The 109053-nt window shown below is 39.5% G+C and overlaps 7 protein-coding genes and 1 long non-coding RNA gene across 20 annotated transcripts in view; 7 read left to right on the forward strand and 1 right to left on the reverse strand.

The window, feature by feature from the left end:
* The window catches only part of LOC308405662 (interleukin-21 receptor-like), an 11946-nt gene extending 9777 nt beyond the window's left edge, over nt 1–2169 (forward strand). The window contains 2 exon segments of the mRNA XM_080896362.1: nt 554–1255; nt 1257–2169. Coding sequence (XP_080752488.1) covers nt 554–1255; nt 1257–1316 — 762 coding nt within the window. The 3' untranslated portion in view covers nt 1317–2169.
* A 15558-nt stretch (nt 2170–17727) lies between these two features.
* Nucleotides 17728–29215, forward strand: LOC308406375 (uncharacterized protein). Of its 9 annotated transcripts, none has more exons than XR_013973529.1 (6): nt 17728–18214; nt 18296–22817; nt 25230–26427; nt 27151–27245; nt 28305–28464; nt 28571–29215. XR_013973529.1 is itself a non-coding variant. In XM_080897352.1 (6 exons), the coding sequence occupies exons 4-6, from the start codon at nt 27126–27128 to the stop codon at nt 28732–28734; spliced, it is 444 nt and encodes a 147-aa protein (XP_080753478.1). In that variant the 5' UTR covers nt 17728–18214; nt 18296–18458; nt 22752–22817; nt 26146–27125; the 3' UTR covers nt 28735–29215. The 9 variants fall into 9 exon arrangements, 5 of the variants coding, with proteins under 5 accessions (XP_080753478.1, XP_080753477.1, XP_080753479.1 ...); XR_013973530.1 differs by having other exon boundaries at nt 25230–26413; XR_013973531.1 differs by having other exon boundaries at nt 25230–25599; nt 26146–27245.
* Nucleotides 29216–31612: 2397 nt separating this feature from the next.
* rpz (rapunzel) lies at nt 31613–45901 on the forward strand. 4 transcript variants are annotated; one of them, XR_013973485.1, is made up of 6 exons: nt 31614–32278; nt 33499–33783; nt 34181–34271; nt 35295–37567; nt 38528–38606; nt 41711–41782. XR_013973485.1 is itself a non-coding variant. In XM_080897129.1 (4 exons), exons 1-3 carry the CDS (start codon nt 31891–31893, stop codon nt 34250–34252), a joined length of 744 nt encoding a protein of 247 aa, XP_080753255.1. In that variant the 5' UTR covers nt 31613–31890; the 3' UTR covers nt 34253–34271; nt 35295–35321. The 4 variants fall into 4 exon arrangements, 2 of the variants coding, with proteins under 2 accessions (XP_080753255.1, XP_080753256.1); XR_013973484.1 differs by having other exon boundaries at nt 35295–38606; XM_080897129.1 differs by lacking the exons at nt 38528–38606; nt 41711–41782 and having other exon boundaries at nt 31613–32278; nt 33499–33782; nt 35295–35321.
* Nucleotides 38613–48814, reverse strand: LOC308406240. Its single transcript, XR_013973486.1, has 4 exons — nt 48677–48814; nt 48049–48156; nt 40492–40559; nt 38613–39006 (listed from the first exon to the last, which is right to left on the reverse strand). It is a non-coding gene; the product is annotated as an uncharacterized lncRNA (long non-coding RNA).
* A 171-nt stretch (nt 48815–48985) lies between these two features.
* On the forward strand, nt 48986–54237 carry LOC308406239 (protein rapunzel-like). Its single transcript, XM_080897132.1, has 3 exons — nt 48986–49125; nt 51133–51629; nt 51740–54237. Exons 2-3 carry the CDS (start codon nt 51136–51138, stop codon nt 52428–52430), a joined length of 1185 nt encoding a protein of 394 aa, XP_080753258.1. The 5' UTR covers nt 48986–49125; nt 51133–51135; the 3' UTR covers nt 52431–54237.
* A 13471-nt stretch (nt 54238–67708) lies between these two features.
* On the forward strand, nt 67709–71665 carry rpz5 (rapunzel 5). The gene is made up of 2 exons (XM_080896472.1): nt 67709–67866; nt 69348–71665. The coding sequence occupies exon 2, from the start codon at nt 69409–69411 to the stop codon at nt 70588–70590; it is 1182 nt and encodes a 393-aa protein (XP_080752598.1). The 5' UTR covers nt 67709–67866; nt 69348–69408; the 3' UTR covers nt 70591–71665.
* Nucleotides 71666–71916: 251 nt separating this feature from the next.
* On the forward strand, nt 71917–79357 carry rpz4 (rapunzel 4). 2 transcript variants are annotated; one of them, XM_080896473.1, is made up of 3 exons: nt 71917–71996; nt 75874–75938; nt 76068–79357. In XM_080896473.1, exon 3 carries the CDS (start codon nt 76080–76082, stop codon nt 77253–77255), a length of 1176 nt encoding a protein of 391 aa, XP_080752599.1. In that variant the 5' UTR covers nt 71917–71996; nt 75874–75938; nt 76068–76079; the 3' UTR covers nt 77256–79357. The 2 variants fall into 2 exon arrangements, with proteins under 2 accessions (XP_080752599.1, XP_080752600.1); XM_080896474.1 differs by having other exon boundaries at nt 71933–71996; nt 76064–79357.
* A 16407-nt stretch (nt 79358–95764) lies between these two features.
* LOC308406146 (putative ferric-chelate reductase 1) overlaps nt 95765–109053 on the forward strand; it is a 13939-nt gene continuing 650 nt past the window's right edge. The window contains exons 1-13 of the mRNA XM_080897015.1: nt 95765–96133; nt 98536–98672; nt 101597–101694; nt 101965–102109; nt 102731–102934; nt 103223–103324; nt 103477–103621; nt 104351–104458; nt 105149–105264; nt 105541–105627; nt 107162–107253; nt 107858–107916; nt 108294–108431. Of these exons, the coding sequence (XP_080753141.1) occupies nt 95947–96133; nt 98536–98672; nt 101597–101694; nt 101965–102109; nt 102731–102934; nt 103223–103324; nt 103477–103621; nt 104351–104458; nt 105149–105264; nt 105541–105627; nt 107162–107253; nt 107858–107916; nt 108294–108431 (1618 nt within the window). The 5' untranslated portion in view covers nt 95765–95946. The remainder of the gene's footprint in view (nt 96134–98535; nt 98673–101596; nt 101695–101964; nt 102110–102730; nt 102935–103222; nt 103325–103476; nt 103622–104350; nt 104459–105148; nt 105265–105540; nt 105628–107161; nt 107254–107857; nt 107917–108293; nt 108432–109053) is intronic.

Below are 109053 nucleotides of genomic sequence, written 5' to 3' on the forward strand. Positions count from 1 at the left end.
CGAACTTGTTTTGCTTTTTTAAAAGGTGATTTTTAATTAAGTATTAGTTCTTTGGTAAAACATGGTAACAGTGAAAATACTGAAATCCATTATCTACCACAAAAGTCAAATGAACTGATATTTCCGCCAGCAGTCTGGCAGCTTTGCTCTCCTCTGGGACCTCCCCATCCTTCCACATACATACACTGAAAGCTGGAGGTGGGGAGAGAAACGGCAAGACCCCCACACATTAGAGCAATGATAATAGATATGATATTCAAATGCAAACACTTCCTGAGTGGAAAAGTGGATGTAGTGGGTTGTAAAGCAGCTTCTGCACGACCTTTTGGATGTGCAGAAGGGTAGCAGCATGCTTGGCAGGCACTCACACTGCAGCCAGTGAATGACACTGTTAGGAAAGAGAGAAAGACTTTTAATTCTCATGCAAATCATTTGGTGCACACTGTTTCCTTGAGAAGATGACAAAGCACACTCTTAAACATTCAGCTGACACTTTTTTAGCATTTCTTTAGTCCAGCATTTTGATGTTTTCCCCTTTTTTTTTCTCTTACAGGAATGGGTGAAGCCTGTATTCAGTGAATATGATTACCTGAGGATCAGTCCAAATGTTCAGATGATGAGTGAGAAGCAGCATGACATACTTCACTGGAGCGACGAGAAGCAGCGAGACAATGAGGACAACGAGACGAATCAAGGTGGCGACATCCACCACATGCTGCAGCCTCACAGCAACATGCTGCTGCACTTTCCAGACGGTGACAGTTCACAGGGCAACAGCCACTCCACTGGACACATCTCCATCCATACTGTAACCTTATCTGGAGAAGATTTTGATGAGGAAGTTACATCACAGAGCTCCCTCAGAAGTTACCAAGATGGAGCAAGCTTGGGTTCCTTTGAGGAAGACAACAGAGAGCATGCCAGCTATGCTTTAGAGGAGCCTCACATGTCCAGGATGAACAGACAAAGTGGAGTATTACCACAGCATGAAAACCGCATATCCAATGACCTACTAGTGGAAAACCTAAACTTCCAGCCTCATGATCAGTTTAATGAACCAGAGAGGGTATCCCTTGACTCGTTTGAGCAGTCAGAAGATGGCTACCCTCATGTGGACCTGGACACAATTGATAGTGGTTTTGGGGAGTGTGGCAGCCCCGGAGCATCAGACTCAAATACAGCAGATCAGATCAACTCTGATTTATTTCATCAGCACACGAACTCAAATTCAAATTATGTTAAGCAGTGGATGATAATGTAGCACTATTCAAGAAGACTCAAGCCACCTGGAGAATGAACTCCATGAATCACAATGATTCAAAGTCGACTGACTGCTACCGTTTCAGATTGTTGGGCTGTGGGGCACACGTTTATTTAAGACTTGGATTTGTTGATGATATTTGAATTAGAAAAAGAACCTAGTTGAGTGGTCATGCTGTAATGTTGTGTATTTTTTATAGTTGAATGTTTTTTTTTCTTGCACTATAGTCTTGTTCCGTTATTTTAAAAGAACAGCTCCAAGGGAGAGGAGAGAGAGAAAGAGACTCTATGCCTGAAAATATCAGTAGATAAAAATAAATGAAATAAATAATATTTAATAAAAATACAGTGATTCTGTGAAATGCAAATTCATTTACATACATACTTATAAGTGTTGATTTAATTTAATAATAAAATGCTGCAAAAGTCTGATTAGTTCCATGCTGACTCAACAGAATTTAACAAATCCTCAATCAAAATTCTGCTTTGATTTAGATTGCCTGAACATTTTTTGAAATCCAATTATTTTCTCATGGTCATGCATGCTTTGTTAGTTTGTTACTATCAAAGCATGGTTTGTTAGCATGCATGCTGCCTTATCAAGATATTGATAATGTCTGTTTTCCTTGCAAATGCATTTTGGCAGAAACCACTGAAAGTCCTGCTTTGTGCAATGTCAGACAAAAGTGCAAATTTGGAGCAAAATGTTATCTGAGGATGATTATTTCACTGGTCTTCATCTCATTCATCAGCAGGAAGGAGACAAATGCGTCAGAAAAACTTCATCTCCTGTTGTAAAGAGTCTGCTTGTGTGTCTTCTTTCTTCAGACATTGTGTTTCACTTGAAAGTGTTAAATGTAACTTCATCCATATTTAAAACAGTTTAAAACATTGATCAGTAAAATAAAAGTGTCAACACAATCAATGAATAATAGATGAGATGTTCTATGGTAAATGTTTTTGCATTGTTACGGAGATGTCATTGCACCTCAAAATTTAATATTGTGTCAATTTTGCATCATACAAAGTTTAAGCATGAAAGTGCAAATTTTCTCAGACATAAGTCTGAAAAAATTTGTAATACATGTTACTAAATTTTTTTAGTATCTTCTGCAAAAATGTATTGGGTTAAAGTAAATATCTAGATAAAGTTGATTAATAGTGCAAATTCATGGTTTGCAAATCACTGTGACATTGTGTAACTTTTAACTGATCAAGACGGAATCAAATAAGTTAGAAAGGATATTTAAAGATGAATTATGCTGCGATCACAATATTGCTTTAGCATGTCATCTTTTAGCATCCATATAATTTTCACATTCTATCAGTGATAGCCTTGAGGCGCTTTTTACTGTGACATAAAGACCCTGCAATATTAGAGAACAAGCCCCAACCATCAGAAGGTCCCCTATGAGCATCAATTAGAGACTTTGTGAAATAAGAACTCCTTTTTATTGACAGCATCTCCAGCAGCACCAGGCCAGAAAGGGCCAGCCAGAAAGAAAAACAACTTAAAACTAGAGAGTGAGATTATACAAATGCTACTGGCATGCAATAGTTGCATATAATGGGGCTACAGATGTAAGGTACTTGCAGTCATATAGCTCTTTTCTGTTCTTATTGACCACTCAATATTTGGAATGGTAAATGGACAGATTCTTATTTAGCTCTTTTCTACTCTCCCAGAGCACTCAAAGCACTTTATAACACATGCCACATTCACACGCATTCATCAGAGAGCAACTTAGGATTGCTTAGGTTAGTGACTTGCCCAAGGATATTTGGCATACAGACTTGGGGGAGCCAGGGGTTGAACCACCAGCCAAAGAGAGCTCCCGAGCTACAACCACCCCAGTGGACTGCAAGTCAAGGTGAGAAGGCTCCTGGTTTGACCCCGGCTGGGGTCTTTCTGTGTAGCAGTGGTACAACATTTTCTACCACCTTGCCACTCGAGAGGGAAGTAGGCATGAGTGGAGTAAGGCTTGGTGCATCATGGTCCCCAGTAACTGAGAAGCGTAACTTTGGGATGGTTCAGGGTCAGTTGATCCATTTACATATCTACTATTTGCTCGATGATATTCGAATGCAGTTAATAGGCTTGAAAACTAAAATAATACTTTATACACAGAGTTTTGTGTTGGTCATCCCATGAAAAACCTTTACAAGTCAGCTGATTTTTATTTAATGTTTTTGTACAATAGCTTTATTGAGTGTACCCATGTAAACATTTACCTCCACACTAAATATTTTGAGTTACAGGTTCTGAAAGTACATGTGAATGGGTCAAATTTTTAAAACAACTCTTGATAAGTACAGGAGACTTTTCAGGGCTGAGAAACACTCTGTTTAAAAGAAAAACAGTGCAACCAAATTTACACCCACTCCAAGTATCACAATCTGAAGCCAAAATCTTGTTTCTGTTCAGCACGATTATTTCTGTAACCGACACTGAGCATCAACATCATGTATATCATAATAGTTTCAGAATCAAAACATAACCAGTTTTTTAGATTTGTGAGGGGTGGACTAGCAAAGCAAGCACTGGTATTATAAGAGATAAGATAAGATAAGATAGAACTTTATTAATCCCTCGGGTGGGTTCCTCTGGGAAATTCGACTTCCAAAAAAGCACAGCAACGACCGAAGTTACAGTTACAGAATTGTTATATATATATATATATATATATATATATATATATATATATATATATACACACACACACACACACACACACACACACACACACACACACACACACATATATAAATACAGAGACAAATATAAATAAAATATACAAAGGGGATAAATAGAATAAATAGGAATAAAAAAAAAAATACAAGTGAATTGCACATTTCAAGTATTGAGTCTATTGCACTGTTGACTATTTACAAAAGTATTGCACAAAGGTATTGTACAGTGAGGTGAAGAGGCACTACAGCTTAGTTGTTCCCCCCTCCTTTGTCCTCCTGTTTCCTGTCTCCCCTCCCTCTCCCCTCCAGAGAGGAGTTAAACAGTCTGATGGCGTGTGGGACAAAGGAGTTTTTAAGTCTGTTAGTTCTTGTCTTGGGGAGAAGCAACCTGTCACTGAACAGACTCTTCTGATTGTTAATGGCCGTGTGCAGAGGATGCCTGGCATTGTTCATAATGTCCAGCAGCTTTTTTAGTGTCCTTTTCTCTGCCACTGTCACCAGAGTGTCCAGCTTCATGCCGACCACAGAGCTAGCCTTCCTGATCAGTTTCTCCAGCCTGCATGAGTCCCTCTTTGCTGTGCTGCTCCCCCAGCACACCACAGCATAGAAAAGTACTCCAGCAACCACCGACTGGTAAAACATCCTCAGGAGCTTCCTGCAGATGTTAAAAGACCTCAGCCTCCTGAGGAAGTACAGTCGGCTTTGGGCTTTTTTATACAGGTGCTCTGTGTTGCATGACCAGTCCAGTTTATTGTCCACCCACAGCCCGAGGTACTTGTACTTGTTGACCACCTCCACCTCCTCCCCCTCTATCTGAACCGGCAGTGGACCTTCTCTGGACCTCCCGAAGTCCACAACCAGTTCCTTAGTCTTTGAGGTGTTGAGTTGCAGGTGGTTTGTGTGACTTCATGCGACAAAGTTCCTCACCAGACTTCTGTACTCCTCTTCCTGATCATCCCAGATACATCCCATGATGGCCGTGTCATCTGCAAACTTCTGAATATGGCATAATTCAGAGTTGTAGCAGAAGTCAGAGGTGTACAGGGTGAAGAGAAGAGGGGACAGCACAGTTCCCTGTGGTGCTCCTGTGCTGCTGACCACAGTGTCAGACGTGATCATTTACTGGAGCCGACTTCAAAAAGTGTATTTCTGAGTATGAGCATGTCGTACTTATATGTTACAGCAATTATATATGAGAGTAATGTTTGGTAAAGTGAGTACAAGAGACACCACCTTTAGCAAAAGGTAAGCCGAGCAGGTAATGAAGCAACAATTGTGAATTCACCATCTAATGGTGCACACTCTTCTGTGTGTTCAAATTGCATTCAGGATTTTCTCTGTGCATTTATCAAATCAGAATGAGTGATGGACATTAAAAGTGAAGTAAGTGAGGGAAAGGAGAAAACATGTGTGACCATAGTCAGTCTAATAGTTGCTTCAACAGGACTTTTGGACCTGGAATCCACAAGTGGGGATAGGTTAACTGCATCAAAACATCTCAGTTTAGTCTTCATGATTAATTTGACACATTACATCCTTTAAACATAATCTCTGGCTCTCTTCCACAGCACGTCTTCCTTCTCTCACCCCAACCGGTCGCAGCATATGGCCCCTCCCTGAGCCTGGTTCTGCCTGATGTTTCTTCCTGTTTCAGTTTCCTTCCCACTGTCGCTAAAGTGCTTGCTCAGAGGTGGTCTCATGATTGTTGGGTTTTTCTCTGTATGTATTATTACAATACACAGCCCCTTGAGGTGACTGTTGTGAGTTGGTGCTGTATAAATAAAATTGAATTGAATTGAATTAAACTTTCACCTGAGGCCACAAGTGAGTGAAGGATAATAAAACCAATAAAGATTCTGAATTATCATTGCCGTAATTGCACGTGTTTTCTTTATCAAACACCTGGAAAAATATGTGAACTACTGATATTTTTAAAAATGCATTTAAAAGTTGTTCAAACTTTACCCTGGAGGTTTTCTTTTGTTTTTTTTAAAGAATGTGATCACAGTATCTTAATTTTTACATTTAGCTGCATTCACACTGTTACTTCTGTTTATTATGAACATTTCTGACTTTTCAATAAATATTATTTACCTTTTATAACATAATGAATTAACAGCAAGGCAAAGAAGGCAAGAAGAAATTGTTAACAACCATCAATAAACAGCTGCTATAAGAGAGCTGACTTCACATTCTGATTCATGAACCTTTTTCTGAAAGAAAATCAGGAAGGAAAAACTGGGAAAGTGTGACTAATTATTAGTGCCACATTAAGAAAAAAATGTTGTCCCTTTTGAAATTTTAAAGTTAAACATGAAATGGTGTTTTCAGAGAAAAGAGGGGAGGCTATTTTGAGGAAAGAAAGTAAAAATATGGAGATTACAGTTGTCCTTTCAACCTTAACAAATGCCACGGCTTGAATAACCTCTACAAAAAGACTTGTGTCCATCTTATTGTGTCTTGTGATACATACATCCCCTTTATTTGTTGTTGGCCAGAGGGGCCGATGGCGCGATATGGCAGCCTCGCTTCTGTCAGTCTGCCCCAGGGCAGCTGTGCCTACAACTGTAGCTGCCTCCACCAGTGTGTGAATGTGAGAGTGAATGAATAGTGGCATTGTAAAGCGCTTTGGGTGCCTTGAAAAGCGCTATATAAATCCAATCCATTATTATTATTATTATTATTTATTGCACTAGGGTGTAACCATCAATATTAATGCAACTGTCCATTGTCAGCGACATCAACGCTCTCGTTCAGAACTGAGGAGAAAAAGTCAAAAATATCCACTTTTTGTTTTCTTCCACTGTAGGTCCAGATTTTCTGTTCCAACACATTTACAATGAAGCTGAATTCACTTAACATTACAGGAAGTCTGGTTCAGCGCTCTAATTAAAAAGTCCTATTCTGATTCTATGAATATTATGGCAACACAGAGTTTAGATGGAGCCTAAGGATGGGTGAGGGGATTCACCCAGTACTAACTACCCTGTTACCTACCCTGCCCCTATGGTAAAAATGAGCAGAGAAAAAGTCAAAAATAATAAAACCAACTTGTAGGTCCACTATGGTTGGGTGGTGGTGGCTCCTCTGGCACTACCTGTTGGCACTACCATTTCTAACTACGGACCTCAGGGACTGAATCTTCAGATGATGTCTTCTGCTCATCGCAAGAACTAGATGAAAAAGCACAGCAAATGCCCATTTGCCTCCCCATCTCTCTTTCCTATCTTGACGGTCACCGATGTCACCTGATATCCAGCCACACTCTATCATCACCTCCATCTTCGACCTTTCACTTCTAACTAAGGCAAAGGTTGCTTCATTGATATTACGTCATTACGTTTTACTCTTTTCCATGTTATACTTAACATAATTCGTCAAGTCAGTAACTATCAGTCACATATGAATTAGGATTATGTATTATCATTACAACACTTAATACCATTTCTCTTATTCAAAATCATGTATAATGACAGTTTGGCGACAAAGTTCTTATATTTTCACATTCCTGCAGACACACACAAATCTACCAAGGTCACAGCTGGATCCTGTCCACACACAAGATTAAGACATTAGAACAGTGATTTTCGCATTTTACATATTGGCCAAACTTACATTTTGATTATATATTTGATTAAGAATAAAGATGATTTACTATTAACAAATATGGTCGAGGTTTAGCATCTGGTATCATTTCAAACATGAAAGTCTGGATGTTGTTTTAGACTCTTAGATGCAGGGAGAGGAAAGCTACAGGGCTTCAGCCACTCTCTGTCCCACCTCTCCCGATGACCTATCTGAAAGTGATACTTAGGTATTTCAGTGATGGAGTGCCTTCAAACAGTGATGTTGATAGCTTTGGTATGACGCTTGACCTTTGATTCTAGTCTAGTGTTTTGATTTTCTGTGGCTCATCTGCATGCATTTGCAAACATGCAAACAAAGCAAAGTTTTTTTTTACATGTACTGAGCGATGTCTGTTTACTGTGAATGTGTCTTTTCTCACAATCTGATGTCTATCAGTTTCCTCTCCATGTCTAGTTCTCATTCCTGGTTTGTGAATTGTTCAACAAATGAAAACCTGCTCTTTGTAAAGTGAACATCCAAGTCTAGAAATAATAAGAAATTAAAGGGAAACCAGTGGAGGATCTCAGTCATCTGTCAGGATTATATAATAAATAAAATAAAGTGTCTAATGTAGAGAGGAGCAAGTGTATTTAAACTTTATAGACAGTTAAAAGAGCTTTTGAATAATTTCCTACAGTTGCTTAGTGCAGCTTCTTTAGCTGTGGGGAAGTGTGATCCATTTTATGTGCTTGACAGCTAGAATCTAATTTTTGGAGAATGCAATTTTTGTTTTCTAACTTCTCCTCTCTACACCAGATAGTGCCAGATAAGTATTCCCAAGAAAACTTAACAAGAAATGCATCTTGGGACTTCCTGTTTACTTTTATTTGTGGTTGTGAAACGGGAATGTTGAGTTTAATTGTTGAATTGTTGTTAAATATGCACATAACTCATTGAAACATATTGGTATAATTGCAGTGCAGTAGTAAAACGTCAGTATTTTAACAAGATGATGTATTTCTGAAATGGATGATACAAAGGACCTGTATGTGCAGCGCAGAGCAGCCATTTTCTGGCGAGGTCATCTGTGTGTTCCGGTATTGCAAGTAAACTGAGATTGCTGTGGAATATAAGTGTTTATAGAAAATGTATGTAACACTTCCACATTTTTTAAAGGAGCCTTGTGTGATTTAGCTCTTTGTAATTTGTTCTGCACAGAGAGAGGCCACTGCCGTATTTTTGTGTTTGTATTTTATTTCATTTCCCTTATTCCTCGCACTGGCGCATCTTTTTATTTATCGTTTATCCTGTTACTTTGCCACGTTACCTCTCATACTGTTGATGTTCAGTACAAGTCCATATGGCTGCCGTTTCACAAAAGTGAAGGTCAAAGGACATTTTTGTTTATTCAGTTGCCATTGGCAATAAAAACTGCACATTAAGAACCCCAGTAATTGTGTCCTGTGTGGCTAAGCATTTCCCAGGCTACATTTAAAGGACCTTGTAATAAGAATAAAAAAGAATCTAAATCTAAAGTCCCCGCCAAGCTTGTTTTTACAGTTTTTGCAAACAGCTGTGTTGTTCAAAACTTTTTCCACACCAAATGAGATTTAAATCTTGATAAGGAAAAACGTTCAGAGACAGCCATCCTCTCGAGCCTATCTCTATCAACTTGTGGTTGGTAGCTTCACTGAAGTGTGAGAAACCCAGCAAAAGTCACAAGCAAACCAGTGCAGTAGTTCTCAGATTGGTATTTGTGTTCAGAGCTGTGTCCAGGATCTTCACTTGTTCTAGTGCTTAATTATCATTCTAACATGAAGCATTAATTCTTGTTGGGTTTTTTAGTTCCCATTTATGGGTTTGTAATTGTTGAGCTTTGGATGCCCATTACTTTACTGCACCAGCCCTATTTTGGAGTCTTTGAGTATGTTATAGCTCCCTCATGGTTTCCCTCAGTGTTCTCTCTGTCTCATCTTCCGGCTTCCCCTCTGATGTGGTTCATTCATGTTTCATTCCTTGTTTCATTTATCTAAGCTGTTATTTTCTTGTTTATTTTCTGATAACTACTTTCCTCTTGTGCTTTGTTCAGAGTTTTACTGGAGGTCTGTGCCCGTTCCTTAATCACCGTTTGTGTGTACACCGTCCATTGTTTTATCCTGTTGGTTCTGTGTATCTTTTCTGGTTTGCTCTCTATATTTTGCTGAAGTGTTTGACTTGTTTTATTTTGTTTTTGGACCTTGGACTCATCCTTCAGCTTAATAAAAAGCTTTTTTTTCCTGCATTGGAGTTCCTTATTCTGTAACCTACAGCACACAGAAATTACTTGTTTGGCTCAATATTTGAAACCTTAAACAAGCATAAATTGTAAACTTGTTGCACTACATTATGGAAGACCATCAAACCACCAAAAAGTAAATACATTTAGGAAGAATAATTATCTTTTTTTTCTTTTTTGACAAAGTTGATTTTTAAAAAAAGAAACTTGCACGTGCACTAAAGCGAATAAAAATGCAACCCTAAGTGACATAAAACAATGTCTCTTTAGGTTTTGTATCACGGAAAAAAAAACTTTTAAAGAACCGGATAATCTTCAGAGACTGAACAGTTTTATTAGTACAATGAAACTAAATCAAAAGCACGTGCCCAAACCAAGAAGGCAAGAGGGGGAAAAAAAACCAATGACGTAAAAAAAAGACTTCCTGTGATGTGATTGATAAGTTTAAACCTCAGCTCTATGTCTCATTCACCGTCTGAGACATCAGTGGCACCACAGAGCTGAGGTAATGGCACATTTACTAAAATATCACTGAACTCATGTCAGCTGGTGAATTTATTCATTATGAAAAGTTATAAACTTGATGCATTTTATTTGTTATTTTCCTATGACAAGTGTAGTTTACGAAAAGATAAATTCTAATCAATTGTAATATAGATGAAATGGTACAAATTTCATAATACTGAAGAAGTAGATACATTGTAATGCAAAATTCAAAGAGGCTTTAAACATATATGTTTTATTCATATCCACAGAACGATACCTGTGTTCAAAAAGACATGAAGTGCTGGCAGCTCCTGTTTGGGCTTTGGTGCTGCGGCATCCTTGCAGTGACCAGCGGGATCGAAGGTATTGCTCATTTGTATGGAGATGTTTTTCACTTAGCTATGGGAAGTCATTAGTAAGGCAGCTTATGGTTTATCTCATCTTGTGGCTGTATCATATCATCCTTTTCTTCCTACTATGATTAACTGCATAGCTTTTAATGTCATACATTCCAGTTGTCAGTAACAGTAGGAGGTTCAGAGGTTATGTTTAAATGTCAAATAGTCACACATGTTAGCTATCATCATATCACATGTTGTTGGTTTTGAGCTTTGATTAATATTTTGATTATTAAATATGGAAAGTAGCTTGATGTTTATCAAGTAAAATTGATTTTTATTTCTATTACTGTGGAGAAATGATGTACTTTTTTACTCTGCTACATATTTGACAGCTGGATATGCTGGTTATTTACCAATCAAGGTTTTAAATAAAAAAATAAATAGAGTGCCTTCTTAAGGATTGAACCTTTTAAGGGAGTGTGCACATGGGATGACTGAGCTGCTAGCAAGAGATTTACCCTCTAAACTGGTGATTATCAAAATTCAATCAATCAAAATTTATTTATATAGCACATTTTAAAGACCGAAGTACACCAAAGTGCTTTCCAGTAAAATCATGATACAGATAAAAAATCACAATATAAAATATAAATTACAGATATAAATAAAATAAATAAAATATAAAATAATTACATAATCTAAATGCAAAGCCAGATGTAAATTACCCTAATTAGCCCTGAATGCCAGGTTAAACAAATAAGTTTTTAGACGTGATTTAAAAGACTGAATGGAATCTGATGCGCGAATATGAAGAGGAAGAGTATTCCATAAGCTGGGTGCAGCAACGGCAAAGGCACGGTCTCCTCTGGTCTTCAGCCGAGACCTAGGTTGCACTAAGAGCAGTTGGCCCAATGATCTTAGTGCTCTCTGAGGGCTATACAGACAGAGGAGATCAGCTAGGTAGTCAGGTGCCATATTGTTTAGGATTTTATAAGTAAACAATAAAATTTTAAAATCAATTCGGTATTTAATAGGAAGCCAATGTAAGTTGGCCAGAACAGGGGTGATAGAATCATACTTTCTATTGCCGGTCAAGAGACGTGCTGCAGCATTTTGGACCAGATGCAATCGCTGAAGAAGAGAAGATTGGAGGCCCAAGTAGAGAGAATTACAATAATCCAGTCTTGAAGTGATGAAATCATGAATGAGTTTCTCCAGATCTTTGCGTGGTATATAAGGTTTAGCCTTAGAAATTAGGCGTAGTTGGTGAAAGCTGGTTTTTACCACAGTAGAAACCTGTTTATCTAGTTTGAAGGAACTATCCATGAAAACTCCAAGATTCCTAACAGCATCAGTGAGGTGGTTAGCAACAGGCCCGAGTGTGCCGGTCAGTTGTCCCAGAGGCATATTTCTATCAAAAACAATCATTTCTGTCTTCTTTTCATTTAAAGTAAGAAAGTTACGTGATAACCAGTCTTTGACATCCCTCAGACAATCAAACAGAGGATGTAGTGAAGATGAAACATCCCCAGTCAGGTGGAGGTAGATTTGAATATCATCAGCATAGCAGTGAAAAGAGACATTATGTTTTTCAAAAATGGAGCCCAAGGGCAGCATGTACAGAGAAAACAACACAGGACCCAATACCGAGCCCTGGGGCACACCACAGCGAAAAAGGGCAGAAGAAGAGGAATATTTTCCCATCATGACAGAGAACGACCTCTCAGAGAAATATGATTTAAACCATGATAGAACATTTCCAACCTTGCCAAAAGGATATCATGGTCAACCATGTCAAAGGCTGAAGTCAAATCCAATAGAATTAAGACCACAGAGTGCCCAGAGTCAGATGATTACAAGGTTAATTGTATAAGGCACAAAAACATAGGAGTATCCAGTGTGTGTTACCTTATCATACACAAGTATAGCATTGAAGTAATCAATACCAGAAACTGTGAAATAATAATTGAATATTTCTTTTCTTCTACTTTTTCTTTTTCTAGCTGATGTACCGTCATGGATGTGTGTGACTGACTATATACACAACATTACTTGTGTCTTCAACAACATCACTGCTATTCCATTGGGAAAGAACAAAACGAACTACAGCCTATATTTCAAGGAGAACTCCGAACACAAGTAAGTTTTTCTTAAATAAATACATAAAATACTTGATTCTTCTTACAGAATTGAAAGTGTGTGTTTCTGCTTCTAAATTCACAAACATGTCCATGTTCTGTTTTTGCTCCAAAAGCCCTTCTTGTCCACTTGTGGTGATGAATCACAGTTACTACTGTGAATGTCAACTCAACAATAAGCTTTGGGCGGATTATAATTCCTATGAAATTGACATTTGTGATGAATCTCAATGCATCAATTTAGAAAATGAATTTAATTTAGCAAATCACAGTAAGTATGAATTACATTTGTAGTTGTTGATTTTGTCTTAATATGTTAATGTGCTTCATTTTTAATGATAGTCTGAAAAAAATATTATGCACCCCCTTGATGCTTAGAGGAACATTTTGATATACCTAAATATGATTTGATTGATATTTCTAATCAGTTCAGCTGAAACCTCCGCCTGAGCTTGTGGTCCAAGAAACAACAGAGACTCTCAACATTACATTTAAAAGTCGATATGATAACCATTTATACCTTGGTGGTTACCTCATGTATGAAATATTACTTCAAACACCTGAAAGCAGTGAGAACAAAGTAAGATGAACTGTTATGTGCAGTATATTTACTAAGAATGTGTTTTATTCTAAAAGAATCAAACAATAATTGTTTCTTTAAACATTTCCACAGACTTTTACGGTTCCACCCCAAAAGAAGTTTGAATCTATTAATCGGAAATTGCACCTGAAAAATAGTGAATATTGCATTAAAGCAAGATATAGACCTCAAACATATAGTGAAACTTGGAGTGAATGGAGTCAACCAACATGCTGGGAAAACAAAGCAGAAGAAGGTAAAGGACACATTTTTCATAAGTAAAAAAAGGCCTCTGTTATCTGGAGCTTTCTAAAAATATGCTAACAGTAAAATTCAACTACATTTGCTTTAGCAATTTTATGACAATGATAAAGGAATGGATTTTTAGGTTTATTTAATGCTATTCATAATCACAAACATAGGTGGGACGCTGCTCGTGTGAAGCAGCCTTTTGTTGTCTTGTGAGGTGTTTTCTCTGAACAATGTTTATCAAAAACAAGTGCTGCTCTCTTCCCTTTCTCTCAGCGCTTTTGTAAAATAGCACAGATACTTGATAGATAATGGACTTGCTGCCATCTTTGTAGTGTGAGTCAATAATTCTGTGTAATTTCAGAACCAGAAACTTTATTATTATTATTGGCCAAATATCTGTTCCCACTGTGTCTGGTTTTGGGAGCTCTGCTGTTTGTATTCTACAGTCCAGCTGCAAGGTAATTCATCTAAGCTTTGGAATGATTGCATGTCTGATGAGGATAATGTGCCTCTTATTCATATTTTGTGTCTGTGTGGCAGGATGAAGATAAAAACTCTGTCCCACACGCCATCCCCGGCTCCTTTCTTTCAGCCTCTGTATCAGCAACATAAAGGTGATCTCCAGGTAAGGAGATAACATGAGTGATTTCTGAAGAAGCTTAATTTTAACTTCTGTTAAAATCAATTAAGTGCAGGAATCCTAACATAAGGGTCACAATGGAAGCACAGTGCAAAATGACACGTTAGAAATGAGATGTAAGAAGACCACATAATTAATGATAGATGTGTATAAGCTTTATACACATCTATCACATAGTAATGATAACTTCACAGTGAATTGGTCAAGGTCCATGGGTAGGCAGATAATCTGCTGTGGTTACCCCTAACAGGAACATCTCTGGCATCCTTATTTATTTGATGTGTCAGTCAAAGACAGCGTTCATAGTGTTTGTGACACTTTAGTAACATTCTGATGCTGCAAAAAATGTGAATACCAGCATATTGTCAAACTAGAAATGCAAACATGCTGAGTTTAGTGTAAGGATGTGTTCTGTCTATCATGTTGACCATCTGGTAACTGGTGATAAAAGAAAGCATTCAGCAAAATAGGATTTTGACAGTTCATCAGTCTTACTGAAATAAACCCAGTTGCTGGAAAGCAAACCCTCAATCGTGTGACGCAGAGCTCCAGATCTTTCAAAGGATAAATAAACTCTAACTACAAGTGACTTTAGATAAAAAGTCGGCGCATCATTAAAACATTCGTCCTGTGCTACCATATTCATACCAAGTTTTATGGCAAATCACACAATTTTTGCTAACACGATTCAGTTAAAAACAGTTCATGGAAGCACAATACTCAACTCTGCACTAGAAATATGAGTTGAAGAGTTCAAGGTAATCCCCTCAGAAGCAGAATGAGACCTTTCAGTCAGAGCAGGAGTGGATGGCCAAATGATAACAAACAGTGCTAAAGCCTCACAAACAAGCATGAGAAGTCTGTTTCTGTTCATGTAGCGGTTCTACAAATGTCCCTCCTTGAGTTAGTTGTTAGACTTTATGATACTGTGTATCTGGCTGCTGTGAGAAAAAGCTTTCCCCGGTCAATAGGACCAGAAATGAACCACTCAAATATGGTTGCAATGACAGATGGTAAAAACTGCAAGTAAAAAAATAAACACCCTAAGTCAAATTTGTAACGGCAGCATGTTACCATGACAAACCATTAAACATCTATACTGCATTGGTGCTTCATATTCTGAGAGTGCAGGTAGTACACAAGTGTGCTTTTTTCTACTGCGTCACACCTGATGCATCTTCATTTTGTTTAATTTGCAGGAATGGCTTTCTCCGAAAGGTAAAAATGTACTAATGCACAAAGCCGATGAGGGCATGATAAGTGATAGAGTGGCTGTTGTGCCAAAACCCAACACGAAGGACCCAGAAGAGACCCAGACCTTCCTAAACCCTCCAGTGATTCAGCTGGCATTCCCTCAGTGCCAGACCTCCTACGTTGGCCTGCCTGGGATGGATATGGCTCCTGCTCCTATAGCTATGGTCTGTCCAGCTAACACCTCTTATACTCAGCTCCCCTGCTCCGTCTGGGAGAGGGGCAGGGAGGCAGAGATTGCCTCCTCTCCACCTGAAGATGTCCTGGATATCAGCTGTGTTGACTCTGGCTGCAGCTTTGAGGATGTGACACAAAGCCCAGAGTGCAGTTTACCAAGCAGTCCTGTTGTTGAGACTCTAGCACCATGTTACTGTAGTGATTACTGCATTCTTAACAAAACAGCTGAAGGTGTTGTTCCTGTTTTACTGTCTAAAGAGAGCAATGTAAAAGTTTCATCTGATTCCCAGCATGAGCGCGAGAGTTAAAACAGGAAATGGTTCTGTCAGTTTGTTTGGAGCCAGAAAAATTCATAAGAGTGGTGGCACTGACAGCCACGGCTGTAGACCACATGGCAGGAGAGATTCCATGAAGTGGCTTGAAGCTGGCCAGTTCACTTGTTGCAAGTTGCTGTGTGTTCTTGATAGCAGCGGGTTTGTGCTTGAACTTCATACAACATTTACATCTGTTCAAATGTATGTGATTATCATTTTTTATGACAAAAACATAAAAAACACCATATAACACATAGAGTAGGCTTCTGCTTTGGCTGATTTGCATATGTTAACACTTGACGCATTCTGACTGCAGAATGTTAAGACGTGAATGTTTGTGAATTCCACTAGAGCTTTGGATGATATGATTTTCTGTAGCTGTATGGGGAAAGTGTTTTGTTCTGTTTTTTTTTTTTAATTTAATCTACCTTATTTGCAATATGTTTATACTTTGCATTTAGCTTTTACTAAGAAATCAACAATAAAAGAGATAAAGATCCATATCTATGCTTAAATCAGTAACTTTGTTCTTGTTTTACTGACTTATGAGAGATGTGTTTGGATCTTTCCTGGATCATTATCCATCTCCAAGTTGTTGTGCAGGTGATGCAAATATTCAGTGGAAACGATTGTTTTGAAATTTTCCTAAGGGAACAATAAAGTGTAACCTCAATACGAAAGTTTTACTATTTATTTCTCCAGTCAACATAACCAGTGCTGTTTTTGTGGGTCTTTTAGTCTAAAGCAGCTTTAATTTTTAGCCTGCAGATGACAGTCACCATGGTGGACTGGGATGCTTTGTAACAGCCATGGAAATTGCTTTTTCGTTTTATTCAGCACACATTGGTTTCTTTAACTGTCACTTCTAAGGTGAAGAATGATGTTAAATGTGACAGATTGAGAGGATACTCTTTTCATACACATGCGTACAGCACACGGTGACAGATTTCTCCAGTTTTTCACACCAAAATGAGATCATTCAGAACAACTTTCTATTGATTTTTCAGTTATTTCTACCATTTAATGGGATAAGTGGCCCCAAATAATGCCAGCAAAATTCCCACTCACAGCATAACAGAGCCTCCAGAGTCCCTCATAGTACTGATAGATTTCTCGTCTCTAATTAGTATGTAGCTTGGGCAGCAACACATATGTACCAAAAAAGTCCTTCTAGAAACAAATAATAATCGCACTTGCAGACCATCCAGGGGCAGAATTATTAGTTTTAGTGTATTTTATGTTTGTTTTAACTTTTGTTTTTAAATCACGTTTGTTTCAGTTAGTTTCCAGAGTGGATCTTCTTGTTTCAGTTAAGTTATTTATTTGAGAATATTTAGTTTTAGTTAGTTCAGTTTAGTCTTCTTAATCATTACTGTATGGAGAATATATGTCAGAGGTAAGATTTAGGAAAATCTGTAGCTATTACAATAAAGAAAAGTCTAACTTTTGAAATCAAGTGAAGGTAGTTTTAATGTTTTAGCTTTTTTAATTGTATTTTTTAATAAACTAAAATATCATTCACATCTAGTTTTAATTTTCACCTCGGCTTTAATTAACTATTACAACTTTGATGAGAGCATATACAATCCATTTGTAGAATCACCATCAAATTGACTTTAGTCACAAATAAGGTTTTGATTTTTTTCCATCCTGAAATTATATTTCTACCATCATTCACTGATGTTGTGCGAGTGTGTTAAAGATTTAAACTTAAAACTACAGTTCCCTGTGACTCCTTCGGCGGCTGCGGCCGAGCGGACGTTCAAACACCACCGAAGAAGAAGTCATTCGGCAGAATGGGGTGATTTAAATGTGGAGGTTTAACTGAGCTTTATATCGTATTTCTGGCCTCTCTAAGAATTTCAACACCAGACTGTGGCTGTAGATACTTTCCTTTCCCCCGGTGCTGTTGTCATCTGTTGGCGGCTCGTTGTGTGAGTAACTTTGGGTAATAACAAGCCCGACTTCTGCGGTTGTACACCATATTTGGCCGAAGAGGAAGCCGCGGCTGTAAACACTGACCCACGTTATCTGCGGCACCTGAAACGGAAGGGTGCAGGAGCACCAGAGGATGGTGGCCGAAAGGGACAAAGACATAAGAAAGCTGGGGTCCAAGTCAGACAAAAGTAAAAGTGAGCCGAAGGTGCTGCGGCTTTAGGTGGGCAGAGTGCGGCAGGATGAACTTTCCTGCTCTGTCAGCAGCGCTGAAAACAGCCGAACAACCACTGAGTCAAGTCTGGTGGTAAGTACAATGAGTCGATATTGAATTAGATGGAATCCACCCACTCATTTTTCTATTCATCTATCTGTTCATCACATGTAGGTGCAGCTGCTCCTGCACAAATTTCCCCCAAATGCCATGACACAGTGGCGGCTTTTCCCCGTCAACACGCCCACTCTGGTGAGCCCTCACCTGTTAAACAGGACCCCAGTGGCTATCATTGGTTGCAGGTGTGTGAGGCCAGTTTGCTGGACCAGCAGGGAGGGTAAGCATCAAGCCAAGTAACATTTGTCAAGAAAAACTATAAGAAAAAGATAAGCTGGGGCTGACTGAGTAATAACACTGACTAGGCAGAACGATGCTTCTCATGCGTGTTTGCAAAGTAAAACCCCCAGATAAGGCTGTTACAGTAGAAATACATTACGTGAGAAACGTGATTCGTGGACAGACGCCTGAAAAAACAGTCAGGTTTTAAAACGAACGAGGTAGTAACAGGTAATTTAGCTTCCCTCCTACACAACTACAGGTTTCAGTCATTTGTGGTTGGCAAAGTGTGCATAGATTTACCCATGAAGAACCTGGGGCAAAACAGTGAGCTGAGACTGATTTACTGATACTGCAGTTTTAATGCCAGTCTTTAATCAGTCCGAGGAAGGACCTCCAAACACACAAGAACTTATCACATGATTTTCACTACACAATACTGCCCAAAGAACCCTAGAGAAAATCTGCAAAAAAAATTTCTACTAGTCTAAATTATCCATTCATTTATTCTCTTCCACTCATCCTTGTCAGGGTTGCAGGAGCCTATACAAGCTGTCTTCAGTTTGTACAGGTTGCCAGTCAGCCATAGGCCTAACACTTAGAGACAGACAACCATTCGCACCTATGGGCAATTTAGAGTTACCAGTTAACCTAACCTCACTAACTGCATGTCTTTGGACTGTGGGAGGAAGCCAGAGTACCCAGAGAGAACCAACACAAGCACGTGGAGAACATGCAAACTCCACACAGGAGTTTGCATGATGGTGGAATTGAACTCAGGACCTTCTTGCTGTGAGGCAGTAGTTCTAACCACCATGCTGCCAGTCTAAATTATGCTTTTTAAAAAAAAAAAAAAAAAAAAATTTATATAGTAGTTTCATGCCGAGAGAGCATTTTGCCTTCGTTGATGGAGCAGTGTAGATGCACTGTGTCGTTGTGGATGTGGTGCAGGTTATGGATGAGGACGGTGAGAAGGACAGTTGTGCAGCAGAAGTGACAGATGGATTCAAGGTGAGGTGGGATTACATCAGGTTTTCAGGTCTGTAGTCAGATTAAAGAGGAGGTGGAGGTATGCACTGAGGAGAAGAGGAATGAAAGCCAGCAGAAGCATGACAGAATTCATGTGTGCGAATGAGACAGGGAGACAGATGTTAAGGTGAAGCAGCAATGAGAGGGAGTGTTCGCCCAGGGCGCCAAACAGGCTAGGTCCGCCACTGAGCGGGTTGGTGTGGCAGAAGAGGATGCTGAGGATTGAGTGAGGTGGAGGCTGAAGAATAAAAATGAGAACTTAATGTATGCAGTACTCATTTTATACAAAAATTATCATGAAGCTAAAAAAGAGCATCGTGACAGATATCTTGAATGCTAGGAAAACAGGGAAGTGGAAAGAAAGGGAAACGAAACATGACTTAAGTGAGCAGCAGTCTCCAGTGCTTCACCTAACGAAGCAACAGCTGAACTGTTTTTCTAGAATTGTCTTATCTCACGTGTAGCAGAAAGGAGGAAATAGTCTGCTCAGACAAACACTTTGCACTACTGGAATCACTGTGCATGGTTTAGGCCAGGGAGCGTTCCCAGTGTGCTGGGAGGGAGCTCAGCAGGGGTCTTGGAGGTTAAAATCGGCTAATATCCGATTCGACCGCACTGGGTATTCACAATCTCTCTTCAGGTAATGTTTAGAAGACTTTACGGCTGCAGTGAATGTGTGAAAACTGCTTTCGAGTAACATTATGAAACTTTTGAGGGAAGTACTGAAAGTGGCTTCTTCATTTTAATGATTCATCGCATCGATGCTGAAGCACAGACAGCGCTGTGTGTCTAGGTGGAGGCTTTTCACACCATCTTTGAGTGCGACCTGCCAAAAGAGGTTTTAGCACAAACGACAGCGCTGTTGAAAAAAGATTTTTTTTAATGTATTTAGATAAACATTTCATCCTCATAACTGTGCCCATTATTAACGGCATTTAATTTTACGACATTTTTTGATCACTTTAAATACATAAACAGCACATCAGTCAGAAGGAAAACATAAGTACACTTCTAGATTTAAATTGGAGTCATTAGTTCCAGATTAGGTGACACTGTCTAATTTAAATAATGTGCATCTAGGCTTTACTGCCACTTTAAGGTACTGGGGGTAAAAAAGTGTGGGGGCATTTCTTAGAATCTGGTCAAGAGCTAATAACATGTCTAAAATATATGAAACATATCATGACACTGTAAGAAACTCTTTCTTTTGGGCTGGCTTCGTTAACGATGTAAATTTCATTAAAATGTTGCAGGAGGATTTAAACAGCAGGAAGAAAATCCTCAAACATGTTGCAACAGAGACTGGTGCACATTTATGCAAAAAACTTCACGGAAATTAGGGCCGATTGCTTTCGTGGAAATAACCTCTGGTACCAAGAATATACTAAAATGAAAAATGTAACATGTGTTTGTGTTTTTGTTGAAAACAAATTTGAGAATATAAATTTCTCTTGCAGTGCCATTTAACGATCTATAGGCACTGTTTTAAACAGAATTATCAGTTTGCTTTTCTAGTTGTGGTAAAGAAGCCAAAATTAAAGCCGTAGGATTTATTTCTTTTTAACATAGCTGAGTTTCAAACAGCTCAGTTTGTTTAAAGCTTATACATCTGACACTGTTGATGGCTGTCACTGTAAAATCAGCCTGTGAAATACATCGTCTTTAAGTCCAAACCTCTAGAAATGTAGCTTGAGGAGTTAAGTCACCACATGATCGTAAAACAGTGGTAACAAAGACATTTAAATTATAAACATAATGCACAAAATATACATTTTTAATTCAGTTACTTGTATATTTTTTAACTATCAGCCAGAACTACAAGCACCACCGCAGAATGTGTAGTCTTTAAAGTAATCTTTGTGTGTTATTTTTGCATTTCAGGTATTAGATTGTCAATACAAGTATCTAAAAATTGTCTTTTTTCCTGCATTCCTTGAAGTCCTTCAAATCTTTCATTTCAGTGATGTGTTGTGTCATTAAAAACAGTGATCATGGAGAAGCCTGTCACTGAGAAATGCATCCTTTCTTTTCCCAGTGATGCTAATGACATATCTTTACAGCCTTCTTTCTACAGCCCGGTGCACAATCTTCATTTATTTGAGTTTTCGTCAGGATTTTCTCTTTATTGTCTCTGAATATTGAGTATTTTTCTTCATCACTTCGATGAATAAGTCACTGTTGCTAACAATCGGGCTATCCTGCCTACTGCCTTTCTAGCTTGAATACTTGGAAAAAGAACGATGGTGGGCCCGCTTACTTACCCAACAAAATTTATTCTACCCTTTTGACATTTGCTGAGTCAGAAAGATGTAGGTTGAAACCTCTTTATCAAGATGCCTTTTATTAATTATAAATATTTGATTCATAATTAGCTTTGAAACCAGCTAGTTCACAGAAGATGTTATCACAGTCACTACTTAGAAAACCACCAAGTTACTGTCCCTTAAGAAAGAATTCAGACCCCTGTACTTTAAAAAAAAAAAAAAAAAAAAAAAAAATCTGTTTTGGTTTTAGTGACAAAGTGAACTTGTGTTTTTAGAAATGTTTTGCAGGTGGCTTTAAAGGTCACAGGTCACGTTCTGGTTAAATTCTGGTTAAGTAAATTCAACCAAAAATTAAAAAGACATCATCAAAGCACAGATCTCTGGTGGTTACAACACCATCACAACCAGAGATCTGTGCTTACTGTTAAGAAATAAATCATGATACCACTACCATGCTTCAGTGTAGTGATGCAGGTTTTGGCACTACTGATGGGGAAAAATAAAGAATTTATATCCCTTTAAGAGATAAATGATAGATGGATCTGAATACTTTTGAAATGACTGTAACTTCAATTGAAAAACACAATTAAATATTGAAACTTTTAAACACTTGTGTTCAGACATAAAGATTTTTTTAGATTCTCATGAGCACTGATCAAGGCCCACTGATCAATGGCCATGACTACCATTCACAGATACTCTGAAGCTCCATTTCATAGATTTTTTTTTTTTTTTTACTTACAAAACTTTTTGTATGAGGTCACAGCAAATGAATCCCCCCAAAATGGGCATATATAGATGTGACTGTGAGCACAGCAGCTTGAGCCACGTGCTTTTCAAAGCTTCTGTCTGTCAAAATGCTTCAGAGAAGATAAACTGAGGGGCGTGCTAAGCCCAGTATAAAATAAATAAGGATTTTTTTTGAGCACTGAATAATCAAAAAATACTGCACTGTACAAAAGTCTTGAGTCACCCCTCATTTCTTTATCTTTTGTTTCCAGTAAGTCGGGCTTCCTTGTGATGGTCATAAAGTGGTCTCGAGTGATGGATCTCCAGGTGTTTTGAAGGTCTTTCCAAGTTTTTCCTTTTGACATTGGCTGTTTGTTTTTTTTGTTTTTTTTTTTTGGGGGGGGGGGGGGGTTGGCTCATTTTAAGCTCAGTTCCTATACCAATACATTTTCAAAGGAATGTTTGTCATCACGTAACAGACGGCTTAGCAGAGATCTATGAAAAATTCCAAAGATAATACAGTATAACAGGCATAAAATAATATTTTGGCATCAACAATGGATTTCAACAGAGCTGCTAATCTCAGCATTGTATCCGTCATATCCTTGGACAAGTGGAGAACAAAAGAAGAAGAGGGCTGGTCTAAAACGCTGTCTAGGAAACAATCCAGCAAATATCTGACACAGAACCTGAAAGATCCATCTGACCCTTCAGATCCGGGGTCCCCAATCCCAGTCCACGAGGGCCGGTGTCCCTGCAGGCTTTAGATGTGTCCTTGATCCAACACAGCTGATTTAAATGAATAGATTAACTTCTCAACATGTCTTGAAGTTCTTCAGAGGCCTGGTAATGAACTAATCATGTGATTCAGGTGTGTTGAGCCAGGGTGAGATCTAAAACCTGCAGGGACACCGGCCCTCGTGGACTGGGATTGGGGACCCCTGCTTTAGATGATCCATCTGCTGTTCACTAAAGCCTCATCAGTAGAATGATGGTAGTCAAGAAGTCATTTTTAAGAAAGTGGGTTACGTTCCACCCTTAAAGGACTGGGGATAAGGGAAAGTTACAAAAGGTTTCTGTGTTGAAAAAAAGGAGACAGGGAGCCAAAATGGTTCAATTAAAGGGTTTTAGTAATGTTTCTATTAGTAATTAACCTAAAAGAGATAGACAATCCACTATCACCTTTTAAAGAAGGAAAACAAAACCCAGGAGTTGGTCATTAAACTGAGAAGCTAAAAAGGGTTAGTAACCAAAACGGACTCCTCTCCACAGAGCAAACAGCCACCACGCACAGCTCACTAGCTCAAAAAACCAACAAGGCTCTCCAGTGCTAGAGCGCACCTTTTTCAATTAAATACTCTTAATTGCCGATTAGTCAGCTGTACAAAAAGGGCATCGCCTAAGGCAGGAGAGACGGCAGGACACGCCCACACGAGTTGTGTCATTTATAATCTTGGCTGTATTCTGTGTGCTGTTGTTATATTTTTAGTTCTAAAAATTTTTATTACCATGAGTTTTCTCAGTTAGTAAAAAAAAATGTTGGTCTTGTTGAGGGTGAAAGGTAAGTTTGTATTCACTGTGAAACCATGAAGACTCTTTGTGTTTCCCTTCTGTAAAACCCTTTGCTTGGCACTCAGACATGATTCTCACCTCCTCGGGAGAGTTTGGATAAGCCATTCTTTAAATAAAGCTGCATAATGTATATCGCTATTGTTGTTTTTTACATTTTCGATGATCAGGATTCAGTGCAGTAGCAAATTCTTTACTACTGTTTGTTTCAGTTTGATTTTTCTCACAGGGGTCTGAAAGACTGAAACTCCTGAACTTGGTTTAAAGTTTTTCTAAGAAGTGTGAGTAGGTTTGGTTTGCTTCCTCTTCCTCTTCTGAAAAGGTGGTTACTGTACTTCCTGCCTTTGCACTCAGAATACACCAAGCAAAAGTGACTCAAGGATGTGTACTAATTTCATTCAGAAGTAATAATAATAATAGTAATAAGATAAGATAAGATAAGATAACCTTTATTAGTCCCACACGTGGGAAATTTGTTTTGTTTTGTCACAGCAGGAAGTGGACAGTGCAAAAGTTATGACGCAAAAATTAGAATACAATAAGAATAAATACAGTACACAACTGTACAGAATAGAATAAAATACTATATACAGTAGAATAAAATAAAATAAATATACAATAAGATAAAAATAGAATACAAATACAAATACTATATACAACTGAGTAAAAATACAACGATGACAGAAAGGATTATTGCACTTAGTATTATGGTATGGTTACTGTGTTTAACCATGAGTTTGTCATGTCTTATGTTTTTAGGTTTTCTAGAACATGCATATATTCTGTGTTGTCCACAGTTTATTGTCTCTGTTTAATTTATTTGCTTTTAATTCCTCCTTTTTATAATTTTTTGGTAACTTTAAAAAAAAAATTTATGCTGTTTTAAAAAAAGTTGAATAAAAATGAAATGTAAAAAACAAAAACAAGCATATTTTGAATGTAAAGTGGTTATTTTTTTCTGAGTTTTCTTTATTGTTTTACTTATTTTACCTAGTGAATAACATTTATTACTAAAGATCACAACCTGTAGATCCTCTCTAGATATGACTAAATGTAACTGCTGGTTCAGATTACAGTCTGTATATCCTGTAGTTACGCTGTACTGATAGTTACATTAATTGTTAACCACATGTCCATCCATCCATTTTCTTCTGCTTATCTGGGGCCGGGTCGTGGGGCAGCCCAAGCAGAGAAGCCCAGACCTCCCTCTCCCCAGCCACGTCCTCCAACTTGTCCGTGGGAACACCGAGGCGTTCCCAGGCCAGCCGAGAGATATAATCTCGCCAGCATGTCCTGGGTCTGCCTCGGGCCTTCTCCCGGTGGGACATGCTGGAAAACCTCACCCAGGAGGCATCCTTGCCAGATGCCTGAACCACCTCAACTGGCTACTTTCGATGTGGAGGAGCATCTCCCGAATGGCCGAACTTCTTACCCCATCTCTAAGGGAGAGGCCAGCCACCGTTTGGAGGAAGCCCATTTCCACCGCTTGTATCTGCAATCTCGTTCTTTCGGTCACTACCCACAGCTCATTAACAGCACAGTTAACAAAATGTAACAAAATAATCCAGATTAATGTCCTATGGGGGGGGGGGATGAAATAAACTGCATAACCATGTGTTTGTGCTAGCAAAATGCTATCAAGTATCAAACCTGGTGATAAACGTCTGTTAAGTAACACTTCTAGCACGTTTTAAAATGTTGACTGCTTATTGGTTCTATATTCTAAATCTAAATAACTTTTTAGACTGACAGACTGAATGTGAAGCAAAAACTCCTCATTCTCAGACAAACAAGTTGATGTGTGAAGGTACTGCTACAAGAGTCCGTCTGAATTATACCGGATCACAACAGCTACGGAGCACAGCTCCAACCTCTCCGTATCATCAAACATTAATGCACAATAGACCTTATCATGTCAGTAGCAGACGTACATCCCTATGTCAGCTCCACAACCCATGTGTGACCATAACAGTTTATATTATATTTTTGCATCATTATTCCGTATTTTGAAATCCTAATGGATTAGAATTGTTGAGATAATCTGTGGTTCTGTTCTTACAGCGTTACTGTAACATCAGGTTTCATTTTAATTTTCAGGCATGCAGAAGTTGGACCCCAAAGGCCTTCTTCCTTTGACCACAAAGCAGTGGACCTCCACTGCTCACAACAGGGTGGACCCTTGGCTGCTGATTCTTACCTTCATGCAGTTGCTCTGACCCTTCAAACAGGACCAGTTTGCCTTGAGAGCCCCTGCCATCCTCAAACTCCCTCAGAGAGTGGAGCTCTTTGGCTCACCCTGACACTCAAACCCCTCTTAGAGTACAGCTGCTGCTCTGTTTGAGATGGTCTGGGCATCTGCTAAGGTGTAAGTTGTTTCAGGCAAGTCCTGCTGAAAGGAGACAGATCCAGGACAGACTGAATGCATTATGGGGCACATTTACAAACAGTCTGCACCAGAACAAAACCCTCTTTGGCTGTTGAAAATCTACTGTCAATATTTACTAAAGAGCTGCAATGTCACTTTTCCCACGGCAGGATGGTTCAAAGCTCTGAGTGCAGTGCCTTAGCTTTGGCTGTGCCCTGTAGCGCTTCACTAATTCCTCTTCCTGAGTCTTTAGTTTTGTTTCCTTTGCCCTATCAGTGTTGTGTGAATTTGCCCAGCTTAGTATATCAGGACGTGCATCTTTTGCCTGTGCATTCTGCTACAGGAGCTGAAGTGACAGATAGGCAGAAGGAGGTCAGACTGCTACCTCCATGACTGGACTATTGTTCCACATAATTCACACATAATTATCTACTTTCTCCATAACCAACCAACCAAATATAAGGCTGCTGCTACCTGTCAGTCACAGCTTAATGAAACTGCAGCCAAACAGGAAGGAACATTTACAAATACGTAGTACTTTGGTAGATGCAGCTCCAGTCAGTCTAAGAATAGCACATAAAAGGCTTTCTGGTATCTGACAACACAAGTGATTATGTATCTCTTTTTTAAGCAATACTTCTAGAGGTTCTCGTTTCACTGGAAACCATCAAAAAGCAAAACAGCACTGTTCTAAAAATACCGCGGTCACAAAATGCATCTGCTGTGTGAACCTCCAGATGCTGAGACGCTTCCTCTGCCGCTGCAGTCGGTACAGGATTTAAGAACGTTGGATCACAGACTCTGCACTGAGCCACAGCTGAAGAAGAAAATGGTAAGTATCACCAGATGTTGGAATTTTATCAGTTTTAACTTGTGTCAGTTTTCACTAACGTTTGCATGTGATGACTGGGAAATGTTTTCTCTTTATAAGGTTTATTGATAATTTTAGAAAACATAATTTGGGCCACCATATAATGCAAGTCTTAAATTATATTTACTCCTCAGTTGTTTTTGTAGTTGTCCTTTGCTCTTGTATGCCAGTGCTGTTTTTTGGTACTTTAGCATTTTGCTTGGTGAAGTCTGATGACTGGTTGATTCTCATCTTGACTTTCTGGGCTTGGCGGGTCAAACTGAAGATGATGTAACTTTAATACAAATAAGGTGGACTGTGCCACAAGGAGGGGAGGGAGTTGTAATTAGGGCGGCTGCTGTGTTCGCTTCGTATTACTCCTCACCCCCCACCCAATCCTGTGGCTTGTCATGTCTTTCACAAAGTTGTGCTGTGGACATATATGTGCTTTTTGTGCAGAGGAGTTTTTTTGTTTCCTGTTCTTATGCTGTCCTACCATGGAAGCACAGCATGAGTAGAGGTCTCTTTTTTTCCTCTTGTACTTTCCCATTGTTGTGTATATTTCAGTGTTTTTCTGTAACGCTGCCGATCTCCGACTTGTATCCCCATGTAATGTCTGTGTTGTGTCTATATAAGGTCGGGGGTCCCATTTCACTGCAGGGCAACCTGCATGTGGCGAATAAAGCTTTGATTGATTAATTACTGTGAGACTCTTTCTTCCTGTGGTTCTGCATTCTGGGTCTTTGTCAAAATAAACTGAATTTTTACCAATAAACATTTCTCTTTAATTGTAATAACAGTTTAGCGGTTTATGTACTTCTGCAAATGTAAGCAGCTGTTAGATGTATTTGTAATGGTGTGTTGATATGGAGTAGTATTAGTCTTGTCATTTTTTGTCGTATTCTTTCCTGGTTGATATGAACCATGTAGGACCAAAGTTTGTTATTTATAGCAATTATTATATATAGTTTTTTGGGGAGGGGGAATGCCACATGGCGTATATACTAATGAGTTAATGTGCACGTCATTCTTTCTGTGCAGATCTCTTACTTCGACCTGTCTGGAGGTTTGTCCAACAAACACAGTGTGTGGAGGACAATGACAAAGCTTTTTACTAACGCTTTGGCCAAAAACATCAACTGGAGGGGAAGAAATAACAAGCACAAAGTAGAGAACCTCACCATCAAGAGAGTTATCCTCAGTGAGTGTGCTTCTACAGGACACACAAGAAAATATGGTGTATTTTAAACAGTTAAAGCATTTACTTACTTTCATGTGTTCACTTTGCTCCCCTTTTACCCCTGCAGACGCAGTCAGGCAGAACTCGTTCTGTAAGGATGCCGTGGACGAGGAGATAGAGAGGTATATAAAGCGATGGCTGCAGCTGGCAGGAAACCGAGATGGAGGAAGAAAAAGAAGACAGGAAAAGGGAAAGGAAGCGACCAGCATGGGGAACTACTGTGTAGAGTAGCACAAAATGCATCTGCAGCACATGTTATTTTGACTCTTACATCTACAGCATGAGATGAAAAGAAAAATACTATCCCTCCAATGAATGCTCACAAGGCTGGATTCATCATGTCGTGTTTACCTGTCATGTGATGCTACATGTAAGTTAGGACCTGATGGACACAACCAGAAACACAAACACAGTTACTTTTTAAAATATTATTTAAAAAATGCTTGCACTTTTACTGTTATAGCCATTGTAGTTTGTTCGAGTTCATCATGCATTACACTACTATGCATTTTAATCATATCTCGGCATCAGTTTATAATGCCATTTCCTATAATCATAATCATATTTATTCATTTTACTCTAAAGATTATTAATTTCATGCAGGAAGATCTTGTAGTCATCACTATTAAAACATTTATTGTTTGGGACGTTTAAGGATGCTGTCTGTTTATGTCATGTGTGAGCATGTCAGTCCCAGCCACGAAACGCACTAAAGTGGTGATATCAATAAAATTACATCTTGTTGTTAATTTTTCTACATTATTTGCTAGTTGCTTATATTTTCTTCATAAAAACGACTTCTCCTTTTGCACTTGGTTTCAAATGTGCACTGTGTGGAAACTAGTGACATCTAGCAGTGGATTCGTGAATTACAACAACCCAAGCATGTGGTAAATCAAATTCAAATTCAAATTTTATTTGTCACGTACACAGTCATACACAGTACGATATGCAGTGAAATGCTTAGACAACTGCTCGTGACCTAAAGAAAAAAAGAAAAGGCTATGAATAAGAGGAAATAAATATGAACATTAAAAAGGGTAAATTTAACTAGGAAGGAATAAAATAAAATATAAAAATTAAAGTTAAAAATGAAATAACTGTACAACACAAATTAGAATGAAGGGTAAATTTAACTGGGAAAGAATAAGATAAAATATATAAATTAAAGTTAAAAAATAAAATAACTGTACAACAAAATACACAATACACAGTATAGAACTATATAAGAATGTATGAAGAAATATAAATATATATATACACAATAACAGCAGCAGTAGATTATCTGGTGACTGTTTATAAGTTTCCACTAGTGCCATCCTGGTGTTCTCGATGGGAGAGATTCTGCTCACTGTGCAGATATGAAAGGCTCATTATCAGCTTACAACAAAAAGAAGCTCACCAGTATTTTCAATTATGTTTAATGTGACAGCTGACATAATTGAAAATACTGCAGAATTATTATAACTATATTCCATTTCTGCTAATAGAATCCTAAATCTTACACACTGTCTTCTTTTAAAATGATCCAAGTGCCAGTCAGTCTACATCCATTAAGCCCATATTATCAAATTAAAAATGAAAATTAATTCACCCCACAATTGTAGAGTTTCCAGGTAGAAGCTTTGAAGCTCCCTCACATTGGACAGGAAGTTTCAGCTCTGAGGAGTCTGCTTGTCCCAGCCACTGAAAAGCATCAGTATAGCACGATGCTGGCTCACAGAGTTTTGCACGTTCGCTCATGCTTGTGCAGATTTTGTCTGGGAGATTTGGCTTCATCCATCATCGGAAAATGTCATAGATTGCTGCTACCCAGGACACTCAGAAGAGATCTCAAGAGTTTCACTTCATGGTAAAATGAATGAAGTTTTATTTTTTATTTTTTTATAAATTCACAAATGTGCCAGGAGGATTTCCAGGACTTATACATCGGGGAAACCAAACAACCTCTGGCGAAGCGGATGGCACAACACAGAAGAGCCACCTCGTCAGGCCAGGACTCTGCAGTCTATTTACGCCAGTGATGAGGATGTACACATCCTGGACAGGGAGGAACGCTGGTTTGAGCGTGGAGTCAAGGAGGCCATTTACGTGAAAAGGGAAAGACCATCTCTGAATCGAGGAGGGGCCTAAGGGTACATCTTTCGCCATCTTACAGTGCTGTGATTGCAGCCATTCCCCAACTCTCTGTGAATGATACTCATGGCCATTGATCAGTGGTCATTGATCAGTGGGTTTTGGTCAGTGGTTGTTGATCAATGGTCATGAGAATTTGCATAATTAAGATTAAGGAACTGACCTCCCAGCCCATTGTTCCTTCATTGGGCTGGTTTCAGTCATTATGCAAATGTACTGTTTATAAGATTGGGGACACCTGCAGTCAGCTGAGACTGAAGAAGTCACTTGGATGAGTGACGAAACGTTTCCCCCACAAAACGCTACGTCCAGATGAACAGAATCAACTTTTGGAGATTTACTTTCCTGGATGATTGAGAATGCATCAAGAAATTCACAAATACTTATGATTTCAGAGTGCATGGATCATTGCAGAATAGTTTGGCCAAATGAAACCAAAAACAAGCGAGGCCTCTGAAGCAATTATTGGCAAAGCAAGGTACATTAATTTATATAGCTCGATTCAAACACAACAATAATTTAAAGTGATTTACAAGAAGAATTAAAACAACTTATTTTCTTTTTAGAAAAGAAAATATATAGATTAAGAATAAGTAGAAAAAAAAGATCCATCCATTCTCTTTTGCTCCTTTGCAGTTAAACAACAAACAACAAACTGATCTGGATGATTTTACTTCAGAAATATTTTAAAGATTGCTAAAAGATTTAAAAAACTTGACTGTGGTATGGGTGATGAAATTATGCTAATTCAAAAGGATTAGGACATAGTTTTATCCCCAAAATAAACCAAATAGTGCTGAAAATGTTGATAACCTGTGAGTTTTGGATTGAGTTATTTCCTTAACTATGAATTTTTAAAAAAAAAACAGTCTGTCAGATAAATCTCTAGGTTAAAGAAAAACTGCTAATAGTAACTGTTAGTGTAGTTAGTCAAATGACCAGTAGTCGGTGCTATCACCGTCAAGTCAATATTTATTGACCGCCACTTGTAGGCGAAGAAGATAATGATGCCCCTGCTGCTTCTGTTGTTCAGCTAGCGGTAATAGACACGGCATCAGTGACATTAAGAATGTAACACTATCATTTTATATTTTTAATCACTAAAAAAAAGCTTTAATTGGTGTGTTAATTGTTGTTTTTTGGAGGGCGCATGCGCGCGGCTTATCGCTTCAGTGAGCCAGCGCATCCTCACATTTAACGCTAGCATCTCCCTCTAGCACAGCCTGTCAGTACAAGTCAGTTAAAGGAAACATGGATTTGGTCAAAAACAGAACTTTGCACCCACATCTCCGCGACGACGAGGCTCTGGTGGTGGAAAACGCCATCCGGCTGGCCATAGACTCTGTGATAAACGTTTTGTACGGCGTAAACAGCTCCAAGAATTACGAGTATGAGCGGATGGTGGCCGACAGGGACAAAGAGATCCAGCGCCTGGAGTGCAGACTGACAGAGATGGAGCACGAACTGCAGGTGCTGCGCCGGCAGGGATGCACTTGCGGGCTGTTCAAGAACGAGCACAGCCTCGGCAGGTCCCGGAGCTCCGGTGACCGGCAGAAGGGAGATCAGAGCGACTTTGATCCGGGATGCGTTGACACCGAGCTGACAGCGGAGCAGCAGGACTGTGAGACGAGTTTATCGTGTAAGTAAACACGAGCGTCACTTCTGGCTTTGCAGGTTTAGGCTGGTGACAAATTACAGCCTGTCAGCTGTTGCCTTGAGTCATCCCTTTGTTAGACCCACTACAGGCCACTAGTTCACAAGAAGATGAGAGTAATGTCTTTGACAATTCATAATTGCCTGTAAAGTCCTCGGGATCATTGACCCCGAAACGCTTCCAATCCCGACTGTCTGATTGGGATTTGAACCGAGAGAGGTTTTGTTGGAATTGCTCCATGAAGGAAAGTAGATGAGAATATTAAAATGAAGAAAAAGAAAACTGATCTTCCCAAAGGCCAATGGCCATGTCCTTTTACCCCTGCACTTCATTTGTCAGGGCAGGCTAGAAAAGAGCAGCTAGTGCATGCTGTGCAGATAAATCAATTAAAAAAATTAATCTACTCGACTCATTGCCACCCACCACCTTATTACAGAACATTTCTATAATTTCCTCTAAGATTTTGTCTGCTGTTGGGGACAGGAGTCTGTGACCTCTATGTCAAGCACCGGTTATGCAATCTATATGAGACTTGCTGTAATGTCAAGGGGCCATCCTGGGCTTTCTATTCATGCCATATTCATGGGGGTTAGATTTGCAGTCCATACTTGGGGTGGATGTAATTCTGGAGGTAGAGCAGGCAGTGTTATCGCTGTTAAGAGAGGGGGTGGAGGCTCCTCAAAGGCATGTCCTCCTCTCAGCTCTCATCTTCTCGCTCTCATGTCTGGTCCTCCTCCACCTCATCTCCTGAAGTATTATTCCACTTCACAGTTTTGAGTAAAACCATTTCTCACTGAGCCCTGAGATTTTTTTTAAATATATATAGAACATGAAAATCCATTGTAGTGAGTAATGATTTACGAATATCAGAAACTTGAGTGATTTTCTATAGAAGTCTTTTGGAGTATATCAGGGAAAAGGTGCCTGTTATTGTCATTTCAAGCTCTTGTTTTTAATGCTAAACTCTACTCACACTGAGTTGCATGTTTCATAATTTACATGAATCCATAGTTGTGTTATAAGCCCCCCAGTTCATCTTCTGTGTAAAAGAAGCTGTTGTAGCTCCTCCCTCTTTAAGGAGTACTGCCTTTTGATTGGTTGCATCTAGAAAACACAGTGTTTGAACGACTTGAGTACATGTGACTGTGGATATTATGGAAATATAACACACAAAATAAGCCTTTGTTTGTTTCCTTTCTTTACAGTGGGTTTTTTCACAAGACCCCCCTCACACGTTTCCTCCCACAGCCAGGAGTCAGCTCTTCCATCTTCCCCCAGCAGAATGGTCCTGGAGCACAGCTGCACCTCCCGCTCCTCCGAGGTTTCGGGTGTAACAGAGTCAGCCAGAAATATGCCGACATCTCCCAGCAGCCTCGTGGTCAAACAAGAGCCATGTGACGTCGACACGGTCTTAATCAAGTGGGAGATGAATGAACATCAGCAGAGCACGGGCAGTCCGTGTCAGGACAAAGAGAGTCTCAGTGTAAAAAGTAATGCACTCTGCATTTAATTTATTCACATTAATATTCTCAGCACTGGAAAAGCAAATCCTCTACTTCTCTTTGTTTTGCTGTTTGCACAAATGAGAAATATTATATAAATATAGGGCATTTTTTCCACCCGGTCCTGTCACATGGTGCCGTTGGGGGAAAATGACTCGTCTGTTTTAACAATGCTAAACTCGTCAGTATCACTGTCTTCTAACTGACCCATCAAACACTGAAGATCTAACATGGAAGTCTGGTTTTGGAATCTAGCAACAGAGAAGCTTGAAAATAAATACAGCCAAAGGAAAAAACACTGTAATTAAATACAGTCATAGTAAATATAATATCAACATTGGAGTGGTACGACTAAAAATATGTTCATCTCTAATGATCCATGTAGAAAAAATGGAGACCGGAGAAGGAAGGACGTTCAGGGAGAAACCACAGGCAGACCCGGGCGGAGCTGCAATGACTGAGGCAGAGCACATGAGGTGAGTTATATCAGAGAAACTAATGAGCTGATAATCCAGCGACGCCTCAGAGGGGATGCTAATACAGAAACATAATAATTATTTACTCGGGGACTTGATGATTTGTTGTATTTTTCTCTATAGTGTTGAAACCAAAGTGCTTGTTTTTGTCTAACTAGCAGTCAAAATGCAAAAGATTCAGTTGAATAAAAGAAAGAAAAGCAGCAGATTATTGATTCATCGTCACTGTGGGAGTGCAGACTGAAGTTCTCTACAACAGCAGCGTGCAGCCATCACCTTTAAACTCATCTGTTACTGAAAGTAACGCTGTCAAGGCTGTAAAGGTGGTTGTGAGAGTTGGGCACCTGTGATGCAATTGATTATAATTTAGTATCCTCTCATTTTGTTGAACTTATGAACTCATTATTATTATTATTATTATTCCACGTTTCTTATATCTGTTTCAAATGAACATCTCTGTAAGGATTTACTGGAGACAACCTTTTACTTCTTTATTAGGCTTTTATTGCGATACTTCCAGGAACGTGTTATGAAACCTCTGACTAACTTTATTTGAAGAGATATGGTGCATTAGATCATCTGTGGACCCTCTGACGACAACTTAAATGTTATTCTACCACAACAGAGAACAAATGAGTAAGAGAGCGAGAACTGGGGGAATATAGGGCAACCTCAGCAGTGCAGGAACTTAACACATACAGTGTGTTTCCTGTCTCAAAACGGGACTTAGTGGGATGATTACGCATGTAAGCACAGTTTCTCTGCGGGCTATGAGTCTGTGTTACCCTACTTAACCGAAGTCCGTGCCTCGTATCTTTTTTCTTTTTTTGGCTTTCAATTTTAAAAAATGTTTAAAGGTAATTCCTTGAGACACTGATACAGGACTACAGCTTGGAGGCTAACCAAGTAAACACAGAGCACAAGAATTCCCAGGGTGTTTTTCAGTTGATTAATTTATAATATCTATTAGTTTAGAAGAGTCTAACAGAAATAATTTTGGTGTAAAATCTTTTACCTCCTCAGGAACAAGAAGAAGAGCGTGCCAATGTCGGACCTGCCAGAGGAAGCTCAGAGACTGAAGAGGGCAGCCTGGAGAGCAGCTTCCAGACGATATTATGCTCGAAAGATAGCTCGCCAGCAGGCAAACCCATCACGATCCAGCCCCTTCCCCCACATCGCAAACTCTCAGTATTCACAGCCCAGCTCTTTTGTGGATAAGAGGAGGAGGACACTGATATCGGAGCTACCCGAAGAGTCTCAGACGCTGCAAAGGGAAGCTTGGAGAGCCGCATCCAGGAGGTACTACGCTAGAAAAATCGCTCGGCACCAGACGGAGACGACACAGTACAGAAACCTGCTGGAGAACATAAACCCATCTGGAGACACGCAGGGACCCAACAGGGAAGGACCTCACATGAACACTGGAGGAATAATGTGCAGCTGATAGACAGCAGTTTTACATTTTAGATGTTTCTGTTCAGCAGATTGGAGGGTCCCTTTTACCGCGGTGTGAAGAATAATGAAATCTGACTGTTTGTGTTTTGGTGGCTTTGAATTAATGATGGGAATTGTCTCAGGTCTGAATAACATGAACCTGGTGTTTCAAATGAGTCAGCTGTGCATTTCCTCAGTTCATGACCTCTTGATGATGTGTTAGGCAGCAGGATTCATCAGAATCCTAGTACTAGCAACATCGAACCTTCACATATCACACATTTCAAAAATATATCAAACAAAGAAATATTGGAAGAAATTGTCTTGATGTTCTTTAAAAATTATAAATTAATCCGGCTCCTGTCATCCTTCTGCATCCAGGAATTTTTGGTGGAGTCATGCAGTCTCAGACTGTTATTGAAGTTAACCTTCATGAGATCAACTCTACATTCTGATCTGTCTCCCTTCATGTCAGCAATATTTGCATGTACGAAACTCTTACTGGAAAAGAGCCTGAATAAATGTATCATGACTGAGGCAATATGCATAAATCCATGGCACTAACTAACATGGCAGAACAGCGCCCCTGGAGTGTAACATCTGTAACTACAGTGTGAGTGCATCAATTGTGGCTACAATTTTAGCTCAACATCTTTGATTTCAGTGTCGGGTAAAGAATTATTAGTTCAGACAATGCTGGTAAACTTTAAAGTGTATTTTTGGACATTGTCAAATATTAAAAACACGATTACAAAAACTGTCCCTTCCCTTTTCCCGTTGAAATGAACTCTCAGCAGTTTCTGGGTTACACTTTCAGTATTTGAAGCAGGCAAACAGGGTGAACACAGAAATGTTACATTTCTCATTTTGCAGTAAATGTGTACAATAAAACAAAGTGACAACGTTTCCATTTGTCTGTATTTATTTATTCTAGAATATTAAACACATCCGCAAACAATATCTGTCTGGAGTCCCAAAGTTTACAGCACACAGAGCTGCAGTAAAGCAGCTTGTTTAATCTAGAACATAAGAATGGTGACACTGTGCATGAATATATTTCGGTGTTCTGTAGTCGAGCCTCTGCCCCGGGGCTTCAATATTGTGGCTTTCAACGTGTCAACAAGGCGCTCCTCCTGCCCCCCAGCTAACAAAAACCAAAACAAGGTCTTGCAACAGAGGTTTGTCACCGCGGAGCGTAAATATTACGCACAGCTGATCTTGCACAAATGCGGTTACTAGAGTATAGTATATGGCTGCGTGTATTCATCACACAGTCTGAAATGTGAGCCGATTGACAGCTGCGGTGGCAACTGTTCACTGAGGACAGGCGTGCGTCCGGCTGCAGTTCCGCCTGCAGCTGCGGTGCTGAATAAAGGCTGTACTGGCTCACAGACGCGCTACTGTACGACCAGCACGCCCTGAGCGTCGATGCGGACCGTTTTCCCAGCAGATAACTGAAAGCTTTGTCGTTTCTAGTGAACAGTCGGCTTTTATCTCTATTTTTCCCACTTCACAGCGCGGGGAGGACAGGGATTCTCTTGTGTTGCTGCTGCCTGAGGCTGGATGTCTCAGTGAGGGGATGCGGGGTCTCTAACCCACTCGCGGCTTGCTCAGGTCTGGACATGCTGGGAGGCAAACGCCCATCATAACTGTGGCTGTGTGCTGCTCTAAAAAGCGACGCAAGGAACAGTCGGGTTAAATGAGGAACAAGTCTGTGCTTTAACGCTGTGTCGTGCTGGTCGCTGGCAGCAGGATTTGCATGAGGTTTATTTCGGGGGAAACAGCTTCAACCGTCGGCGCAGCAGGCTGATCCTCACACCAAAGAATTCACCGGATTTGGCTGCACGTTTTTTGTGCCTAAGGTTTCCATTTATTCTTATTTAAGGCCGCATGAAGGACCAAATCATAACTATACACGATTACTTTGGCGCACTGAATGGGAGCGCCTATAGCTCAGGCTTTTTGTCTGCTAGATAGCCCTTGTTGGTCAGACAGCTCATCTAAATTTAAAAACATGTTCTACGGTGCTGTTAGTAATAACAAATGTATTTTTCAATAAATTATGTATTTAAATAAGTTAGATTAAAAAAATATTGTCGACAGTGCCATTGCGCATTTTGGACCATCTTTCTGAATGCCCTTCACTTTTTTAGTAGACTTTAAATTGGACATTTTTAAAATGCAACTTTTAATTTGTATGTACATTTGGCAAATGTTGGTTATATTTAGGATTATATTTACCTTTTACGCTGGATACAATTTTCTTTTATACTCCTGTTGCCTCTTGAGAGCTCCCTGAGCATTTGGATACACCTGTGCACTTTTGGAGATGTCCATTTGGATTCGCGGCTCACTTTTGGTTTTGTTGGATTTTATTCACGTGAAAATAGTTTTCTTCGGATTCTTTTGATCTAGTCCATAAGAAAAGGGTCCGTTTTACCAATTAATCCCACCAATGGAGTCTGTGTAGCCTCTCAGAGATGCTCCATGACTTGGCAAACGCACGAAAAGCAGCAGCAAGTTCCTAAGAGTTCAGTTGCGCACTCACGGACAATCCCTCTTCAGTATTAACTGTATGACTACTGAATGGACCAAAATAAGTTGAAACCATAGGGGTAGAACAGTATATTTCTGAGGAGGGGGCTTTACCTTTTAATGCCATTTTTTAAATTATTTTTTAATGGGATATTGGAGGTCATGTTTATTTAGGGCCCAAATGGCCATTTTTAGATTTGGGGGACTTTCTGGGCTTTTTAGAAATGATTTTGTCAAATTTGTTCACCCCTACATGAGCTACAGACATGGAAGTGTCCTTTTTGCAGGGATTGCTGGGAAGAAGAAGGAGGCTGTCGAGGTTGGGACTTTGGAGAGGAAGGTATAGTTAGAGCCATTGTCTGAAAGGTAAGCAATCCTCTGTTCTGATGTGGCCAATGGTGCCTAATGTTGGCTGGAAGGCAAGTAGAGCCTCTATAGTTATTATTTAGACAGAGAAATTTAGGTTTTAAGATGTATTTTGGTGTTTTTACTGTATAATAGATCAGGGAGGGTCAGGGCATTATGGTGTGCAGTAACAAGGAAATATGGAGGGACTGCTAGGGGGAGCCAGAGCTGGGGCAAGAAGGCAGTGTGCCGGGCCTGTGCTGTTAGGAGAGGATGTTATTCTTGTAGAACTACTTACAAACACGGACGAGAACTCCGGATGGCCCTTCATTGTTGTATGTTTCTTATCAAAGTAGTTGTTTGGCTGTGTTGGCCATCAAGGGAGCACTTCCCCAGAGGAAAGCCCCACACAGGCTGAGCTCTGTGAAGGGAAAGTATCCTGTCATTTAACACGAATAAGTAGCACAAAAATAATCAGAATAAGCATTGAAAATGTAAGTGGCGTACATTAGGAATAATATTATTGGAGTTTATTGTGTAAATTTGTGCTAGCCTAGCATTGGTGACGTTATAGAAAACATTCAAGATGGCCTCTCCTCTGCTTGGAAACAGGTGAGAGCCGTTTGACATTTCCTGATTACGTCACAGAGCTGCTTTGGTTACAAGGTGTCGCCAAATGTTTCTTTAAAAGTAAAAATAAATAAATAAATACAATTATTATAATTGTTCCTTTGCTGGTTTCTGCTCAGACGCACATTAATGCAGAAGCTGAGTCACAACTACTGAATCACAGCTTTCTGTCAGCTCCTGAGAAGTGTGCAGCCTGCTGGCTGTAAGGGCCACGCTGCCACTCAGCACTGATTGGTTAACCCTTTCAGAAGGCTTTAACCTCAGGAGCTTTAGCTTCTCCACTTTGTTCACATTTAATTAGGAGTTTTATTAATTGTCCTAAACTTATATACTTAAATATGATTGAGTTTCTTCTTCAAATTACTACGAATATCTTAGAATGATGGAGACCACTTGCTAAGAAAAGGTCAAAGGTCAATATAAGATTAATTTCATTAACACAAAGGGTTAATTTAATGCCGCTAATAGAAGCACAGCAGTCGTGCTCTTTAATTGGTGCACAATTGACTGAGTTTGTTATTAATACAGCTCAGATTATACAAATGACTTCACATCAGAAACTGATCAGGAGGGCTAGCTCTGTGGTCGGCATGAAGCTGGACACTCTGGTGACAGTGGCAGAGAAAAGGACACTAAAAAAGCTGCTGGACATTATGAACAATGCTGGGCATCCTCTGCACACGGCCATAAACAACCAGAAGAGTCTGTTCAGTGACAGGTTGCTTCTCCCCAAGACAAGAACTAACAGACTTAAAAACTCCTTTGTCCCACACGCCATCAAACTGTTTAACTCCTCTCTGGAGGGGAGAGGGAGGGGAGACAGGAGGACAAAGGAGGGGGGAACAACTAAGCTGTAGTGCCTCTTCACCTCACTGTACAATACCTTTTGTGCAATACTTTTTGTAAATAGTCAACAGTGCAATAGACCTCAATACTTGAAATGTGCAATTCACTTGTATTTTTATTTTTTATTCCTATTTATTCTATTTATCCCCTTTGTATATTTTATTTATATTTGTTTCTGTATTTATATATGTGTGTGTGTGTGTGTGTGTGTGTATGTGTATATATATATATATATATATATATATATATATATATAAAAATAAATAACAATTCTGTAACTGTAACTTCGGTCGGTGCTGTGCTTTTTTTGGAAATCGAATTTCCCAGAGGAACCCACCCGAGGGATTAATAAAGTTCTATCTTATCTTATCTATTTTGCTGTAGTATTAAATAATCAAAGCTTTAAAACTGCAGTTAACCCTTTCATTACCTTCATTGCTTCGCGTAGCTTGTTGTATTATGTTGTGAAATGGGGCATCTTCTCCTCCAGATCACCTTCTGTGAAATTAAGGACACAGGTTGGAGACACAATACGACATCAGTGCAAATTTAGGAGGATTTAATTGCCATCAGATACCAAAAATGAAGCAGAATAGGCCTTTTATCAACGTCATGGTAGGAAAACAGAAAGTGGAGGGACATTTACTGACAGAAAAAATGTATTTCAGCCAAAAAATGAAAAAAACTAACCACTTAAAAATTGTAAATTCCTGAAAAAATGACATTTAAGAAAGTCTTATGAAGCTCTAAAATCATTCAACGTGATTTTCTAAGTGCAGGTTTCACAAGTACTTAGATTAATCAATCGTTTCCTGTTATTTTTGTTGATTACAAGCATTTAAACTGAACATTTAAAGTTATCCTAAAGCTAAAGGGTTAAAAGTGAGCGTCAGTGCTTTTAGTCCACAGTGGTGGTGCTGAAATCAGAAGGATGGTTGCTATGGGTGGTGTTTTTATTGTGGGCATATTACCGCCCCCCCCTGGTGGTCACGGGGATTTACAAAGACCGTGCAGTGAGTGTGGGGCCTGTTTCCACTCGCTCAGGCTTCTGGTCACCACAGCGCCGCTGATGTGATTAGCTATATTAGTTTGAGACGCCACGGCACCCAACAGGTCTTTTCTGACAATTGCAGGAAAATGAGAGGGCTGAGAGTGCAGTCTTTGTAGAAAACACCCACATATAGTTCTGTTAATAACAACTGGACGTCATCAGCTCTTCACAGCAGTCAGTTTAAACTTTAAACTTCCACAATCTTCCTCTGAACTGAAGACTGAAAGCACTTCCAGAGAAGCTGCTGTTACACAATGAACGGGTTTGTCAGCTCAGTCGGCCGTGCCATGTTTGTTTTTGTTCCTGTACTGTGGCTGAAGAGCGTCTCTGTCCCGCCCTGAAGCTACTCCGGCTGTCTCGGTGCGCGTCCTGTTTGCTTCTGAGGAGCTATCTGCTCGGGCCATAGAAACACAGAGAGAGCAGCCTGGTGCTGAATGCAGCTGAAAGAGAGAGAAGCTGTTAACTCCTTCACTGCTGAAAACTGTAGCCAGCGAGGGACAAAAATCTGTTTACTTCCTGGTTCAGAATCAGTGACATGAGACGTCTTTGTTGGATCCAAGCGTGCTGTCTGAATCTGTCTCTCTGTCTTTTGTTTCAGGAATCATCTTCATCAGGACCAGCATCCATATTTTCATTGTTCCAGTGTGAACTTGAAGAAAGGAAATTTGATGTAAGCTTCAGCAGCACCTTTGTGTCACTGTCGACACACAGCAGTCCTCTGTGACGTTGGAAACTCTGTGAAACTGCCATGAAATGCTTATTTTCTGTGGCTGTCACAGCACAGCGAGCGGCAGCTGTAAATAAATGCTGCTGTTACATCTGCTTTTCTATCAAACAGCTGAGACGTTAGACTTCTGCTACACCCAATTTGCCTGGTGAATCACAGCCAGGGGACATTTATTATTATTATTATTATTATTATTATTATTATTATTATTATTATTATTATGAATGAAGGATCCACACTAGGCTTCTATGACATAAATTATATTTCACTGCATTCTTTTGCACTTTAGCATCACTTAAATGTGTTTATACAGCATTATATTTAATTAGTGTACTACAAATTGTTGACGGGTCAACCAGCATAATATCACCAACCATGATCGGGACATTTGGTCTTTGCCTCACTGAAACAATAAGCTTTTTTCTTTATTAATATATTCATTAAATTTTACATGAATGCCATATATGGGAGCCTAAATATGTTTGTTTTATTAAAAGTAAAACTACTTAAAAAAATCCATCATAGTGGATATCAGTGAGAGCAGATATCCCTGCTCCACTCAGGTATGCAGCTTTGGTGATAATCACACAAGCACCACCCACTGGCTGTTGGTTTTGGTTGGGGACATAGCCGGTTAGACTGACTGTGAACTGAGGGAGCTACTCAAGATGAACACGAACCCTTTAGAACTGTGGATCATGCAAAGCTGCTCTGGTACAGGCTAAGGATAAGACTGAAGTTGGAAATGAGCAGAATAATGAAAACATAATTCCTTATGTTTGCCTTTTTTTGCATGTTCACCTTTTAGATCCATGGCTCTCTGACTCATAGCCAGAAACTTGTGCTAATAAAACAAGCACATTATGTCGATAACTTCCTCTCATGTCAGGCATATTGTAGTCAGTCTCATTATCAAGTGACACAAAGCCCACTGCAAACCAGGATCACTGGCCCTGAGAGGTTTGAAATCCTCTTCTTTAGCTAACTCAACAAAATAGATGGTGTTTTCTTATCTTTGTTTAAGAAAAATATTGAATGTACCAACTACAGATCAGGGAAATCTAAAGCACAAGAGTATATTTATGTCACAGTAAATTCAAAGACTGTAATAATCCAACTCTGAGGTCAAACATGTAATCTAATCTCTAACTGTCACAGATCACGTCCCACTTCTTGACTCTGACCTCAGCACCTGCACCTCAGCCATGATGGATGAGGAGATCATCGAGGAGAAGGCCAAGCTGAAGCAGGGTCTGGTCAAAGTGCTTCAGTGTGTGGCCACCATCTCTTCAGCTGCTGCTGTAGTTAACCCCATCTTTGGTGTTGCCGGTTCCCTGATCCGGGTGGTGCTGCACCACATCGATGATGAAGACATTCGTACTCTGAAGCGCGAGTTTGCGTCAGTCAACCGAGGGCTGGACCAGCTCTCCCAGCTGAACCGCAGCACGCTTGTGCAGATCAAGAAGGAAACGCTGGACGGCCAGTACAATCAGGTTGAAGAGAACCTGAAGCACCAGTTCAGAAAGTTCATGGAGATGGTGGAGGCGCGGCCGCAGCACCGCGAGCGCAAGAAAGACGACTTTGAGGAGAGTTACGCCAACGATCTGGGTGACCAGAACCTGCACACGCTGTACGACGGCGTGGTGGGGAAACGCAAGCTGTTCAGTAGACCCATCCTGGAGGTCTACTTGAAATACTCCCAAGGCGATCGCCAGACAATGGAGCGACTGTGCACGCGCCTCACCTACCTGTTCTGCATCGGGCTCATCGCCCTCATGGGGTACGCGGCCGTCATCGGAGACGACGAGGAGGGCCTGAGCGAGGAGTGGGCTGAGAAGATGGAGCACGTACAGGAGAAAATGCAGGAAGCTCTTAGCAGGTGCAAGTGAAGAACCGTGAAGAGTCGTCGTCTCTGCTTCATCAGTGCTTTTCTTCAGTTTTCGGACTCGCCGGTCCACATTCCTTCTTTCATTTTCTCTCCCAATGACAACGTCTCCCTTCACTGCTTTAAAAGCCTGGTGATTGCTGCACATGTGAGCTGTGTGTGAGACGTGAGCATGGCCCGTTTCCTGCTGCTTTGACATCGACTGGCTGATTCTTCAACTTAAAAAAAATGTTACTGCAGTGGTTTCAGCTCATGGCAAGAAAAGATATGTTAATCATCCATGGGTTCAGTATGCTGCGCTAAAGAAATTGCACACACATAATTATACAAAAAAACATTAAAAAGTACATTTTTTTTCGTTCCAGGGCATCAAATACTCCCGTTCTCAGTTGCTCACACAAGGTGTGCAGGACTTTGCCAGATAGAAGACTTTAGTTCATGTCCTTCATTGGACATTTTTGCTTGCTGATTAATTTGCACTTGGCTTAGTTTAAGCAGAGTCCCTGTGGTTATTTATCTGGGACCAGTCTAACCTGATTTTAAAAAAAAAAAAACACAAAACACTTTTAAAAAGTTTAACAACTTGACGCCAAAATAAGAAAAAGCTTTAAAAAGCTTTCCCTCCATTGAAGTTGCACATATGTCTCTGAAATTTCTGTTCAGGATTCTTTGAGCACCACAATCTTAGTTTGGTATCAAATACAGCCCCCTACCCAGTGTGTTTAAATGTGACACTAAAGTGTCCTTTACAAGTATCTGCATGTGACGTGTTGACAGTGAGTGCGCCGCCTTGTTATAGCTTTAACCAGTGCTCGTTCACATCTGCTCTGTCTCTGGGAGAGTCTGGTGGCTTTACGGGAAAATGAACAGAAGCATTTGAAACCTTTGGAATGAGAGCTGACTGTCAATGCATCAGCTCCATATTTAAACGTAATCTATTGCAGAGCTTCCCACAGCTTTACATGCAGTCTATTCCAGCCAAATGCAGTTTGTGAAAATATATTACACTACAAGAAAATCAGTGTGACGGCAGGAGAAACCAGCCTTCAGATGAAAGAGTTCAACTAGAACTAGAGACAAGCATCTCAAAGCCTCATATCTATGAATCTAATAACCGACTACTGTGATATAATCCTTTATTGAATATAATCAATCGTGTCATCTTAAGCAAATTATCAAAATCTGTGCCACAAATGTGTTTTACTTGTTCTTACGTTAAATTTATTTTACACTAAAGTGATGCTGCTGTGCTGAGTTCTTTATTTTCTTTCCTAAGTGCAGAAAATATTTGAAACATTAAGACACTACAGATTTTTCATGCAGCACTACAGCTGCCAATAACGAGCACTTCACTGGAGCAAGAAGCACTGAATATGTCATTATTTACCATTTATGAGGTCAAATTAAGCAATGGCTGCAGTTCAGTTTCCCCAACCTGTAATACACACCTGTGGTATTTGAGTTTCTAACAGAGCTCTCGTTCTGTGCAGCTGTGCCACTCTTTTCTATTTAATGTGCACTACAGCTTTTTAGCGATGCAGGAAATGCACCAAGTATGTAAGGAGATATCAGAGGGTTTCTTTGGTGGGAGGTTTTTAACATCTGTTGAGCCGTCATTTTCTTTAAGGCCATCCTGAGCAACTATGTATCATTTTTAGCGTTTTGTGTCCTTTCCTGTCTGAACAACAGTGCCTGAATGTCCCGTTTTTTTTGTATTTTTTATTAAGGGGTTTGTTTTAATGCAGTCTTCATGTTTTGAACAATTTCTCTTATTTTTCTAGAAAACTGGTGATGCCAAGAGTATCAGATGGTTGGTGGGTTTACTGCATTAGAACACAACGTCAGTTGTCACAGTGTTTGTTGGAAAAGTTATCCAGTAACACCTCAGTTAAAATTATTTTTTTAGTATATATATATATATATATATATAGCCATACTTTTCTCCTACTTTTTAAACACACAGACTCTGTTACAGACTGGTTTATGGTTCTGTTGCAGTGTGCCGCCATCTTGTTACAACACTATATGCTACGTAAATATAGTTAAAATTCTGTTGATATTTTGGGAGATCATATGGCCCTCTTTTTGGTATGCCCTGTATGTGAACATGTTGCCTTTTTAGTTCTGCAAATTTGATGCCTGATTGTATATGCACCATAAATAAACAATCAATAATACTGACTTGGCATATTGAATTATTTAACAGCATTAAGAATCGATCGGTGTGTTTGTGATTAAGAAAAAGTCTATTTTCTTATGTTAAAAAGCTCCTGCCACTATGAAAGTGTGCATGTATTCGCACATACAGGTGACCAGACTTCCCTTTATTTGTGGGACGCATCATGTTTTTGTTAATGCTCATCTGTTATCCTACATTTTGATTTGATCTAACAGTCTCTTTTCTGAGTTAACACTGCTGTGAAAAAAGCAGGTATGACTGACACGATCAGGTTAATCTGTCGCCCTCTACAGCCAAAGGGAGAAGATTACAGGTCACCGCAGTGTCACAGGTTTTGCAGTTTACAGCAGAACATGATGGAAACTGTCAGTGCGCCCCAGGGCGGCTGTGGCTACACTGTAGCTTGCCATCACCAGTGTGTGAATGTGTGTGTGAATGGGTGGATGATTGTGTATAGTGTAAAGCGCTTTGGGCTCCTTAGGACCAAGTAAAGCGCTATACAAATACAGACCATTTCTGGACTAGAAACCTACTTATAACTGAATTAACCTATTTTCTGATATTCGTGGATGGAACAGCAGATTTGCTGTATAAGATGCTCCTCTTTGTGCTGATTATATTTACTTGGAAGGTTGGCAAAGTTAGTCTTTTTGAGTCTCTGTTAGATGTAAATGGCCTGTATTTATATAGCGCTTTACTAGTCCCTAAGGACCCCAAAGCGCTTTACATATCCAGTCATCCACCCATTCACACACTGGTGATGGCAGCTACATTGTAGCCACAGCCACCCTGGGGCGCACTGACAGAGGTGAGGCTGCCGGACACTGGCGCCACCGGGCCCTCTGACCACCACCAGTAGGCAACGGGTGAAGTGTCTTGCCCAAGGACACAACGACCGAGACTGTCCAAGCCGGGGCTCGAACCGGCAACCTTCCGATTGCAAGGCAAACTCCCAACTCTTGAGCCACGATCGCCCACAAGATGTAGGAGGACTTAGCTGGCCTGCACAGAGCCCTGACCTTTTACCCAGTACTAGTCATCAGTACCAGATGTGATTTACTTTCTACAACAAGGTTCTGCAATCTGATGGAAAGCACTTCCAAAGTAGAAAAGGTTTGGAATTTATTTCAAGAATTTTTTTTCAGCAGATTTGGGACGATTTTAGTTATTTATTTATTTCTTTTACTTTTTTGTAGTCTAAAAATGCTGAACGAACCAAAGAACTGGTTTAGATGTGTAATAAATGTGGCATTTAAAATGTATAAACTAAGAAAATGTGTTGTGGGAACACAAATGTAATAAATTGAATGCCATAAAAAGAATGTTTTTGGTCCCAAAAATTAGATTTTAGATATATTGTTAAAGATATACAAAGATGTAACTCATTGCTCAGTTACATTAAGGTGTGTAGTGCACAAAACTAAATAAAAAAGATCAAAACTGAAAATAAAACGCTCTTTAGTAATGTATCTGTGACATGAATTATTGTTTTGTTCCAGTTTCTTTCTTTTTTTTCATTTTAGTGAATATTTTACTCTTTAATAATGCTGACATTTTTTTTAAATGTATTTAACATTTTTTGAGTTTTTGTTATTTTGTCCAAATACATAAAGTCAAAACCATCCATCAGTCATCATCATCTCCTTACACAACGTGTAAATTTCCCCGAAAACAAGTTATACCTCGTTTAATTTTAGCTATGAATAAGAACTTTGTTATTACGGTTCCTCTGTGCAGCAGGCGTAAGCTGAAGTGCAGTTTACTCATTTGTACGCAAGAGGGCGTTAGTACTTCACTTGTGTCATCATTACACCTGTTTTCTCGGCGCTCCTTCAGGGTCCACGGAGTCATATCTGTGTATCAAAGCTGTCAGCCTAATAAAAGCTGTTTCCATTTTTCGAGGCCAAATAACTCTGCTGGAAAACCTGAAATTAATTTACAAACTAGTGAAAAAAAAATCGCTTCAGGTGAGGTAAGCAGGGCGCATCGCCGAGCTTAAGTCCCTCTGGTATGGCCCTCATGCATTATTATCCAGATGAACAGGTTTGACTCACAGCTCAGTGTTGGGGGATCAAAACAGGAAAATGCGCATTACGGGCATTTGCAGTGCGGATTACTGAGACACAAAGATTTTGAGGCGCTTACCTGCGCTGCAGATTAATGAGTGCTTGTGAACCACCGACGCACATCCTCCGTCATGTGATGGAGCTTTTTCTTCTCCCCTCTTCGTGATACGAGGTCCTTTCGAAGAATCTAAAGAAAATTTGTATTATTTGAAAACTGTAAGAGCTCTCCGTCACATAGCGAGTATGAATCCGTACATATGATGTTTTAGCCTCGGCGCTCAGGGCGCGTCGTGTGCGCACTGAAAAGGCGGGGGTGTGAGGTTTAATTTAATCTCAGCCTCATGAGAATGATGAAAAATGACAACATATGGTCTTTAGTTTATAAGAGATGTTTCACGGATGTATATAAATTTATGGCAAATCTGAACAGAAAATGATGACATAGTGATGCGCAGTAGTTCTAAAAATATACAGTGGGTAGTTGTCAGATTCCCCTCCCTGATTATTTAAAATATCCTTTACCGTGATGACATTTTCACAGCAGTATCAAAGCTCTTAAAGGCTCTGAGCATTGGGGTTTCTAAACCTGCAGAAGGTCAAATAAATGCGTTAATGATCCGAAAACGCGGTTGAGGTGAAAAGGAAAATCAGTGCATCGTATTCAGACGCTAAAGAGACAAAAGACAACAGTTTTTCGATCGTCTTACCTCAACTTCTGGATCATTTTCACAGCGGCTGAGGCATAAAATGGTGAAATATCTGCGACAAGTGTGCACGAACGCTGCCCCAGAACAAGAAGAAGAAGAAACGCCCACTAGAAAAGCAGTTTGATTAATTTCCATTCTGTTGAAGAAGTTAAACCTTCCAGTCATTGTGACCTGACTGAAAAGAAAATGGACCCACCACACATTTCACCCTGCGCAGTTTTGCGCTTTCCTCCTCCTCCTCTCTCTCTTTCCATCTATCTCTCCTTCTCGCGCGCTCTCTCCCCCTTTGCAGGCATTCAATGCGCATCTCCGCTCTCAGTCCGGTTTTGGACCCTTCTCAGCAGTGCATGAGAGAACCGTGGGAATTTTCTCAAACTTGAAGGGGGAAACGTGTCTGCAGCTGTTGGAGCTTATCAGCCGCGAAGGAGCAGTAGAAGCATTTCATTCAGGTACAGAAAAAACACTGTTACTATAAGAATGTCATGAATGTTTATCTTCCTCCCTCATCAGAAGGGTTAACATGCTCCAAGGTGTGTCCGATCCTCTGAGGGGATTTGCGCGTAAAAAGATCCACGTTGCGCATTTCTTTTGAGCGCGCATGGCAGATAGAAATGGTTCAGTTCGGGCACATGGAATTCCCATCCTTAGAATATTTACTTAAACCTTGTTGTTCATAGTTGGTATCTTATTGCGCTCATGTTTGTCTTTATTAATACAACAAATTACGAGGCCTTTTAAAATGTAAACAAAATGAATGATGATTTGTTGCAGGTTGTCGGTGACGCAGATTCGAGTTCAGACACAAATATCGTCTGAACTGGGATTGCACAGTAATTTATACATGTCAGACTGAAAGATGAAAGCGGGTTTTTAAACATCTGCGAATCTAAAATGAGTCAGAGCCAAGGGCATCTTCTCATCCAGGCCCCCATTTTGTTCACATGACATCATCATCTACATCCTTTTGGATGCGTAAAATGAAATGTAATCCAAGGACATAATGGTGCCCATCAGAGCAGGATTAAGACGCAATGTGACCAAAAAACAAAAAAAAACAAACAAACACCAAATCATGCTCTAAAAATACTGAATTTCATCTTGAACTCAGATTTCTCTCCTCCACTTGTGAAAGAAAGAGTCTTTGACATAAGATTAAATAATAATAATAATTCAGTGACATATTGTTAAAATAACAAGCATTCAGCAATGTCATTTGACTTGTTTGTCAGAAAATGTGTATTTATAGCATATTTACAAAATAAATATAGAGAGTTGGCTTTAATATATTTAGAAAAAAGGTCCTTACCAGTATGAAGCAACGCAGTATTAAACTGTAGAGCATTACTGCTCTTAAATTCAGTGTACACACTACAATTACTAATCAGGTAAAGTTAAAGCTTTTATTTGAAAGCAACACCAGTGTCCTTCATTTTCACACACATGCAGTTCAGTTGAGCTTTGTTCCTTCAGCATCTGTTGTCTTAATATTATATGCAGATACAGAAGCGACTTTCAAAGTAAGGACCAGGGACCCCCAGGGGTCTGCAACAAATTGCTAACAAATCTGGAAATTGATTTTCTATAAATAATATGCCAACAAAACAAACTTAATGTGTCAAATAGTGTGTTCCGACCAACACAAAGCTTCACTTTGCATTGGACCATTTTGCACTCCATAATTATTCTCATCTAACAGCCAGTGGGGGAACCATCGCCTTTAAAAGTACAGCCAACAGCTGGAACAGTAACATTTCCAGAAGTTAGAAATGTTCTATACTCTTCTGTAAGCTACCTCACTTTTCTGCTCTCTTTATAAAAAGGGAAGTTGGATCATATTTCTATTTTTAATTCTTGGTAAATCCAGGTTATGAAAAAATTGCAGCTGACACGAGGTCAAAACAGTCTGAAGAGAATTATTTGCTGAAGCGGGATTTTTTTCATCTAAGCAAGCTGTTCAACAACTTTTGGTCTGAACAGTTACATTTATTTTTATTTATATAGTGCCATATCACAACATATGTAAACATGTGAGCAGAGTGCAAAATGTAGAATCCCACGCGTGCTTGGATTTTTCCATCCTTTCTCCCTTGGCCCTTTCTCTCTTCCAAAGGACTCATTGCACAACAAAAGGAACTTTTCATTCACAGTGTGGGAATTTTTCAGAAAACTAACAAAAAAACTGGAAAAGTATTTTCATGGTGCAGAGATTTATATTCAGACCATACTCCATCTAATCTTTGACTACTGCACTACCAGTTAAATAATCTGAGAGACACTTTACGGTTTCATGGTAAAGTCTGAGAAATGACCACTTTCTCCTCATCCTAATTAAGATCATAGATGGAAAGATATTATGAGATAATTTTTTGTATGATTATGATAACAGCATAAAGAATCACCGCTTAATTTCTAAGTTTCTATCTATGTTTGACATATTTTGCTTCTCTGTATCCCAGAACATGACTAATCCACTGGAGAAGGTTGTGGCCCAGAAGAAGGAGGCCATTGAGGCAGTGATGGATATGTTTCAGAGGGGGGCCGAGGTGCTGGCCAGTGCTGTGGGTGAGCTCTTTCCTCTTTGCGAGGCTGCTGCTCCTGTCCTGCGTCTGGCCTTAGATAATGTTCAGAGCAAAGAGGTCTTCTATGTCAAAGAACAGTTCCTGACAGTAAAGAACAAACTCGATGTGCTCTCGAGTCAGCTGGAAGACATAGACTGCGAGCTCAAGAAGGGAAGACTGGACTCCCAGTACTTCTCTGTTGAGGAGAACATTCGGAACCAGTTTAGGAAGTATATGGATATACTGGAAGCAAAAGAGCAGTTTAGGGAGGTGAAGAAGAGACTTTTTTTGGAGCACTTTGCCAAAACTAGAGGAGAGAAGAACCTGCTTGTGCTCTGTGATGCTCTCATGGGGACTAACTGCTTTGGAGAGCCCATTTTAGATGTGGTAGAAAGGTAAATTCTTCTATTTTGTCACATTTATGCTTCTGGATTTACAAATCCCCACTGCACATTTCTGTGGATGTCAGATGAAAGTATGATGAAACTGCTCTTCTGTGTTGTAGGTATGTGGCACGGAACCGCCGCCTTCTGGAAGATTTCTGTGTTCGGATGAAGGAGCTTCTCTGCTTGGGTCTGATTGCTCTTCTGGGTCACTGTGCCTTAACACAGGGCCAAGAAGAAGAGCAGGAAAAAATCCAAGAGTGGAGCAGCAAAATTGAAGAAGTTGAATCCAGGATGAAGTCAGCCATTGAGTCTTGCATTGCTGCTTTCCCAGAACAAGCAAAATTAGACACCGAACGCCTCCTGAAGGAAAACCACGAAGAGAATCTTCAGGATTCAACTCAGCAGCTTTTAGAGTTCTTGGTGAAAAAGTACGACTGGGTCAGCTGGTCAGTGCGGCTGATCAACCATTCAAGCAGCACCTATCGAAACTGGCGAGCAGGGGAGCATTTTCACCATGTGGCAGGGCAGAACTGGTTCGAAGTGCTCCAGGTGAACAACATCAACCTGGTGGTGTCCTACAGCACCAAACCGCAGCCTGTGCCCCACGACTGTATCAGGCAGGTGATGGAGGGTCAGGGGAAGAAGGGAAATGCCCCAGCTGTGGTGGAGGTGTTGGAGAAGCAGCTGTGCGGGTTTGTTGTTCATGCAGTCAGTCGTCACAAGGAGTCCGCGGCTGCGTGGAGCTTTCCGGAAGACTGTCATTACTGGGAGAGGCACAAGAATGTGGCTGTGTGTGTGCACTCAGAGTAAAGCTGCTAGATAATCCAGGTTTTAAGATTTTAAGGCAGAAAGGTTTATCCGAATGAAGACACTTAACATTTTTGTTGCTGAAGGAAAAATTGATGATACTCGGCATTGATCGTCAGATAATTTATATTAACACCAATCACACAAACGAAGCATTTTCAGGTATTAAGCCCAGACCTAATGCATTAGTCGTGTGGGGAGATTTACTCATATTCTTGCTGATTATTTCCAGTCGATCTACACATTAAAGAATACGTTTAAGGGGTGAATAGATAAAAAAATGAAGTTGAAAATATTACAAAGCACTTTTGTTGGCAAATAATTATGTTGCTTCTATGCAAACTGAAACGTGCCAGCGTCTCTGACTGAAACTACATTTAATACAACAATTCTTTTAGTTTCAGCTGTAGGGTTTGTTTGTAGTGACAGCGGACTGAATCAAACTGACACTGTTGCACTTATTTTTAACATTCATTTTGTGACTGGAAGGTTTAATAAATGTGAAAGATTTCAGAATGCAGCTTATGTTTTAAAATCTTCCTTTTTTAGTCTAGAGGTGTTTTTTTCTGAATGAGTTATGCCATAGTTTTACAGTAAAGCCCTTTTGAGAACAGAATTGATTTGACACTCCTACATTAGAGCTACACATGACTGGATCAGTGCTCTGCGTACGCCATCACCCAAACCGACACGTTAGAATCAATATTGGAAAACATCCGATCAATGCAGCTCGTTCAGAAAACTTGGTTTCACGTTTTAATGTTTTGTTAAAATAATATAACCACAAATGCACTTGCAGAGCTGCGCGAGCTCTTAGATACTCTCGGATATTTTCTACATAAACGTAGTTATAGCTCTTTAAAATCACTTGCATATTACAAACTGTATTGCTACATGTCTATCCATAATGCTAACAGTTTACTTCAAAAGCATTTTACCTCAGCTGCATGCAGTAATAACACCGTCTCCCTTGAGAAACGGCTTCTCTACCTACTTACAGCTTTCAGGAGATGGTTTTGCTGAGGCTGCATCTACAGCTCTCTGCTCCCTTTTTGTCCGTGCTCAGCAGGCTGGCCTACATAACCCTGACAGGGAGCGGGGAGGTTACTTTTTCAGGCGTGAAAAACAAGAGGCTCGGAGGTTGGAAACACGACAATGTGCCTTGTGTTCTAAACACAGTGAAAGCCCTCGATGTCGAACCAGACGCGCACTGCCGTCCAGTGCTCTGCCTAAAAATAATAACACGAGTTAACTGCTTCACATAGATCTTTATGTTTTATGCATCATTTCACCTATCTCAGTGCAATTTACTTCATCTGTTAGGTATTCTTCCTGACATTAAATATTCAGTTGTTTTGTCTGAAATTTAAAAATCAACCAAAGATTTTCCCAGGAAATTTTTATGAACTCAGTTTTTTTTTTTAATCCACAGCATTTAGATAAAAACTATTGCTTGCTTAAACCGCATCTGCTTTGTTACTCATACCAAAACATCTTAACCCTCTCAAGGCAGACGTTGCCGATTTGTAACAGTTAAAAACTAACAACCTGATTGCCCCACACACATATTTTATGAGTGTATTTTACTCAGAAGTACCACTGCAGGACTTGGTTGTGCATTAGCAACAAAAAGTTTAATTTGAGCCTGAGAGGGTTAACAAAATTAGTGGATAATGAATGGCTAGCATGTCTTTTTATGCTTTATGATAATTAATGAGTCAAAACAAAAAGCAAATGGATGTGTAAACACGTGTAATCTAATATCTGTCTCCTTTTTCTTGTATAAATGTGATTTATGTAGCACTGTTAGTGCCTGTGCCCATTAAACCAAATCAGTGCACCCTCAGCAACACTGACTCTGGCTAATTTAATTGATATTTACACATAAGTCAGCATTTCCTGACTGCAGCTCTGCTTTGATAGTCCATGAATAACCTTTGGCTGAGCTAATATCCTGCAGACGAGCAGCAAAGTGCTTGACTTAGCAGGATGGTATCAGTCATAATGCTCAGAGTAGGTGCAGCACGGGTGGAGATGCCCTTCATGTCATATCTCAGTGGATCTGCAGGGTCTTTAGCTGCTCGGCTTGTGTGTCGTAAATCAAGCCTGTCAGAATCCATCAAGCGCTGTTCCTAAGACCCAGTGCAGTGCAGCAGGAAGTAGACTGTGTTCAAAGGAAAACAATTGATAATTCAGCTGATCAAATTTATGTATATAAAAAAACCTAATTAAAAAATTACGCATAGAAAAGCCTAATTAAAACTATTTCAGAGACTGTTAGGGTGCAGACTGTGGGGGAGGAAACATCAGACAAAATCAGAACTAAAATCAAATCAAAAATAAGTCAAGTTTCTCCCCTCAACAAAAAAATAAAATTAAAATTAAAAAAAGTAAAAGTAGAGACAGACGAGGACTCCAATGAGACCTATGTAAGAGGATTCAATTCTGTGATGAGTGTTTTTCCCAACATCAGGGCTTCATGAAGTCAACATGAAGAAACTTATTCATTTATTAAGTTGAATTGTATAGAAATTGATAATTAATTGATCATAGTGTGCAATGTGTGTTGCACTTCAGATTTACTATTTTTTTGGTTATTCTAATAACAACAGCCACATTCCTTATTTTGTTCATATGTCTAAGACCGGTAGATGAGGTCTAGGCTGGATGCTGTGATCATATTCCACTGGTGGAAATCCTGATTGGATGCAAGAGTAAAAGAGCTTGACCAGTCTTCTCCAAAGCTTTGAACATTTCTCAAATTAATTAGTAAACCAGCACTTTATTTGTCCTAAAACAAAAAAGTAATCTGACACATAATCTATCATTACATTTCTAATTGGCATTTTAGGAAAGAAGATTAAGAGGTTTTAATAAGCAGTTTATTAAAGTTGAACAGTTTCCCTCAGTTTCCCCCTGTTTGAACCCTGGATGCTACCCTAAAGAAAACCGTCTCGAGACTGTAGCTTCATATTTACCCTGCAGCAGTGGTATGTGTATTTCTGAACACTGGAAAGTGTAGCACTAGCATTCAGTCTTTAACCTCGTAGAACCTGGCCTCCACATATGGGGACATCACATTTTGGATTGTCTCGACCATAATACCAAATTTTTCTCTTTCAAATGAGCCATATTGCTGAAAGGGGCACAATTGTTGTTTCTCATTAAAGAGTTTTGCACATCTTTACTCAGTTGTGCCAAATAACAAAGAGAAATTAAAAATGCATGCCATTAAAGAGTTCAGGTCTTAGGGGGTTAAGCTAAGATGTTAAGCTTGGCAGTGGAATCGACTTAATTTTTCAACTTTAAGTAAAACAAACAAACAGAAAAAACAGGTTTTAGATTGGGATTGTTTCTTGTTGGGCACATCTTGTACCTGTAACTGGTCTAAGATCTGCAGTCGTCATTTAATATGGATGAGAACTCAACTATAAATAGCCTTAAACCACAAACGTCTTCACTCTAAATCAAAATGCTGGAGAACAAAAACAAAACAAAGGAAAACATATCACAGACTTCCCCGTGATGCTAAACACTCCACCTGCTACCTCGCTGGCACAAAGCCTTTTTTGTCATTACAAATCCCAGACAGGTGACTAACTGTTTTACCACCTTTGATCTGGCGCTGAAAAAACAGAAAATGTGGAGCAGACGGGCGGATGGGTGTGCCAGACAACAGTGCAGCCCTCAAACACTCACAGACACAGAACCAGTCTCTGTGTGCAGACCACTGAAACGACAACACACAATAAAACAAACAACAAGCTTGCTAACGTTACACCTGTGTCTGCTGACGGTTAGGGGGTTAGGGTTAGACCGGTTTGTCTGTTGTTATTGTGCTCAATTTAAATTTAAAATAATCCAGTCATGTTATATTCCCTTTTTTGTTGTTTTCCTCTATGGTGGCTGGATTTGGATGTTAAAATTAACATGACCACCAGCAGTATTTAACATTTCCTTGGTTTTCTCCCCTGTGGAGAAATGGAAAGCAGATGCAGCCGGCACTGTAAGGCAGTGGATTCATTAGTGGTTGTGTGGGCTTTGCCTGGGTAACAACTATTGATCCAAGAGGCTCTTCTCCTGCATAAAAGGCTCTTGCTGTGGTAAACAGTCAATCCTGGCTGTCATTATGTGGAAGACGGAAAGCATCTGTTTACTGACCAGCTGGCATCTTGCAGCAGTCCGACTTGTAGTATTTTGTGGTTGAAAGGAGGTTAACGCAAGATTTTAAGAATGAAAGAGTGAAACATGGCGGGGAAATGGTGGTACTAGCGGTGGTTTGCAGACAGAGGGCGCTATCAACAAACAGATCTGAGGGTAACTCTGTTCCAAAAGCAGTCTGTTGCTGATTTCAAATAAATTGACCCATTTGTCGTTGTCCATTTACAGTTCAAAGCTTTTTCTGTTTCAGTATCTGGTGAACATTTCATTTCTCTCACCATTTTAAACTGACTTTTACAATTTGAGATTAAAGTCGTCATGGATGATGACCCAAAGCCCAGCCTTAACGCCATGCTTTGGAAGCATGTACTAAATTATGCAAGTCAGTTACAATGGTTGCCCAGACTTTAGACCCCCCCCCCCTTTTTTTTCTAAGAAAAACAACCAAACTGCATGTTCAGTTAGCATATCACAGATGATGACTTATAGCAGGGCTCACAGGGTTAAGAGGAAATATTTGCAGACATTTCCCTTTTCTCTGCTGCTCCTATAGGCTGTGACTCATAAAGGGACTTTTAACAGCGGAAAGATGACTTTATAAAACAAAAAACCTTCATGGCGAAATTCCGGAAATAATAATTCTAGAAACTTGAAAATAAGTTTACAAACCTCCCTAAACAAAAACTCTTCCCAGCATCCTCTAACACAGTCCTTTCCATCAGGCTGACTTTCCTCATCTCCAAGAGGAGATACCAGCCAATATCAATATTTCATAAACAAATGAAAGACTGGATGGAGGCTAACATCAGGCTGTCCCTGGAGGAGACAGTCAATCGATGGATGGTAGGATAGCGCTGTGAGGCGGTGTCTGCCAATCCTGTCCACGCAGGATAATGGTATTACCCATCAGTCCGAGTGGCCCATCGACCAGCCTGCTGCTCTCTGAGTGGACTAATTCAATAAAAAGCATTAAAACATTTGTTCAGTGGCACACCGACTGCAGGTCCGAACCCAGATCCAAGAACTGAGTTTTTTTTAATGGTGCTGCCAGGTTTGAGTTTCTGGCTATTAATGTTTTATCCATACTGACTGCAAAATGAAGGATCTGAATTCTGACCAGTAGGGGGCAGTGACTCTGGATGCAGTAAAAGTCTGGGTCTATAAAAGTCTGAGAAAACGATCCTACTTCTCTCTTCATTTTTGACTTCAGGACACATTTTTCTTATTTGTTTATGATCTCTGTGCTTTAGTTTAAAGTGTTCTTACTACCGTACGATATAACTTAGAAAATTATGGGCAGTGGTTGAGTGAAACTCATGAAAAAGCATGGGTACCTTCTGACTGTGACTAAGGTTGCATCGCTTGCTGTCTTCTGTCAGTTATCCAATTTGGCCATGGCAAAAAAAAAAAAAAAGCTGAAGTCTAGGCTTCCACAAACTATTAGGACTCAAAACACGGGAAGTTAAATGAACACAGCGTCTTTATTGCTGGAAAAACCTCCATAAAATAAACCCATAAAAAACAAACCAAAACCCTGAACATGAGAATTACGAACTGAAACAATGGGAAACTAGAACTTAAACTAGACCACAAGAAAACAAACCTAGAACTGAGAACTAGGCATTTAGACAGGAACACAAGACAAGGAACTTTCAAAATAAAACAGGATACCGGCATGGAGACACGGACTTGACAAGGAGCGACGACTGACCGGAGAGACACAGGAGATGAATGAACACAGAAACACGGGTGACTCAACAAGAAACGAGGAACGCAGGAAAGGCCCAGAGAGGGAGACAGAGACTAAACAGGCTGAGATAAACACTAAGAGAGGGAGAACGAAGATCACTGAGACTAAAGAAAACCAAACCATGAACAACAATAATCAAAGAATATAATTCCAAAGTCGGAAACAGAAATACTGGGTCGCAGGCCCAGTACCATGAAAGCTAGTCAGTTTTATATAAAGAGTAAAGAGGGTCTGTCAGAAAAAGGCGTTCCAACAGATGTGATGAGTCAGTCAATAAATGCATAACTCCTAATTTTTGTTCTATTAACCTCTGTGTAGTGATACCAAATATCACGAGCAACATGGGCTATTCTATGAGTCTCAGTGGATCTCAAGGTATAGGATTCAACATAGAGGCCACATAAAGGTGGCATTTGACACATGCACAAAGGTACATCTAACCATGTAGGAATGCCATCCCACTTCTGTTACTTCAGGTAATATGCAGCTGCTAGCCACAGTTAGCCACATATTAGAAATGAACAGTTGTGAAGCTAGGACTCAAATACAGAATGGGTCATTTAGCAAAAGTTTATTTTCTCTCAAGCAGGAGGTATCTATCTATCTATCTATCTATCTCTCTCTCTCTCTCTCTCTCTCTCTCTCTCTCCCTATCTCTCTCTCTCTCTCTCTCTCTCTCTCTATCTATCCCTTCTGCAGCAACGGCCTCTTTAAAGGGCTGCAAGATGGCTGACTGCCAATGACCCAATCACAGCCTGAGAAATAAACAGTCTATAAAGAATGCTGCAAACCCCAAACACAAACATTTCAAATTAAAAGTACATAAATTTAATATGATATGCAAACAAAAGCAAACAAACAAACAAACAAACAAAAACAACACAGTATGAAAGTTTTCAGAATTAAAAAAATATTCAGAAATTACCAAAATTACAAGCTTGTATTTTATTATTTACAATTAGATATTAAATAAGCTTCATCTGGAAAGAGGAATAAATAAGGTGCAACTTTCAAATATGTAAAGCTCATTAACAGAAGGCTTACACTTCTTGTATTCATAATATAGTTTATTTATAATATATCTTATCTTATATTACCTTTTTCGCTTGAATTATGTTTCTGTAACATGTTAGAAGATGTTTAGTATTTTAGTTGATGTTTGTTTGATAGTCGACACAGATTCACAAATTTTTCAGTTTATGAAAAAAATGTATGGGATGGTAACATCTCATGCCTGGAAAGTCTCATACCAACACTCATGCCAAGCAGGTTCAGTTTCAAAGTTTTCAGTTCAGTTTTATTTGTGTGCAAACTGTTGCCACAGCAACAGTCGCTCGCGCCACTCTGTAGATTAACCTAAAGACCCTGCAGTAATACAGCGAAAACCCCAACAATCAAACAATCCCCTTTGAGGAAGCAGGCGTTGGTATTACAATTATTTTTGTATGTTGTTTGTTACACAAGAATTCTTAGTGTTTTCCAACAATAAGTGTTTAAAAATCTCTGCATACAATTCCTGACTATACATTACTTCACTGTAGCGTTGTTGCAGCTTTTATGTGCATGTTTTAACATATTGTTGCAGCTTTGCAGCAATGTGTGATCAGTCACAGAGGTCTGACTTTTTTAGTGAAAGCTTGAGGACTGTGGAAATCTACTGAAAATCTAAAAGATTTCATCTTTACCGGTTTTATAGATCTGCAAAGGACTTTAAGAGTCTGAATGCATCTGGGGAATCCATCTGTCAGAAAACCTTTTAAATGGAAATCCACTGGGTGGTGAACACGTGTCTTGGCCATCTGCAATGCCTCAACATTTCCCTCCCGTCTTCCAACACTCTCTTTTCTCCTCTGATACCAGTCTCCCTCTGCAAGACCCCATGTTGTCTCACTCAAACCCCCAGCGTGTTGCAGTCTGAACTCCCCCCTTGTGCACTCATACAGAACCTCAGATTCCTTTCCTCCTCCTTTGCAGCAGGTCAGCGACCCTTTCAGTAATGAAGAATCTCAGAAAGTGAATCTGTTCTTTTGCTTTCACTCTGTGTTTCTGTTGCTGACTTACCTATGTTTGCTTAATTGTGATCTACAGCTCTTTAGCCATATGTCCCCTGATTGTTAAATACATAAGCTAACCCCCCAAAAGCTGGACAAGTTTTAAATCTTTTGAGAAACAAAGAAAAAAGGACACTTGTACAGAATGTACTTATCAGGAGGATACTGATAAGTACTGACTGTCAGTGTGGGGATTATATCATTTTATATAATTTTAATATCATGTTTATTCTCTTATATCCTTTTTTATTAAGCTTTGATTAGTGGCATTTGATTAAAACATTTATTCAATATATTACACATGTAGTTTCAATCATGTTATTACACATATTGCAAAAATGTGTTCATAAAAGAGTTGGCCTTCTGTCTGGTAAGAGGTTACAAGCTTTATCTGGTGAGGTGAGAGGTGAGACAGAGTGCAGTGAGGTCGAGACAGTTCGCCTGCATACACAGACAGTATATAGATTCATTTCTAGGGTAGAGTTAAGACATATTCTGCTTGTAACTACATTTTGTGCCTGCATAAGTAACAGTTTTTGTAGAATGTGTTTCTGATGTTCCAGAGATAAGCGAGAATAAGAAGATCAACAGGAAGCACCTGGGGTGGAGACGGAGAAAATGTCTCTTTGAGTGTGTGTGTCAAAGGTTGTCAGCAGAAGAGCTGTGGTTACTGTAACTTATGCATGTTGTGTATCTGCTTTGACACATGAGGGGGCATTATACCCTGACATATAAAAACATTTTAAGTATGCTTTTTTGGGGGATTTATGCTTAGGATTGTGATGGTGTATTTCCTCCACACATGTGTTTAATAAAATCATTGTTTTGACGCACTTGGACCAGCAGTCGTTTGTCTCACACCTCAATCATGAATCGGGACATCAGTAATTTGAAACATTTCTTGGATTAGTTGCTGGTTTTAATGTGCTGACAGAAAGCAGTAATGCTTTTATAGTTCTAAAGAAACTTTGATATTGACTAAAAAAAGCACATCCTCTTTCTTTTGCCAAATCTGTAACAGCAGTAGGTGAGTGTGGCTGTGCAGCATGATCATGAGAGAGGGGGGCGGTGAAGTTGTGTATCATGATCCCGAGGGAGTGGGAGGTAAATGAGTAAAAGCGTGAGAAAGGGGAAATGAAAAAGAGGAAAACCAGGAAATGCCACGTCACAGGGAGCTATTGCCTTCAGTGGGCTAATCCCTCACAAGCGAACTCAAATCCTCATGAGAAGACCAACAAATGCAGTGAATCAGATGCAGGAGCAGCCTTAATGGTTTAAGGGCCTCAGGGAAATACCAGCATGAAGACCTCCAGTTTTAGAATAACTGAAAAATCTGAATTCTTGATAACTGGTTCATGTGCCAGTTTACAACTCTACCCAAAAAAAAATCTGTTTAACTTTCATATGTATTTGTGTAACATTTAAGTTAATATAATGTTTGTCTCCTGAATTTTTTAGAACTGGTAAAAAAAAGAAATTTCTTCCCTCATAAATATATTAATTTGTTTTAATAAATCTGTAAGTTTTATTCTAATAAATCTTATTTTTGCCAGAATCATGCTAAAATATATTTTTAGGGCAGTGCAGTAGTTAGCATTGTTCTGTCACATGAAGATGGTCATGGGCTCAAATCCAATCTGGTGGGTCTTTCTGTGTTCTTGCTGCGTCGGAGTACTCTGGATTCCTGCCACAGTCCAAAGACTGCAGGCAGTAGGGTAAGGTTCATTAGTAATTTATTAGTGACTTGCTCATAGTTGCGTGTCATCGGCCGGTTGTGTGGCAAGCAGGAAGTGGACCTGAATGCTGGACTCTGCAAACAAACATGAACTGAAATCACAACTTTTCTGGCAGCTTTAACAAAACAGAAGGCAGAGCAGAGCTGCAGCACACTAACTGGAAAAACGAACATTGGCATGAGGAGAGATCACAACAAGGGACTGAAGTAAAACTAAGGCCTTAAATACACACGAGGTAACCAGCAAACTGGAACACACCTGGGAACACAGGTAAACTGAACCTGACTAACGAGACAGAAAAAACAAAACTGAATGCTCACGAGACGGGAACTAACAGAATAAAACAGGAAGTAACACACACACATACACGTTATTAAAATCAAACATTTCAAATTTAGGATATTTTCTCATACATTGTGTGTTATCTGATACTTTTTTCTGATAAAATGGAAAGTTTGTTTTCCTCTCAGAAATTTGATTTTCTTTCTGATATATTCATGAAAAAAACTGGAGAAGACTTAGCAGACGATTCTTTTGCAGCGATCGTCTTTCCACTTTGTTAAAGCAGATTTTGAAGGAACAGTTTATTTTAGTTAGTGTGGGAGGGGATTCTGTAGCAATCACACTGTGGTTTCTTTAAGCAACAGTATAATTTAGGAGCCAGGCAGAGCATGGTGATGTGTAACCTCAACATTCAGGGAGGGGCTGGAAGAGTATAAATTGTCCCCCAGGCTTATTTATGCATCTGCAGAGAGATTAGTGACTTACCGTGGTAATTCTGTATTGAATTTCCTATCCTGTATGTTAGTTTCATTTTTAAGACCTCGAAGCTTTGACATGGAAAAATAACATATGATGTCTAATTGTCGTTTCCTTTCACAGCTCCAAACTGCAATACCTTTCAGAAGTCAGTGGAACCCAACAGGAGGCTATAATGACCAAAGTAACTATAAACCAACTACAGAACAAGTTTTTTGAGGTTTTCAGAGAATTAGTAGTAAAACTAAACGATTGAGTGAAATGCCGCAAGAAGTAATTGGATTTCCAATTTACATGGAGCTTGAAGGTGGTTTGGCTCAATTTGTAGAAGGGCAATTATTGACTTGAGGTGAATTTTCTTGCAATCAATACGCTGCCTACTTTCAGCCTGTGATTCCCCATCTATTTCCTTAAATCCAACCCGAGTTTGTATCGATCTGCTTGAGCAACAGATGGATTTTTATCAAGGAGGACAGCCAGACAGCCACCAGAGTCCCTGTTGTGCATACAAATTGTTGGTACGTGACTCAGACTGGGCAAAGTTCACTTGTGTTATGTAGTGATCCTGTAAAAACTGTACACACCAACTCAATAAAAAGAAGGCTGGGAATAGATCAGGGTTTGATTCCAACGTTTTGGTCCACTGAATGTGGTTATTGTTAATTATTAAAACTCAGATTAATCTGAGACACTACTCTCAAAGTAACAACTAAGTCTTTGTCCACATGGTTCAAGTTAAGCATATTATTACTATTGAAAATGAGCAAAGGGGAACTGGTAGCAGCTGGGTCGCTTTCATTTTCCATGAACATGAAGTGAGGAAGTACTTGTTCCTCTGTCCTTGCTCTCTCTTGACTTATTTAGACCAAAGAGATGCTTCAGTCTGTCTCTTTATGCCCGCTTCTCTGTGACCTGGAAGCATCTGGACCAGGGAGGGAAAACCCAACATTACTCAGAATGCAGACGTGAGCTCCAAAACCCACACTGGACACATTCCTGTGCAAATACAGTGTATGCTGACATTCTGGGCTGACTTCATCACAAAACCTCCCTGAAGGACATTTAGATAGAGAAATTTCAGGCATCTCTGAAATTCCAGGCTCAAGATGGTGTTTATATGTAAGTGTGTTTTAACCCAAACAAGCTGCATGCAAGGCGCAGGGAGCTGGTTGGCTGCTCAGTGCACTGCTTTGGCGAGGGGTGAAATATTTTAACAAATTTGATCTCTCAGGCACCACCATCACGTGCCATTAAAGTGATGATCCCTTTGAATTGTTGAATTAAATTATGCAGATGTCTTTGTATCACGGGTCAAATTCTCTGTTCATAAAAAACCCCAAAATAACAAAAACTCTCATTTAATTCTCCAGAATATTCTTTTTGCAATGAAGTCTCCAATAGTCTTTTCATAGAAGAACTTACTCTCTCCATCTCCGCTCGTTTTCAATGATCCAACCGCATTAAAACCCCTGAAATGTAGACACCATGGCAGACATAGCATGTCCAACATATCCAACATACCTGCTGTGAAATATATTTATATTTTCCTTTTCTATCCTCAGCTTTTTGGTGTGCTGCTACTTGCTCTGATAAGTAAATGAAAAGATCATTTTTGCATTGGACAAACAAAAGAGTTCAAACTAAAAAGGGGCACACACACTTTTTTTTATTTCCTTCTGACTTCTGATTTTTATTGTCCTCCTCTGTTTATCTTTAGTTTTATAATCTCCTTCATCATTTACCAGCACTGTAATGAGCAGTGTAATGAGGTACCTAATTCATGTTATCTAACAGTTGTTCTAACAGAAGTTTTAAAAATTAGATTTTTTTCCTTTTTGTTTATCACCTTTAGTATAAATCACCTAAAACAAAACCTCCTGCTGGGCCGTAAATTGGCACCTGCCCATTCACCTTTTCCTCCAAACAGCTACCAATGACGGTTTCCACTATATATATTTTTTCTCCTTTAGTCAGTAACCACAAGACTTCGCAGACATCTCGGTGACTGAAAACCAGCTCGGCTGATCCTACTTTTCAGTGGCTTTGGAGGACTCAATAAAGACCAGTGTTACTAGGATTAGCTGATAAAGGAACAACCACTTAGTCTGAGATGTTTTAAGTATAGAGATGTTCAGTGTTAAAGGAAACAATGCCATCAGCTGTCCAAAGGATTAGGTGATTTTGAAATAGCTTTAGATATGAAAAACCTATTCTGCATGAGATTTTTCAAGAATTATTGCAGTGAGCCGATTGGGCAATCTGCTTACAGAGTTCATGCTGGTTTTTCAAACAGCATTTTAACTTGTTGGTTGTTGCTTTTCCTGATAAATCAATCATAATGAATCATTTGCAGTTACATCTGGCATTACGATCTCCAAATGAGTCTGGCTGGCTTTGACAGCAATAAGGTCATATTATGGTCTACGTGCATTTGTGGCATTGACTGTGTCTGTCTTTATTCACACATTACGTCACATAATGTGGGATGTAGCTCAACTATAACACAGTTCATTATGAGACATTATGGACAGTTTTAAATCGCTCATCTCTGTTTTTACTACACTGAGCTCTTCAAACAGCTAAACATATCCCTTCCTGTCATTCAAATACACACAGCGCAGAGAGAAAAGTTAAAAGGTGATAATCTGGACTCGAATCAACTTTCATTCTGCTGTTTCGTCCCTCTGGCAATATCTCACAATCAAACATCCATCTCACCAGGAAACACATTTCAAAGGACCTGTCTGCCCTGCCCACCTTTATTTTCCCACGGGAGTCAGCCAATGACGGTTACTAAATCCTGTCTTTCCCACTAAACAACTTTCTATTTATGAAGCAATCCTTCGACATACTGAGCTCATACTCTTGTGTGGATTTTCGGGACATGGTAGAAAATGGCCGTAAGCACCTTCTGTCTTTTTGATGTGAGTGAAGCACGTTTATCTTGAGGCATGTATTCAACATTTTCAGAGGTTTGCTTGTAGCTCTGCCAAAATGAAGTCTGAATTTCAAATTAAAAATCGTTGGCCATCTGTCTTGTTTGTATCGAGCCTGTGTCTGCACCTCTATCTATAGTTTAATATACATAATAGAAATCTTATCTTCTGAATAAGTGCTTTCTCTTGTCTCATAATTAGAGCTATTGATATTTTGAAACACTCAACCCTTCCCAGAAAATGCTGTGCATCTTCTGCCATGAGATGAACCAATGGGGGCTTTTCCTGTGAGCTGAAGAGACATCTTGTGGCGAGGAGAAAACACTTGTCATTGACCAAGGTCAAAATGATAAAACATGGCCATGCTTCCTTGAAAAAGACAGCCGTTTATCATTTTAGCTTCCAGACATAAACAAACTCTGTGATTGGATAAGTCAAGGTAAGACAAAATGGTCATGAGCTTTGTTTAACATGCCATTAATGCATAATATACAATCTACACAAGCTTTTTACTTGTGTTTTGCTGATTCAAATATTATTCAGCAGCAGGCAATGAAGCGCAATAAGCCCAAATTTGTACTTTCATTAAAAACAAAGGAAGGCACAACTTTCAAAGGACTTCTCATTACACAAAATCAGGAATGAGACTCCTAAGTCAGCTTTCCTAACATTCAGTGTAAAGAGATGAAACGGCCTCTTTCCCCTCAGCTGGCTGTCATTATCGCAAATATTTCAGCCATGTTTCCACCTGGCAAGCCTGAAACCACAAACAACAAAGGCCAAACTTTTCTACAAATTCAACACTTTCTATTGATGCTGGAGCCAGACTACCTTTAATAGGCCGTGTTGTTTGTTCACTTGAAAGTAAATGTCAGGACACAGTGCATGTGTGTGTGTGTTTGCTGATCATTTTCTTTGCCGGCTTAAAGAAAAGAAAAAGCAGCATCCGAGGTCTTCCAGCTGAGCGACGTCACGCTCAGGCATCTGCAGCGAATGTTTACCAGCATCAGTCTGTACCACCCATCACACCACATACTGTTGAGTCCCTGCGAAACCCACTCTCTGGTTTCCGATGGTCACAATTAGTTCAAGTGTGAGATGTGACAGAAGGACGACACAGGAACAAGGAAGCCCAGCTGACCAGCTTCAGTTTGTCACACATTGCAGTTTCTCCTCTTCCTCCTGCCTCTTTATCGTGCCTAAAGTGGCACAGATGACTGCTTTAGAAAGCACAAAGGCTCAGAGTGAACTCTGAATGTCAGAAACACAGACCGCCTGTCTGTAGTCTGTGCTGTGACGGACTGATTCTGAAAGTGCTGCCCCTGCAGGGCAAATGTCATCCCGATTTGTAAAGCTTGACTCCACAGAGCTGTAACTTTCTATTGCTAATAATCAGATTTAAAGTAAAGTAGGTCAACATTTATAAGATCACCTAGGAGTCTAGCTAACTTGCTCTGGATCCCAACTCGCTGGGAGAACAGAGAGCTCACTTTGGTTCTCAAGCATGCAGCGTCTCACACAAGTTGGGGGAGCCGGTGCAGTGGCCATGGCAACCTTGTTCGAGCCACAACAAGAGGGGTTTTGTGCTGGTGGGCCACGTAGTTGAGCCCTACTGTGACTGGCCTCCTTTTTAGTCTCTTTCACACTGCCTTTGTCTATCTTTGTCTCTCTTTCTCTTGCATTCATACTCACGCACACAAACCAGTATTTTTATTTTTTTATCTGTTCCCAGGGTGCTTGGTGTCCCTGCATAGGGGAGTGTTTACAGGATGTTATCTGTGTCAGCGCTGGTCTCTCATCCCTCTGAGTGGGTTATTTTATGGAATGCTGGAACAGGATAGAGGAGTTGCAAAGGGGGAGTGACAAGAGCCTAGACAGAGAGAGAGAGGAGAGAGAGAGAGAGAGAGAGAGAGAGAGAGAGAGAGAGAGAGAGAGAGAGAGAGAGAGAGAGAGACTATATATATATCCTAAGGAGGCTGGTGCTCACAGGCACAGCTGGACTACTGGATAACTGGACTGCAGCCCATTGGACATTTAACTAAAAAGGTGAGTTTTTTCATTCTTTTCTAATTATTTGTTGAGAATCTTCATCATTTATCATTATTTTAAAGAAAGAAAGGAAGGAAGAAAGAGAAACTCATTGCCTATATCCATATAAACATTTACATTTTTCATTTCATGCTCTCAACATTAAATGAAATTTTTAACTGGAATGCCACAGGTAGAGTGAGTCTTTCAGAGGATGTGGGCACTTGAAAAACCACATCCTAAGTGCGACAGAGCCGTTAAGTCTCCGTCGCACTTAGAGGAAAAACCGGAGTTTGATCAAGTGCCTGTGTGGGACTCGCCTTTTTCTCCTCTCTTTCTCTCACCAAAATATGTTTGATGTCAAAGAAGACTTTTTGGTTTAACAAGGGAGGTTATTACCAAGTAATTACCAAGATGTTCAGTAAATACTTACTCCCTGTTTTTGTTTTCCTTCATTAGAATGGAATCTAAATCTGTTATTTAATTCCAAATTAAAATTTTGAAAAGTTAATTTTTGTTGCTTGTCATTTGATTCTCATAGAAATGCACAAAAAAATCTGTTGGTATGTTACCAAATGAAGTAAATCTAATTAGCACAGTGATAGGAAAGGCTGTAAAATGACACCACTGATCTCATCACTGCAGCAGTCACTGTGAGCTGATAAACTGTTGTTACATATAAACTTGTATTTTTGTGGTTTTTTACACAAAAGTAAATCCTCACAAATATTACATCTGGGTGCATTCAATTAAACTGAGGCTGTAATGAGGAGGGAAATGTGGTTGTATTACTGAACAAGTGCACTGGTGGGGGATTTTCTTCTCTCAGTCTTGGGTGTGCCTTTTTCTGAGCTCCAGGGAACTAGAAATTAGTTAGCTCATCTCTTTTAGGTATTTTACATAGAAAAATATAGAATCATCATCGAAGTAAATCCCCTTTTTTACCCATGTTGTGAACATCTGTGTTTGCTTTGGTTCTTGGCTATTGTTAGAGAAGTAAAAATGACATCCCAAAAGGCCAGCACTGCAGTGTTGCACAATATGTCCACGTCATAATTCATGAGTACACATACCATATTTGACATCTGTTCTGTTTTACCATCCATGACTCGTTTGTGTACTTAATTTATTTTTTTTTTTTTTTGGACCTATGTCAATGCCACCAGGACTTAAAAACGAGTCCCTGTCATTAACTCGTGCTCTGAGGGCGCGGCCTGAAACTGGATGCCTACATGTGCTGACATGACCTGCTGTTTGCTTTTATTGTAGAGTTTGTTTGTCAGGAACATGTTCTTAGAGAACCTATTCCTGAGACTGCAAACACTCTCCTACACAGGAGCACCATGCATGCTGAGAAAGGATTGAAAAAGACAGAGAGAGACTTTATGTTACTTATATTTGCTAAAATAAAGAAAAAGCTGAGCCATATTTTATCTGAAATGCTAAAAAGTCTCAAATCAATGAACTTCACAAGGGTTTCGTGTTTCTTCTCCTTTCAGGCACCAGCAAAGCCTTTGGAAATCCTTTTAGATTAGTTACTGTGAAACATATAGTTCAAAGATGAACAGTGTGGCAGACTGGCTCGTGAACAACAGGGACAAGATAGAGAAAGGTGTGGAGATCATGGGGCAAGCCTCTGAGGTGCTAGCTGCCACTGTGGGCCAGTTACACCCCGTCTTGGAGGCCGTGTTTGTGGCCTCAGCCGAGCTGCTCAGCAACCCGGACAGCAAAGAGGCTCGCTACTTAACTCAACAATTCGAGATGGTGAACCAGAAACTTGAAGGAATCCAAGATGAGATTGATAAACTTGCCCTGGAGCTGCAGAGGACGTCGATGAACAAGCAAAACTTTGATCGAGAGGCACAGATGATCAGCCAGTATGAGAAGTTTCAGGTCTTTGTCAACGCCAAGCCAAAGTTCAAGGAGAAAAAGATGGAGAAATTCATCAGCCATTATGAGAGCACCGATATGGATTTAAACTTGGATGCCCTCTACAATTCTGTCACTGGGGAGAACACCTCAGGAGACCCTATGCTGGAAACTGTAGTTAATACAGAGCAGAGAAGCAGAAGAGCAGTGGAGGACTTCTGTGCTCGACTGAAGAAGCTTTTTGTGGTTGGCATTATCGCTGTCATGGGTTATGCTGCCCTCAAGGAAGGAGGAGTTGGGGAGGAGATGGTGAAGAAGTGGCAAGGACGAATGGAGGAAGTGGAAAAGCGAATGAAAGCAGCTGTGGATGACTGTACAGAGAACTTTGCCACACAAGCCAAGGTGGACATAGAGCATCTAGTTCAGGAGAACCCGGGCACTGCCGACCAGAACTTCACCAACACCATCTTGGATGCTCTTGCTAAGAAATACGACTGGGTGAACTGGTCCATCAGGGCCTTTAATGACCGGGAGCGCATTTTCTTTTTTAACTGGCTAGCTGGAAAGAAGTACCATGGAAGTGGGGGAGCCAACTGGTTTGACCTTTTGACCAAGAACAAGATCAAGATTGTGGTCTCTTTCTGTGTCAACCCCAAGCCTATTAACAAGAGTCAGATCCAGGAGAAGATTGAGCAGGAGAAGTTGAAGGGGAACATGATGGCAGTTGCTCTGTCTTTGAACAAAAGCTTCCCCAACTGCCTGGTCCATGCTGTCAGCCATTACAAGGCAGTGGTGCAGTCCACCAACTTCCAAGAGGATTGTTACTACTTTGGAAAACACAAACGAGCGTACTTGTGCATTCATCCTGAGTAGGCCAATGAAAAATGTAATGTGTACCTTCTTATTGATGAATTTATGAATGTCTTTATCAGAGACTTGAAAATATCTCCATTCAATATAGAAATGTATTCCTAAATCTTGCCTCTGTTGATGTGTAATCAGCTGGGTTTTGCTATGTGACCCATTGTCTAATGCAACAATTTATATTCTTATATGTGTAGCTTTGAGGTGAGAAAATTCAGAGCCAGATGTGTCCATGCCAGCTTTGTCTTAGCATTAGGGTCGTGAATCTGTTCCCACTGAATATTAGCCTGCTAAGGGTGGATGACTGAGAAATATGTGTTTGTGAGCTTTCAGAGATTTTAAGATTATATGTGAAAATCTACCCTTGGAAAAATGCTGGCTTTGGATGTTCTGAAGATGACATTCGTGACTATCAAAACTGGGTTTGGATGGGATTATTAGTCAGCGACTTGGTTCTGAATAAAAAAAATATTAAAGAGGTGTTCAACAATTAAAAGAATAGTTCTACATTTGGGGGAAATGTGCATATTTGCTTGCTTAGCCTTCGATTTCTATATTAAAAATCGAAAGAGAAATCCGTCCATTCATTTTCTTCTGCTTGTCCCTTGGGCCTACCTCAGCTGTCACAGGTGAGGGCCAAGGTAACATGGATCACCGCTATATCAGACAGAGATATATTCATGCTGAGAACCACTTAGAGTCACAATTATGTGTACTGTGGAAGGAAGCCAAAGCACTCATGAAGGCTTTAAGAATGATTTAAGTTCACATTAGAGCAGTAGAGCTCGTCTAATCCCAACAAAACAATCAAACAAACAAAAAATAACCACTTAAAAAAATTCAGGTGCCCTGTTATAAAAAGATAAGATAACCTTTGTTAGTCATACAGGTGGAATTTTTTTTGTTTTGTGTGTGCACAAATGACTAATACTGTGGTAGATAGTGCCATTAATATTACCCACTCTCCAAATAAAAGCCTATTTAAAAAAAATCAAATATTTTGCTGTGTTTGGTGCTGTGTGGGAAACCTTTCACATACGATTAATGTTTTACTTTCATCCTTAATAAACTAAAATTACGGATATTTTGTCATCCTTTGTTATCGTCGTTACTCTCTTATTTAAAGGGTCGTGTTGCGTTCAAACGAACTCAGTCAGATTAGCTCTTTAACGGTTATAATGCTGTAATAACATGCCTTTGTTTATTAGATGGGTGGAGGCCGATCTGTATACAATATCAACAACAGACTATTATGCTCACAACTGATTTTCCCTCCACCACCCAGGATTTTTTCTTTTTTCTTGTACTTCTTCTGGGTTTGACTGGGTGTGTCTGCTCTCTGTAACATGAGAGCCACATGACCAATAGGAAGGCAAACAGTCTGGAAGTTAGAGTTCTTCCGCAAACTTTATGAGGTGAGTCCGTTTCTCTTGAAAATGTTTCATAGTGGACAGGCACATTTTAACTGCGTGTGAGCAGAGACATTATAAGGGTCCTGTGGCGGTAGTGTTAGTGCTGATGAGTGGAGGATCGATTCAGCTTAATCGACTTCATGCCACTCTCGTTACATAATCGAGCTGTTTTTTTAAACCCGCTTTTTGTTCACTGCTGTTAAAAGTCCTCGTATATTTTGTTAACGCGGGTTGTTTTAATAAAGCGGAGTGGGTGATTAGACGAATCTGCAAAATTTAATGCAGTTCAGGCAAAACTTTTATGGGCGTTGGTTGCCAGATCTGGTGCCACCGCTTTACTTTTTCCAGGAAGTGCTTGTTTTTTTAATCCACTGACGCGGCTGCGCTGTAACGCAAACCTAATCTGTGGTGTGAAGCTGCTGTGTTTGTTTGTTTCTCTGCCCATCAGATGTAAAACGATACAATTACAACCCTCGCGCGCGGACTGATCGATACTTCATCCATTAAGAGAGCGCATTTAACAGAGCGTTAAGTTTTTTCCCTGCTCAGTGGTCAGACTGAGTGGTCAGCTGTCAGATGGAGGGTTTGTTCTACTGTCCAGATGAAGCTGGCACTAAAGTCAGTGCAGATAGCGCATGCGCGTTGTGCGTTTCTTGCCACTGCACAGATCCTCATATAAATTTGCCATTGGCATATCACAGTGTTTAAATTCTGCACAGTAATAATAGATGAGAAGAAAACCGTCACCCTGGCTGATATTTTTATTATATTGCTCTTTGAGACCGTATCAACGCATAAGCAGCATATTATTGGTCAGTTCAGTCCTGAGCTGACAGAGCCAAAGCTTACGCCTCTCCAGTGGGTCACACACAACTGAAAGGTCATCATAGTATTAATGTAATACAAAAAAGATAAAGACACTTTTATAATGTTTGCTGATTTGTAGAATATACTGTATTTACCCTCCTCTTTGGTCTTTGAGTACTTAAAAAGGAAAATTCATGTTTGTATAACTGTGAACAACTTAAAGATACCTGAAATGTAACTAAATAACCCAAAAATCACAGAAATCATTTTGCATTTTCTTTAGATTTTTAGTGTAAACGCTTGATCTGAAAAGCCCTGGAGTTAGAAAATATACTGGTCAAATAGGAGCAGCAGAAGAATGACTAAAACAGCATCTAAATGGCAGTACACAGACTGCGGTGTGCATCTCTGTTATGTGAGCCGCAGCAGCTCTTTGTCTATGAAAATGTGATTTCTTTAAGCACTTTTATGTTTGAAGCATCTGCGTGGAGGTGTTTCATGCACTCAGACTGCAGTTACAAAACCCACGAGACCCCGAGAAGTAGCGAAACCGAGAGATAACATCAGTGGAAACATTTTTTATGCTTAAATCAAATGAGATGCAGTAACTGGAAATGCTCTAAACCCCTGCTGGAATTTCCTACTTTGCTGTTTTTCTTAATTTTTAGAACAAAATTGCACAAATATAACATCCTACATATGTTATATTTGAGAAACAGCCAAGTGAACAGCCTTCCCGTTTCCTCTTTGCTTTCTGGGTTGCTGAACATATCATATCCTTTATATCACTTTTTTTGTTGAAGAGGTTTGTGTTTGTTTATTCACAGGTGTGACACTTTGAGGATAGAGTTTTTGTGGAGAGTTAGATGAAATTAATCATATTTCTCCATAAATATGAAGCAACTGATTAGCTTAGTTTGTCATAAAGACTGGTAAACAACATGTCTGGCCCTTTCCCAAAGAATTCTTGGCCGGGAGCAGTGACTTTGACTCCAGGCCAAAATGTAGCCAATAAAACATAGCTAAACCCCAAATTCTTTTGCGTTTAAGTTTTTGTATAAATTAATCAAACAAGATGAACATTTACTGGGCACTTTATTAAGTACAAGTGTAAAAATCTAATGCAATCCAGTGCAACAGCTTTCCCCTCAAATAAAGATTGAATGTGTTCAGTATTTGCTGACATTGTCAAAAAGGCAATATGTCTTTTTTTATATATTACTTAGGTTATAGTCAGAGATGATTACATCTAAGTTTCTTTCATTTCCACCACCCGTTGTGCTGGTTATAACGTTGTTTTATTGTGAGAGGATAGCTTCTTATCTGCATCCTGCCAAGAAAAACGTAGGTGTGTTTTCAAAAAAGGCCAAACTATTCCTTTAATCTGTGTTCAGATTTGCTAAATTCTGATCACCTGTCTAGACATCCTTCGTGCTGGTGTCTGATAGCTGCAGAGGTGTGAGATGCATCAGCCTGAGAAATGGTGCTATCTACTGCAGTTTAGCCACATAACCCCCCCTGGGACAGACTTGACCTCAGCAGAAAGATAAATGAGCCTACAGATTATTTTCCATTGTCTTGTTGCCGTGGTAACTTGCTGAGTTTCACTGGAAAACGCACCCTCGCCCAGCAAGTTTAACCTCTTTACGCTTAATCACTTCCCACGCCTGCTGCTCTGATATCGACTGAGGAGAAACAGCACTGCTGCTTCTCACTCAGCTCCAAATGAAACACACCATGTGAACAAGACCAGAAAGCTGAACTGAAGAGTGTGACGGCAGATTCTTTACCGAGAGCTGCAAAATAAACAGTCACAGTGGACTGTTTTTTTTCCACACAAATGAAAGTTTCTCCCAAAATTGCACATTTCCAGATTTGCACCAAGGACATGTCTGAACATGCCCAGGAAATCAGTTAGTGTTGCTCATGCTGTGAGTCCTGGAATTTGGAAATGTTCAGACTAAGACTTTCCAAGTTCAACAGGGATCCGGTTTTTAGGCTGAAATGAAGGGAAAACTTTTTCCCCCTGCATATCAATAAATGCACAGCATGCTTTAATTTGTGGAAGGGTTATTGCCATCTTGAATTTAACCCTTGATTTTACTTGCTTGATTAGCTTTAGGAAAAGTTCACTGCTTCGACAACGTTAGTCCTGCATGTAGAAAAGTGAAGCCCATCCAATATATGAGACTAAAGGATTCTTTACAAGCCCTCATATGTCTGTCATGACCTGTTTCACTTCTATAAACCCAGAGCATCGAGCACACACACCTTATGTGTGTCGGTTAGCAGCTTTGGTGCTATGGCCATTTTTAACGCTTTGGAAATGACAGACTTTCACTATTCAAAGTGAAGCTTTCAGAAATATCACACCGTCTTCCTTTCGTTCAGCTTTTATGGGAACTGATCTGTTGCCAGAAGCTCATGAACTGTCCTGACTTCACGTGTTACACTTTTAGAGACTTCCTGATAATTTTGGCCTTGAGTTTTCAGTTTTTCCAGACATGTTTTCAGTCTTTATGTTAAGCTAAGTTGCTGGCTACAGCTTCAGTATAATGTTGAATCTATTTTATAATTTAACCCTTTGCAAAAAAGGCAACAAAATAATGGATTTCAAACTCTTTCGGCATTTAATTTTACTTTTAACTTGGAAAACAGCCCATTGAACAGTGTGACTTAAAGAGGAGATAGTTGCATTTAACAGTCCAAGTACATAATTTAGTTCCACATGCTTTTATTCTCTGCAAGTTTGCCATGGTAAGCATGTGAGCTCTGTGTTTCTCCGTTAGGCTTGGCTTGGCGTGGCTTGAAACCAGTCAGTGCTCCTCCATGTTGTCTTTGCATAATAGTCACTCTGTTGAGGAATAGCTGTTTAAGTTGAATGTAAATGTAAATGTTGAGCAGGTACATTTTACCTCCCAGCGGTTAACATATGAATAACATGCAGCAGTTCAGCCCATACCAGTCCTCCGTCATTACTGAACTCTCTTGGCATTGTTGAGTCATTGCTCATTGGGTGTGACTAGCAGCCAGCACTGAAGCTCACTTGGCTGTTTCTCTCTTTCCTTATCAGTGTTTGCTGCGTAGTAAGAAGCACAAGGCCTACAGTCTACAGTCCAACAACACGGGAACAGAGCTGTAAGTAGAGTTAGAAGACCAAAAACCGACCCCTCAATCTCTGTTTTACTTTGACTGTTGTTAGTATTACAAGAGGATCAGTTCTGACTGTTTCTAAGAATGTGATTGTTTTTCTTCGGTCTGAGACAGACGTCAGCAAAGATGGCAAATCCACTACAGAAGCTTGTGTCTGAGAAAAAGGACATGGTGGAGACAGTGATGGAAGTGTTTGAGCAAGGAGCTGAAGTGGTGGCCAGCATCGCCGGTGACCTCTTCCCCGTCTTCTCCATCGCAGCCCCGATTGTCAAGCTGGCTCTGGACAACGTGGAGAGCAAAGAGGCCGCATTCATGAAGGAGCAGTTTCAGAAGGTCAGAGATCGGCTGGATGTAGTGTCTGAGGAGCTTCAGCGGATCAACGAGGAGATCAAGAAGAGCGGAGTGGATTCTACGTACTTCCCCGTTGAGGAAAACATTACTAATCAGTTCAGAAAGTACATGGACATCCTCAACGCCAAACCTAAGTTCCGGGAAGTGAAGAAGAAGCTCTTCCTGGAGCATTTCGCCAAGACCGGAGGCGACAAAAATATTAACACCCTATACAACGTTGTGATGGGAGAAAGTTTCTCTGGGGAACCTTTGCTCGAGATCATCCTTAACTATGAGGAGAAAAATCGCCGGGTGATGGAAGACTTTTGCGCCCGTCTGAAGAAGCTCTTCTGCATTGCGCTCATTGCACTGCTGGGCCACGCTGCTCTGAAAGGATATGACGAGGAGGACGATCTTCTGAAAGAGTGGGGTGAGAAGATGAAGGCTGTCCAGGGTAAAATGAACGCTGTCATTGAAGACTGCATCGTCAGCTTCCCTAAACAAGCTGAAGAAGACTCCCGACGACTGGTGAGAGATCAGCAAGATTTAACCAACCAACAGCTAGCTGATGCTATGGTAGAGAAGCTAAAGAAGAAGTATGACTGGGTGGGCTGGTCTGTGCGTATATTTAAATCTCCTTCAGGCCTGTTTGTCAACAAGAGGGATTTCCAATGCGCAACGGGAAAGAACCGCTTCCAAGTGCCTTCATCGGATGAGAAACTGAACGTATGGGTGTCCTACAGCTCCTCGCCTGAGCCTGTGGACAAGAGCCACATCCAACAGCTGATCCAGTCTCAGAAGAAACTCACAGTGGTTGGGGTCGCTGAGTTCCTGTTCGAGAAGTTACCCGGCGACTGTGTGGTTCACACAATCAAATCCACCAAAGACCTGGCCTGCTCGTGGAGCTTCGAAGATGAACTTCACTACTGGGAGGAGCACAAAAACTTCTACGTCTGTGTTCACTCAGCTTGATGTTTTAGACACTGAACAAAACTCCAAAAGTCGCTCATTCTGTGTTTGTGTTTGTTTGTGTACCACATCATCATTTCTGCACAGATAATTGGTGCACCTTCATCTTTAACCTTCATCTTGGTTGCTCCTCTGGGCAGTTATTTTGAAGCCCTTATCTAAATGAATGGGTACAAAGCCAGATTATTTACTTCAGTGGTCATTAGAAGATAAAAAGACGTTTCTTTCAAAAGAACGGTTAAAGTGATTTGTTCTCAGCAGTTATGCTTCTACTAATGAAAAGTTTGATAATGTTACAACTCATTTAATTGCTCAGTCTGGAGTGACGACACAATCAGTCGCTGTTCATCTCACCAGCACACGGAACAGACATTTTGCATATATAAAAGGAGAAGACATGTTTAAACAGTTACAGTGGTCATGAATATGGCTAATATGTTTCCCAGGTGTTGATTAGGGTCAAAACATCTGCAGTCTTTGCCATTAAGGAATTTCATAGACTTTCATAGATTTGTATTCACGATTCTTGTAGTACCAGTGTCTGATATTATACAGTATATGCCTTCCCAAACTGCACTTCCACAATCATTTTTTTATGCTGAAATGTTCTTTTTTCTGACATTTATCCACAAGAAGTTCACATAAACTAGACTGGAGAAAAGGCACAAAGAATTGTGAAAACAAAAATACAGAGAAATGAAACAGCAAACATGGTGGTTGATCCACGGCTGAAATGTAGTGGAGCGTGATGTTCCACAGTTCAGGTTCATGATTGTGCTTAAATTGTGTTGTGGGAGGCATATTTTTTTGTTATCTAGTAAAGCTATAGGTAAGTGTGCCATTTTCCTTTTTTTCCTGCTAACTCCAAGCATAACGATAATAAGTGTGGTATATGTGTCACCTAAAAAAGCTAAAAAGTTTTTTAAACATTATTTTGGGACAAAATTCCCAAACTCAGGAAGCATTTTCTTGCTTTCCCTTGACCACAGAAATGAATCCTGAGGCTGTCATCCTGTTCAGAGAGAAAGGTTTCAAAATAGCCCAAATGTGCCTGAAGGCGTTGCTAAGGTGGCTGCAGAGTAGTAAGACTTTTTCCAGCGTTGACCAAACACAACTGAGCTTTGTTTCTTTCTCAAGACAGATACAAGTGCTCACCTCTTGGCTTACTTTGCATTAGTGTAAATTGTATCATTTTTTATGAAAGTTGTGGGTTTGAAAATTTTTACAGAAACTTTGCCAGGAGCTAATCAGCTAATATTTTCCACTGTTATGAAATTTGGGAGGACGTGGGACTTTGTTGTTACGGTTCATCTGTCACAGAGAGATTGTGCTGGTGCTGATAAGTGCTGACGTCGCCCTGTTGAGGACATCTACACCAAAGCATTTGAGAGAAAATGATTCCAGGCAGAGAGACTGAAATGGAAACTATTCTTGTTCTCAGTTGGTGAAATAATACGGTAATAAATGTCTTCACTTGAAGCTGTACAGCACACAGCACAAGAGCTCACAAAAGAAAAGGGCTCAGTTTTTATCCACACACCCTGTTACTGACATGCTGAGGTGCTGTTTTGTTTACAGACAGGTGCCTAAAATATTCTTGTGTCACAATTTTGCCTGTGAGGTTGTGCAACATAAACTGGAAGTTTGAACGTACTCAATACCCGACCTTCACTTTGTTGAGGGTATAAACAGTTTTGGGTTTTTTTTTTGTGAGATCAATCTTGGGTTTGGGATATGAAATTAATAGATTTTTATTTAGATTTTAATACATAAATTGTATAATCTGACCACTATATGGACTCTACTTTATAAGGACAGTAGCAGCTGCTCATAGTTTTCCACACCACTATAACCAATCTGTGTTTCTTCTGTTTCTTTATTATTTTATGTTATTATATAAGTCTAATAAATTCTACTAATTATCAATAAAATTGTATGCAACACCGATTTGAATATAAAAATGATTGACAGAAAATTCTTATGTTGCACATCTGTGTCATATTATTTCCATACAGTGTTTTGAGGAAATTAGTGTCTCAGATCAAATTTTATGCACAAAAAGCACTGAATGTAATAAAGCTTCCAAGTAAACATAATCATGCATCTTTTCTTTGTTTATCTGAATTAATTTCTTGCAGTTGCAGTTTGCGTGTTCGTTATAAGATCCAAACTGTTTCTAACTGGAAAATGTTTTAATCTGGGATCGTTTTGGCTAATTAGTGTTAAGTTCTACAAAATAATTCAAGACCTGATTTACTACTAAAACAAAAAACATTATTTATTGACTCCAATGTTGTCAAGACATTTATTCATCAGAATATGTGTCTGTTACTCAAACTTTCTATATTTTTATTGAATACTTTGCTGATTCTTGAGGGTGAAATCTCACTCAAAATCTCAATTAAAAAGTCAGCATCAGCAGCAGAGTGGCTCCAGCTGACACTGGTACTTCAGCGGTCATTCGTACTGCATTTGTTGTAAAAGAACAAACATAACTTGTGCACTGAACTATTTGTTTTGTACTTTAAAAAAATCAACTTGATAAAGACATTCTCAAATTCAGTCACTAGTAAATATGAAGATGTGAAATCAACATTTGACTGGTCCACAGAATGAAATGTGAAGCTGAAACACAATCACCAAAAAACACCCTGATAAAAGTTAGTTTTACCTCGTTCTAATCACAAATGTAAATTAGAGAATATTTATCAATCTTATCAAAAAGTCCATAAATTTTGATCTTAGAGAATCTGCTCTGAAGCTCCAGCTCTACTAAACTTGATGCAGAGATGAAGCCCTATTCATTAAATGTGATAAGTAATTGCGTTATTAGGACAAACCCAGTGATCTTGACCACTGCATTCTATATCTTGGTATGGAATAATTTCATCACACCAGCCAGTCCATCCATCCATTCATTTTCTACCACACAGGGAGTTAAAGCCTATTCCAGCTACAAAAAACAGGAGACATTGTGCACAGGTTGCAAGTCTGTTGCAGGGCTAAAATAGACAACCATTCAGACAGACGGAATTGAGAATCAACCTAACCCAACTAACTACATGTCTTTGGACTGTGGGAGGAAGCAGGAGTGCCTGGAGAGAACCCACACAGACACGGGAGAATACACCAGCTGGCCATCTGCTGACGTAACTACCGTGCCACCGTGCTACCTCCACCAGTCAAGATCTCAGGTAAGCAGCAGAGAGAGACCTTCAGTTATCTAGAAAGAGGAAAAGAGGTAATATTACATAAAATTCTGCCCCATTGAGACTGAGTAAGATATTTAACTCTCAGCTGTTCTGTGGCTATTTTACAGCTTAGAAAAAAAAGGACATTATGGTTTTCTAGTTTGGAGACACCCAAAGTGCTCTGTAATTATGTGGTTGTGGCTTTTCTATCTTCGGCATACACTCATGTCCCAGCAGTCCTGCAACGCATTGCACTGTGGGTCAAGTGCCCCAGCAGAAATGAACAAGTGCAACAAAATTCCAGTGTGTCAACGAGATATTTATAGAGTTTAAAATAAATAAATAAATAAAATGAGTAAATGGAAACATAAGGAGTGTCACAATATATGATGCTTTACGCTTATTTTAATGGTTTAATTGAGGGCTGTCAGAAACATTTTAATAATTTATAGATGAAGGAGGAGGAGGAGGAGACCAAAGACAGACTGAAGTCCAACATTCAAATCTTTAATCAGTAATCTGAAAGTCTCAATGATTTTTGCTTAGCAAAGCGGGAAGCCATGGAGAACTAAACAAAAACTAGAAGTAAAACTAATGTGAAGGTGAATGATTTCAAAACAAAATGATCCAAGAAAACAGAGATGAAGAACCATTACCAACTGCTAAAAAATGAAGCCCCCACACAAGTCCAAAAACCTGCAGTTCCTCCAGTGTCCACTTGAGGTTGGCTCCAAAACTGAGTCAGTCCCCCACAGACTCCTGTGTTAAACTGTTGAACTTTACAATAGAAAAACTACCTTACAGGGGAACACCTCTGAAGAGGACAGCTCTCATTAGGGGTGCAATCTGGGACTCTCCACCAGCCGCTTTAAAACTGAAGAAGCAGCTTGGATGAAGGCAAAACATCTACAAAAACCAAACGAAGACTACTATTACCTGGATGACTGAGATCTTAAACAGACCAACTCTGAGAAGGTTTTACTGATCTTTGCTCAAAATGATTAAAACTCATAGAAAGATGAAACCTTTGACAAGAGCTTGTAAATTAGTTTGCTTAGTCTAGGTTGGGAACATGTGGTCTGGTGTCTCAGTCCTGTCTGTATATGCATCTACTCTTTATCATGTTTACGTTCAAGGTCGTGAATTTAATACGAGCAAGCTTCAACAGACTTTGATAGTAAAATGAACGGAGAGAAGACAAAAGGATACAAAGAGAAGTTTAAAGAAAACTCAAACAAAGCAACTGATGCAGCAAAATTATACACAACACTGCCTGTAACTTGGATTTAAAGCTTATAATATAATTTAAAAAAAGGCCATGGGAGAAAATCAGAAAGCAGAGAGAAAACTATAATTGCAGCAGGAACTTTATAATAAATTTAAAGGGCTCAGATTTTCTTTTGTTTGGCTCAATTTACCAAATCTGACATAAGTAGCAGACGGGGCCTGTTGTCAGGATACCTGTTTGCCAATGGAACAAGACTGAGACAGAAGGAGCTTAAACTTTCCCTCTGCTTCTTAGCAAACCAAATCTCTCTTAAGTGTTTTCCAAATTTCCACTGGCAATGGACTCTGTTACATCAGTGAGCTGAGACCTCACAGTCTGCTTCATCAGCAACTTCATCAGACAGTAAAGCTTTGAGAAAATGAGCCTGAAAATGATCAACATGTACTGAAGGGTTGGCCTCACAACAATAACATATCTCATTTTAGGTTGACCTCGAAAACGTGTTAGCAAATAACTAACAGACTGCACTGAAGGAGATATATGAAATATGACAACCAGTGGTAAATGGGGCTGATTTAAAAGCCGTTTAGTAAATCCAACAGAAACACAATAAAATCATCATTATGATTCTCATCCAGTGAATGCAAGCTTCAGTCTTTGCTCTGTACTAACTACTACTAACTACTGACTGAAATGTCTGGACCTTACAGATATGCTCATTTACTCCTTGCTAATTGTGGCTGTCTTCTTCTTCTGCTGTTAAGCACCTGGCTGGCTGCCTGTAGGGGCCCACAATCAAGCTAAAACAGCAAAATGCAAACTGAGAAATGCTTACGCTGTTGAACTAGCACAACTGAGCTGAAAGAAAATGAATTGCCATAATTCTTTAGGTTCATTGCTACAGGTACTCCTTAAAAAAGGCACATGAAGATTTATATATGCTTACCAGCCACTTTATAAGGTTAACCTTGGACCTAGTTTTTGCTTTCAGAACTGCTTTAATTCTTTGTGGCAGAGATTCAACAAAGCGTTGGAAACATTCCTCAAAGATTTTGGTCCATATCGACATGATAGCATCACACAGTTGTTGCAGATTGGTTGGCAGCACATCAACAGTGCAATCCCCCAGTTTCACCACATTTCAAAAGTGCACCATTTGAGTATATCGTTGACTAATTTTGTATGTTCAAGACCTCCCTTCTCACCCCACATCTCCTTATCACTAAACTAAACAGCATAACTAGCACGTATGCTGAAGCATTTAGTAACAAAAGAACCAGATATGTCTTTTATAGGTAGGTGCAGACCAAAAACTGAGCTAAAAAAAAGTAAAACTGGACATATTCATCATGTGGACAGAAACACAACTCCAAAAGAACAACTATATGCAAAGATTCAAATATTTGCAAATAGAATTACTGCAAAAGGCATTTCAAACTGTATCCATGACCTTTGCCCATTGTCCTAAAGTGGGCAAAAATGAAAAATATGTTAGTGTAAACAACTACACTGTATTTTGGGGGAATTTTACAACTTGACTTGACCAATTACTATAAGGAGAATGACTTTATCGGCTCATTGGACAAAGATATTATAAGTAAAGACCTCCAATATAAGAAACGAAAAAGACATAGTTATGCTAATTACTTTCTGAGGCAGTGATGATTTTTTATGAAACCCATATTAATCTAAGCTTTTGCTACAAAATTATGATCGAAGCTCACAGTGGAAAACTGTTAGAAATAAATATTTTCAGAATCACAAGGAGCTTTTTGACCTTACACTTGTGTTTTTTCACTTCTAGAGGCAAGTTTTTGTCTGCGCCCAGGTAGGTTAAAGGGGCTGCTGACCCAAAACAGTTGAATAGGCAAAGTGATGCTTTTAATCAGACCGGAATTACTCTTCCATGAATATGATTTGGCCACACAGTCCTGCATTGAGGCTGAACCATCAGGTGATCTCAGGAACGCAGAAAAACATCACGTGGCCACGAAAAGATTCGCCCGACTTGCAGGAATACATTGTGCTGCTACCATCACCTCGGCATAACCCACGACTCTGACTTAATTCAGTCTCAATAGAAAAAGAGGACATTTTGGTTTTAATAAAAGAAAAAAAGGTCACATATTTTAGTCAGGTGGTGCAGCTCAGATGGTGAGTGGGAGGGGCTAAGCTCTGACATGCATCCTCTGCTTCAGGGTCCTGATTGCAGCTCAGTTGAAGATTCAGACATGAATATGTTGTATTTGTGTCATGAGACCCTGAAGCAGTGTGTCAACTTTAAACCAAGTGGGAGAAACTTCAAAGAAAATCCAATGAAGTTAGGCTGTTCCTTCATGTAGTTGATGTCTGAGTCCATGGAGTCTCATCTCCTTTAAGGGAAATCTTTGTGGGTCAGCTGCTGTCTGCAACGTCCAATTTTACTTTTCTTACTCAGTTTCTATTAAATAGTCTGGCAGTGGCTGGGTTAATGCTGATTAGTTTTACAGCTTATTTTACTTCAGAAGAGCCCACTTACTAGCATTAACAAGGTTGTGTTTAATCATCTTTTTCCGTGGGAGAAAATATCGGCTGTTAATGTCAGGCTGTGTAAAGTTTGTATAGCCTTACATTTTACCTAACATGGCTTACATTTCAGATTCATGGCTCAAATTTATTTTTTAGTTACATTTAGAGTTATTACAGTATGAAACCGTGACTGTTTAAAATACTTGAAAGTTATTCAGCCATCGTATTGCAGTTGCTTTGAGCGTATAAGTGGCTTAGAAGTGGCTTACAGCTTTGCATTTAGATTTGTTAGACGAGCAACCAATATTAAAAATTATCTTTATAAATACAGGAACTAGCATTATTAACTTTTAGCTCTGTTTTTGTCTCCACCAGCTCTTGAATGAATTGTCATTTTTATTAACTGCTAAATACTCCTTTAGGACCGTCTAATGGCAACATGTCATACAGCTGATCCATTAAAAGAATCACACAGTGTATGACTTATTTTAAATATTAACAATGGAGCACACAGTTAGTGGAATATGACTTTAATATTTGGACATTTCAGTCTTGTTTGGGAGTTTTAGGTAGTATGTCCAGGGTGTGTTCAGTTTGCTGTGCTGTCACCATGTGGCCAGTGGCCACAACTCAGAACATTAAGATTTAAAGGTTTTGATTATTTCCAAACTGATAAGATACTATGGTTCTGTTTTGTGGGTAAAGAAACGCAGATCACTTGACTACTACTCAAAGACTTTGCCTCCACATCTCCTTGTCCCCTTCACCTACTGTAATGTCCTTTCTCCTTACATACCAATGTCTAGGCAAGAACCAGCATGCACATGTGACACTGCTGACTGGCTGTCAAAGAAAATTCTTTACTATTGAGTGTTAGAGGTGGTATTGTTTTTTTGTTTTTTTTGCCCCAGGCTTCAGACTTTTCTTCAATTTTTAAATGTCTTTTTTAGTGTTAACTATAAAAAATACACAAATAACTCCTGGCTGATTAAATAGAAGATTAAGAGACAGTTTCAAAATAGCTTTTCATACAAGAATAAGCTGGTATCATAACTGACAAATAGAATACCTGAACAAAGCGTGCTCTCATGCTCTTATCTAAAAGATAAATTGTGTCTAATTGTTTCTAACTGTAGAAATTTCAATGAAAATTTCCTATTTTATAATTTATAAAGACATTTGCACTAACAACTAAATTTATTTCTCCAGCATTTCCAAAATACACACTCGGTTGCCACGACGCATCAAACAAAACAACTGCCCACTGTATACTCTGACTAAAATAAATGTAGGATTTGTGGTTTCTCAGTTTTTTATTACATCATGAATTGTTGTCATAGACTGATTCATTTTTGTTGTATTTATAATTTTTATTATTAAGATTATATTTTTAAGATTTGAAGGATTTTTTAAGCCCCTCTCATAGATCATTGGGTTGTTGATTTTCACAGAAAGATCAGAAACTGAGCAGCATTGTTGAATAGTGCAGTATTTGTGAGTGATTCCAACCTCCAATCCTGCATTCATTCTTTAAATACCACTTACAGAGACTTCTTACACCTCATCATTACATGAAAACACAGACATACCTGTGGTTCTACCTTAAGCCTCTGTTTGTAACCAGATTGTGTAACAGGCATTCAACATGAACCAACAAGCATCTCTGCAGCACCTGCTGTAATTTCAGTGGAAATTAATCTGAATGTCCTGATCAGTGTTTTGTAGACACATTAATTATTTCCACAGAATCCATTTTTTTTGCAGGCAGTTGAGTGTTTCTATTTTAAAACGGGATTAGTTTTACTTATTAAAAGTGGAATGACTTGTTAGTCAAAGTCATCGTGTAATTTTAAGCTGATTTAAATAAAGAAACTGTGATGACGGTTGCTGAATCAGAGTTCAAAGTTACGTGCGACATTTCACACTGGCTCACATGGTTAGCTAAGATTTGGACATTTTTCTGTTAGTTTTGCTTTAGATGGAATAAATACATGATTGAGTCATGGGCTTAAATTGTGTAAATCAGTTCAAATTGGCTTGGAAATACAAAACTGGATACATACAAAACAACTCCATAAACCATTCTCTCATTCTTAGTTTAATAATAACTATAACATTATTACTCAGAGATCCATCCATCCATCCATCCATCCATCCATTCACTTCCGCTTATCCTTTTCAGGGTCGCGGGGGGCGCTGGAGCCTATCCCAGCTGTCATAGGGCGAGAGGCGGGGTACACCCTGGACAGGTCGCCAGTCTGTCACAGGGCCAACACACAGGGACAGACAACCATTCACACTCATATTCATTCGCACATGCACACCTAGTGACAATTTGGATTATCCAATTAACCTATCCCCACAAGCTTTTAGGGGCAGCACGGTGGCACGGTGATTAGCACTGTTGCCGCACAGCAAGAAGGTCCTGAGTTCAATTCCCCCATCAGGCCGGGGTCTTTCTGTGTGGAGTTTGCATGTTCTCCCCGTGTTTGCGTGGGTTCTCTCCGGGTACTCCGGCTTCCTCCCACCGTCCAAAGACATGCAGCTTGTTAGGATAGGTACTCAGAGATATTCAGCAATAATTTTTCTTTATTATTTTTCATGTTTTTTTTTAATACTCTTCTAACATTTTGTGCTTATGCTTAGTTTAAAGGCAAAACATCTGACATAGTATATTTTAAATTTAATTTAAAAAATCAAATAAAAAAAATTATGGTTATCTTCTCAAAATAATGAAACTACGAGCACAGCAACTCACAGTTCTGCATGTGATATGCGGGTATACTTTGTGAAATTAGGACTCCACCTAGTGGCCATCAGTGTCATGACAAACTCACTATGAAAGAAATGCGTAAATATGTGCGTTTCTCTTTTTCCCTTCAAGCTTACAGGGAACATGTTCTGCCTGCCTCCATGTCTCTATACAGAGCACTCCCAGGTCATTAGGCACTCGTCAGTCATGGTTGTTTGCAGGTGATTTTTTTAAATTAATTCGAGTTTGAAAATCTCAGTACAAGCTGCAGTCCACACTGGTATTGCAACAACAAGTGGGCTGACATTTCTCTGAGTGTACTATGTGTGCAAGGTTGTAATTATGAATACAAAGTTAATTTCTCATTGAGTTCATATGGTCTGCTGCTGTCAGTGCAGGTTAAAGAGAAGTTGAAGTCACTTCAGGCTGTAAACACATTTTCTGTTTAAAGTAGAAAATGAAGAACAGGCGGAATTTTAGAATGAATAATCACATGTTGTAGTAAAATATTGGCTTTAAGGTGGACCCTAAAATGGCCTGTATAGCGCTTTACTAGTCCCTAAGGACCCCAAAGCACTTTACACATCCAGTCATCCACCCATTCATACACTGGTGATGTCAGCTACATTGTAGCCACAGCCGCCCTGGGGCGCACTGACAGAGGCGAGGCTGCCGAACACTGGCGCCACCTGGCCCTCTGACCACCACCAGTAGGTAACGGGTGAAGTGTCTTGCCCAAGGACACAACGACCGGGGCTCGAACCGGCAACCTTCCAATTACAAGGCGAACTCCCAACTCTTGAGCCATTCAATAAAGACACGAAGAAAACTGGTAAGTGAGTTTTTCAATTTATACAAACCCTACCCTTTATTGTGTAGATTCAACACAGAGCCTCATGCACCCTAAATCCAAAAGTGGAGAATGGATTTGTAGTCTGTCACATCAATGTTGTGGCACCTATCCCGATCATGCCATGTTTAGAGTGACATGAATTATGTAAAATGTTACTCTTTATATCAATATGTTTGGTTTGGACATTTTTAAGTGTGCTACTGGAAAGCACACAAACCATCTCTGAAATGGATGCGGAATCCATTTCAGACAATGTAAAAGTTACAATTAGTTGTGCTGCTGATTAAGGTGATGACTGCATAGGTTTCCTCACAATGACTGATCCCCATCCATATTTCCACTCTAGTGACAGCCGAAAAAGATACTAGCCTTTAAACATAGAGGAATATTTAACACGTGAAGAGACACATTTCATTCAAGAATTGGTGGATATCGAAAATAGAGCTCTAGAGTTATAAAGATAATTATTACTATTATTAATTAATGCTGATTGCTTAGCTAATAAATATTTGCCTATTTTGCACCACTATGCCTTCTTACTTGAATATTGTATATTGTATATTGCATAGCTTTTTTTTGTTATACGTAAAATTGTATTGTATTTATTTAAATTTTTACTTTTTAATTATTTTATTTGCATTTTTCTAATCACTAGGGTTTGAGAGTAACGCAATTTCTATTCTGTGTATGTCCTGTACATGTGGCAGAATTGACAAATAAAGTTGACTTGACTTGACTTGAAATATGAAAGCCGAGCTATAAACCACCTATCCACTCCAAGTAACTGCAATACAATGATTTTATCTTCTCTCAGGTTACTTTGTGATCAAAGTCTGTTGAAACTTGCTTGTATTAGATTGCAAGACCTTGAACATGAACTTTATCAAGAGCATGTAGATACACACAGGACTGTGGCAACAGATCATATGTTCCAAACCTAGAATAAGCAAACACATTTTTACAAGGTCTTATCAAAGGTTACATCTCTCTATGAGCTGTTATCATTTTGAACAAATATCAGTTTAACCTTGTCAGAGGTTCTTGGTCATCCAGGTAATGGTAGTCTCAGGAGCTTAAAAAAAGGCAACTGGACTTCTTTAGTTTTTTTGCCTCTCATCCAAAAGGCTTCTTTCGTTCTGGAGCAGCTGGTGGAGAGTCCTCGGTAATAAACCCCTAGCTCTTTGGAGGTGGTTCTAAAAGGTTATTAAGCCACTTCTGATTTTTGTGAATCACAGGAGCCAAAATGTTAAAAAAAAGAAAACGGCATTGATCATTGCTATCACTGGGGCTGACAGGTGAAACCTCTGTGAGACATCGCCACACCATCATGTGACCTATTGTGGCCACTCGAATGGACAATCTGTTTCATCTCATCTAATCACCGTGTAGGCTACTATTGGTGTGTAATTGTCATTTTCTTGTACAAAGAGAGTGAGATAACTATAAGCTCCGTATGAGGTCACACATTTTATTTGTCCTCATTATCAGGCTGGTGTCTACACAACTGTGAGAAGAAACCTCACAGCTGGACAGACAGAGATTATGTCGACACAATGAGTGTAAAAGAGCTGATTTTTTTCCTTCCTTTATAAAGGGAAAAGTTTTGTTTTATGAATTTCACAAAATCAGTATGGTTCCAACACTCATTTTATTTTTAACACTGATTTCTTAAGTGATTTCTTCTCTGCTTTCATGCTGATAAATCTGCAGGTCAACTCAGTGAGTTTGAATGCGTGCTTACCTCAGAGCAAATTATTGAAGAGATGAGTGCTCAACAATTGAGGGAAGACAGAGCCAGTACTGAAATCTCAATTGATAAAGAAGAGTGGGGAAACAAGTGAATTTCCCCCGACAAAGGTGAAAATGAACTTTTTTGTTTTGCTACATAATTCTATATATCTTGCTTCACATATTTCATGTCTTCAGTATGTATCTACAATGTAGAAAGTAGTAAAAACAAAGAAAAAAAACATTAAATGAGAAGGTCTGTCCAAACTTTTGACTGGTAGTATATATATTCTGTCATGGCTGTGTGCAGGCAGGCAGGCAGGAAGGAAGACAGGACCCAAAATGGAGGAATCACAGAGGCAAACTTAACTCAAAATACTCAGCTTTATTGCAGGAAAGCAACTGAACGAAAACTAACTAAACTGCAAAAACACAACAAACTAAACAGGCAGGCTGGCAAACAGAACACACAGTGAAAGTGAGGGTACAACACGACAGAGAGCAAAGGAAAACACAGGGCTCGTATACACAGGGGAGTAATCATGGAATGGGAAACAGGAGGAAGACACAGCTGGGAGAGATTAGGGCTAACAAGACAGGGGGGAAGTAACACTGAACACACTGACATCAGACATGAACCTTCAAAGTAAAACAGGAAATAAGAAACAATTTACAAAGACGCAGACTGACACTGAACTAAATCTAGAATAATAATCAACAGAAATCATAATACAGAAATATACCAAAATATAAGAAACTGAAAAAGCTGGGTCAAAATGACCCATAACCGTGACATATTCAGTTACAGTGTATTATAAATCTGCATCACTGATTTGTGTCCTGAAATTACCTCTGGATCTTCTTTCTGCGGCCTTTGGGTTAAGGAGACAAGCAGAAACGACTTACTTAGTTACTTAGTTGAGATTTAGAAGCAGGTAAAACAAGAAAGGACACACACTCACACAGAACGCATTGCCAACCTTGTTATTGTTATCTTTGTGTATCATTCAGCATCACGCAGCACAGGCACTGGTGAAAAAAACTAAGATATGCAGTGGTCACATCTTACATCAGGCTCATTAGTATCTCTTTATTCATCTTAAGTTGCTGAATTTGTAGCAATACCACAAGCTTGTGAAAATCTCTTATGGTCAGACAGTCACACTGGACAACAGAGTGAGGGGTGAAAAAGTGCCCTCCTCTAAAAAGAGTGTGCAACACTCCAATTAAGTGATGTGCAGATTGAGACTAGCTGTGTCCCAAAACGTCGGCTGCATCCTTCGGAGGCCGCATTTGAAGGCCGATGACTTCACAGCCAGGCGACGAAGGCTGTCCCAATTCGTCAACTCCTTCAAATGCGGCCGACAAATGCGTTCTTCATTTCCCAGAATTTGAAGGATGGGTCGGGTGTGTCCTTCGTGGCCCACCATATCCCAGAATTCATAGCGCGGCCCAGCCAATTCCAGTTTCCAACAATGGCGGCCGCTACTAAGTTTTAAAATTACTCTTATTAATCTTTCTGGGTCACAAGATAAACTTTGAACATATTTTCAGGCGAGAAAGTAACCATGTAAACTTCAAATATCTGCTTGGTTTATCAAGACATCGCATATTTTTCAAAAGTGCTCTGACGTTTTCGGAGACATCTGTTACCCACTAGCTCGATAGCTAACCGGGGGTTTCAATGGTCACTCGAGCCAGCGAGAGCAGCGGACCCCCGGCTTCATCGTTTTCAGACCCCCACTGTCTTTCACTACTCAGGTTAAACATGATATATAAGTCACTTGGATAACTTGAAAATGTAATTGTTTGGCTTTTTTTGGTGTTTTATTTGTTCCGGAGTAAATTAGTTTAGCAGAGATCAAAGTGATTAGATGAGATAAAATAAAACTTTATTAATCCATCAGGTGGGTTCCTCCGGGATTTTTCACACAGCTGAATAAACGTCAAACAGAAAATTGATTAAACAGAAGTGTGAGACGGTCGAGAATTCACGCCACTGTCCAGTTGTATTATAGATATCAAGGAGCAGACGGCTGAGTTTATTAAACTCTACCGAGACAGCGGTGACGCATATCCAAATCTGAAGGCTAGACTGTCCCATTTCACAGCCTCGCCTTCTCGGTCTTCGAAGGACCCGGCTCACGTAGACCGCGAAGGCCGGGTCCTCTGAAGGGTGCGGCCTACATTTTGGGACACAGCTACTGTGTTACCCAGAAGGCATCAACAATGGAACCCTGACAGCAGCTGTTTAAACAACTAGTCTAGTGAGGCTTGAGAAATTGATTATGTTTTTCAGTTATCTGTGATTTGTCTGGTCATTTTTACACATGATAAACATCTGCATGACTCTACAAACATTGAAAACAGGGAAAGCTTATATAAATCACTCAAGGCATTCCCTTACTGAGAGTTTTAATTCCTTTACTAGCCCTGATATTATCAAAAATACTGTGGCTGATAGCTGTCAACATGTTCTAGACCTGAGAACAAAGCTACACACATTCGGGAGGTTGTCACAGGAGAATTTGCTCCAGGCCCAGGACCATCAGCAGCAACTGTAACAACCCAGGGGCTAGGGGCCCCTTTGTGGTCACAGTGAGTAGGTGTTGCAGTTTATTCTTCTTGACCTCACCAATCCATTTGATATCCCAGCTGGAGAAGAAGGGTCAGATGAGGCTGGAGTTTTTTTCATCACAGCTTTATTACCAATGCGCACTGGGAGACCTCTCTACATGCAGTCACAGCAAGCATCAAGTGGATCTGAGGACCCGTCCTCATACACACACCTATGTTACTATAGTGATACTATAGGTAACTGTTGTGGCTTAATGTTTACCTAGCTGAGGTAGCTTTTACTCCGCTTAGCTTTAAGGTCACATGAAATGCTTTGAGAATAAATGTCCACAATTGTCCTTTAAACAGGGGTGACAACGTCATCCCAACAAAACACACACTTACGAATCATTTCTTGTTCTTCTGATCTCCAGCCACACCCTTTTATCTAAGCAAACCTAAACACATTCTATTCTAATCGTTGTTTTATTCTACTCACATAGGGGATGTTGACTATGAAGTGGTGCGGTCAGACAGGGCTAGAGCCACAGATCATTTTTCCCCTCCACCTGGTTGCACCACATTCATAGAGCACCATTTTGATACCCGTTCCGGAGTGTTCACACCCCTATAGATTACCTGAGCATAAAAGACACATTGGTTAGTCAGAGTCCAAGTAACAGCCTTCTATGTACACTCTGTACCAATTTGTCACACTTCTGTTAGGCATGTTTGGAGCCCCTGCTATTTTCTAGCATCTCATGAACTAGGTTTGGACGGAGGGAGGTATAGCAGCTGGGGTACCACGCAGGAGGTAGGCAGGTACGCCCCCAAACAGACAAAACAGGGGTTGACTGTCCTGTTGTCTACCTCAGCTAGAAACTGTCAGACGGAGAAACCAGGTACAGCACCAGGTAGAAAAAGAAAGCCTGGCCATCCAGTGGGTAGTTGACTCCCTTTGTGATTATCTCCTGGGGCATCCATTCACCCTCTGTTCAGCTCATGCATGGCTGAAAGATGCCAAGACCCAGAACACCCACTGGTGTCTGGCTCTCCAGCCTTTTAAGTGCAACGTGGTGCAGATGGTCGCAGCTAGACCTAGAATAGGAAGGGAGCTGAGACCACATGGTTCTGCGTGAGCAGTAACCTGCAGTGAGAGACAGTCGGTGATTACAGCCTGGAAAGGCTGAAATTGGAAGTAGAGAGTGTTGCATCTTAAACCCCTATGTGTGCATGTGTTGTGCTGGTAACATAATATCAGAGCATGTTACAACCACAGCCAGCAAATTCTGTTTCTGTTCTATCAGGATGTACTGGAGAGCATCATAAGGTATGGGATATCACTGTGATATGGCAATCTCTGCATTAAAGCAAAATATAAGCTGTCACAGTCTCCCATGAACCTGATGGGGAGGACTGAGGACCTCAAAATGCTGTCTGTGATACCAGCAGTGACCTGTGGAATTTCTTTTACTTTCAAGACTTTGGGGGTAAAAAATTGATTAAATAACTAAATAAAATCTATAATTGAAAGAAACATGTTTTTTAAGGGTTTTTTTTCTAGCCCAAACATTCATTCTGTGAATAATCAAGAAATATACTATTATATATACTACTATATACTACTATAACTATGCATAATTTTTCCGAGATTTCTGTTGGGACATGATCATCTGAGCTCCTCACACCACCAAACCCACCGTCCCCTCCCCACCTACTGCCCCCCCTTCAATTCCTCACATTTTCTATTTTTATTTCTCTCGAGTCTTGCTCTTAGAAATATTAAATGAATGTACGATATCATTATTGGATATGGATTTGTGACTCGAGTATATGGATACTAGATTTAAAAAGGGAAATTGTACACTTAATTAAACTAAAAACATGAGTTCTGCAAGAAAACCTGACAAGATGGAATTTAAAAAGTATTTTTTCCGGTTTCAGTGAGTAAAAATCTATAAAAGAAAAACAGTCGAAAGATCCTATGCAGTGTTTTGGTTGCAGAACTGTGTAACTGACATCTGCTAATTCATGAAACATGAAAAGGCAAGTTTCTCCTGTAGGCCATTGCACACACAGTGACAGTTAAGAAAACAACTGTAAGAACACAAGCAAAGTGAAAACATTGTTCAAGCATGTTCAGTCAAAACCTTTTGACCCTTTTAACTCCACTGGCATCACCTCTCCTTAGCTCGGTATTCCCATGTAGAGAGTGAGGAGGTGAGAAATATATCAGCTATCAACTCTGGTTTTAGACTAACATATTCAAACCTATTCCTCGTGATTCCTTGTAGGAAATAAAAAACTTACAACAATAAAACTGAAGGTATAAAAATACATTTTTAAATTAAATTTGTTCTTATCTTCACTAGAAAAAATCCTTTTTGCTCTACATCCATATGTCCATATGAACAGAATCAACCTTTTGGGATTTCCTTTCCTGTGCGACTCAGCGTGCATCAAGTCATATGCTGTTAAAAGTTTACTGAAAAATATACACCCTAAACCAGGTCTGCCATCAGGATTACATGACAACAAAGTGTGAAAGATGAGGGAAAAGGAATATGAAAATACAGTTGTAACCAAAAAACAGACACTTGTTGTTACTGCTGAGTAAATTTTATTGTGGATCTTTCCTGAAAATCAGGTTTAGAAGTTCTGCTGAGTCACGGTGAAGTCAGCAGCATTGTTGGCCCTTTCATCTCCGGTGAAACCTATCCAATAACTGTGTCATTTACGGTCTGTGTTTTTCCACTCACTGCAGTAATGGATTACCTATAACATAATAATTTAATTGCAATGGAACCTCTGGTGTGTACTGGTCTGCTGGGGCTACTGCTCAAAGACATGCAACTCACCACCCTGGGCTGAGCCCTTGTCTCTACAGGGAAAAACTGATATGTTTACCACATAAACAGGTTCTCAGCTGTTTTGGGGCTGAATCTTTTTCGATTTTTCCAGCCTATCCCCAGCAAACTTTTGTTTGTTTGGTTTGTTCTGCACACTGCCAAACAGTTCATTCAAAAATGAATATTTAAGTCAGTACAAGGTTTTTTTTTTTTCCTTATTTAGAAAAAATAACGTTTATCAAGTTGCCATAGGGTGATTATGACTATTCGCAAGTCCATTTCCCGTTGATTAATGCCTTTTAAATCGGAAAAAAACATTTTGATGGTTTGCTTAGCAAAGAAAAGAATCTCTACTGAAGTTTATTAGAAACTATTATGCATGTCATATACTGTGACATTGGCATTTATCCCCCGCTCTCGCTCTTTCTTTGCTGAGTTAATGAAGCTCACCTAGCAGTCTTTCTTTCTAATCTTTGTGACATCAATCATATTGAGGAGAAAGAAGAGGACGATAGACTATTTATTATTTATCTGCTATTTGGATCTCGGCGTTTAAGTGGGTTTTTCTATTCAATTCAATTTAATTTTAGTTATATAGCGCCAAATCACAACAGCAGTCGCCTCCAGGTGCTTTATATTGTAGATCGTACAATAATAGATACAGAGGAAAACCCAACAATCTTATGAACATATACTGGTCTTCCCAATTCACACCCCAAAAAACAATTCCATTTTCCTTTACACACGCGTGTGCTCTGGTTTGTAAAAATAGGAATCCCGTCTCCTCCTCCGCCTGAACACAGTCACCTTTGGAAACTCCATGGTCACGTGACGTGGGTGTATTTAATCACGGAATTTCAAAACATCTACCGTTTCTAAACTCGACATGCTGTCGAAACAGAAGTATCGAGCGTCGCACCCAGATTCACCTGCAGTGCTCCACCCCGCTCGTCGGTAGTACTGTGATACTCTGTTTTGCAGTTTTTCTTGACTACAGAGAGGAGTCGACTGGAAAATACTTTTGTTGCAATGGCTCTTCCTGTGTTGCTGCTGCTGTGCACTGCTCCGCTGGTCCGGGGCCACGGCTCAGGTGTGGTTATAGACAGCTGTGAAGACATGGAACTCCACCACTCTGGGCTGAGCCCACAGACTGCACCGTCACCCTTCACTGTCACTACAGAGCAAAGGCGCTACGGACTCGGAGAGGATGTCATAGGTAAGTAAACATGAGTGAGAGAAAGCTCGACGGCCATTGGTATGTCACTCGATTCAGTGGTTTATAAGGAAATGAATTATTGGTGAAATTTGTAGTGTGTTTTGGAGGTGATTTTGTGGGAGATGGCAAACCAGCGTGTGAACTATGATATGATAAGATAAGATAAGATAAGATAAGATAAAACTTTATTAATCCCTCGGGTGGGTTCCTCTGGGAAATTCGGTTTCCAAAAGCACAGCACCGACAGAAGTTACAGTTACAGAATATTATACACACACACACACACATATATATATATATATATATATATATATATATATATATATATATATATATATATATATATCTCCTGGATGAGGGTGGGTGGGTGTGTGTGTGCGTGCGTGCGTGTTTCCGTTGACTAGGTTGGCTAGTGAATGAGTTTTACACTTAAATAAATTTTAAATTATATATTTAAAGTATTAATCTAATTTAAAAATGTATTATTTGTCTTTAAATCAGAAATTTTATGAAAGCATTGTGATAAGTATGGTTTGTGGCTTGGCTGCAGAGGAGGGCTGGAACAGCAGGTTCAGGGCATCTTGACAGGGGGAGGTTGGCAAAACAATATGCTTTCTCTATTTTAGTAACCGCTTGTACCGACATCATGCTGCTGAAGTGGGAAATGAAGCACAAGCATAAACAACATATACCCGAGTTGTGTTGGGTCCTTTCGTGTCATGGTCCTGAGTGTGGTGACCCAGTTTTTGTGTTTTGTGCTCGCCTCTGTCAGTGCGCCCCAGGGCAGCTGTGGCTACAATGTAGCTTGCCATCACCAGTGTGTGAATGGTCGGATGACTGAATGTAGTGTAAAGCGCTTTGGGATGAGTTTATTTTATGGAGTATTTTTCCCAGCATATAAAGCTGCTGCTTTAAGTTTCCTTTTCCGTGTACGAGTCCTGCATTTGGGTCCTTCATCCTGCCTGCCACACAGCCACACATGACATTTTGGATCATGTTGGAGCCCTAACCTGTGCAACCAACTGAGGCGCTTGGTCAGATTGTGATGCAGCTGGTGGCGACGCAACAGGAGCAGGCAGCAGTGCATCGCAAATGACTGGTGATGCTGCAGCCCCAAGTCGAACATCAGACAGAGGTGTTGGAAAACTCCCCCGCCATTTCCCCCATGACGCTTACCGGATGGTGGAGAAGGAACACCCCTAGGGTGTTTCTAGGGGTCTTTGTGGCTACAGAGGAGGCGTGCCGGTGGCTGGGTAAAGAGCGAACCCTCCGCTTGTTGCCGCTGCTCTCAGGGAAGGCCCAAGCTGTTGCTGTGAGCCTTCCCGCCACAGCGATGACAAATGATGTGATGGCTTGGCCTCCCAAAGATCATTGGCACTGCTTCTGGCATGTGGAGAAGCAACTGGCAAAGTGACTTCATGATGCCGCAGTCAGGTGGTTGCAGCCGTGGCTCTTCTGTAACTGGCCGGCGAGCCTCAATATTGTGGTGACATCGGCGCCACCCTTCCCCTGGTATAAGAGAGACATACTGGGTTCTGGTAAGGTACCAAGGGTGTACACGCCAGGTGCTGGTGGACCAAAGCATAGACAACATGTGCTGAGTCATGTCGGGTCCTTTCACAGTCTTAGTCGCGCCAGCTTTCTGGAGGTGTAAGTGTGATAGAAAGCGAAATGGCTGCCATTTAGCCCCAAGCAAGCTGCCTGATTTAAGCATTGTACCAGTCTAAGTTAACAGTTCATCAGTATATTTTAATGAAACTTTTGTAACTTACGGTAGATGTTTTTCTGTATAAAACAAATGGCAGTGGATAAAGCAGCTACAAAGTTCACCTTTTTCCCCACGTTGGTGCTTGTTAAACAGGGAGACTGAAGGACTCGAGTAAAGGTTTTAATGGTGGTTACATTTCGAAGTGCTGCTGTTTTGGGCGCTAGAAAAATGTTTTCTTTCACTCCACATGAACCTCTTTGCTCTTTGTGTTGTGTGTAGACTGACTCGGGCTCCATGTTAAACTGTGATAACATCATTGTCACTGCGGCTGTTGTGTTATCAGTTTTTTTGTGTAAACAGAGGCTGCTTGGGCTTAAGGCTGTCATGACTGTTATGCACAGCGTGCTCCTAGAAACATTTCTATTGTAAATATGTTTTAGCCGCAGATGTGGGTGACACGCTTGCATTTACATGTTGACAACTGAGCTCTCCAGTCATGCATTAAATGAAGCATCAACTCCTCCTAAAATCTTTGATAATTCTTTTTTCTTTCTCTTTTTTTGAAATAATAAAGGTATTTAAGTAAGTTGATCGTTGCAGCCCTAAAAGTGACTAAGGTTATTTTTCAAAAATCTTATTGTCAAAGAATAACACCAGTTTCATTCTTCTTCATTTTTGTTTTTCTGATTCCAAGTTGAGCTGCAGGGTCCAGCCTCTACACCATTTACTGGTTTCCTATTGGAGGCTAGAGAACTGGGAAGCAAGAGTCCTGTGGGTTCCTTTGCCATACCAGAAGGGGCTGCTCAACTCCTCACCTGCAGCCAGAGAGCTGTGAGTATTCTGGAAGTTAATTTGAGCAGCATGTTTATGTACTGGAACTTAAGTCTGCTATCAGTTTGATGCCAAAGTTTTTGCTGTCATTCTTTTTTTTTTAATATATTTATTTTTAAGTTTTCAATAACAATGTTCTTATCTGCCAAAAGTGCCATAATTGGCACCCCATTTATAACCGTCCCTTCAACATCTTTCCAGCCTGAGGAATAGGTTGGTGAACATAAACATATCAGGGGTCTTAATTGGGCTGCATAATAATAGTCACAAAGGCATTGTAAACTGATGCCCCATTTTTCTTCCAATAGTTGCATTGTTTTATATTTAATTCTTGCTCTTTTATTTTGCCAGATATACTTGGCCAATATTCTGTCATACCTCAAAATGTTTCTGTGGTATCCAAATCGGTAAGCTTTGAAATAGATACAGTAAGCGAGGGAGGACATTCATCCTAATTGATTCCACCCGAGACTGCAGCGTCAAGAAGGGAACAGTTTTCCATCTTTGCAAGTCTTTCTTAATCATTGAGAGCAAAGGGTCATAATTGGCTTCAAACAGTTTAGTTGGATCTTCAGTCAGCACAACCCCCAAATATTTGATGTGGTCTGAGTCCCAGTTCCATTTACCGTTATGCGTTTTTAATTTTAGTTGTTGGATGGTAGTTAAGCTTTAATACTTGAGTTTTATTCATGTTAATTTTATATCCTGAAAGAAAACCATAGTCGTCTAACAATCTCATCACATTTGAAAGTGATTCAGTTGGATTAGTCAAGAAAATCAATATATCATCAGCAAATAGGGCAACCCATGGGGGACCCCTGTTATTTCTACGCTTTGTCTTATATATTGACAAATAGAGAAAACAGAAGTGCGGAAGCTCCACATCCTCGATGGGTTCCTCTTTCTAGACTGTTCTAGACTGTTCTTTCTGCCTGTTGTTTTCTTAACCTTATGACAGAAGTTTTAATGCTTTTCCTCCTGTATCATAGTACCGTTGTTTTGTAAGCAGAAGGTTCTTTTGAACCTCTTCTATATTTATCGCATCTGTCTCCCTCCGTACTTCCTTTATTTTTGTCCTGACTGAGTTACATAGTGAAACTGAGTGTTCTTTCACTAGTTTTATAAATGTACTTTCTAGCTCTTGTAGTTTTTGCTTTCTGCACTTCTTTAGCACAGAGGAGATGGCTATGATCTTACCACGAACTACTGCTTTTAAAGCGGATGATCTGATATCTTCGTGTTGGTGTTGTTCCCACATCATCATAATAAATGTTGTTCAAGGTTCAACATTGCAAGTGATCGATCACCTTGTTGTGACGTAATACTTTTGCAAGCCAAGTGAGTCATTCATTTATGAAATTCCAATGTTGCAAGGACAATATGTATAATACTTACCGTTTATTAAAGAACAGTATCCTGAAATGCAAAGAATTCAGAATTTTGCTGGATCGGCAGACAGAGGCGGTTTCTCGCAAGTTAAGTACTTTTTTTTTTACGGCGTTTTTTTCCAAAGTTGCAAAAGTATGGCGTCACAACAATGTGATTGGTCATGATGATGTGGGAACAACACCAACACAAAGATATCAGATCATGCTTTTAAAGCATCCCATAGTGTTACTTTTGAAACCTCACCATTATCATTATATTCTAAATAAGATTGAATTTCTAATTTCAAAATGTCTTTAACTTCAGTTGTATTCAGAATGTTTGTATTTATCCTCCAGATGGTAGATTTTGTTTCATTGTTTATATTAAGTGTCAAATACACAGGCTCATGAGCTGAAATGGTACAGGTATCGATGACACATTAAAAAAATAATCTGTACCTGTTGCTTTTAAACATCAGGAAAAAATCAATTCGGGAGTAAACATTGTGTGCTGAGGAATAGTGGGTATAATCCCGTACAGTAAGGTTATGTTCCCTGCACATATCTCTGTTTCAAATCTCCATATTTTGTTTCCTTCTTCTGTCTTTGTTTCTGTCTTCATTTATTTTTTTGTGCTATTTGTATTTATATGTTCTATTTCTATTGTATATATTAGTCGGCATCTATGGGTGGACAACAAAAAAAGAATTTCATTGCACGGAGAAATGCCTTTTCTTGTGTGACACATGACAATAACATCTTGAATCTCCATATATCCACTATTCCAAGCTCTTTCATGTAATTCTTAACCTTTTTACTAATGCTTTTAGTATTTGTCCTCCCATTAGAACTATCCATTTTAGGATCCAGTCTTATGTTAAAATCACCCCCACATATTGGGCTTTGGGTTGTGAATAGCTCAAGTATCTGTTAGTAAAATCCCCAGTTGCTACCTGGAGGCATATAAACATTTAGCAGACTAACTAAGACTCCATCTATTTTACCCTTAACCATAGTGTATCTTCCCTCCTTATCTTTGTGGTCGGAAATGAAATCAAAATTAACTTTATTGGAAAGCAAAATTGCTACCCCTCTACGCGAGGAAAAATATACCTTGGAGTGTCCCATTCTGTTTAATTTTGTATGTTCACTATCAGTGAGATGAGATTCCTGTATATATGCTATCTGAACCTTAGTCTTTGTCAATTGCAATAGCATGTTTGCTGTTTTAATTGGATTAATTATGCCATTTATATTCAAAGAGACAAAAATTATAGGCCTACTAGACATCTGACTGTATTACAACCACAAAATCTCTGGTACTCTTCCCTTTTCTGCTCAGAGCAGCAATGTATAACAACATACAACAAAACACCTAACAAATGTGGCTGAGTATAGAAAATGTGCAGCATTGTGCAGGAGAGAACATATGACTTACGTGTCCTATATACAGTGTCATTAGTTTTTGTGACAAGTTAATTAAAACTATGCAGCAAGGTATACTGTGTTTGGCATGTCACTTGCACTCTCTCTCCCTTTATGCAAATGTGTGTCCAGAACTCGGCTGTGTCCCACACATCAGGCTTTAATAGCAGCTACGTTCAGGTGACATGGAGATCAGAACCATCAAGAGACATCAAAGCTGTTCATTTCTGGTAAATGGTCTATTAATTACATTTTATTTACCAAATCATAACAACAGTTGCCTCAGGTGCTTTATATTGTAAGGTAAAGACCCTACAATCATACAGAGAAAACCCCAACAATCATCACTACTATTAGCAAGATCTTTGGCAACAGTGGAAAGGAAAAACTCCATTTTAACAAGAATAATTTCATTGTCTGCCTTGCTCAAATTAGCAAAGCACTTTCATAAAGCTCAGGTGTTTATACCCCAGTTCACACTGGTTTTGGTGTCGCTGCAGTGCATCCTTTGTGCAGAATTCTACAACATTTTGGATCAATGTGACGAGCCCTGTCCTGACCTTCACTAACGGCAGAGCTGCTAGATCTGCAGGTGCCCTCACTACATCCACTGACAATGGCAGTTTACAACCTGGATCACTTGTTGTAAGTAACAATGTCTGTTTTGAACATAGTTTGGTTGGCAGTTTCATCCTACAAATGGACTGATTTATTATCTGTTGGCTTAGAGGCTGATGGAAGTCTACCATCTTCTGTATTCTGCAACTCCTCTGGGACTGAGCAGCTCAGAAAATAGAGCAGGTTGTCTGCTTAGGTTTTGGTGGTTCACTCACCAGTTTCTCGAGTCTGTACGTCACAGTGCATGTGTGTGAATGGTTATAAGGACCAGTTTATTTACTACAGTGGTCTCAAACTTAAATGAGCTGTGGGCCACTGCTGACACTGTCATCTCATGTGAGGGCCAATTTAGTGTTCAAGTAGCACAAAAACAAACAAGAAAATGCCCACAAATATTTCCGAAAATGTAGCATTTTGTTTTTAAAATTTCCAATATTGTATAACAAGACAAAACTGCAAATGTGAATGCATTTTTTTCTCACTTTTACCAAACTGAAGCCTTTCATTGAACTACCAAATAAACAAATTGGTACTCTCTTTCTGGCCACACGCCAGATTTGGTGATTTGGTGCCGTATAAATAAAAAAATAAGATTACACAGTATATTCAAAATGATGATGCCAAAGTTTTCTCTTCCTGTGTGTGCAGAAATCAGCTGGACCCATCTCTAGTGCTGACTGTGGGGTCACCAAGGTGTGCTTCAGTCAGCCTTCAAACTGTGACCCAGCAGTCAGTGCTAGCTGTTATTTCATGTCAGCCAAGATGTTAGCCGGTGGTGAAGCTGTCCACTTTGAGATGACTGGTCCTTATGAAGGATATATTGCTTTTGGATTCTCTGATGATCAAAGAATGGTAATGTAAAGACAAAATTATCAGTCCCTTGAAATTAAAGTTAGGTTTTTGTTTATTTGTTTGTTTTTTAAGCAATAACAGCAATAAGCCTCTTGGTGTATTTGTATTTAAGAGCACCTGTTGGTGAAAAGCTGCTGTATCACAGTCATTGTTCACTTACCTCCAATTTGCATATTTCCTATAGGACTAATAAAATATTCTGATGATTCCCACCAATTTTGTGAGCAACGCTAAATCATTCACAACTTGTAAAACAGGCTAATTCATTCCAAATTTGTCTTTCCCCAGGGAAATGATGACATTTACGTTTGTGTTATGAAAAGCAATGGACAAGTTGAGGTGGAACATATGTATTCAACAGGACGATCAAAGCCACAAGTTCTTCCTCTGGTACTACATTTTTTGTGATAGCAGCGATTTATACAAGGCTAGAATGTTTCCATTCAGTTCTGTGGAAAAAGTGAACTGCATGTGTATTTTTTGTGAATTCCATCTTACTCCATAAATTACATCTGAGATTTATGTGTGTTTGTTTCCAACAGGGGAATGTTTATAATATAACAACGTCATTGCAGAACAGTGTCATCAGTTGTGTCTTTACTACCACAAACACAATTTCTATTGAGGGGACTTCTGGTTTCAACCAGTCCTACTACCTCTTGTTTTCCTATGGACCCAGCAACAATGGTAACATAATTTGATGTGTCAGATGGTTTGTTACACCAAACAAGTCAGTCTTTTAAACTGTTTGGAAAGGTCTCTTTCAAATGATACTTTGCAGGTGATCTAATAAGCACGTGTTTTTTATTGTTTACAATTGTACTCCAGTAAATACTTTTACTTGGAATGGTTATGCAGGGCCTTTGACTGTGGTTCCTTTTCCAATAATGTAAAAAGTGTCAAATGAGTTCACTTTTAATACCTCTGTCTCTACCAGTTTATGAAAATGAAACTTGTTTCATAGGCATGCAAAGCTTAGTCTTTTTCCTTAAAAGGAATCCTAACCCAGCTTGTATCTAAATAGTAGATTACAAACTTGCACCTACTCATGCATTAGCTATTAGCTGAATGTATTATATGCACATAAAGCTGATGCCTTTTGGCCATATTCACTCTCACCATTTTTTTTTTCATTATTCCAACCAATGGGGTTTTTTTTTCTAGGCATGTTACACTTTTTCTTTTTCACATCAAGTTCAATGTCAGACTATTTCCTTTTATGTATTATTCACTCATGAATCCCACTTTCAATTTATGCCACCACAAGAGAGAGATTGGTTGTGGTATGTGGAAACGTATTCATAGCTTATTCTGTGAAATTTAAATGTTGGTATGGTTAAATGTTATCCTGTGTGACACTCACACATGCATACACATATACAAGTGTCTGTAAACTTTGATATATCTTTCCTACAGGATCAATAAGAATCCATATGGGTACCTTCACCAGCAATAAAAGGATCAATATTAATAATCCCCTTGTTGTTGGCAAAGATGATGTTCCTGATATCATCAAAGCTCATGGTAAGACCTTGCACAAAGTGATACGTGTAAAATAAAAATGTTTTTTAGTCCAAAATAATCTCAGCAAAGTCCTTTGTCATTTTTTGCTAAGCTGTTCACAGCTAAATGATTTGAAAGTCCTTGGAAGATAAATGCTACCAGGAACGTCATTTCATTTGTACTTTTAGCACGATTAAAGTGTTTAATCTATAATACTGAGTAGACTTGCAGTCCTTTAAATTGAACTGCACATGTTTCACAGACACAAGTTACACAAACAAGGAACCAAAACAGTGGATGAGGTTGGACACATTAGATGGGTGGTCTCTTAACAATAACTGTCCTTTTTCATGAGACAAGGATATGCAAAACAATAATTTATAACAATCTTCAGATGTTTGAAAACTAATAGAATTTTGAAGATGTGAAAAACATTTCTGTGCCGCTTTTCTGCTAATGGTATACCTGTAATTATGGCAATGGACTCAGTTTCTTGGCCCAAGGTTGCTGTTTGGCTGCTCACTGTCTATATTACCTTTGCTCTGTTGACTCATTAGTTTAAATCCAGAATTTGACGACTACTGTCAAATGTTTCTGCTCTAAATTTTTAGTCAGTTGACAGACCACATGTTTACTCCAGGGGAAGAAATTCATCTTAACTCCTAAAACAAAGAGAAGTGGAGAGAATTTCAATATTTAACTGTGTTTCAGGATCACTCATGCTGATTGCCTGGATGACCACAGGATCACTCGGCATGATGGTTGCCCGATATCTAAAAAAAATGGCCAAGGGAAAAAAAATGTGCGACAAAGATCTCTGGTTTATGGTGAGACATCATAGACAAAAAACCATGTATTATCTTTTCAATGTGGAACCAAAGTTTTTGTAAACTAAACTAGGCTTGAAAATAACTTAAACTTGGTGTGTTTCCAGAATAAATTTCATGACTAAAAATATTAACTTCATAAGTAATTTCAGATATCCAATCCAATCCAAGATATAATAGACTTGTAAGACAGCTTGGTCCAAGCCTAATGTTATCTGGACAAATGTATTGGTTTAGCTGCCACAGTATCATGCTGTATTCTTTGTGTTCCTCCAGGTCCATGTTGGAGCAATGTGTCTGACGGTAGCAGCCACAATCATTGCTTTCATCCTTGTGTTCGTTCATTCTCAGGACTGGTCTGGGGTTAGTACACTGACTCTGCTAGATTCTAAGAATCTTAGTTAAGTTATGGTTTTGTACTATTCATTACAGCGACAATCAAATGATAAAACCGTGTTTCTCTGTAATAATATTTATTTTCTTATTTATTCCAACTAAATTTTATGTGTTGTTCACACAGAATTGGGGGTAATTGTTGAATACAAATTGTTGATTATATGAATGCAAATACCCTCCAAATTATGTTGCAACATTTAGATTTCATTTAATCCCAGTTTTTAAACCCTATATTTAAGTACAAATGTATTTATATAGCACTTTTCAAGATCATTTCTGCAAAGTGCTTCACAATCAAAATAGTTAAGTTAAAAAGAACTCCAAACGTTCCTCATTGAAGATTTAGTTGATATTGCGTGGACATCAAGAGTTTTAATTACATTAGGCACAAACAAGGACTTTGTTTTCTGTTTGAAGAAAATGATCAGCCATTCATTTTTTTAAATAGTCCAAACACCTATGCAAGACCTGTTGCTTAGAAAGTGCAAAGAGTGTGTTTATACACCACTTTGCATTTAATCCTTAGTTACTCTCTGGCTCTCGTCCATAACATTTTGCCTGTCGTGTCTCCCCATCACCTCCAACCAGTTGCAGCAGATGGCTGCATCACCTGAGCCTGGTTCTGCTGGAGGTTTCTAACAGAAAAGAAGGGAATATTTCCTTCCCACTATCACCAAAAGCTTGCTTCCACCAGTTGTAGTAGTGATGCAGAAACATTATGCCTTTTGACAACCAATCCACATATGAACAGGTTCAAGAAATAATTTGAGGGATAAATGGAATCTGTGGGCTGCATCCAGTTAGTTTCACTTTAGTTTTTTATAAAACAGTCATCTCATGGTGCTTTACATTAGAAGGATGAGCCAAGGGAGTTTAATATAATTCAACTTAATATGAATGCGATAACCATACCAACCAGGTATGGACCCCTCCAACCCTTGGCTTTGGTGTGCAGAAACAACTCCCGTGTAACAGTAGGACCCTCTGGCAAAACCAGACTGAAGGAGGACGATCATCTCCAGCTTTTGGTTGTGATGTGATTGTAGAAGAGAATAGCGACACCATGTAAAACCTAAAGGACAAAATGCAAACTATGGAGATGACAAAAAGTTGGTGCATATTTATAAGCCAATATTGCAAGTCATTAAGACAAAAGGCAAGTGGAGCAGAAGTGCCCCTCATGGGAGGTACATCTAGAAATGATTAAGTTCTCATGGTACTCTCAAAGGTACTCGTACTTTTCACTCTGGGGTTATTTGTGGAGGCTTTACCTTCACTTGGGTAGTAGAGCAAGTCATCTATCAAACAGAAGGTCCATAGATCAATCCTCAGCTCCTCCAGTCTGCAAGTTGCATCCACAGGCAAGATTAATATACCCCTTCAAAGTGTTTTTTTTTTCTTTTCTCTTGATATTCATTAAGCACTCTTTAGTTGTGTGTTTCAGCTCTCAGACTGATATTTATGCCCCATGATTAGCACTGTTAATGTGTTTGGTATCCAGGGAGCACATCCAGTGTTGGGGTGCCTGGTTATGATCCTCTCACTCATCCAGCCCATCGGGGCCTTGCTGCGCTGCGGACCACAACATCACCTGTATGTATCCATCTGTGTGTGTTTAATTAATATACTATATCATGCCTATACACATTTAAGAATACTCTGTTCAAATATTATTTAAAAAAAAATTAAAAATGGCCTCACTTTTTTTTTCTCTACAATTATTTAACAAATTTTGAAAACACGATAAACCAAAGGAATGGGGCAGTACATGCTTAATGACTAAATGCACTGCTCACTCGGCAAAGTGAGGTTATAAAGTTATTTGATAACCCTAAGAGTTGTATTCATACTTCAGCCATAAAAGTTTTTAAAATTTCAAACTTTTGCAAAGTGTAGCCTGCATGTGCTTTATCAGAGCACACTTTCACACTGAAACACCAAGTAGGAAACTAATTTGCACATGACTCGTGAAAGTTATTCCTTCCTCTTAGTAATAATGGTACTTTTAATAAATATAGCCTGGTTGTAGCTTTGGAGGCCAGACTCAGTAAATGAAATATTTTTTAAGTGAAATATAGATTTAGTAAAATTGTATGTTCAGTAATGATACTTGTTTTCATAAATTGGATGCAGGAGAAATCTTAGACAAGAACTTCAGAAGCTGATGATTTTATAGTTCTTCTCTTTTCTTTGATAGGAGGTATCTGTTCAACTGGACACATTTTTTAAATGCGGTGGTAATAAAATCTATAGCTGGTAAGCTTGTGTTTTACTTCATTCTACCATCTTGCATATATGAATAGAATAGAATAGAATTCAACTTTATTGTCATTGCACATGCACAGGTACAGGGCAACGAAATGCAGTTTGCATCCATCCAGAAGTGCTTAGTGATATAGATATATTACAATATATATTAGCAATAATATAGATATGTAAGTATATTACAGAAATGGGTCTATTATGTTATAATGTACACGGTATGAAGTATGTTGTGAATATTCTATAACTACAAGTATGTACAGGCTGTAGTGAGTACAAGCTATGTACAGGATATGCTAACATTTTCAATAGCAGACACACTGTCACCCATGCTGCTCGTCTTAAAATGCCTGCTTCTTTGTGTCACACAGTGGCAGCCATATTTACAGGCCTGGACAGGATTGACAGTGATGATGGGTGGCTATTGAAAGTGATGGGTGGCTTCTTTGCCTGGGAAGTTCTCTTCATCATCATTTTGGAGGTCCATGATTGGGTAGTTAAACACAGAGGTAAGCCTTTTTTTTTGCATTTCAGTGATGAAGGAAAAAATCATCACTACCCATATACACTTTAATGACAAAAACCAATCTAGACCCAACAGTCCATTTGCACGGTGAAGAGCCACCTGATCAGTTCAGCAGCATTTAGCTGACTGAGCGAAGAGTATAACCCCTGTACACCTCAGAATGTGGTTGGATGGGTAAAATAAACAGCACTGTATCACAAGATTTTCTGTGTATAACACAGCAGCATCTAATATTGGTATTTATGAATTGATGAGTGAAAACGCGTAAGAATGTCTCAATGGTAGTCTGCTGGAACAAAAGCTGTTACACTTTAACTGTGCTGAAGTACAGCGACAAAGGAATCTTTATCTTTCGATTTATTAAATGCATGAAAATACTCTGGGAATACTATACACGAAGGCTCAGCTCATGCACCACCAACCTAATGTTATCAGAGAGAACTTGCATTGAAATGTCTCAACTGAGACTATCCAATTTTGGACACGTGTAGTTTGACAATGCTGTGGCTCAATGTGTGGCTCAGTCACACAAATTATTAAAAAAAAATATGATCACAACCTCTTTGTGTCTACAAAAACTGGTTAATGTTTGGTGATTTTTAAAA

The sequence above is a fragment of the Rhamphochromis sp. 'chilingali' genome (assembly GCF_963969265.1).
Source record: "Rhamphochromis sp. 'chilingali' genome assembly, chromosome: 11".
Classification (NCBI taxonomy): Eukaryota; Metazoa; Chordata; class Actinopteri; order Cichliformes; family Cichlidae; genus Rhamphochromis; species Rhamphochromis sp. 'chilingali'.

What these genes read in the sequence shown, in the direction of transcription:
- LOC308406375 (XM_080897351.1), top strand. Translation starts at nt 27,126, where the DNA reads ATGCATCTGCTGTGTGAACCTCCAGATGCTGAGACGCTTCCTCTGCCG. An exon ending in CACAGCTGAAGAAGAAAATG is followed by an intron (nt 27,246 to 28,304) that starts GTAAGTATCACC and finishes CTTTCTGTGCAG; the next exon opens with ATCTCTTACTTCGACCTGTC. An exon ending in CATCAAGAGAGTTATCCTCA is followed by an intron (nt 28,465 to 28,570) that starts GTGAGTGTGCTT and finishes TTACCCCTGCAG; the next exon opens with ACGCAGTCAGGCAGAACTCG.
- rpz (XM_080897129.1), top strand. Translation starts at nt 31,891, where the DNA reads ATGGATTTGGTCAAAAACAGAACTTTGCACCCACATCTCCGCGACGAC. An exon ending in CTGTGAGACGAGTTTATCGT is followed by an intron (nt 32,279 to 33,498) that starts GTAAGTAAACAC and finishes CTTTCTTTACAG; the next exon opens with TGGGTTTTTTCACAAGACCC. An exon ending in AAGAGAGTCTCAGTGTAAAA is followed by an intron (nt 33,783 to 34,180) that starts AGTAATGCACTC and finishes TGATCCATGTAG; the next exon opens with AAAAAATGGAGACCGGAGAA.
- LOC308406239 (XM_080897132.1), top strand. Translation starts at nt 51,136, where the DNA reads ATGACTAATCCACTGGAGAAGGTTGTGGCCCAGAAGAAGGAGGCCATT. An exon ending in ATTTTAGATGTGGTAGAAAG is followed by an intron (nt 51,630 to 51,739) that starts GTAAATTCTTCT and finishes TCTGTGTTGTAG; the next exon opens with GTATGTGGCACGGAACCGCC.
- rpz5 (XM_080896472.1), top strand. Translation starts at nt 69,409, where the DNA reads ATGAACAGTGTGGCAGACTGGCTCGTGAACAACAGGGACAAGATAGAG.
- rpz4 (XM_080896473.1), top strand. Translation starts at nt 76,080, where the DNA reads ATGGCAAATCCACTACAGAAGCTTGTGTCTGAGAAAAAGGACATGGTG.